The 120,177-nt window shown below is 37.3% G+C and overlaps 16 protein-coding genes and 1 long non-coding RNA gene across 20 annotated transcripts; 8 read left to right on the top strand and 9 right to left on the bottom strand.

The window, feature by feature from the left end:
• The first annotated feature begins 10,551 nt into the window (after window positions 1-10,551).
• On the top strand, window positions 10,552-15,106 carry LOC137742112 (protein SMAX1-LIKE 6-like). Its single transcript, XM_068481866.1, has 3 exons — window positions 10,552-12,114; window positions 12,559-12,811; window positions 12,997-15,106. The coding sequence occupies exons 1-3, from the start codon at window positions 10,937-10,939 to the stop codon at window positions 14,893-14,895; spliced, it is 3,330 nt and encodes a 1,109-aa protein (XP_068337967.1). The 5' UTR covers window positions 10,552-10,936; the 3' UTR covers window positions 14,896-15,106.
• Window positions 15,107-20,264: 5,158 nt separating this feature from the next.
• On the top strand, window positions 20,265-23,695 carry LOC137742113 (zinc finger CCCH domain-containing protein 66-like). The gene is made up of 2 exons (XM_068481867.1): window positions 20,265-20,509; window positions 21,193-23,695. Exon 2 carries the CDS (start codon window positions 21,214-21,216, stop codon window positions 23,332-23,334), a length of 2,121 nt encoding a protein of 706 aa, XP_068337968.1. The 5' UTR covers window positions 20,265-20,509; window positions 21,193-21,213; the 3' UTR covers window positions 23,335-23,695.
• A 2,775-nt stretch (window positions 23,696-26,470) lies between these two features.
• Window positions 26,471-28,273, bottom strand: LOC137741316 (uncharacterized). 2 transcript variants are annotated; one of them, XM_068481037.1, is made up of 2 exons: window positions 27,346-28,273; window positions 26,471-26,833 (listed from the first exon to the last, which is right to left on the bottom strand). In XM_068481037.1, the coding sequence occupies exons 1-2, from the start codon at window positions 28,169-28,171 to the stop codon at window positions 26,499-26,501; spliced, it is 1,161 nt and encodes a 386-aa protein (XP_068337138.1). In that variant the 5' UTR covers window positions 28,172-28,273; the 3' UTR covers window positions 26,471-26,498. The 2 variants fall into 2 exon arrangements, with proteins under 2 accessions (XP_068337138.1, XP_068337137.1); XM_068481036.1 differs by having other exon boundaries at window positions 26,471-26,836.
• A 3,278-nt stretch (window positions 28,274-31,551) lies between these two features.
• On the bottom strand, window positions 31,552-34,043 carry LOC137741576 (omega-3 fatty acid desaturase, endoplasmic reticulum-like). Its single transcript, XM_068481270.1, has 7 exons — window positions 33,405-34,043; window positions 32,999-33,065; window positions 32,815-32,907; window positions 32,519-32,704; window positions 32,333-32,413; window positions 32,058-32,195; window positions 31,552-31,958 (listed from the first exon to the last, which is right to left on the bottom strand). Exons 1-7 carry the CDS (start codon window positions 33,758-33,760, stop codon window positions 31,767-31,769), a joined length of 1,113 nt encoding a protein of 370 aa, XP_068337371.1. The 5' UTR covers window positions 33,761-34,043; the 3' UTR covers window positions 31,552-31,766.
• Window positions 34,044-37,082: 3,039 nt separating this feature from the next.
• Window positions 37,083-39,647, bottom strand: LOC137741577 (acyl-lipid omega-3 desaturase (cytochrome b5), endoplasmic reticulum-like). Its single transcript, XM_068481271.1, has 8 exons — window positions 39,214-39,647; window positions 39,010-39,099; window positions 38,672-38,738; window positions 38,406-38,498; window positions 37,982-38,167; window positions 37,817-37,897; window positions 37,539-37,676; window positions 37,083-37,417 (listed from the first exon to the last, which is right to left on the bottom strand). Exons 1-8 carry the CDS (start codon window positions 39,531-39,533, stop codon window positions 37,226-37,228), a joined length of 1,167 nt encoding a protein of 388 aa, XP_068337372.1. The 5' UTR covers window positions 39,534-39,647; the 3' UTR covers window positions 37,083-37,225.
• Window positions 39,648-53,630: 13,983 nt separating this feature from the next.
• Window positions 53,631-58,516, bottom strand: LOC137741578 (U-box domain-containing protein 44-like). Its single transcript, XM_068481272.1, has 5 exons — window positions 57,827-58,516; window positions 56,942-57,739; window positions 56,320-56,626; window positions 55,684-56,148; window positions 53,631-55,056 (listed from the first exon to the last, which is right to left on the bottom strand). The coding sequence occupies exons 1-5, from the start codon at window positions 58,277-58,279 to the stop codon at window positions 53,951-53,953; spliced, it is 3,129 nt and encodes a 1,042-aa protein (XP_068337373.1). The 5' UTR covers window positions 58,280-58,516; the 3' UTR covers window positions 53,631-53,950.
• A 2,591-nt stretch (window positions 58,517-61,107) lies between these two features.
• LOC137741579 (internal alternative NAD(P)H-ubiquinone oxidoreductase A2, mitochondrial-like) lies at window positions 61,108-68,111 on the bottom strand. Its single transcript, XM_068481273.1, has 12 exons — window positions 67,544-68,111; window positions 66,694-67,456; window positions 66,116-66,417; window positions 65,434-65,895; window positions 64,316-64,983; window positions 63,678-63,891; window positions 63,422-63,582; window positions 63,168-63,233; window positions 62,764-62,927; window positions 62,289-62,403; window positions 61,901-62,080; window positions 61,108-61,818 (listed from the first exon to the last, which is right to left on the bottom strand). The coding sequence occupies exons 5-12, from the start codon at window positions 64,589-64,591 to the stop codon at window positions 61,666-61,668; spliced, it is 1,329 nt and encodes a 442-aa protein (XP_068337374.1). The 5' UTR covers window positions 64,592-64,983; window positions 65,434-65,895; window positions 66,116-66,417; window positions 66,694-67,456; window positions 67,544-68,111; the 3' UTR covers window positions 61,108-61,665.
• On the bottom strand, window positions 65,789-67,195 carry LOC137743170 (U-box domain-containing protein 24-like). Its single transcript, XM_068483063.1, has 6 exons — window positions 67,002-67,195; window positions 66,694-66,778; window positions 66,503-66,586; window positions 66,350-66,417; window positions 66,116-66,252; window positions 65,789-65,895 (listed from the first exon to the last, which is right to left on the bottom strand). The coding sequence occupies exons 1-6, from the start codon at window positions 67,193-67,195 to the stop codon at window positions 65,789-65,791; spliced, it is 675 nt and encodes a 224-aa protein (XP_068339164.1).
• Window positions 68,112-68,930: 819 nt separating the features above from the next.
• Window positions 68,931-70,646, top strand: LOC137741580 (selT-like protein). Its single transcript, XM_068481274.1, has 4 exons — window positions 68,931-69,162; window positions 69,274-69,347; window positions 69,640-69,958; window positions 70,089-70,646. Exons 1-4 carry the CDS (start codon window positions 68,986-68,988, stop codon window positions 70,197-70,199), a joined length of 681 nt encoding a protein of 226 aa, XP_068337375.1. The 5' UTR covers window positions 68,931-68,985; the 3' UTR covers window positions 70,200-70,646.
• A 1,152-nt stretch (window positions 70,647-71,798) lies between these two features.
• LOC137741628 (protein PSY3-like) lies at window positions 71,799-77,815 on the bottom strand. The gene is made up of 2 exons (XM_068481324.1): window positions 77,711-77,815; window positions 71,799-72,049 (listed from the first exon to the last, which is right to left on the bottom strand). Exons 1-2 carry the CDS (start codon window positions 77,796-77,798, stop codon window positions 71,895-71,897), a joined length of 243 nt encoding a protein of 80 aa, XP_068337425.1. The 5' UTR covers window positions 77,799-77,815; the 3' UTR covers window positions 71,799-71,894.
• A 3,398-nt stretch (window positions 77,816-81,213) lies between these two features.
• LOC137743776 (PHD finger-like domain-containing protein 5A) lies at window positions 81,214-82,834 on the bottom strand. 2 transcript variants are annotated; one of them, XM_068483716.1, is made up of 2 exons: window positions 82,643-82,834; window positions 81,214-81,695 (listed from the first exon to the last, which is right to left on the bottom strand). In XM_068483716.1, the coding sequence occupies exon 2, from the start codon at window positions 81,675-81,677 to the stop codon at window positions 81,345-81,347; it is 333 nt and encodes a 110-aa protein (XP_068339817.1). In that variant the 5' UTR covers window positions 81,678-81,695; window positions 82,643-82,834; the 3' UTR covers window positions 81,214-81,344. The 2 variants fall into 2 exon arrangements, with proteins under 2 accessions (XP_068339817.1, XP_068339818.1); XM_068483717.1 differs by having other exon boundaries at window positions 82,619-82,834.
• Window positions 82,835-84,739: 1,905 nt separating this feature from the next.
• LOC137741333 (gibberellin 2-beta-dioxygenase 6) lies at window positions 84,740-86,737 on the top strand. Its single transcript, XM_068481060.1, has 3 exons — window positions 84,740-85,235; window positions 85,800-86,130; window positions 86,334-86,737. The coding sequence occupies exons 1-3, from the start codon at window positions 84,793-84,795 to the stop codon at window positions 86,550-86,552; spliced, it is 993 nt and encodes a 330-aa protein (XP_068337161.1). The 5' UTR covers window positions 84,740-84,792; the 3' UTR covers window positions 86,553-86,737.
• A 4,270-nt stretch (window positions 86,738-91,007) lies between these two features.
• On the top strand, window positions 91,008-97,387 carry LOC137743171 (uncharacterized). The gene is made up of 10 exons (XM_068483064.1): window positions 91,008-91,247; window positions 92,060-94,687; window positions 94,817-94,949; window positions 95,065-95,153; window positions 95,414-95,661; window positions 95,791-95,877; window positions 95,965-96,064; window positions 96,170-96,377; window positions 96,489-96,621; window positions 96,906-97,387. Exons 1-10 carry the CDS (start codon window positions 91,161-91,163, stop codon window positions 97,111-97,113), a joined length of 3,921 nt encoding a protein of 1,306 aa, XP_068339165.1. The 5' UTR covers window positions 91,008-91,160; the 3' UTR covers window positions 97,114-97,387.
• On the top strand, window positions 97,141-99,803 carry LOC137743173 (SAGA-associated factor 11-like). Its single transcript, XM_068483065.1, has 3 exons — window positions 97,141-97,252; window positions 99,360-99,514; window positions 99,621-99,803. Exons 1-3 carry the CDS (start codon window positions 97,141-97,143, stop codon window positions 99,801-99,803), a joined length of 450 nt encoding a protein of 149 aa, XP_068339166.1.
• A 4,467-nt stretch (window positions 99,804-104,270) lies between these two features.
• On the top strand, window positions 104,271-109,379 carry LOC137741956 (putative disease resistance RPP13-like protein 1). Of its 2 annotated transcripts, XR_011069351.1 has the most exons (4): window positions 104,272-108,297; window positions 108,391-108,486; window positions 108,842-108,912; window positions 109,000-109,142. XR_011069351.1 is itself a non-coding variant. In XM_068481664.1 (2 exons), the coding sequence occupies exon 1, from the start codon at window positions 104,356-104,358 to the stop codon at window positions 108,253-108,255; it is 3,900 nt and encodes a 1,299-aa protein (XP_068337765.1). In that variant the 5' UTR covers window positions 104,271-104,355; the 3' UTR covers window positions 108,256-108,297; window positions 109,114-109,379. The 2 variants fall into 2 exon arrangements, 1 of the variants encoding a protein (XP_068337765.1); XM_068481664.1 differs by lacking the exons at window positions 108,391-108,486; window positions 108,842-108,912 and having other exon boundaries at window positions 104,271-108,297; window positions 109,114-109,379.
• A 553-nt stretch (window positions 109,380-109,932) lies between these two features.
• Window positions 109,933-111,160, top strand: LOC137741958 (uncharacterized). The gene is made up of 3 exons (XR_011069352.1): window positions 109,933-110,116; window positions 110,391-110,590; window positions 110,783-111,160. It is a non-coding gene; the product is annotated as an uncharacterized lncRNA (long non-coding RNA).
• Window positions 111,161-113,222: 2,062 nt separating this feature from the next.
• Window positions 113,223-117,379, bottom strand: LOC137743923 (protein PMR5-like). Its single transcript, XM_068483851.1, has 5 exons — window positions 116,976-117,379; window positions 116,480-116,651; window positions 115,594-115,772; window positions 115,005-115,163; window positions 113,223-113,726 (listed from the first exon to the last, which is right to left on the bottom strand). The coding sequence occupies exons 1-5, from the start codon at window positions 117,299-117,301 to the stop codon at window positions 113,384-113,386; spliced, it is 1,179 nt and encodes a 392-aa protein (XP_068339952.1). The 5' UTR covers window positions 117,302-117,379; the 3' UTR covers window positions 113,223-113,383.
• Window positions 117,380-120,177: the final 2,798 nt, after the last annotated feature.

The raw sequence follows: 120,177 nt of genomic DNA on the forward strand, positions 1-120,177 counted from the left end.
ACTCCAAAGAAAGCATGCCAGATCCATGTGTTATACGAGGCAACCACCTCTAACATAATAATTGTCTTTCTCGACCTTCCGAATAAGCCTCCCTGTCATCTGGTAGGACAGTTCTTCCAATCCCAATGCATGCAGTCTAATGACCCTATCATACCCAGAAACCCACGGTCTTCAGCTTTGCAAAGGTGCCGATCCAGATCTTATTGATTTGGCTCGTGGAGATACTCGTCTTTGTAAGGCTGAACAATTGTGTCACATAATTCAGTAAGAGTATCAAGGCATGTAGACTCATCATACCATAAGTTTCATCTATTGAATCAGCTGGAGAGACATAGGCCATCATTCGGAGTACAACAGTAACTTTCTGATGAGATGAGAAACCAGGGCGATCTGCTTTGTCCCACTTTTGTCGAAAGTATGGATTGACCTACTAGACATCACGAAGTAAACGCTCGAAGACATTACGCCTTATCTAGAAACGACGTTTGAAATCCTTTTCTATGTACATCGAGTTGGGGTTGAAGTAGTTGTTCATCAGATTGACATGTTTCATCACTCTGTTTCATGGTTTGTAAAAGCAACCAGCAACAGAGCCACCCTATTGAGGTTGTTCCTGAGTTGGCTGACACACCATGGCCGCAGCCATGGCTACTGCTCTGTTTTGTGTGTTGCACCATGCTTCATATTCTCGTCTCATCTACGCCCATTTTTCTTCCAATTTGGAATTGGATGAGGACCCCTAGTTGGAATCCGAAGAGGATCCAAAGTCGGAATTCATTGCAAACTTGAATTGAAAGAGATTGAATTCAAGGGTGTGTGAATTATAACCCAATATCCACCCTATTTATAGCCAAAATAATTCAAATCCAACGGCTAGCTAACGTCACTTAGCCGTTAGATTTGAATTTAAGTTGTAATTTTTAAATAATAAATTATGTTTGGCCATATGGTCCTTTGGCCCTCGGTTAGAGATAGTAAGAAATATGATCATGCATTGTTCATTAAAATATTAATTTCTTAGAACGCTAGAGGACTAAAACGAACCATCTGACCAGCCTTTAGTTTGAGATGACCTTAACGACTAGATAGCTAGTACCACAGACGATACAGAGATTGGCAAAAAGGCCAAGTGTTTGTTGTCAGGTGTTCCAAATTATGCAGAACTCACTTTATGCAGAAAGTGAGACTCAAGGCCCATGAATATAAAATCTCTCCTCCATTATTTTTTTCACCAGCAACAACAAACGACCCCACTAAAACTCTTGCATACAATTCCCACTTGCCTAAATATCAAAGCAAACTAATAAACTTTACGTTCCCATGGTAATTGGAGAGTGAATCGCATCTCCCTGTAAAGGACTAGCACTATTTTTATGACGATATACTCTTATTTCTTAGCTTCTTATATGTAAGGAATAGTTTATGATGACCTGATATTATTTGATCTTAGAAACGTTATACAATTCAACGTTGATTCTCTTTATCTTCATCTAAAATTTATTTCTAGAAAAATTTAAGCATTTTAGTTAAAATAGTTTATGAGATTGGCATAACTCATTACTTTGGTCCCTTAGATTTGAAATCGATAGAAGTGATCTCTGAGTTTGTTCACCGTCAATTATTTTGGTCATTCCATGAAAGTCTGTTAAATAAGGACCAAAATGATAAAAATTCCTCAATACAATAAACAACGAGCCAAAATAATTTGACAAAAATTGAGGGTATTTTAATCATTTTATTCTTATTTAATGGGCATTTTTTACGGAATGACCAAAATAATTGACGATGAACAAATTCAAGGACTAGTTATATCGATTTTAAATTTCAGGAACCAAAGTCAAAGATCATTTTCGTTAAAGAGCCATAAATTTATTTTGTTTGTAGTGCTTAATCATTTGTATTTGCCGAATAAATCAACTATTATAGAAACAAACAAGTAACATCCTTATAACAAACTACTAGTTCGTTTGTTTCACATGGACAACTAAACTATCTTTTAATCAAATAAAATTTTCTAAAGATGATCTTTAAATGATAATAAAGAGAACAAATGATTATGATTATAAAAGTCGTATGATAAAATAATGCAAAGTCCTCATTTAAAAAAGAACGAGTTATTACATGTAAAGAATTAAACATTGTCCTTCAGGCATCTCCAAAAGCCTAATCAAATGACCAGGCAGTTCTATTTTGATGCGCCATACATGTCAGCAAAATCACCCTTCGATAAACTAGGCAAATGACCAGACAAAAATACCTAACGGAGTTTGATAAGACTATTTGCCTAATGTTTGGGCAAATCACGTCTCATTAACAAATTATCACATCAATTATCAAAGTAAATTTTTTATCTAATCCTCGTGGAAAATACACTTATTTTTGTTAACATTTTATCTGGGGGTCCATTTTATTAACATATTTGGAACTCTACTTAGAGCAATTAATTTAATCCCCAAATTAGTCGGGCTATAGGAAAGTCCATGGGAGCCGGACTGAGGAATGGGGCAGGAATAGCCCGATCTTGCGCCTCAGGATTTGACGTCAGCCACGTTCATTTTATTTTTGCGGCTACCGCGTGGGTTACACACCCGAAAACGAGCGATTGAGCCGACAACTCTATCGACCTGGGGCCAGCGCTGCAGGCACACTCACCTCTACAACCGTTAGATTTCTAGCGGTTACCTATCCTCCGGTCTAGATTTTTCCGACAAAAACAATTAAAAAAGAAATATCTGAAAAATTCTCTTTTTATTATTCGGCCCACGTGGCATAATATGGGCTGTTGGATTATTAAAAAATGTAATCCAAGGGCCCATATTAATTGAACTAGAAAATTTGTTTAAAAATTATAAATATATACAACAAAAACGCAAAAAATAAAATTAAATTAAGAGAATATGAATCTTGGCGTGATGAGACGGGATTGTAAATTCAGACAATGACATGTGGCATTGACGGGATTGGTCACAAGTTCTATTCAAAATTAAACATAATATTAATTGGGATCAAGTGCCTAAATCCCCCTCCCCAACCTTTTAGTGTCATTTCAAATTGATCTCAATCTTTTTAAACATCCCAAATAAGTATCCAACCTATTAAAAATGTAATATCTGTTAAGTCCGGATGAAAAATATGTTAAATTAACTAGTACTTAATTTGTCTCCTAAATCAATAGAAGGTCATGGAAGAATAGCCTCCACCAACTAAGGTCACCACCACCCCTATCACTCCATCACCTCCAAACCCAATACAAAACCACCAACTCCACCGTATAACTCAAGCCACCAACATCGAGAAGAAGGTCATGGAGATTGCTGAAATGATTCGGATTGTCATGATGCAGCCACCACTATCTTTATCATCCACAAAAAGGAACTAGAAGCTTTAAGAGTTGAGAATCGGTGAATGAGGAAATGACATAAACGGAAACAAGTTCCTTGAAACTCAACCTGAATTCTTAACCCTTTTCTTAGTTATGAGATTCAATTTGTGTCAATTTTGATTTGAGTCCATTTTCGATTCAATTCAAACATGTTTGATCATTGGGTTCCATAGTATATAATCCATGATTCAAATTCAGATTTTGAGGCCACCAATATTAATGCTAACCATGATGGGTTTTGAATATAATCTATGTTTGAAAATTAACTGGGGCTTAACGGATATGATATTTTTAATAGGTTGGGTACTTGTTTGGAATGTTTAAAAGTTTGAGACCAATTTGGTATGACACTTAAAGGTTGGAGAGTTTTAGATACTTACTCCTATTAATTTTTTTTTAATTTAATTGTTCAATGCTAATTGTCCAAACAATTTACTTACGAATGAAGATGCACTTGAACAGTTATTCTTGGTAATAATTATCTTTGCCGAATTAACAAAGCAATTATTACTTTAGTGGAGTGGAGTTGGACGTGCAAGTTGATGCATACAAGTCCAAAAGAAGCTGTCACGAGTAAAGAGCTTTTTGGTGGGGTGGGGGATGGGATGGGATTCGTGGTGGGCGACTCTTGCGGTATTTGGAAGGGTACGACTTAAGAGGTGGAGAAATTGATGCGTGCAAAGATAGCACTAGGAACCATAAACATCAACTCCAACATTTATAGGAGAGAGAGGGAGAGAGAGAGAGAAGGGAATGAGGGATTACGATATGAATATAAAGAGATTGATGGAGAGATTATGTTCACATGGACTATTTTAAGTTTGCTTATTGGGTTAGGGTTAGTCCGGTCCAACACATTAAAGTAAATAAAATGTTTGCTTCTAGGGATGATTTATATGTCTTGGGAAAAAATGACCTAAAAATTTTGAGATAGGAACGTGTTGTAGGACCATTCATGCTTTTTGTTTTTTTTGTTTTGGTATGAGGACCAATCATGTTATTCGACTGTAAAATTGAAATCGGGGAAAAAATATCAAAATACTAATCTTAATGTGTAGCCAACTTGTTTTTTGATTTTTTTTATATTCATTCCTGATAAGTAAACATGCTATAAACTTAAACTCTTGAGGCTTTGCCTTTATGATTACTAATTTAATTATGATGTGAGTCAAACTCGACACAAAGTTAGGCATGCTTACATAATTGAATTTTTAGAGGGACAATAACACTGTCATTTGAAAAAACTAAAATCACTAAGGTACCATTTGTTTGGCTTCACTAAGTTTCATTGGACTAGACTGGACTGACTCCTAGTATAGTTCAGTGTTTGTTATCATGCATGACTAACATTAATGAGATTAACCAAGACTCACAGCTTCGCTAGAGGTTTTTAGTGAGAATCTTCGAAAACCATGGGACTAGCTAAGACCTACTTCATTCCTCTACTGCGCTCGTCTACTTCCTTTCCCTTCCCTGTGCCGCATGTCGCACATCTATGGGAAAGCGTGGACTTTCACACCATCCGCTGTTGAATCGCCAACCCAACATGCCAACTCCCTTAACGAGTCTCAAATTGTTGGGTTCCAACTCCTAGAAGAACACACATCCTAAAAGTGTTTCTAATAATATTTGGAAGAAAAAGTTAAAACTGGTCTGATGTCAAAAGCCCTTAAGTGCTTTTAAAAAAAGAACATTGTATTTTGATTAAAATATCATGCATTTTGAGTAAAATATTGACATGCTTCTAAAAAGGCCGCTTTTGAAAAACTAAATACCTCAAAACGATGGTTATACAAACGATATTGATTATACCAACTCACCCCAATGCTTGGACCTAAACTTAAATATTGAGGTCTACTATAAAAGACAAAAATATAGCTCTATGAACAATGACTATCATCCAATACTCCAGACCTAAATTTCAGGACTTAAATTGTATTAATGCAACACTAAAGTTCTCATGTTCTATGAACATCTCAAACAATTCCACATAAAATGTGTAAATATACTGCAATACATATGGAAAGTGATTACATGAAATCAAGCATCCTTGACTTAAAAATAGAGAGAGATTTGTAAATAAAGTAAAACCATAATAGCTCGTAGCTTTCACATTTATCCGAAAATAAAATTTGTTAGAACATATTACATAAACTACTCACTTCAATAATCCAAACTTTGGCAAAACAACCATACTAATACAAACTCTACATGTAAAACCCTAACACTATCTTCCTCTTTCTTTCACCCTCTTTTTTCCTCTCTATTGTATGGATCTTATTAAGCATGCATTGCATGCTGCCTCAAGTACTAAAAACAGGAAGCTTAGGCCATATCCAACTGAAGGAGGGCCGGAGGGCTCCCTTTAGCCCTATAGCCCTCCAAGAAATTATATTTTAATGAAAAATGTCAGACCATATTTTATACCATCTCCAACTAAGGGGATCAAAGGGCCATGGGCAAAATATAGCTATTTGACAAAAAATCATCTCCAATCGAGGGGGCCAAGGGGTCATAGGCCAAATATAATTTATTATTTTAATTGAATTAATATGGTTAATTAAATTAAACTACCATATTAAAATAAGGTTTTCGGACGTATTTTGAGTGTCACTTGTCGCCAAATGAATAAGCCTCCGGATTTCTTATCATTCTATAATCTCAATGATTTTTTTGATAGGATTTCGAGTGATACGTGTCGTTAACGTGAGGACCTCTCCAGATTTCTTGTCGAGATGTAATCTCAATAATTTCTCGGATAGGATTTTGAGTGACCTGTGTCGCTAACGTGAGTAACTCTCCAGATTTCTTGTCGAGATGTAATCTCAATAATTTCTCGGATAGGATTTCAAGTGACGTGTCGCTAACGTGAGTAACTCTCCAGATTTCCTGTCGAGATGTAATCTCAATAATTTTTCGGATAGGATTTCGAGTGACACGTGTCGCTAAAGTGAGTAACTCTCCATATTTCTTGTCGAGATGTAATCTCAATAATTTTTCGGATAGGATTTCGAGTGCCACATGTCAAGATGTAATTGGTTGTGCAAATTTTTGATATAATTCTTATCTACGTTGCACTTATTATCTTCAGCTTTCAATGTTAATAAATAGATTGGATATTGGGGTATAATTCACATCTTTGCCCTTTCCAGTATCTCTTTCAATTCAAGTTTGCAATGAATTCCAACTTTGGATCCTCTTTGCATTCCAACTAGGGGTCCTCATCCAATTCCGAATTGGAAGATAAATGGGCGCATATGAGACGAGAAGATGAAAAGTCCGATGAAGAAGATGAAGCATGGCACAACACAACACAACATATATGGCAGCAATGGTTGGGGTCATGGTGTGTGAGCCAACTAAAAGACAACCTCAATGGGGTGGCTCTGTTGCTGGTCACTCTTACAACCTCAACAGGCATCAGTACAATATGAGGTATTACTTGGCAGATGACATCTACCCAAAGTGGGCGACACTTGTCTAAGCAATTGCAAACCTTGTGGATGACGCCCAAATGTGGTTTACCTTACACAAGAGGCATACTGGAAAGATGTTGAGAGAGCTTTTGATATTCTACAAGGACGGTGGAAGATCATCAAGGAACCGACAAGAGGGTGGAGTCGAGATAAATTGAATTCCATCATGATATCGTGCATCATATTACACAACATGATTGTGGAGGATGAGCAAGATGGCTATATTGATGGAGAGTTTGATGACGACCAAGATAATCCAAATAGGTCGATGAAGGCTCATGCAAAAATATATGATGAGTCTAATTTGCCTTTGGATCCAAGAACTAGTAATATCTCTTTAAATGAGTACACGAGGCGCCATAGGATGATACGTTCACGTGCCACAAACAAGTACCTAGAGTAGGATCTTATTGCACATCTTGGGGCCAAAAGAACCATGGAGTAGGCGTTTAAGTTTTATGTTGTTAAATGTTTTGTTTAATGTTGTTTAAGTTTCATGTTGTTGAAGTTTGAATAACTCCCCCAAGTAGTACTAGGGTGGAGATTGTGTTGTTTAAGTTTAATGTTGTTAAATTTAAAATGAGGTAAGATAGTATGGAATGGTGAAAATTATGTGAGAAATGGTGCATGAATGGCTTAGGTGTTTATAGGAAAAAAATTCAAATGCAACGGTAACCTGGCGTCAACATGACGTCATCTAGCCGTTGCTAGCTGGCATCATGCTGACGCAATGTAGCCGTTGCATTCAAACAATGGGCTGGCTTGGGGATGGCTGCTCTTGGCCAGTTTTCCTATTTTTGACCTGGTGGGACACACGAGCCATTTGCCCTAGTCCTCGGTTGGAGACAGTTTTCATGTCATTTCAAGCTATTTTTAGCCCTATAACCTTTTGATTGGGTCAGTTGGAGATGCCTTAGCTCCTATAAATAGTGCCTTAGGTGGCTCCAAAACTTAAGGACTAATAAAATATATAATAAATATGCATAAGTATTGGATGGGACGATAACCAAAAACAAAGGAAGCAGGAGGAGGACAAATATAGGTTAAAAGTGGCTTGGTAAAATAAGTGATACACTTAAGCACTTGACGAATGGCTAAAAGAAATATGGAGTTCGACTCTTTGATTTCAGGTGTCATCATGATACATGAAAAATAAAGGCTTATCACAAAGGTTGCAGGAGGTGGCTAGAAGAGAAGGCACTCAAATTGATCTCTTCCTTCCGATGGGGATGAAAAATGAATAGGATAATGAACTTAAGTAATGCACGTATGTGTGTTAAAAGTACACATTTTTTCAGTTTGTAGTGTATTCGGACTGTTTTCGGCATTCATATTTTTATATGTGTGTGTAAATGCAACACAAACAAAAAAAGCAAGGAAAAAGGAAAACAAAAGGTTGAACGAAGGACCAGTACAAACAACAAAAACAACACGTCAAAATCAAACACCTCTCTTATTTGAGACCTGAGACTATAGGAGGAAAAAAAACTTGAGTAGGAACTTCGGATCACGATAACACGTTATTTGCTTTGTAACCAAGTCATCATCGTCCAATAATTCTCATACTATCCGTTATTACCGACCTATCGGATTCTTAAGGACCAGTTAGTGTTTATCCCAATATTAAATTCTTATCTTCATTTCAGTTTTTGGACACGTTGTATGCACTCAATGAATTGTGGTCGAATCTATCTTCGTTACAAGACATAATCTATTTAATTGTAGGACATCTGTCGTAAAACTATGAGATTTCTGCATTTTGTTTGAGTAATCTTTTCATGTGTAAGACGTTGTCCTAATCAACGAGTCTAACGAAAATTTGTCTCAGGAGAGACGAATGGCACTGAGCTAGCTAGAGCTTGGAACTCATAGCATATATGGTCCAAAGATCTTACCCAAATTCCCATAAGGTCCCCCAAAGGGTTTTTTCTAGAGAGTTTTAACGAAAAACTCACAGTATTGTTCACTTTAACGAAAAATCATATTTTTACACTAAAAAGTCAAACCTAGTACTATTCACTTTACCTTTTATTTTATCCTTATCATTAAAACTTAAAGTTTTCAAATCATTTTCATTAGTTTTCCTCTTTTTCTATCAAGTGTTCAAGTGGGGGCTGCCTCTAGCAGCACTCTTGGTTGGTGTTGGGTCACTCCCTGATATTCTTTTGTTGATATAACTTTGATCATATCTTTATAAATAGCAGAGTTGATTTCCCCTTCAAAAACTTTATGCCCATTTTACCTAATTGAACTTGTGTTTTGTTGCCATGCAAACTTGCTAATATGATAGACTAATGTGTCTATTAACAGATAATCACGGTTCAACTAACCCCAAAATATATAAGTTTGAGTTTATAGAAAGTGGTAAGCTATTCGAATTTCTCTTTATATAAGAGAGTGAATGACATAGCTATGACAATAATGTTAGTAACTCCGTTACAACGCTGAAGTTTGCCTTCACAACAACTTACGTTATAACACCTGTAGAGAAAAGCATGAGGTATGAAAATTAGAGGAAACAATCCACCCTAATTATGGAGAATGAGCCTCTACATCATAAATATAACAAAATAATATACAGCTTATATATGAGATTTCTACTTTACTGAAGTTTGTCTTCACAACAACTTACATTATAACACCTGTAGAGAAAAACATGAGGTATGAAAATTAGAGGAAACAATCCGCGCTAATTATGGAGAATGAGCCTCTACATCATAAATATAACAAAATAATATACAGCTTATATATGAGATTTCTACTTTTAAAATCATCAATACCTTTTGTAAGAAAACCCAACACTTAGTAAATAGGTTTTAAGTTAGAATGATATCGGTAATGTTGATAGTTGATTATGCTGCTAAACCTGAAAAGTTAGAATAGCAGTCAAACTACGTAATTTGGTATCAGAGTCGACTTAATTTGGCACAGTTTATCTAATGACGCGTATCAGTTAATAAATAAACCGCCCACTTAAAGCCAATGCCATTACGACAAGAAAAACCATTGACTAAGTAAGAGATAAAATTTCACATTGCTCCTCCAAATGTCCTTTATCACTTATTCACTTTGACATCACCAATTTGGGAAATTTATTGTCAAAACATAAAGAACGGCTAATTCTCAAGGGGCTCAACAGCTTGACATCGACGGCTAAAATCATGATGTTGGCCTTCGCCAGTGGACACGGCATCAGGATCAAATGTCAATCTTCTCCTACCAACAGGGGTCGATTCTTCCTCCCAATCATCGCTTTTGGCCTTTTACAGCAAATTGAAAATTTTAATTTAATTTTGATTTTATAAGTAAAATTTCTTAGTATTTTTTCTTGATTAGCAATAATATGATTCAAATTCGTTTTTGGTAAAAATCAAGCTTAAGACAGATTTATAAGTTAAAAGGAATAGCACTAGACCGTAGTAATAAATGATAAAATTTTAAAATAATTAAAAAAAAAGTTTTATAAGAGCGCGATTTTAATTATACAATAAATGACACTTCTAAAAACATTAAGGGGGCTTAAGACCGCACGAAAAGATAAGGACGGAAATAGAAAGAACGTTACGAGTCATAATTTTTCTAAGCGTAAGAGATGCATTCGTATTTATTTGATTAGACTAAAACTATTAAAATTTAATTCTGCAATTAAAGAGATAAGTTGCACTAGTGTAATTTCATACAAGTGGTGTCTAAACTTTTTCAAAACAACGAAAAACCGAAGGAGAGAGAAGAAAGAAGCGAATTTATGCCATGCTCGCCATGTGTTTGTATTAAAGCCTAATGCAAGGTCCCATCACATCCCCTGCCCAAAAACTGTTGGTGCATCCGCGGCATACACCAACGCCACCAACACAACCAAAATCTCCATCTCCTCTCTCCCTCTCTCTCTCTCTCTCCATTTTGTACTCTCCTCCGAGATTGCATAATTTAATCGAACTTTCTCAGTATTTTTGCATATTTTATTTCGAAATCGCCACACAAAGACACGTATTCATCGTATAGAAAGGGGTGATTTTTGCGTCTTCGTCCGTGGATACATATACATATATTATATTTTATTATACACGCTGAGCCGGCGATGCCCACGCCGGTGAGCGCAGCCAGGCAATGTTTGACGGACGAGGCGGCGCGTGCTTTGGACGACGCGGTTGCGGTAGCGCGTAGGCGGAGCCACGCCCAGACGACGTCACTCCATGCCGTCTCGGCCTTGCTTTCCTTGCCGTCTTCTGCTCTCCGAGACGCATGCGCCCGCGCCAAGAGCAGCGCGTACTCTCCACGCCTTCAGTTCCGGGCTCTCGAGCTGTCTGTCGGAGTTTCCTTGGACAGGTTGCCGTCGTCGAGGGCGCAGGACGAGCCTCCCGTATCGAACTCGCTCATGGCGGCGATCAAGCGGTCCCAGGCGAACCAGAGGCGGCAACCGGAGAGCTTCCACTTGCACCAGATTCACAGCCAGCAGCAAGTGGCGTCGCTTTTGAAGGTCGAGCTGAAACACTTCGTCATATCAATCTTGGACGATCCGATTGTGAGTCGGGTCTTCGGAGAAGCTGGGTTTCGAAGCTGTGACATAAAGGTCGCGATTATTCACCCGCCGGTGACTCAATCGACTCGGTTTCCTCGGACCCGATGCCCGCCCATTTTCCTATGCAACTTAACGGACGCGGACCCCGCCCAACCCGGATTCAGCTTCCCGCTTTCCGGGTTCGAAGACAGAGACGAGAACTCGAGAAGAATCGCCGACTTGTTGGTTAAAAAGAGCGGGAAAAACCCGCTGCTAATCGGCGTCTGCGCCGGCGAGGCTCTGAAGAGCTTCACCGAAGCCGTGCAGAAGGGTAAAGCGGGGATTTTGCCTGCTGAAGTCGCTAGCTTCAGCGTGGTTTCCATCGAGACGGAGGTTTCTCAGTTCGTCCTCAATGGCGGAAGCAAGGAGGAGATGGGTTGCAAGTTTGAGGAGGTGGGTCGAATGGCGGAGCGCTGCTCTGGAGCTGGAAGTGGTGTTATTGTAAATATTGGGGATTTGAAGGGTTTAGCGGGTGAGGGTGTGGGGGCGGAGGAAGCTCTGAGCTTTGTGGTGCTGCAGCTGAAGAGCTTGTTGGAGGTTCATGGTGGAAAATTGCGGTTGATTGCCGCGGCGGCGAGCCATGAAGTGTTTACGAAGCTTTTGCTTCGGTTTTCGACGATTGAGAAGGATTGGGATCTTCATCTTCTTCCCATTACTTCTTCTAAAGCTTCAATGGAAGGAGTTTACTCGAAATCGAGGTGGTAATCTAACCCTGAATTTGTTTTATGCTCCTTTTCAACTTGTTGGGGCAAATGCTCACTATTCTCTTTTGTGGATTCATGCTTGATGTGTGTCTGAAGTTGCTTGAAGTCATAATTTGATTGTGGTTTCGGGTTTGATACCCGAAACATATGATGTTTTGTTCCCAAGAGACGAGTATTGTTTGATTTCATTACTCTGGTTTAGGCTCTATAATTTTCTTTTCGAATACAGTAAGCTGCATAATTTGCTAACTTCAGAGTGAGAGCATTTAATCCATATATGCATTCATGTCTCGATGTACATGTTATAATGTTTAAGTCGATAGCGCTGGTATAAGTTGTGTGAATGCTTAGAGAGTACGTTTCAGGTAAAACACTTAAGTGTCTGACTGTTTTGTGCTTGTTGGATCTCACAGTTCCGTGCTCATGATATACTTACAGTTTGATGGGGTCCTTCGTTCCATTTGGCGGATTCTTTCCTGCACCGTCCGACTTCAAAAGTCCATTGAGCAGCACATATCAATCTTTTAAACGTTGTCATCGGTGCACAGGGAAGTATGAGCAAGAAGCTGCTTCTGTTCTGAAAATAGGATCAACTATTTCAGCAGCTGATCAGTGGTCAGCTAGCTTGCCTTCTTGGTTGCAAACGCGTGAACTTGACACTGGCAAGGGAGACGGAGACGATCTAGCAAAGGTGTGTAACCCGTTTAGAGTATAATTTTGTATCGAGTTGGAATAACTCTTGTGCACACATAAGCATGCCTTCGCGCACAAACACATGTAGTTTAACGAGCATGTTTCCTGTAACTGGTTGGATTTTAATTTGTTACGTTTATTTCCTTGAGAATATGTGTAAGTGTGCTTCATTATTCAGTGCAGACCAAAGACGATAAGACAACAATGAATGCTACAGTATCTGCACTGCAGAAAAAATGGGATGATATCTGCCGACAAAATCATCACTCTCAACCATTCCCTAAAGTGGACGTTTATCAAGCAGGGCCTCAAGTTGCATCTGCTGAGGGCTCCCTAGCTGTCTGGGATAGAAAAGAAAACAGCGGTGAAGATTCATCTCTAAATGAAAGCGGATGTGCTATTCATTATCGCTGCCAGCCGATGGACATGCAAACGAGTCTTCTATCAAAACAGAACTTGCCTACGCAAGTAGTTTCTGAGGCTGCTGAGAATGCTAGCCTCCGGTCAGAGCTATTGGTTAAAGTTTCGAAGGGTCAGCAAGTTGAAATGAGAAGCCCCTGCCGGACTACTTACCCCATCCACAATATGAATCTTTCCACCGACCACACATCATCTTCGTCGGTTACTTCTGTAGCAACAGATTTGGGATTGGGAACATTGTATGGATCAACCAGTCAAGGGCCAAGAAGTCCTAAATTACAAGATATTAGAGAGAGTTCCAGACACCTCTCTGGTTCCATTTCTGCTGAATTTGATGCATTGAGTGAAAATAGTTCACGCCATATTGCCCAGTCCTCTTCCTGCTCTGCGTCTGATCTTGGAGGGCAGGTTGATCCAAGCGATATCAAATCACTTAGGAGAGTTCTCACAGAAAAGGTTGGCTGGCAAAATGAAGCCATTTGCGGTATCAGTCAAGCTGTGGCACGTTGCAAGTCTGGTGGTGGAAGGAATCAGTGTTCGAAACTCAGAGGAGATATATGGCTGACTTTGGTTGGACCTGACAAAGTTGGAAAGAAGAAAATTGCTTTAGCACTTGCTGAGATACTTTTTGGCTCCAGAGAAAGCTTAATTTCTGTTGATCTGTGTTCCCAAGATAGGGGTTACCAATCAAACTCTGTTTTTCAATCTGAAGGTGTCGATGATTACAATGTGAAGTTTAGGGGTAAGACAGTTGTTGATTATGTTGCAGGGGAGTTAAGCAGGAGACCTCATTCAGTGGTTTTCCTTGAAAATGTCGATAAGGCGGACTTTCTTGCCCAGAGTAGTTTGTCCCAGGCCATTAGGACCGGAAGGTTTCCAGATTCGCATGGGAGAGAAATCAGCATTAACGACATAATCTTCGTGACTACCTCCACTATCAAAAGCAGCAGCAAAAGCCTCTCTGGAGAGAATGAACCCCATAAATTCTCTGAGGAGGTCATACTTGCCGCCAAGAAATGTCAAATGCAAATTTGGAATCTTGGGGATGCCAACCAAAGCAAGGGCATGAATGTGAGGATTGCACCAAGAGATGGAACCTCGAACCCGTCTTCTTCTACAAATAAAAGAAAGCTGATTGACACCAATGCCTCCTTAGAGCAATCCTCTGAACTACAGAAACGGTCCAACAAGCAATTAAGGAACTTTCTCGATTTGAATCTGCCAGTAGCGGAGCCAGACAAGAACATAGATTCTGAAGATTGTGACAGCGACAACATCTCCGAAAACTCTAAAGCTTGGCTGGAAGATTTCCTTGGTCAAGTGGACGAAAAAGTGGTTTTGAAGCCATTTGATTTTGAAGCACTTGCTGAGAAAATAGTGAAGGAAATCAATCGCGAATTGAAGAAAATCTTCGGATATGAGGTTCAGCTGGAGATTGATTTCGGAGTCATGGTGCAGATACTCGCAGCTGGCTGGTTATCGGACAAGAAGAAAGCCGTAGAGGAGTGGGTCGAACAAGTTCTCATCAGAAGCTTTGTCGAAGCACACCAGAAGTTCCATCTCACTGCTCATTCTGTAATAAAATTGGCTGCTGCTGGAACCCTTTCTGTCGACGAACAAGCTCCCGGCGTTTGCCTTCCTGCTCGAATTGGTCTAGGTTAATTTTTTGCTAAACTGGTCTAGGTTAATTTTTTGCTAAACTGTGCTTTTTGTAAGTACATGTTGTAAACCGTAGCTTTTGGCTTATAGCATTTGCATTAGAAAAGCCTTTGTTTTTCTACTCAAGTCACATAATTTTTTTGGGTGAATCCATTTGTGTTGTATTAATGACTTATGTAAGAATGTATATGCTGACTAGGACGTCAAGGACCAAGATGGCAGTATCTCAAAACAATTAAATAATATTATGCAGGTAAATTAAACCACATCGAGTAGTGTGATAGGCTTGAATATCGTCAGACTAGCATCTTGGTTGCATGTAAGTGTCTTTCGTCTGCTAAGCTTCAGTCTTTATATCTTCAAAGACAATGGTTTTCTTTCTCCATTCTGTTCAATGGGAAACGAGGAATTTGAATATTGGACGTCTTTAAATATTGGAAAGAGAAATATCACTAAACTAAACGTTTGGTTGATTTTTGGTTGGTTCTCTAACTTCCCAACAAAAATCAACTCCCACAGCTGGCAAAGCTAGAACTGCATTGTATTACTGGCACAGGCTTTTTCTGTTGGCTTTCACTGAAATTCTAGAAGATAGTCTTCGAATTGTTAACTCAACCTAAAACTGGCTCCAAACTTTTTCTTCTTTGCAATAGTTCATGTAAATGGGCCTCTTTGGTCATTAATTTGGGTTGGATCTGAACAACAAAACCTTGGGTCCGGCAGCTAGACTTGTCAATGAATTGGATCTTGATCCGAAACAAACGTAATTAATAGGACATAAATTTGTGGTTCCAATCCGATAATCAATTTATGATTCGAATCCCGTAATTTACGAGATTCAAACAGAATAAAAATATGACTTACAAGTAAAAAAAAATATCATAAAACCGTAATATTAAGTGGTTAAATGGACAATAAGTTTACACTCTTCATTTTATAGCTCTGCTCATTTCTCCACGTTTTTAATTTTTTTTTCCCAAAATAGAAAAGTCCAAACAGAAAAAAGTCTTTGCATAAATAGCTGTGACACCTTTGCCACTAGTAACATGATAATTGTGCGTTGTCTGTCCAACTTTCCCTTGAAAACATATTCCATACTTAATGAAAAAGAAAAAGGAAAACCAACAATTGAGATTTTGGAAGAAAGTTAATGCATTCCACTTTCTGAAAAAAAAGAACAAGTAAACTTACCTTTACTTTTAAGCTGATTTTCTGCATAAATTTTTTCTTATTGGTTTTTTTTTTTTTTTTTTTTTTTTTTTGTTTTGAAATTATCTTTATATATAAAGTCAAGGGTCCAATGAACAGTGTTTTTTGGTGTCACAATCTTCATAAAAAATAATTGGAGAAAAATGCTCCTTAAACAAAAAAACTTCAAAAGCAATCCAAAATAATGCATCAAATGTGGCAGAGGTATTTTCATCATTTTAACAGTGTTTTTTTTAATAATAAAATTTTTCTGTACAGTTTTTTTTTTTTTTTTTTAAATAATTAGTACCTCACAATAAAATAATAATAATGTGATTCAATTAGTGGTTTATTAAATATTATTTTATCTATTTTCAAACACGTTCAAACATCTTAAGAGGCGTGCATTGCCGATTATAAAAAAGGTCTTTCGCAGGGGAATAATAATGTGATTAAATTAGTTATCAAATGATTGTGTTTTTTTTTTTTTTGAACGAATGATATTATCTACACTAAGGGGGAGGGGGTGGGGTGGGCTTAACCTCACAATGGGCTAGTAATAATGTGATTCAATCAGTTGTTTATTAAATATTATTTTCTCTATTCTTAATATAAATTCAATAGAGACCAATTTTATTATATGGATTCAGCTACTTTAATTGGTTTATGAAGGGATTCTTCTAGCATGATCTAAGATTATTCATTTACTTCAAATATTTGACTTTCCTTTTATTAATTTGCGTTTATAAATACATTTAAAACGTGTAAGTCGCGAGTAGCACGCCGTGATTCAAAAAATGTCTTATGCACGCGCGTGCATGAAGGCTAGTTATTATTAAGGGGAGGGTTCAAAACAATTATAGTAATTCAGAGGAGAATTTCGAACTCGGGACGCATGAGTGAAAACCCAACATACTATGCACTAGAATATTGGATCATATGTTATTGGTAGGGCTAGTTTGAGATTGTTGTGTTTTTTTTTACGAACTGCTTCTGTTGTGCTGTTAAAATAAACAACTATGAAAAAAAAAAAAAGCAGGGTAAGTATTTGGTAAACTATAGTGGTAAAAGTGCTTTTGGCAAAGAAAAAATGGGCTTAAGATTGTAAATATGAAAGTTTCATTAGTTGGTATTGTTCACCTGCCTGCCTCCAATGAAAAAAAATATTTTTTTTAGAAGCATATGTATGGTTGGTTCTGCTTTTTGCTATTTTGGACCATGATTTAAAAAAAAAAATTATTTACCGAACAAAATTAAGACCCCAACTTTTTAAAAAACTGTTTTTAAAAAAATTTGAGCAACCCTAAACCACCTCGTAATTTGATTGTGTTTATGCAAATAATTAACTTCTAAGGTTGGATTGAAATTTCACTTCTTCTTTTGGTCACTCTTTTTGCAAAAAAATGCTGAAATATTTTTCGTTATTGCTCCAAAACACGAATTGTAACCGCAAAAAATAATTAAATAAATAGAAAAACTAATGAAAATGGTTTGAAAATTTTGAGTTTTAATGATAAGAACAAAATAAAGGGTAAAGTGAATAGTATCATGATTAATTTTTTAGTGTAAAAATATGATTTTTTGTTAAAATAAACAGTACCATGAATTTTTCGTCAAAACTGTCTAAATAAATACGGAAACAAAGGGAAAACCAAAAATAAGCACGCACCGTCCACTGTATCAACATTTATTAGAATCCAAAACTTCGATGCTGAAAGGATGGAAATAGAGTGATTACACCACATAAGACGTCTTTTTCGACCAAGTAAACGACACCAAATGACACTGACCTGCACCTTATCTTGCATTGCATGTAATCTACGATGTCGTTTCCACCTTGGTGGGGTCGTATTTTGAAAACGCTTCATTGACTTTTCAATCTGGTATGGCAAATCCCTGTTTTCTCAGCTTCCGTAGTCAAATTTGGCTTTTGATTTTTGGGACACACTGTGAGCCGTTGATTTGTCCATTGTCCATGGAGGACGACCGTCCGATTGTCTTTGTGTTTAAGTTGGAAAATTTGCTTTGGAGAAAGGTAGTAAGCCATAAGCTGGAGTCTTTCCGCTTATCCTCTTAGTCATGAACTGTCAGTTAGCTCTTGTCCTGGGGCTCAAATTAATATTCATGTTTTTTTTGAGAGAAACGTTACGGAGACTTCTTCAAAGTTGGTTTCTTCATTGATTTTTTGCCGCTTATAGTTTAATGTCAATTTTCATAAAATATTGTGTCGAAAACATGAGTTGCCAAAAAATCTATAAAGAGTTCCATTTTTTAGAGAGTCTCCTTAGCATGAAGAGGTTAATTGTAAATGAGAAGATTGATCATGAAGAAAAAGTAAAATAGATTCGTATTCATATACATGAGAATTATATAGGAGCAAGAATAATCGTGGATTACTTTTTGAAAAAATAACTTTTTTCTCTATTCCTATGATGCTCCAATGAATTTAGAATTAATTCTAATTACTGTTAATTGTTTCGCTTTAGCAAGTTTTTCTCCGCTTAAATGAGTATTGTGGTCTTGCTGTGTAGCGGTGACTTGATAAGAGATCAAATCATTGATTGGATTTCGTAATGACATATATAGTCTTGGCAAATGAAAAGTAATTACATATAATTAGATTAACTTCAATGGGTGTCACAGTTGGAGCACTTACTAAATCATGACAATTCCAACTTACCTAGATTCTTTTAACTCACCATGTATTTCAACCTACTTGTAGATTTTTATTTGTTCCAAGTTTTTTATAATGGAAGAAAAAGAAATGATTTGGTCGATGGAACAAATGCGCTTGCCAAAAATACAAACACATAAGTGTTTGTCTGGTCACGATTATGGTACACATAAGCTCTTGGAATTAGCTCAAGTGAATGAGTGAATATGAGATAAAATGTTATAAGTAGGACACATTCGGTATTCCAAAACTCTTTTTTTTTTTTTTTCGAACGTAACCAACGATACTTTTGTAACCCGTCTCTTAAGAGCAAAATCATGTATTTGTATGAAACAAGCATAAGTTAAGGAGGAGATTAGTACATGGTGCAAAGATGATTGAGATGATTTGGCTGACAAGAAAATAAAGGCATCATGGACTTGTGACAGAGATAATTGAGGAAAATAATACCAATTTGCAATTGTTTTTTTTCTTGGAAGAGGCCACCAGCTAATGCACTGAGTAAAATACTAACTTGAAATTTGAAAAAAGCCAATGTTAGGAATTGATTTAAATATTTTTGGAAAGGGATGTCACAAAAAAATGGACTTGGCTTCTCTGCCCTCCCATTTCTCATACACTCTCATCCTCTTCTGTTTGTGTAAGTCACGTTAATATTTTATATTATTATTATTTTTTGTCTTATTATTTTTATAAAAAAATCAATATAAAATGTTGATATGATTTAACCGTAATCACATAAAATAAAAATGAATAGGAGTGTATGAGAAGTGAAATGGCAGCCGGGTCCCAAAAAAATTTCCTAAAAAAAGGAGACAACATAAATGAGAGCGCCCACGGTGGTAGACTTTTCTGCCCAATTTATTTACCAGGAAAAAAAAGAAGACGACTACTTTGCTCCATTTATTACGTCATTTAATTTATAAAAATAATTCAAAAATTAGGTGCAGGCGTAACGAAAGCGAGGATTCTAGAAAGCATCGAACCTCTCCCATTCGTCGTCGATGGCTCCAAGAATTCCAAAGCGCGCAGTGCACAACGACGTCACCCACAACTGATAACCTCACCCCTCCTTATCCACGATCCAACGCTGACAGACAAACCCGCATCGAACAAACCGTTGAAAAAACTGCGCTCCACCACGTTGACTCAACTCCTCGACAATTAAAATCTTCCCGTCACGCATTCGTTTGTGAATGCGGGTAACGATGGCATGATTTAGAAGCGAATCGGTTCTTTTTCTCTTCGGTAGCACAGACGGTGGAGGTTCCGCCACGTCACCACTAAAAGACAAAGTGCATTATGCGGTGACAATCCTGGAATATGAACACATCACTTTGGTGAGGTCGGTTTCACAGTATCGTGGACACGCGGCAATCTGTTACTCGATGCTCTTAGATATTTAAAAAAACCAGGGGGATCCACTCAGAATTTTAAAAATAAAATAGTTTATTTGGGGTTTCTATTTAATTTAATATTTTTTTCTGTAAGAAAGAAAAGAGGACGAAGACGAAGAGAGAGAGAGGAGAGCGCTTTCATATTTCATAGGCTCTTTTTTTTGACTGGAGAAAAAAAAAAAAATAAATAAATAAAAAGCATAAAAACTCAAAAGGAAGAAATGAAAAGTCTCTATCTTTTCTAATAGTTTGGTCTGTTTTTTTGTAGGGTTAAAAGAGGAGGTGGGAGGAGTTGGTTTTTTTCCTGAGCAACTCTCAAGAGTTCTTTCTCCTTTGTATATCATTTCTCTGCAATAAGGTATGCCCCTGCTCTTTATTTCTCAATTTCTTTTGTATTTTCTTTGTTTAATTCGATTATTTGGGGTGTAATTCCACTTGGGATTTTTGTTTTCTTGGAAGTTTTTGTTGAATTTTCTGTTTGGTTCTTGAGAAAATGGGATTTTTGAATGAAAGCTTGTTTCTTTTTCTTTGATGGGTTTTGTTTGTTATTGGTTGGGAGTTTAAAAAGTTGGAAGAAGGAAGTAGAAGAATTGTGTTTAGTTGAATTTTGGTTTTTTCTTTCTCTTTGATGGATGTTGTTATTTATTGGGAATTATAAGTTTGGAAGAAGTAGAAGAATTTGTGTGAGTTGATTTTTGGATTGTTTTACTAGAAGGGGTAGAGAGAGAGAGAGAGAGAGAGAGAGCTGTATGTGAATTTTCTTTTCCCAGTTTCCCGGCAACCAAACAAGTGGGTGTGTGGTTGTTATGAGTGGTTGTGTTTGTTGGGTTTGTAACAGATTTCTGTTTCAGTTTTTGCTTGAAATTGGTCAACATGTGTGTTTTGACAATATGGTTAAATGATGACACCAAAGATTGAATTTTTATGTTTTGATCAAATCCCTTGCACACCTTTGCAAGATTGAAACTTTCCTCCATAAAGTGCCCATGCTTGTGATCTTTCTGACAGAGGGTGTTTGAATTGATGTCTTCTTTTTTATAGGAAGAGACTGTCTTGACATCCATGTGCAGCGGTTCCAAGAGGAATCCTTCTTCCACTGATACGATCATGGAGCGTGAGAAACAAGAAGGGACGCGGTATAACTTTTCGATTTTGCTTGAACTAGCGGCCTGCGATGATCTTGAAGGGTTCAAAAGGGCTGTAGAGGAAGAGGGTCTTGATGTTGATGAGGCGAGCTATTGGTGTGGGAGGCTGATTGGCTCGAAGAAGTTGGGGTTTGAGGAGAGGACTCCTCTCATGATCTCCGCTATGTTCGGTAGCATGAACGTGTTGAATTATATTCTTCAATCCTGTCTTGTTGATGTTAATAAAGCCTGCGGTTCAGATAGAGCTACTGCTCTTCATTGTGCTGTTGCTGGTGGCTCTGCTGCTTCGGCTGAGGTTGTCAAGCTCTTGCTTGCTGCTTCTGCTGATGCGAATTCTCTTGATGCTAATGGAAACCAACCAGGTGACTTGATCGCACCTGCTTATAGTTCGAGCTTCAGTTCGAGGAAGAAAGCTTTGGAGGTCATGCTCAAGGGTGTTCCCAGTATTGATGAACCTTTTGACTTCTCGGAGCAAATGATTAATGAGACAGAAGGGCAAGAACAGCAAGAGATGACAACTCCTCGTGCTTCAAAGGATGGAACAGAGAAGAAAGAGTATCCTGTTGATCTTTCTCTTCCGGACATCAAGAACGGGATTTATAGCACGGATGAGTTTAGAATGTATACTTTCAAGGTCAAGCCGTGCTCAAGGGCCTACTCTCATGACTGGACAGAGTGTCCATTCGTCCACCCGGGGGAAAATGCAAGGCGGCGTGATCCAAGGAAATATCATTACAGCTGTGTTCCTTGCCCGGAGTTCAGAAAGGGGACCTGCAGGCAGGGAGATGCTTGTGAATATGCACATGGTATTTTTGAATGTTGGCTTCACCCTGCCCAGTACCGTACCCGTCTTTGTAAGGATGAGACAGGATGCACAAGAAGGGTCTGTTTCTTTGCTCACAAGCCAGAAGAGCTTCGCCCCTTGTATGCTTCGACAGGTTCTGCTGTGCCTTCTCCTAGATCATTCTCAGCCACTGCTGCTTCTCTGGACATGGGGTCAATTGCCCCTCTTTCCCTCAACTCTCCATCCATGATGATTCCTCCTGCTTCAACTCCGCCCATGACTCCCACTGGACCTTCTTCTCCTATGAGTGGAAACATGTGGCAGAACAATCCAAACTTTGCACCCCCCACTTTGCAGCTTCCAGGTAGCAGATTGAAATCTACTCTGAGTGCTAGAGATATGGATTTTGAGATCGAGATGCTTAGCCTGGAGAGGGATCGTCGAAGGCAGCAACGCTTGATTGATGAGATATCCGGTTCCCCATCTAGCTGGAACAAAGTCTTATCTCCTGTGTCGCCCTTTTCTGCCTCTGGGAATCGAACAGGGGAATTGAATACCATTGGAGGAGTGAACCCTACTAACCTTGACGACATTTTTGGATCTCTTGATCCTGCAATTTTGCCTCAATTTAATGGCCTTTCACGGGATGCAACAGCATCCCAGTTACATTCTCCAACTGGGATCCAGATGCGCCAAAATATGAACCTGCAGGCCCGTCCCAGCTACTCTGCCAGCCTCGCATCCTCTCCTGTACGGGCTTCTCCGATGTTTGGAGTTGATGCATCTAGTGCAGCTGCTGTTTTTAATTCAAGGTCTGCTGCATTTGCAAAGAGGAGTCAGAGCTTCATTGAGCGTAGTGCTGGCAACCGTAATTCTGTGGTTTCTTCTTCTGCTGATTTTGGAACAATAAAGCCCTCTAACCTTTCAGATTGGGGCTCGCCTGGTGGCAAATTAGACTGGGGTATCCAAGGCGAGGAGCTGAACAAGCTGAGGAAATCTGCTTCTTTTGGATTCCGAAGCAGCGGGAGCAGTTCCCCAACAGCTTCATCCATGAAGCCAACAAATGGTGATGAGCCTGATGTATCATGGGTTCAATCTCTTGTCAAGGATGGACCTCAAGCCTCGCAACAACGCAGGCAATTTGGGTTCGAGGACCAGCAGCAGCAGCAGTGTCACCCTAACAACGGAGGTCCAGAGATGCTCCCCGCTTGGGTGGAGCAGCTTTACTTTGAGCAGGAGCAGATGGTGGCTTAAATCGACAAATCCCCGGATTGCTCCTTTAGTTGACGTTTAACTATATTTTTTTCCTGCCATTTTTTAAATTTTTATTGTATTCATCAATTAAGGTTGAAGGAACCGGAGAAGAGAGGAAATAACCCGACGGAGAAGAAAGATGAGTCTGCAGAATGCAAGTTCTGCACAGAGTGTTTCCTTTGAACTAGTTCGTCTTCATTGTAGTTTCCATGTGAATCTCAAACAGAAAAATGCTGAAAAAATTGAGAGATTTCCATGTTAATCATTAATTATCAAGTTAATTAATATGTTTTTGGTCGATGGTATACCTTATATGTATGACCAGCTCTTACAATGATGAATTATTCATAAATTCAGGATATTCATATCAATTTGGCCAACTTTGTGTTCTCGTGCTGAATTGTCTCTGTACATTTACTTGTCGAGAAAGATATCTGAAACCTTGGCTGTCATCGAGTGCGTAGACCCGTGCATCACTATTTCTCATCCCGTTATCCACGATGAGCGAGGGATGAGACGGGTGATGGGAGACAGTGACACATACATTTGGTGACACGGCAAAACCTCTTTTGTTTGTTTGAACTTGGAAATAGAATTCCCCCCACCCACACCCAATACGGCAATACCCATATTGTGCAATCAGAAGGATCCAGCTTTAGACTTTACTTTTCGGAAAATGAATTTCACACACCTCCTCTTCTTCTCCACACTCACGTTCATTTGTATCTGTTAATTCTCTTTCGATTCATTCAATCTAAATGCCCAAAATAAACATAGCGTATGGCCTTATGTTTTCCGTCTCTGGTTTTTCTTTTACGATGTTAATTTTATCTTTTTCTGAGATCTGCATAGTACTTTCGGCTTTCCAAAGGTGAATCTCCTTCCCAGTCTCCCCAATAGGTGATATTTTGTTGAGCAGAGACATAAAAAGGCAGACCTACTATCTCTGCTTTTTCTATCTTTCAATCTGCTTTTTAGTAGTTGGGTAATTGTTAGTGGCATGAGCACTAGATAAAGAAAACGATTAGTGGCTTCAGTCCCAACACCCAGAGATGCCTTGGCCCACAAGTATCAACTTTAAATCCAGGGAATTTGATTTTCTTCCAGTTTCTACCCACTTAACTTCAAAGTTCAAACAGTAATATCACAACACATGTACCCTTTTAGATTGGGGTTGAACTACCTACTTTATTGCGAGTAAAATAAATCAGAAACCTCCTTTAACGGTGTTTTTTTTGGGGGGGGGGGGGGGGGGGGTGGATGCGGAAGAGGTGTCACCTACTTGTTGAAGGGGCTGGTTTTTGACATGTATGTGATTTCTATTGGTTAAATTGCAAAAGAAGAAAGCATCTGTTCTATTTTGATAGAAGATAAATGGTTCGTTTAGAAGTGCATTTAAAATGACTGAAAGTGTTTTTTGTGAAATTGATTTTGGGTTCCAAAAGCATTTTAAGTGCTCTTTTAGGAGAAGCACCAGATATATATTTTTTTGGGAAAACATTTAAAGTGCTCTTATAGAAGGATGAGGATCCCATCCGGATCCAAATGGTGGGAATCCTAGGGATCCTTACATCCTAACCGTTCATCGTATATCGTGTGGTCAGTTTTCGTCAAGTACTATTTGTGTTTAATTTTAAATAATAAAATTCAAATGATTTTTGACCACGCAATATACGATGAACGGCTAGGATGTGAGGATCCTTAGGATCCCCACCATTTGGATCCGGATGGGATCCTCATCCCTTATAGAACTCATTTAAATTTTTACTAAGGATTGGTTTCAAAAACATTTTTTTGCCCAAAGCATTTACAAACATGCTCAAAAACTTGGCTAGGGGTGCCTAAATCACACCATCTGTTAGATACTTCTCATAAAAGTACGGTACTTTCTGTATTTTGATCTTATTCAACTTAGTTTCGATGAAAGCAGCCCTAAATAAATTGTCCTACTGAAATTTCCTTTAGAGTAAATCTCGAGAAATTAATAATTTTTCCTCTAGTGTACCAATTCCAAATAATTGCTCATGAAACTTGATCATACATTTTTAATGGAAACTTGTTGCTCGAATTGCTTGACTAGGACCTGCCTCTCTTGGAACCCTAGTGGCTAAACTTGATACCCAAGGGGAAGATGTTCCTCTTTTAGTAGAGAGGATTATAATTAAGAACCTTTACAAGGGCAAGCTCTATAGAGAATTCGCTTTGCAACTGGGATATATCTCGTTGTGTTTATAGTATTGATTATGTATATATGACACTCGTCACAAAGATATTCTATGTTAGTAACAAATTTTCTTTAAGTTTGCAATTTACATAATCAGTTTTGAATGTTGAATATGCAGTTTATAATATACTAATGAAGAATAATATTTGGCTACATGTTTATAATCAGAACCGTTCGTATTATAAATCATTTTATAAAGATTGCTTCTTCAAAAAAATCAATTAAAACCAATGTCGTTTAGTCATTGAACTGTATAAAACCAGATGAACAAAATTTATAGAAGTACTACGAACCGTCCATGTATGTACTACAATAGATGGACTAAACAACCATTTTTTAATTTATTTTTGCAGAGATGATCTTTATAGAGTGATTCATAATGTCAATGATTATGATTATAAGCACAAAACTCTAATTTCAACACAAATTTTTTTATATAAAAGTTTCTATTCATCTGAGTAGCCAAACATTCTTCATCAACGAAAGCAAAGTTGAGGGGAAAGAGTTTTATGCTACCTTTTAATCATGACTCTGTCCATAACTTGATTAAAATATTAATCCCTAGAATCTTAGCCCACTGGTTTGAAGTTTGAACTCCTAACCCTTTTGATGATAAATGAATTAAGTGAAAAAGTCTGCATTAATTTGTTTGTGCAGAATTTTGAATCACAGTATAATATCATTCCTCTTTCTTGGCATAAGAATCACATCCTTAATTATAATATTCAATTATAAATAAAGGATACTTAGCTTGGCCGTAAAATTCGATGTTGTTAAGTTGGTTATATATTGTGCCTCTCTTTGCATTCAAGTTCGAATTAACCCCACGTAATTTAAATTTTATTAAACCAGGTGATACTATCGCTGGAACGAAGAAAAACTACACTTTTAGTAAATACAATATTTTGTTGGTTAATTTGATTTATTTTGATGCCAAAATTTACAAAGGCTGTAAATCTTGCAGATTTTGAATTTCCATGGCAAAGTCAGCAAATTGATCAACAATCTCATCTAATAATTGACCAAGAATCTGTGACTCGAAATCTGCACCAATGCCTGCAGAAGTACCTTCAAAACTCCACATGCCTTTGTTTTGTAGGATCCAATTTGAACCGATCAATTCGGCTTCAGTCAGCCTACAAATCTCACTCCACATCCCAATGTGCTTTGCTCTGTGGAATTCTTTCTTCTTTGATCCAAGACATTTGCCTTCTCTTGTCTTTTTTCTTCTTGCATCACCACTTGGACCATTTTCATTGACTAAACTTGAATCTTCTTCTGTCACAAGAAAAATAATATTTTTGATGTATTTAACAATATTCGACTTGAGGCTGCTCTAAACTGTATAGAGAAGGTTCGAAGTTTGAGATATAAATGGAGCAAATTTCCTCTAGCCAATACGACTATGCTTACACAGTCAAAACCTTGTTAGGTGGTGTAATATTCAAAGTAGGGTTTGACTAACAGATGTAGCTAAGGGTAGGGTTTTCGTGAGTTTTTGGTAGGATTTTGTTGATGGATCAAAGTTCAAGCACCAATTTGAAATGAACTCTAAATTTTGGTTATTTCTACTGAACTTTAATAAAAAAACAAAACCAGAAGACACTAGATAGACATTAATCCATGTATATAATAATACAGGTTCAAACCACTTTACTGTTTAGCGTCCCTCCAATTCTATTTTTGAATCGAAGTTTAAACCATACTTAAATAATTTACAATTGACTAAAACCAAAACAGTTCAAGCTTAAGTTGAAAAAATGGTCTACAGAATTGAGGGGACAAACCTGAAGAAGGGATTTCTGTATCAACAAGAAATTGGCCACCATCGAGAACCGAAACCGGGCTTAAATCTTCTGAGCTGAATTCAGATTCTACATACTTAAGCACATCACATATAGTTTTCTTCTTCTCTATCGTCTTTGCAGCAATTGAAGTACTTTTGGAATCTTCACAAGAAGTGCTTCTGCTTTTCAGCATCTCTTTCCCATTCAAATCGTTCAAAGCCCTTCTGCTTTGTCCTTCTTGGAGTTGCTTCTTATTCTCTGCCTTTCTTTCTCTTCTGTTTTCCGTTTTTTGGCTTCGTCTCTTTTCACATTTCCTCCCCTTCGATTCTGTTTCCTTGCTTTTCCTCTCATTCTCAAAGCTGAGAATAAAAAATTCCTCATTTTCTAGCTCAAGAAATGTAGGCATCTCTCTAAATGATCGAGTCGACTTCATCCCGCGACGCTTATCAAACCGGTCGACAGAAGTCATGGATTTGCTGCGTGAAATTGAATTTTGGGTTGATTGGCTGCTGACCAAGTTCCTGTCTGGAATTGAATCCAATCCCATCAGCCTTGCCACAATGCTTGGACTGGCAGAGATCTCTGTTTTATCCTTGGAATTAAAATCTTGATCTCTGGAACCAGATTCCACAGAATTTTCTTCTTCTCCTAGGATGTGATCAGAAGGGTATGTGGGGAAGCTTCCCTTGCAGAGAATTCTGCGCAAAATTCCAGAAATGCAGCCCGTGGTGGCGCTTTTTGAACTGCACATTGTTGCATCAAAAGCAGTGGAGTTGGATGATGATGAGCATGAAGAAAAAGAAGGGGAAGAAATTAGCAACTTCATGGAAAAGGGTAGTGAAACAAGCACAGTTTGGCGAGTGAGTGGGAGTTTGATTTAGCGTAGTTTGAACTTTCAAGTTGGAAAAAAGTGGAAAAAAGAAGAACGAAGAGGAGTCGAGAAAAAAGCAGTGACAGAAGAAAAAGAGAGATTCAAATTTGTTTTGTAGCAGCAAAACTGCATAAAGTGTTTAGAGACAAAGTGGGAGAGAGAGAGAGAGAGAGAGAGAGAGAGAGAGAAGAGGCGGGCACTGGATTTGAATATTGGGGTGTCCAGGAATATGTTACCATGCGCATGGTAAAGTCAATTTTGTACGACATTGTTGTCGCATGGTAGATTTAGTCACATTATTGAGAGGAGTGTTAAGTAAAGCTGCCGGCTGTGGTGCGTCTGTGTGGTGGTGGATTCACTTTTGGGCGAGTGAAGGTTGTTGCTCTTACTTGCTCTTTTGCAACGGGTATTATCTAAAGTTTCATAGAACTTGTTACACCTCTTCAAGGGGGTATAGTATTTGGTAGTAAAGTTAGATTTGCTATGCTATGTAGGAAAAACGCATCCCCAATAGAGGTGCCAACTAGTTAGCAAATTAAAGAATTAGCAACTGACTAGTTACTACTTCTTCCGGTTAGAAAATTGGATTCCGCACGATATTTATTCAAAAGTATTCTTTAGTAAGGAGTTTGAATATAAAATTTAGGCCCCACAAGATAAAATAAAGTTAAGATATTACTATTTTAAAGTGAAAGATAAAATTTGAAGAGTGGGTTAGAATGACAAATTTTTGAAATAGCATAAAAGTGCCAAATAGGTTAGCAAATGACACTTTTACAGAAAAATTTTGCTTGCTCCTTTGGAGACACTCTTATTGTGTAACCTATTTGACAAAAATTCCTGAGATAGTTAAGGTAGGATGAGAAAGGGCGAAGTGTTGTAGCTATCCACTATTGGGTTGGGAAGGAGAGAAATATTTGTGTGGATATGGACTTCATCTTTGCTCCCTAGAGAAAAAATTTCAGTATGCATTGTTGTATTAAGATGATTGTTAACTGTAAATGCATGTGCGACTCATATTCATTAACAACGGGCAATCACCTTCGTTTGTTGGTTTGTCAGCTCAATAATTAGTGTACATTAGTGTGTGTTATAATATGTTACTATTGGGCTGGTCTATGTTTATGGAGTTATTTTGTTTTTACTAATTAAGTTTGAGAGATGTGGGGAGGATTGAGTGTTGTGACCGGGGGATATATATATTTTTAGGTCCGGTAGCCTCATTGTATCGAGTTTCTGATTTGCATCACAAGATGCTGACCTTTCCCTGCTTTGTTCAAACTGATGAGCTAGCTTGTTCCCCCCGACCGGCTCTTCTATCATCTGTCAACTTCTTTTACCTTTAGGTTTGGTCCCGTACAGAACAAAGCAAGTAAGATTATTTGATTTATTTCTTGGTATACATGACCTGATATCATGCTATCCCAATACACTAAAAAGTTTGGACTCCGAATATTATGCATGAATTCAGTGCACTGGAAAGTTAGAACTCATATATGATTTACGAGTAGTAGTAAAACTTAAATTTGAGTTCTAATGAAAGATTGAAGTCTAAAGTGGAGTTCACGTCAACGGAAAAATATGTTATTCTTCTTTTGCTTTGTCAAGATAAACTTCATTAAAAGTAGATGATGTTACTAGAGGAAGATTCGAAATTAGATGTAGAAAAAGTACATACTTCTTTGGTCAACTTGATTATCTCCAAATTTGGTGTTACAATAAAGAGCTATAATCGGTTCAAAGTTTACAATATACAACCTTCATTGTTAAACCCCTAAACTGTATAGGAGAATATCTTCAGATTGGGTGCATAATTGACAATCTGAAAATATCATCTTGCACGTTTCTTGATACAACTGATTTAATTTAAGCAAATATGTCCACCCAAATTTGAAGAGTTGTCGCATAATATTTTACTTTATTTTTTTTTGGCGAAACTGTACAAACTTCAAGTAATGCATCATGGATAATTTTCAGAGGCTCATCAAACAAACAAAAATTCATGCTAAAAAAATAAGGCCAATTTGGCTAATCTATGTGCTACAACATTGGATGTTCGTCGAACATGAATGCTGCAGGAGTAGGAGAAGAATCTCAGGCCAGATTAAATGTCATCTATCGCCGGGCTGAGAGGAGAGTGGTCTTGTCGGAGACTACCCACTGCCCGCCCTAAGAGAAGATAATCACTTTCCACGGTAATGTGATCAGAATGCTTCTCCAATGCCAAACTGGTCCCCAGCGTTGCATCCAAAAGCTTCAACCAAGGCAGCATCACGTCAATGGAAGATAACACATTGTACACAGTAACCACTAGATTTGAGTGAACAATCAGAGTCTCAAATGAGAATCATTTTTAACTTGGTTTAGAAACTTAATGCAACATATTAACTACATTTTAGATTGTAATTTTGTCACTCAAATGTAATTAATTAAGCATGAGTGCCAATATCATGGTGGATCTTATTAAACAATCCAAAACCACGATCAACGGTTGTAATCCCTCCTCAAGTAACTCGATTCCCGCAAAGAAATGAATGAATCCATTTTACTAATCAATAAACCCCAGACAAAACGCTAATATCATTGTTATGTACATAAACACAATGCTAAACACTGTCATCTTGCTATGGATATCAAGGGAGATTTTCTTTCGTAACACGGTGATGCGAGTATGTGACAATGTCCGACCACATCACAGGCATATAAACAAAACCCTAATTCGATTTTTAAGGTACTAGCTAGATTACTGACTAGAGAAGATAACAATCTAAACCTTTTTTTTTTAATAAAAATGTACGATATTCTTCAAGATGCCGATAAAAAGGGAATGCGAAGAATGGAAAAGGCAGTGTGAATCTAATCGCTTTGGTGCTACCATCCAAACTTCTGTAAAACGTCTCAGTCATCTAATTAAACAAGTAATAACCAAGTTAAGAAATTAACATATATTGCAAATTGCAAAGCAAGAGATCCTAAATTAAGCGAGATACCAACCCAAGACTCATCTTTCTCAACATTTCCATAGTTCCGATGGGGAGTCATGTGGCTAGCTAATATAGTAATATTTCCCCTGCAAGATTATATTTTGTGATGGAGGCTTCACATTGTACCAACTCTAAACCCTAAACCATATAGAAGAGGATATTTAAAGATTAGTAGCATATAGTCACAATCACTACTTAACCAAGTTGTTTCGATTAAGTTAATCAAGTCGAATTGAGACTGATTTGGGCGACTTTTGCGTTTTATAGTAAATATGTGAACCACAATTGGTTAATATTGCATCAAATACTCATTAGGTTAATTTGTTAGAGAATTTAAAATATCATGAAAAAGGAAACGACGACATTGTTAGACATGTACTTACATATTCAGATCCAAAAAGCTTATCATCAAAATTAAGTGACAAAATTACAACCTCTAATAGAATAATTGTGTAGAAACTTCAGATAATATGTATATAAAAACTCGATAATCCAGAAACTTAAAACAACACACAACAACTAAGGGATTGCCTTCATTTCTCCACAATATATCATTACCAAAATGATTAATTAGATTTATTCTTAGAAGCTTTAAGACGCTGAGGATCTGTCTGATAAAAAACTATTTCTCCATCGTCACTGACATAGTTATCTTCATAGATGCTTGTAGCCAAGATCTTGAACAAGTGAAACGGAATTGGCCCTGATTTTTTTGGCTCGCGAAAGTACTTCCCTAGAACCGGCTTCGCTGCCTTCGTCTGCAAAAGAAGTAGGTATGCATGTAAATCAAATGTTACAGACCAAGTCTGCAAAGACAAAAAATCAATAATTTCAATTGATAGCTAAGGATCACTTACTGCTTCTTCCAGGTGATAATGTGGAATTTGAGGAAACAGATGATGTATAACATGGGTACCAATATCATGATGGATCTTGTTAAACATTCCGTAATCACGATCAACGGTTGTAAGCCCTCCTCGCAGGTAACTCCATTCCTGCACCAAAAATAAAACAACATCAATTTGCAGTACTAAATGGGTATAATATGTAAGAAAAAGGATTAATCATCTTAATAAACAATTGTTATGTACACAAGCGCAATGTAAAACACATCCATACAGAAAAGTTTTACCTTGCCGCGATACCAAGGGAGCTTTGTCTTGTAACCATGGTGATGCAAGTACGTGACAATATCCAACCACATCACAAAAATCTGTGAAAATATAGTGCATGATCAAATTATAGACCTAAACAAAACCCTAATTCTATATTAAGTTAGTATATTACTAACTAAACAAGAATTTTAAAATGAACTCACCCAATAAGGAACAAAATATAACTTAAGCATTTGAATAGGGCTTTGCACAATGGAGAAATACAACAGCAAAGCAGCTGCTAGAACAACCGAAGCAGTTGAAGTTAAAATATCAAATCGTTCATTCGGGGAGAATAGGTCACTGCTTGGATGGAAGTGAGATCCTTCTTTACCAGGAGATCTATAAAACTGCATTAGCGGACAAATAAAAGTAAAGTTAACAACTAATTATCAAACAGTGAAAACCTTAACAAAACTGTGTAACTAGACAGATTAATCCCTCAATTAAATTAACTCACCAGATAAACTGGATAAGCGAGGAACGGAAAAGGAATTGTGAATCTCAACGTTTTTGTGCCATTATCCAATTTTTTGTAGAGCGACTCAGTCATCTGAAATAGATAATAACCAAGTTAAGAAATTGAAATATTGAAGATCAATAGAAGTTGCAAAGCAAGAGCACTAAAATAAGTAAACACGTACTGGAACCCAAGACTCATCTTTCTCAACATTTCCATGGTTCTGATGGTGAGTTCTGTGGCTAATTCTCCTGCAATATTATATATTGTTGATAAAATACAGTAATTTAAGAAATCATATTTTTAAAACACATTGCAAACAACATTACTAACACATCCATCTTCTGTTAGGGACGTGGTCATAAACATAACTAATAAACATGGCGAAGCATTACTCTAAACATTTATAAACATTGTTGAAATTTGCTACATTCGTCTAAAAACATGTGAGCAAATCGTGATCATTGATGCACTTTCAGACTATTCAAAGTCAAGAACCACTCACATGCGCATAGACACAAACCCTAGCGAAATTCAACAATGTTCAATACAAGGTACAAGAATTTTAAAGAAATATATCGAAAACCCACCAGCCATGATAAGGTACAAGAATGGCAGAGTGCAAAATATGCCCCACAAAATTATTCAGCAAGCGAGAGTCTGAGAAGCTTCCATGGCCACAATCGTGTCCGATAACAAACACAGCCCAAAACATGGTTCCCTGAGCAACCCAGTAGATTGGCCAAGCATACCAACTGTCTAAGTATTTGGCTATGGCTGCCATTGCAAAAACGACCAAAACATCCCAAACAGCATAACTCAAAGACCTCCATGGATTCTTTACCCAGCAGTGTTTGGGGATTGCATCTCTGATCTCAGCAATCTTGAACGGTGGAGGGGCACTTGGGTCAAAATCAACTTGGTCTCCGGTCACATTGGCTACCATTTTTTCTGCAACCACCTAAGACTTACAAGTAAATAAAAAATAAAAACCTAAATTTAAAAGTTGATATTTAAAATATTTCCAAGTTTAAACTACAAGATATAAACACAATGAAGGAGGGCAACTTACAACAGAAACCTTTTGAACTCTTCGGACTCTAGAGATATTTCTGAATTAAGGAGTTGGCTATACTTATATGTGTTTAGGCTTATCTAGTTAAGGGAATGATAATCGAATCGAATTAATGGATTTATGAATAGTCCATTAACCATCCCAAGATCCAGAGTTGTATTCAATTGGAATTTAGAGGGATTTTAATTTTTTTAATGAATTTAGGGATATTCAGTTAGGATTTTAAGTGAGATTCTGAAATTCAATCTGTATTCAATCAGGATTTTAAGATAATTTATTAAAATCCTTAGAAATTTGGGTGTATTCAATTAGGATTTTAAAGAAGTTTATAACATTTCAAGTATATTCAATTAAAATTTGATTTTAAAGAATTTTAAAAAGTTGAGGAATTTGAGAGATTTTGTAGAGTATTTTAAACATTCACAAATCTCCCATCTCCCTATGAGATCTCGAGAGAATTGAATTAAAATTTACATCGAATCTCTACAAATCAATTAAACTCCATAAAAATCCATAGATTTATAAATCCATCAAAATTTCTCCAATTCCCAATTGAATACACCCCCAAGTGTCTCAAATTTTGGGTTTATCATAATTTGTGTTTCATAGTTACACATTCGTTAATTCAATTGCGCCCATTTATTATTTTTTTTATGCACCATTGAAAATGTACAAGTTAGAAAGAATAATAAATCCAGAGAGTCAGGAACTAAAAATTAAGATAAATGTTTAAGGGGCTCTTTCAAAAGTGGAATTCTTCATAGATTTTCTACTATCTCACAATTTAACGTCAATTTTCATGTCTAAAACATTGTGCCAAAAACATGAGGTGGCAGATATTTCATAAAGAATCTCACTTTTAAGATACCCCCTGAACAGTTCCAAAAAATTAAACATGATGAATTACAAGTGAGCACTGTATTAATAAAAGGGGCACATTCTATTAATGGTGTAAAAAAATTTGATAGAATATGTGACCCATTTTGCTTTTGAATATGTACCTCATTGCCGATTTCCCTCTTCGAATAATTTTATATTGGGCAATTCTCCCCTTAGAGAAATGTGTTAACAATTTTTGCACTAACATTTGCATTTGGATCTTTTCATCTTAACAAATGACACATGACATTTTTTTACACAAAACAACAAGAACTTTATCCTAACAGTAATGGGTGATCCATCTTCATCAATAAATTTTTTACTTTATTAGAAAATTGTTATTAGCACTCTAAAATTTTAATTATGAAACTTCGAATTTTATATAATCAGAAAACAAAATACATTTGTAAAGAGTAGAAAATGATATTTTTTTAGTACTTTTAAATAGTTAATAAAAAAATATTTGACCATATGATGTGAAGCAGCATAAATAAATTATGACTAAAAAACGTTAATCATAAAACATCTAATATATTAAAAAGAAGGTTTTTATTTTTTTTAATACATCAATATTTTTACACTAAGGGAAGAGAGAGTTCGACTAAGCCCCACAATGGGCAGCCTAATTTGGTATCGAATTCGCCATCCACGAGATTCGAACTTAAGAAGGTATTACATGTTCAAAAACACAAAGGGCTATGATTTATATTTCAAAATTTAGGAAAGAAAAAGCTGTGAAATAAGAAGAATATTCCTCAAACTAAAATTATCTTGTGTTCATATTCTCTTGCATACCCAAAAAAAAAAAAAAAAATAAATAAATAAAAAGATAAACTAACTTTACAATGATAAGGCATATCTAACTGTGGCTAAAGAGTGTGGATCACTATGTTTGAACTCTAAATATTATTATTTTTAATGTGTAGCCTTGCCCATATTTTTATCTCCAGCAGTATGGAGCTATACACTAATAACTTATTGTATTTAAAGAAAAAAAGAGATAAGAAAGAGAGAGAAATTACATGTGGTTCCGCAAAGTGCTTTGTTTGCTAATTGTAGTTAACTCCAGAGCTACAAGTAGCCAGATCTGCATGTTGATTAGGATATGACCCTTTGCTGACTAACATACAACTCACTTGCTGGAGATGGCCTTTAAAAATTTGAATCGACCATTCCTCATGGATAAGGAAAAGAAAAACAAGACGCACTTGGGTTCTGTAGTAAATTGGTAAGGATTTGTAACATTTGCCAAGTAAAGCCTTGTTTCTGTTGTCTACATACTGTGATGCGTGCATCCATCTTAAAACTAGGTGTGTGAGTTTTCTTGTACACAATTTATATAACCCACCAAATCTCCACAGCACCACTGCCTTTTTTTCCCTTTGTTCGTCTTTTTTCTTCTTTTGGCACAGAGAGCAGACAGACAGAAATCCAAGTTATTTTAAATTTGGTAATGGCTGGTTTTGTGGTTTTCCAATCTTGTTCGTTAGCTGAGGAGGAATACCCCACGAAATAATCAACTAACCAGACGCTTAGCACTTCCTAAATTACTGAAATGATGCTATTTTTGGTGATGTTTTAGTCTTCATCCGGGACACGTTCGTCATGTTGCAGCTGAAATGATGTTCAATTTTTGGGTGGCTAAAGTTTTAGATTTGTAATGATTCTTCTTGTTTTTGTTTGTAATTCGCGAGTTTACTCGGAATCCCCCCTTATAGAATGTTAACTGTGTTACTAGACCAAATAGTTAAAGGTGATTGTTCTTGTTTTGTGACACGTAATGATAATGGCAAAAACTCGAAATATAGGTTTGGGTTTAGTTATAATTGCAAAAGTTTAAAGCATAATACATGTCTGTTGTCGTGGATATTATATCGATAATACGTTGGTATGTTATTAGTTACATTGATATCTGCACATTATCTACGACATATCGACCGTCCACGTTTGTACATAGCGGATACCGGACTATTAACATTGAATGTCCAAGTTGACGAGAATTCTAACTTTTTCCACATGGGAAGGATGTGGGCTTTAATTTGCAGTTGCCTTGGGCTTGGCCAGTATATACTTTTAACCAATCTTGTGCTTCTTCGTTTCTTTTTCAAAGAAGTGAGCACAAATCTGAAGTTTTCACATGAAAAACTTTAGGAGGTTAATGAAGAAATGAAATGTGTTTTTTTTTTTTTTTGGCCATTTCATCTACCCTTCGGCCTCGTTTGTTGTCTAAGACTTGCTTGGATAGAATAACTCACGGAACGAGGCCTAAATCGTCATAAAACTAACAATCTAGAATAAATACTCCGAAACAAAATTAACCAAACCATTGTTTATTTGCTAGAAACTAAACCAATCACCAAATACAATTATCCTTCTCAAGGTTTGAGGCAGATAATGCAATACAGAAAACAATTCATATCTGCCATTTCAATTGAGCAAACCCCAAAAAATGAAAAATCAATTGGACTTGCCTTTGAGACTTTTGAAAAGCTTGGGGTCTGTCTGGTAGAATACTATGTCTCCAGTGTCACTAACATAGTGATCATTGCTCATGCTTGACAACAGGTTATCGATCAAGTGAACCGGAAACGGCCCAGATTTCTTCGGGTCCCGGTAGTACTTCCCCAGAACTGGTTTTGCTGCCTTTGTCTGCAATACAAGCATGTGAATGTAATGAGAATCAACAGGTAGGGCTAAAGGATTGCAACTGTAAATTGTGAAGGGATGATTAATTTGTTAAAGTGGGGAAAAACATGGTAAAGTAACATACTGCTTCTCTTAGGTGGTAGTGTGGGATTTGAGGAAAGAGATGATGGATAACATGAGTGCCAATGTCATGGTGGATGTTGTTGAACATTCCATAATCGCGATCTACAGTTGTGAGGCCTCCTCGTAGATAACTCCATTCCTACACAACCAAACCAGGAGAGGAAATTAAAGCTTCTTAAATAAAATCTCCAGTTTTTGGGTACTATGTTCTTCACTTGCAGCATGTAAATTAGCATCCAAGAATGATCAATGTTGTTAGGGTTAATGTATCAATTTTACCTTTCCGCGGTACCAAGGAAGTTTTTCGTCATAACCATGGTGATGCAAATATGTGACCATGTCCAACCACATTACGAAAATCTGCAAGTAAAAGTTTATGAGAACTAGGAAAAATAAACTCTCTGCAGGCAAGTGTATATTATCATGAAGAAAAACTGAACTAACCCAGTAAGGGACACCATAAAGCTTGAGAATTTCGACAGGGCCAACGACAAACGATAGATAGACAAGCAGGGAAACCATCATAGTCCAGCAAGTAGTTGATGCTATCACATCTCTTCTTTCATTTGGGGCAAACAAGTCACTGTACGGATTGAAATGAGAACCTTTCTTCCCTGGACTTCTAGTCCACTGAAAGCGAAAGCCAACCAAGTCAAAAAAGAAGCAAAATTTAGCCTTCACAGACCATCACAAAAACACAATTGAAGCTAAACAGTACACTACTCTCCCGTTTTCTCCTTCCGCACTCCGCCCCTTGTTTCTCGCCCTTGATTTTCCTTTGCTTAATTCAATCGAAGGGCTAGAAAACAGAGGAGTGCGAAAATCACTCGTCCGAAAATATATGAGCAATAAAAGATGGGGTTCTCACCAGATAGAAAGGGTATGCAAAAATGGGGTAAGGCACCCTGAATCTGAATTTTCGGGTACTTTCATCGAGACTCGAATAAAGCTTCTCAGTCAGCTATATCGACAAAGATAGCGAAAAACAGACAGCTTAATTAGTTACTTATCAAAGATTAAGGCAGCATCAGCAGATTCAGATTCCAGAACTAGTATTTCTGTTTGTGCAAAGTAAGAGCATTGTGATCAATTTACAAGTAGATGGAAGGGTTTGAATTAAGAGGAAGCACTTACAGGAACCCATGACTCATCATTCTCAACATGTCCATGGTTCTGATGGTGAGTTCGGTGGCTAATTCTCCTGAAGAAATCATATGAAAATGTGACTCAGATTTCAACCAAATAAGAATTCAAACATCAAAAGCATAAATGCAGGTAGTGATTTTCACGCTCTCGTTTTCTCGTTCTGTACTTCTCTTGTTTCCGTCGCTTGTTCTCCTTCGATTTATTGAACCCAAAGGCTAGAACAAACAGGATAAGTGCAGGGGAGACAAAGGGGAGCGCGAAAATCACTTCCCGGAAAACATCATTGGAAGCAGGTAATGAAGCAATGAAGTTTACGAGGAACCAACCATCCATTATAAGGTACAAGAATTGCAGAATGCAATATATGCCCCACAACTGTGTTCAGAATTCTACTGTCTGAAAAGCTTCCATGGCCACTGTTCAATCAAAAAACAAATCACATTAGAACCAAGCAGATGCAGAAAAATGTATAAAAAAAAAAAAATGCTGAAAAATGTGCATAAATGGAGAATGAAGTGAGTGAAAATTACCAATCATGTCCAAGAACAAAGAGAGCCCAGAACATGGTTCCCTGAGCAGCCCAGTACAAAGGCCAAAGATACCAACTATCCAAGTAAATGGCAGCAGCTGCCATTGCAGAAATGGCAAACAAATCCCTGAAAACATAGCTAAGAGACCTCCATGGATTCTTGACCCAGCAGTGTTTGGGAATGGCAGCTCGGATCTCAGCTATCTTGAATGGAGGAGGGGCACTTGGGTCGAAATCTGCTTCGTCATGGTGGTGGTTATGGATCCCATTGACGCCATTGATGGGCTTGCTCTGCTGCTTCTGGGGCTGAGTTTCCACCATTGTAGCAAAAGTTGAATCCTTTGGAGGAGGAGGAAACCACTGGTTCAAAATCTCTGTATCCACTGCGGAGCGGACAAGAGGGCTGCTACAAGCAGCGAGGTTAAGGTCAGAAAGTTAATATTTATAGGCCTAAGCACAGTGCAATGATGGGTGCACCCTCGAACGGTGCACCTAGAGAAACTTACTACAAGATTTCATTGCGATAACATCTCAGATCAATCATGTATTGTCGTATGTTTTAACTTTTCAAATGAGACTAGTGATTGGTTTAAGAAACTGGTACAACATCTCGTTGCACAAAAGAGAAACTTACTTATAACAAAAACCCTGAGCAACAATATTCTTAGTCCATCACGCACTATTTTGCATTTTGTACTTCATGCATGATAGTACATAATTGAGTTGAGATCCTGGCAAACGTCATTTCATTACCTGAAAGAGAAACTTACTTACAACATGGATTTTTCGAGCGACAATACTTCAAGTTTATCACGCAATGTCTTATTTTGTTACTTCTCACAATAGAATTGGCTTGAGATTACATATTTGGGTTGAAATACCATCACGAAAATGCAAAAATCTCTATGCTTGGATGAATATGGTGCACCCATTAATGGGTTGGATTAATACGGCTTCATCCTGAGTGCACCAAGCAAGAGTATACAGGGAGAGTATCTAAAATCAATCACACACTATTATACATTTCAATTTTCGCATATAACAGTGTGTGTTTGATCTAAAACGCCTCGTTGCATGAAACTACTTCACACGTAAGCAGACACATAAAAAAAATCTCTATGCTTGTTCATGGTGCACTCTTAGGCCATATCTAACCGATCCTGCCAGAGGGCCATATGGCCGAAAATAGCCTGAAATAACACGAAAATCGTCTCCAACCGAGGGCTAGGCCAAAGGGCTCGTGGGCCTCACCAGGGCAAAAAAGGAGAAAATGGCCAACCGGCTAGTCCAACCCAACCAACCCCGGGCCGATCCAGCAGTTTGAATCCAACGGCTACTTACTAACGCCAGCTAGCCGTTATATTTGAATTTTTTTTTTTACAAAATTTTTTAAAATAAATTTAAAATTTCTATTTTTTTTCCTTTAACTACTTAAGTCATTAAACAATATTAGCATTAAGTAACATTAAACAACATAAAACTTATACAACATAATAAAAAACATTTAACAACATGGAACTTAAACAACATTAAAAAAAATATTTAACAACATAAAACTTAAACGCCTACTCCATGCTTATTTTGGCCCAAAGATGTGCAACAAAATCCTGTTGCAGGTACTTGTTTGTGGCAAGAGAACGTATCATTCATTGACAATCCATAACATAAAACTATTGAGGTAATTTAATTTAAGTAACCATAGTAATTCAATTAAAATAGGGAATTGTTATTGGCACTCCAAATTCCTCATTCTACACTCCAAACTTTCTATATTTGGAAAGAAAAATACACTTGTAAGGAGTGTAGAATGAGATTTTTGGAGTGTCAATAACACTTCCTTTAAATTAATAAATTATGTTTAGCCCTGAGGCCCCTTTGGTTGGAGATGGTTTTTTTGTCATAAGACTTTGTTTGGCCTATGATCCTTTGGCCCCTCGGTTGGAGATGGTAAGAAATATGGTCTGACACTGTTTATTAAAATATTAAATTTTTTGAGAACTATAGGGCTCTTTGACCCTCTTTCGTTTGGAGATAGTCTTATATTTGTCACAATTTGTGGCCTTTTGGCCAAATATTATCTCCAAAAATTGGACATGAGGCAGCCTGCCATGTGCAATTCTCCACCAGAGCCTGAAGGCCAGCTGTGGGTTACTTGTCGATACTATCCCCATTGCCCACTACAGCTTTGGTTCCTAGCTGCGGCCAATGAATGGACCAACACCTTTCTGCCACGGGACTCAGGAACTCAGGGATTCAGTACCAATCAATTGCTACCATCAGATGATATTGTTCAACTTTTTCCTCTCTTGCTGATCCGCTTGCAATGATCCTTCAGATTTCCGTCCTTGTTGGCTCCGTTCTCTTCCTCCCAGTGCTCTGCTTCCGTGGCACCCTAGGGACCTTTTTGAAGTAATTTTTTTTTATAGACTACATGATGTGATGGTTGATGGTTAATTTTTTATTTTTAATGATTTAAAAAAGCAGTCTATTGATCAATCTCCACATCATGTGTTTTACAAAAAAAAAGAATTAAAATTTTAGTCTCTTTAGCATCACCTTTCAAGCTATCTCAAAAGGAGTTATTGTTGACACGGGAAATATTGTTTTATTTGGTTTTTTAAGGAATGAGAACCTTGCCCTCGAGAGACTAGCTATACCTCAAATTAACACACTTTTGTGATAGTCACTAACTAGTACTCTTGCTAAAATAATGTTACTAGTGTTGTAGGAAATGCTCGACTTGCTTTTGAGAAAGTCTGAGTGCCAATTTTGTTCAGAAAATACCAATCATTCACTACTTTAAATAATAATACCGACAACCATAAATTTTCTCAGAAGTGAGCAGTGAGTAATGGTGTGGGACGTAGTAGAGAATCAATTATAACAAGAAACAAATAAGGTGATAAAATTGCCACATTTGAGCAATAGGGTTGGATGAATCATGGCTGTGGTGGGAGAATGCAGAGAAAATTTGATTAGCTTCACTAACGTGGCTATGTGGCTTCGGCAACATATATAAAAGATGGATCGAGATTCTCTTCGAATTTTACACTCAAGAGTTCACGGATCCAATAATTTAGACTGTTCAAGAGACACGTATATTTGAGCATTAGAGAAAGAGATTGTGGGTGAGATGGATCAGTGAAATAAGTTAATGAGGACACAAGATTTAAATTGAACAATCTGACTTGTTCGGTCCACAGATATCAGAGTGTTGAATTCCGTAAAGGATGCCAATTCATAAAAGATAGAGCATCATGGTTTCGCGATGTAGTAAAAAAGAAGATGAAACTTTAGAGGATATTTAGATTGAACAATCTGAGTTGTTCGGTCCACGGACATCGAAGTGTGAATTTTGTAAAGGATATCAATTCATAGAAGATAGAGTATCATGGTTTCGCGATGTAGTAAAAAAGAAGATGAAAATTGAGAGGATATTTAGATTGAACAATCAGAGTTGTTCGGTCCACGAACATCAAAATGTGAATTCCGTAAAGGACGAACATCGAAATGTGAATTCCGTAAAGGATATCAATTCATAGAAGATAGAGCATCATGGTTTTGCAATTTAGTAAAAAAAAGAAGACTGAAAATTCAGAAGATATTTAGATGAGAATAAACTTTTTTATTGCATCTTTTAAAAAAAGAGAGGTATGGGAACTTGGATGGAAATGCCATCCTTCATCTTCAAGTCTGACTTTGGCAGCCTTTGGTTGTGCCGATTTGTCATACATTTTTACAGATTATGCTTGGCACAAAATGGTTGGACACCCCATGCAACGGAAAGTGCGTTCTTATTTTTGTATTTTTTTTATAAACCATAGAACAAGTAAATCATACATGTGAAGGACTTCTAAGAATCATTCGAAATTCAGTATGAGTTTCTCCTATGCCTACAAAGTGTTTATTATAATGCCTATTAAGCATATCGTGGTAACACTTGACATGTTACATCAAAAGCAAGCGACATATTTTTTCAATAGCACTCATCATATTATCTCGACATATATCGATATTTGTTGATATGTGTGTAACATAATTTAACTGATGATAATGGATAATTGAAAAAACTTTTCGGGCTTCCTGCTCTGTTTTTATTAAAAATACTTACTTTTAACACTGGACCTCTCAATATTTAAATCCTGGCTCACAATTGGTTATACCTATAAGCTAAGAATTCAATGGCGGAGAAAAATACTTAATAAGGTAGAACCAATGTCCCTACCCTCCCTCTGCCACTGGATAGGGGCAACCAAAGTTTTTAATCTTCTGGGAAGTCATGAAGTATGACAAATATTATTGTTAAGTCCTAAGCTTTAAAAAAAAATTGTTAAACGATCATACATGCAATATTGCTGCCGAATACAGATATTGTGGAGAAATAAGAGAAAAAAAGGGAATGGATGTAGTGGAATAAAAACATGAATGAATTTTATTTTATTTTTAATTTTTTAACTAATTGTTATATAGGCACATGATTGAGACTTTGAAAAATGGTATGCTACGTCTCATCGACCAAAAAAAAAAAAAAGAAAAAAATTAGAGATACCACATAATTTGTATTATATGTTATCATACTTTTTTAATAGAAATTAGTAGCTCGTTTGAAAGTGTATTTTAAATGGCTAAAATTATTTAAAGTACTTCCTACAAGAAGTACCAATTATGTACTTTTTGTAGGAAGCACTTCAAGTTTTTTTTTTTTTTTTTTTTTTTTAATACAGAATTTACTTGTATTTTTATTAAAGATTGATTCTAAAAGCATTTGCATTAAAAATGTTTTCAATCATTTTAAAAATATTTTTAAAATAATCCTAAAACCGTGTATATTGGTGAACCTTACCTTTATTAAGGAGATTATACATAGTGCAATTTCCAAGCCCAAAATTATAAACCAGATAAAAAGCCTTAGATATGCGACAAAAAAATCCTACAATCCCAAATGTAAGTATAGTATTCAAAGTGCATACTAAAAAATCCACTCCCTAGTACCATCTTTTTCCGTAGAATAATTTATTAAGAAGGCATATGCTAGTATCTCTTTCGCCCCTTTTTTTTTTTTTGCTAAGAAACAAATAAAGCACACAACTCCTACATCACCATGCATAAAATAAAATAAAAAACTCCTACATCACCAAGGCCCCATATGCCAAAACTTAATTTGACCAAAAAAATATACCGAAATTAAAAGCCAGAGATGAGGGAGGAGGGTATGATCCCAAATTTAGAGAGAAAAATAAGATATATTAATAGCATATATTTTGGTTTGTCACATCTGGTAAAGAAATATTAATTAACAGAGGTGTGCGATTATGTATACTTTTTAGCAAAATATCTAGGATGAAAGACAAATAATCAGTATACACATAGCATCAACATATGTAGATCATGCGTGTATATAATTTGTTTTTTACTTCAATTGTTTCAGGCATAGAGGCAGAGAGCCATATGAACGCCAGAATAGGCCAGGACTCATTTTGGAATTTCATCTGCTAGCTCGTACAATAAAAAAGTATATCGTTCATAAGTGGAGTAAAGTTTAAAGTTTCCAGCAAATTAGGGGTCCGAGACTTGTTTATGCCAACAATTTTTTTATTTTCTTACTATCTTCTAAGCCTTATAACTACCTTTTGATTTTTTAAAATCAATTCCTTTTTTTTTTTTTTTTTTTTGCCGTATGTTCATATAAATAAAGATCTATATAATCTAGAGGAAAATTCAATTATGTTAAAAAAAAAAATCTCGTAGTAATAGTTTTAAGCTACTCATGACTTTAAATTTTTGTTCGAATTTAATGTATTAATCCTTTTTTTATTAAAGCTCATGGGCAAGCTCTATTCATATGATATAATCCTCTCAATATTACATTTTATATAAAAAAATTTAAAGCTCTACCAGTCTTGTTTGATTAAAATTTTCCATGACAATAGAAAACAACTAAAAAAATTTTGTTGCTCTCTAGTTAATTATACTTGTAATTAATTTCTAGTTCCGTCATTGTTCATATGCTTTTCAATCGACAGAAAGAGTAGTGTTATCCACGCATTTATTTTTATTTCTCACGCACATTTGTCAATTTTCTAATAACGAATCAATGAATTTAAAAAAGTCAACGTCTATAAGTGTTCGAAATAGCACTATCCAAAAGGAACAACATATCTTTCCGACATTTGTTAATTTGCAGACATAAAAGAAAAGGTACCAGATCCCTTTCGGACCCAAAAGAACTCATCAAATATATCTAGGCTATTGAAATTTCATCTAATGACTACAAACAGGAAGGGTCCTCTAAAAGTTATAATAATTGTAGCCGCTTGATCAAATTTCAATGATCCGAATCATTTGATTTTTGAACTCAATTCCTTTAGGTATCCGGTTCCAAAAGAAAAGGCATTATGTCTGTTTTCTCCTTTTTGCCCAAAACATCAAGGGAAAAGTTGATTGCGACTGGATATAAAAAGTGAAACTGAGTTGCAATTTGTTTAATTTTTAAACAAAAAAAAAAATCAAACACAAAATCTACCAACATGCGTTGATGCTTCTGTGTACTTTTTCTCTTTTCCTTATCAATGATTCGGATCGTCTTAGTTTGAGAAAAAAAAAAAAAAAAAAGGCAAAAGAAGGTGAACACACCATTTTTAATTTTTTTTGTTTTGATAAAATTTTATATATAACATCGCGTCATTCATGAGCTATTTTTCTATTTTTGTTTTTGCCTGTTCTTTGTATTTTAATCACAAGAGACCATTTTTCTTATAAAAACGACTGTTAGAAAAGGAATCGTATGAATTTGGACAGCTGATAAAACAAGGAGAGATGTATGACAATATATTAAAGAGAGCTCTGCAGTCTGCACCCATTCCCAGAAAAATGTGTATAAATATATATATGTGTAAAGAATGGTTGAGACTGTGAGAGTGACAGTGACAAACGAATGGTACAGTATTTCACGTTGGGATTATTTATTTCATTTTGGTAAATGTGATTTCAGATTAATGTTCCCTCCGTTGTCAGATTACTGTGTGTGCGACAGAGAGTGAATATGTGTTCAGTCCTTAATTAAATAGAAATGCTAAGGGAATTGGATCCTCTTCCATCCGGATCCTCCTAACCCACTAACACAAATTGTTAGATTTTGATCTAATGACTATAATTTTTATAACTTTAGAGGAACTTCTCTGTTTGTAGCAGTTGAATCAAAATCTAACAGTGTTATTGTGTCAGGAGGATCCCGAGGATTTGCCTTAGAGAGGATCCAATTTTAATGCTAAGAAGATTTGTCAGAAATGAGTTTCTTTATGGAATTTCTGTTATCTCAGACAATTTTCAAAAGAGATATTAAATTTTGAATACAAAATTTAAATTTTGACAATTTAAATGGCACTTTGACATTTTTTAAGGTTTTATTCTCCAACGATATGTCAAATTAACTTATTATTTTATTATTTTATAAAATAAATTATTAAACTAATTAAAATTTAATAAATGACATTTAAAGTTTAATCAGTAATCTGTTTACCTTATTTGATTTAAAAGAAGAAAAAAGTAAGATAATTTTATCGGTCAACTCAATATTAGTTATAATAAATGATTAAACTAATTAAAAATTAATAAAATACATTCAATAATTAAGGAAAAAAACATTTAAAGCTGCTGTCAAATTTGATAGCAACCTCTTTTGTTGCCAATCCATGTCATCGTCATATAAGATTTGACACTTTGGTTGGAGAATATTAGTGTGGTTTTTTTTTTTTTTACTATTATAACTGATATGTATATTTTGGCATCTCCTTTGGAGATGCTCTCATAGTTTAATATTAATTTTTGTGTTAATATTATAAAATAATATATCGATTAAGGTGTCAGATAGTTCATGAAGAGTTTTACTTTTAAGAGAGTCTTCTTATGAAAATTTGTTCATCACCCTTAAGTAATGATGATCTCATCATCCTATTATCATTGTTAGATAAGTTTAAATATTGAAATTTGTATAAAACTATTATTTCTACTCTCATATTCCCTCCATCAACACACCACCCTTCACTTCTTTTTTTTTTTTTTTTTTTTTCAAATAGAGAAAAATTAGGCGAGATTAGTTATTCGGTAATGATCTCGTATGAGTTAGGCAGTTAACATGAGTTAGAGTTTAGGTTTAGAGACAGAGATAGGACAAAATGATTAATCAACATAACTTGCCAACACAATCACCAACAAACGTTTAATCAATTGACTGGCAACATCTTCAAACCTAATTGATTGTTGTGTTATAGCGTTAAAGGTTTAAAGGTTATCAGCCTACCAATGTAAGTTACAAATTAAACTAAATTAAAAGACAAAAAGCTATTCGGCCCAATTGATATGAGAGGCCAGCGTTTAACTTAGAGGGTGTAATATCCACACATCTTATTTTACTTCTCATACATCTTTTTAATTTTCGGCCGTCGGATCGGATGAATTGAAGAAGATCAACGGACAGAAATTATCAAGGGGTATATGAGAAGTAAAATGGGGTGTGTAGATAGCACACTCCTTAACTTAACTAAAAGCCGGCATTTTGAGAGACTAGTGTTTATATGAGGTATATAGTAACATATGCGAGCAAAATGTTGTTGAATCAGAAAAAAGAAGTTACACCTAGTTAAGGAGGAGACATAAAACTTACGTGATGCTTGCCGAGATGATGCAATTCCCTATAGGATGTGGAGAATAGAAATTTGGAAAGGGATTCTCTCCGGATCCCTTCCTCCTAAGCCACCACAAACAGGGGTCCACTTTAAAAGTTATAATAATTTTAGCCGTTTGATCACATTTCAATGGTCCGGATTTCCAAACTTAGTGGACTAAGAGGAAGGGATGCGGAGAGGATTCCCTTAGGAGATGCAAGTGGTAAAGATCCCAAAAGACTATAATTGAATGATTCTGACTGCATGGAATGCCCTTCCTTGTCAGCATATGCCAATTCCCAGTGCCCTCAATTTGACACTATATTTGCAATAGTTGCTGCAGCCAATTCTTTGGATATCTGTAAGAGCGGGAAGTACACTTAGTGTAATAATAGAATTTGTTGGAAAAAAAAAATTCAACTAATTGTATTATGATGTTTGGTGCATCAAGTCGTATTTTTATCAGATTGAAAATTTATCGTAGTTAGAGGCAAAAATATGAGCTACCTAGATCGAGCATGTTTACTTAACAGAATGAAAAAATGAAGAAATTAGTGAACATAGAAATATGAAAAGTATTGAAAGAAAATCATACTAGCTAGTCCCTAGTCCCTATTCCATGTAAATAAACATTGTATAGAACTATTATTTCTACTCTCACATGGCCCTCCATCAACACACCACCCTTCACCATTTATTTTTATTTTTATTAGGCTAGATTAGCTATTCGGCAATGGTCTCGTGCGATACACCTACTCATTCTTGCAAGGGAGAAGATCATCACACTCAAGAAACCCCCGCCCGTCCCTCCTCTACAAATTTATTGATAATAACAAAAGTAAACGAATAAATAAAAGTGAAAGACTACGCCAAAACCCATAAAAAACAAAACGATCAACAAAAACGATAAAAATGACAAAACGAAATGTCATGCAAAGGCTACAAAACTTTTCAACGAGGCACTGTTGCCTTGCCAAGCCTCTCAAGCTAAAGTTTCCTTATTACCTCATCTATTAGCATGTGAAGTGTTGAGGTGACAAGGAAAATTGGATTTGCTTTTAGAGATGCTCTAACAACATAATTACATATGTCTCCCACCCCACACACCTACTAAGCTAATGCTTAATAGTTTTTATTACTATATTACCCACAAATTAACCTAAATTAAGCCGGCCGACACCAAACACGATGAAATTACAAGTTGATTATGTCCCATTTACCACTAGGTTAATTATGCCACCTGCCTTATAATATTGAAACATCAAAGTTGAATTGTCCAACATTTTGTTCCACTTCTGAGTGCTAAGCCTACGACTGTTCCACCAACTGGAATTTATCACTTATTTCTTTGATGCTTCATTTCTCGCATCCCTTTCTAAGTTGCGTCCCCGATTTACTGGGACCTCCCACACACCCACTATTAATATCACGAGGTTACCAATTTCTCCCAATCCCCCTTCCCTGTCGTGGTCATCAGCCAGCCATCACATAGTTCCTCGCATTCATAATGGATGCGGCCCTACGTTCTCTGTATCTGGCGGGAATACTTTTGCTCGCTAATCTTAAGTGATGGTAATGCTTATTACCATATTTATCATCTTTAAATGAGTTTAAATTTCAAGATATGTGTAGTGAATGAACATAAATCTCAAAATTTAAACTTATACAATGATAATAAGTCGAGTGGTGAGTATTACCACTACACTGTAGTGGAGCAAACATGGGGTAATTGGTTATTCCTAACCCCAATAACTTTATAACCCCTATGTATATTTATATGTATGTTTGTATATGACTATACACAACTGTAGCAAAATGAAAAATGAGTCAAAACATTGAATTACAAACTACTGATTCTTTTGTGCAACCCCCTATATAGTTATTATAAATTTTCTTCTTTCTCTCATTTGTCGTTCTTCTCTTATTTCTTGTGCGCGACCTTACCTTATGGTGCGCAACAAGTGTTTGATAAAAAAAACCTCAGTTGATAATCATCAACAAAACTCATAAAAACTTGGTAAGTACTCACCAGAAGCTCGACAAAATGATTCAATAAAGCTTTTTTTGGCCAAAATTGTGACTCCATTATTATTAAATTTTGGGTTCATTGTTGCCACTACTTAAGGTAATGAACAAACATGCACTCGTATGTTCTAAAAAACGTTAGGCGATAGTTGGGCGGTGGGCTGGAGTCTAGCACTTAGCGGACTAAGCGGATTTAAGTAAATCTATTGTATTTCGTATAAATAAGTGTATGCTTATACTTAAAATATATATAATTTCATCATAAATTACAAAATAGAATGACATATATATTATGAAGTATTGAAACATAATGAAAACATAGAGAACAAGAATATAACGTGTGTTTATTTAAGTATGCAACAAGTCTCTTACAATTTACTAAAAAAATAAAATGCAAACTGAAAGTTATCTGTTTTCTGTCTAAGTGAGTCGTGACCAGGGCGGGTCTGAACGGGTTAGTTGGATGCCTAGGCAGACTAGGCGGATGCCTCAGTAGATCTCGGTGCTCTTTCTTAATTTTCAAACGCCTAGACATTAATTAGGACGGTAATCAACCATCTAGTACCTAGATAGGACTTAAATGACGTTAGGCAAGAATTTATAGAACAATGCTCCCAACTACCAGCTAATCCTTTGAACCTAATTAATTTAAGCAATGAACACCCCCAGTAGTACGGTTTTGAATTTTGATCCGGATTGTAGAAAAGTCGATAGAAATGTCAAAGCAGTTAGGTGCGAGTTAAGAGTTTGGCTTTAGAGACAGAGAAAAGACAACATGATTAAATCACAAAGCACACAGTGTCTTGTAATGAACATGTCTAAACTTTCCCACAAACTTGCCAACACAATCACCGACTGACGTTTAACCACTGTTCTGCAACATCGTCAAACTTTACCGATTCATCGTCTTCAACTTCTATTTAATCATAGATTTATAGCTTATCACCCTACCAATAGAAGTGACAAATTAAACTAAAATAAAAGAGGAATTTTTTTAGCTGATGATTTCATCACAGTAGTACATTCTTCTTAGACCAGAAAAATATACAGAAGCATACCATTGTATAATTCACGAGCAGCAGAAATTAAACCCAGGACGTGCCATATGATACACGAACCTGAAATTCATTTCTAACTACTAGATCACCCAATGATGGTTAGGAAAAACGCTATTTGACACCAGCGACATGAGAGGCTAGTGTTCAACTACAAGCTAGCATTTTAGAAGTATATGTGACAAATTAAACTACAATAGAATAGAAAATTTTATTTGACACAAGTGTGACTGCTGTTTGAGAGACTTGGAGTTACATAACGTAATTAAAAACATGAGATGGGCCAAAGTCCCATTTCCAACAACGTTGATATTATCACCCACTTATTAATTACGACCTGCATCGTCCGATATGTGTGAAATTTTATTACGAAAGATTTCAGTATTAGTTAGAATGAAATTAGAATATTTAAACTCTTATTTTCTCTATCATTATGCTGATGTGAGATATTTCAACAGTCTTCATGTAAATATTAATATTTTGGATGTTTAGTACGAAAGTTGTTAAATTCAAAGCATTAACTTACTCATACGCTTGTATTTATATTTTTAATATTAGAAGAAATTTCAAATTTAAAATTATTAAATCCTCGATGGTACAAATAAAATTTTATTAAATAAAAAAAAAAGTTACACCTCCTTAGAAACCAGAAAGGGAACTTAAAACCCTTCCCTTTATAATACAAAAAAAATAAAATTCTAAAATTAACCTGTAGAAAGAAGATATTTTAAAACTAGCCTAGAAAGAAGATATTTTGAAATTTAGAAAGACTTTAGAGAAAGATAATAATTTAAAATGTGGAAGTTTGTTTATGTATACTAGACTCATCTCATTGTCTTATTTTTTCACCCACGTTATAATCACATCCAGCTTAAAAAATTAAAAAACTAGTTTCTCACCCACTATTATTCCCAAAATAACCTTTAATATATACGTACATATGGAATTATAAAATTGTCTCTTAAAAAATATAACAAATAATACGTAAATGAAAATCACTAAGGTTTGCAAATTCAAATGGAAACTACAGAGGTATCCAAATTCAAAAGAATTCGACAACGACGAATTTAAAGATACGATGGGCATCTTCTTCCCATGCCCAACGGCCCCAACCTGTTTTTTTTTTTTTTTTTAAATTAAACAAAACAAGATAATTAATGTCCTTATCAATTTTTTTGTAAATAGACAATTTTGTAATTAAAAAAATCATTAAAAGATAAGTGAGAAAATAAGATATTGGAATACGAATAACATCACTCTTCTTTAAACGGAATTCTCACTATTGGAATTTCTCCTTTTATGGTGGCCAAGTTTTTGTTTAGTGGAAAATACTGACTTTTCAACAGAGGCGGCAAGCAAGCTTTGGTTGTTTTCTTTTCGGTTGCTTTGTTGCTTAGTTTTAGGAAAATGTTAACATCAGTTGCAAACATCCGTCCATGTGAGCTGAGGCAAGTGCTAGGATCAATCACAATTACACATTTTTACTGATCATGGATATTCACGCTTGTTTCAACGCGCACCTGCGTGATTGATCCTAGCACACTTTTATAGACTTAAGAAGCTTCACTTTAATTTGAAGATGAAAAATCAAGCTTGAGATTAATTTACAGGATATGACTTGTAAGCCCAATGTAAAACACAACCCCCTTCTACTTTCTTACAAGTTACAACAATGAACGCAAAGAAAGAGATTGTGGGTACAACTATACAGTAATTTACGAGTTAAGAGAGGGGAACTGTTATTAGCACTCCAAAAATCACTAGCACTCCACAAATTTCTATCTCAAAGATTTTTGGAGTACTAATAACACCTCCTTAAGAGAGACTTGGTAAAAACTAAAATTACAACAAAATTTCATCCATGTCGTCATAAAGTACCCGTATGTCCGACTTTGATGCGACGATATTCCACTAACCGCGTAAATGAAAACCACTAAGGTCTGCAAATTCAAATGGAAACTACAGAGGTATCCAAATTCAAAAGAATTCGACAACGATGAATTTAAAGATACAATGGACAAATTCAAATGACCTACTCACAAATTATTCTTCTACCTTTTCAATGGAAACATAATCTTCTACCTCTTCCGTAAAAGCGTCATCTTCTACTTGTTCAATGAAAAGGTCATCTTCTAAGTCCATTGCTATTTTTTTACTTTCTCTGAATAAAAGGAGATGAAAATATGAGTTAGGGTTTAAGGTAGACAAATTGTCTCCCATGCCCAACAGCCCCAACCAATTTTTTTTTTATTTTAAAATTAAGCAAAACAAGATAATTAATGTCCTTATCAATCTTTTTGTAAATGGACAATTTGTAATTAAAAAATTCATTAAAAGGTATGTGAGAAAATAAGATATTGAGATGGGAATAACATCACTCTTCCTTAAATGGAATTCTCACTATTAGAATTTCTCCTTTTATGGTGGCCAAGTTTTTATTTAGTGGAAAATACTGACTTTTCAACAGAGGCGGCAAGCAAGCTTTGGTTATTTTCTTTTTGGTTGCTTTGTTGCTTAGTTTTAGGAAAATGTTAGCATTAGTCGCAAACACCTACCCATGTGAGTTGATGTAAGTGCTAGGATCAATCACAATTACACGTTTTTACTGATCATAGATATTCACGCTTGTTTCAATGCGCACCTGCGTGACTGATCCTAACACACTTTTATGGACTTAAGAAGCTTCAATTTAATTTGAAGATGAAAAATCAAGCTTGAGATTAATTTACAGGATATGACTTGTAAACCCAATGTAGAGCACAATCCCCTTCTACTTTCTTACAAGTTACAACAATGAACACAAAGACAAACACTGCGAGTACAACTATAAAGTAATTTACGAGTTAAGATAAAGGAACTGTTATTAGCACTCCAAAAATCTCTAGCATTCCAAAAATTTCCATCTCAGAGATTTTTGGAGTACTAATAACAGCTCCCTAAGAGAGACTTGGTAAAAACTAAAATGACAACAAAATTTCATCCATGTCGTCATAAACTACCCATGTGTCCGACTTTGACGCGACGATATTCCACTAACCGCGGATAACTGCTTCAGATGGGTAAGAGCATCCTGAGCCTGTCTCTTGGTGTTCGAATTGCCGTGCTTGAAGGCTTCCACCAATGCCCAAACCAGAGCCTGGTTTAGTGAATGTCTATGGTTTTCGACTCTCAACACTTTCTCTATGATCCAAGTTGTTCGCTCCTGAAGCTCGCCCGGTCGAACTGCCCTGAAAAGGTTAATCACAGCGTCAATCACACCCAAATCTTCGAGCTGGTCAACTGCTCTTTTGAAGCTGCTAGAAGTTTCTATTACAAGAGTGGACAGTGCCTCCACTGCAGCAATCCGAACACTGGTGTCCTCGTCGTTCAGTAGATCAACGAGGGTTGTGATGGAGTTGCTCTTTAGCAAGCACAACTGACTGTCTTCTTCACATGAAACATTGTGTATTGGACACCTTGGTAGTTCTACAGAAGAGCTTCCACACATGAAGACCAAATACGAAAAGAATCCATGGGGAGGTCGTGGTTCTGATTCCGCAGCAGCTAGGAACCCTCCATATTCCGACAAGTTTTTCAATCCAAGGGCAGCTAGTTGTCTCACTCTTGGGTTTGAAGGATAGATAAGATGATCGTGGAAAATAGTAATAAGGCTATGCTCTTTGAATGTGCCAAGAGTTTGCCGGTCAGGTTTCCTTGTAATGTGAAGTAAAAGACCAAGAAGACCCTCCAACAAGTTTGATGCAGGTCGTGAAATCCTCCCGCTGGAAGCTTGGCGCTGGCTTTTAAGAGTAGTAACTGTCCAATTTACAAAACTAACTCCAAGAAGTGTTTTCACTTCATTTTCCGAAAGAGAAAGGTTCGCAAGTATGCATGCGGCATCAGATCTCTCACTATCTATTGATTGGTGGTCTAATAGTTTGTCTTGTAACAGGGGAATCCTGTTCGAAAGCCTTAGCTCGTTAGCTATATCTTCACCACACCTTTCTGAGAGTAGTCTTGTAAGCCTAAAAGCATGAATCCTGTGTTCAACTTCTGGGTGTTCAAGAAATGGTAAAATGGTTTTAATCCCTTCCCCAGATATTATATGACGAGCCACCGACTCTGCAAATAAAAACAATAAAACATGGGTCTCCTGTTAAAGTTTGCCAATTTGGCAATTGTCTTTCATGATTTGCTTACGAGAGATATTCTTATGCCAGAAACATCTAAAATTCACAACCAAAAATGTAAACAGAAACCATTTCTCAGCAGATATTTTGCCCTGCAATGGATTGCATATTCCTGGACATTCTGGTTTTGCGATTTGAGATGTATTAATTAGCATCGGCAATCTCACACATGAATATATCAGCGGCACAAAACTTTAGGTTATTAACTTATTCTTGGAAAGCCAATTAAGGAGATCATCTTTGTTTTCATAATGTCATTGATGCAAAACCAACGCTCCGATAATATATTTGGCCTTTCTATATATACAATAACTAGCCATATTAGGATTCCGTTTGAACTGGCATCAATTTCCTAAGGTAAAGAAAGCCACAATTTTCCTGATTCAATTTCCAGAAAAATAAAGCAAAATGACTTAAAAGGCTATAACTTACTGAGAAGTGAACATAAAACAAATGTAGGCAAGTTCAATTTATACGAGGTACTCCTTAGAGATTGATATAGCAAGATATGTATATATGAAAGCATGGCTCAATTATTACTTATGTGATGAAAACTTACGTGATGCCTGTGGAGACGATGCAATTCCATATAGGATGTGGAGAATAGAAATTTGACATTGAGGAGATGCAAGTGGTAAAGATCCCACAAGACTATAAATGAATGATTCTGACTGCATGGAATGCCCTTCCTTGTCAGCATATGCCAATTCCCAGTGCCCTGAATTTGACACTATATTTGCAATTGTTGCTGCAGCCAATTCTTTGAGTTCTGGTGAAGTATCCTGGTGTATAAAAAGGATAGCTGTAAGAGAAGGAAGTACAGCAGAATCAACGAGGATGGTTGCATTGTCATCTAGACTTGACAAGTTGTACAACGCTTGCAAGCTTGCTGCTCTTCCTTCTGGCTTAGATAGCATCTCAACCAGTATTTTCGCACTTCGCCTAGCTATTTGTTCCTTGCTGCTATTTGTCAAGGTCATACTTCCCACCAAAGATGCCATTTCAATTTTGGCACCATCGGAACCTGTTGCCTTAAAGAGTTTAGATTCTATGCTAACATGTGAAAATAAAATCACACCATACACTGCAGACCATTGTTTAAACTTGCAAAATTGAATTGAATTTCCAAATTAATGTAATCCATGACAATGTAATGATTTTCAGATTGAAAAACAAAAGTTAGTACAAGACAAACCTTCACAAAGTCGAGTAAACAATGGTTCAAATCTCCCTGCCGCAGCCAAATGCTGAACATTAACCTCCACCTTCTCCATCCACTTTAGTACCTCCTCAGCCAATTTGGATAAACCAGGATGCTCGAGGTTTCCTGCCATACTTGAGAGAAGAACCAGCGCGCCTTTCTCTGATGCAATTTTAATGCAACAAGCTTCATCACTTGAGAACTCAAGTAAAAGTTTCACAGCATACTCTCTCTCTCTCTCCGAGCTCCCGGTAAGACTATGTATGGCCAATCTAGTGATACCCTCTTGAAGCATGATTTTCTAAAAATGTTTGACAAATTCTTTCAGAAATTAGTAAACATCTGAGGCACCCACAAGGGCCAACTAGAAACAAATATCACTATGCCATACTGTGGAAAAGAAATGGAAGTTCTACACTGTCACGAGAAACTGCAATTTCAAACTTCAAATTCCATACAGAGCAAAAACTTTACCATGAAGAGCGTAACTTGATTGAAAAATACAAAAACCACAGCACGAGGGGTATAACTTGATTGAAAAATGTGAAAACTTCGGCATGAAGAGTATAACTTGATACAAAACCCAAATAAAACTGCGATAAAGTGATAAACCCACCTTGCTTTCTTCATCCTTGGCCATGCTAAGCAAAACCATTAGAGCTTTGCTCCTCAAATATGTCCCGATACTCTTGGAACTGTTCCTGAGCATCTTAACAATAAGAACAAGAATGCCACCATTCCTAACTCTATACCGACAATTGGGATACTCCTCCGAGATGTTATACACATTATCCAGCACTCCCTCCACACAATCCACCGCCGGAGGCTCTTTACTCAGATGCTGAGCTGAAATTTTCACCACAATATCAACATTCCTATTGACCCACTCCTCTATAGCTCCGGACAATCCAATGTTCGGCTTCACCTCCAGCGACTCGAGAACTTGACCCGTGACCGGACAAGTCGGGTCACGCCCGTCTTCCAAACACCGCTCGAACCAGTAATTAATGGCGGTCCGCTCGTACGTCTGCGACGACTGGAGCACTACCGGGTCCCGCATCACCTCCTTCGTCAGCGGACAGAGAAAGTTCTTAAACGGCTGAATGTGAACGTCGTCTTCGAACTCCATTCCCTTCTTCCAAGCCGAGAAACTGGGACGCTGCACGGCCAAGTTGTTCAGAATATTCTCCAACGACCACAGAATCCGCCGTTCCGACGCCAAATTGGACCCTGCGACGTCGTTTTTGAGAAGCCTGATCTGCTTCGAGAGCTCGTCGTGATTCTCAGCATCGATCCCTAGCCCTCGGGCTAAGTCCATGATTATCGCGCTCTCCACTGCTTTGCTGGTCTTCGATTGAGTTGCTAATCCTTCTTTCTGCAGAATGTGATGAACTCGTTCTTCCTTCTCCGAAACCTAAAATCCGATTCAAAACCCCCAATTTTCAAAATTCGCGTTCAAAAATTTGAATCGAAGATGAACTGAAGTGAGGTCACTACTTACTGTGAAGTGAGCTTGCTTCATGTCTCTGGAGAGATCGGCGATCTTCTTGCAAAGATCGGAGAGGTTGAGGTCCTGAACCGCAGCGTCGAGGAGGGCGAGCCAGCCGGAGATGGAGACTGTGCGGTCGCGGAGGGAGGAGCAGAGGGAGAGGCAGTTGATGAGGACGGAGATTTTGCCCTTGGTTCTGTAGAACGACAGAGTTTCGAGTGCGGAGGCGAGGTCGGCGGCGATGCCCTTCAGGGCAGTGTGGGCGGAGGGAGGGAGGGAGTCGAGCGATTGCGTGGCGCGGGTGAGGTGGGTGAGTGACAGCTGAAGGCGGTCAGCAAAGCCGGAGAAGCGGCGGGGGAGGTCGAAGGGAGAGTGGCGGTAGTGATCGGCGCAGAGCTCGGCGAGCGAGGTGTTGATTGAGTCTAGTGCCGACGAGACGGAGGACGACGACGACGACGACGTCATTGCATTGCCGCGTTCGCCTGTCGGAGTTGGGGTTCCGGGGACTGGAGCGAAGGTCAAACTTCGAGTGTTGACTTGAAGCGGAGACTCGCGCGGCACACTGGCTTCAAAGATTCAAGCTCAAGTTCCCATCCGACGGTTATAATTAATTTAATATTAAAAAAAAAATTTGAAAAACCGCCGTAGAAACGTTGCAGTTGAAGTTTCAACAAAGGCGCCAAAGACCAAAGACGAAAGCGATGGAAGTTATTAACAGTAGTATTATCTTCAAAGAGGAAAGTGATGGAAGTTATTAACAGTAGCATATGGGCGCACCAAAGTGTGTGAGAAAATTTTTTATTTTTGTTTTTGAAATAAAAGAATAGAGGAAGAGAGTGATAGAGAATGTGAGAGTGAGAAGTTTTTTTTAATTTAATTTTTTTATTATTATTTTTAACTAGAGATACATTAGGATTACATGTATGTGAGGTTTTGAAAGAAAAAAAGCAAAATTTGATGGTGTGAAATTACATTTCTGCCCCATATTTCTTATTCATGTTCTTTTTTAATTAGAGGGTTAAAATGGTAATCTCATAGAGTTTTGGTTGACAATTGGTGTTTTATTAATTAGTAGAAATTAGCATTTCTAAACACATTTTTTTAGAAAATGAGAAGAGAGAGGGAGAGAGAGAGAACATGGGCGGAGTTGAAGGTTTTTGTTTTTAGTGTTTTTATTTTATTTTTTAAATATTGGAGGTATTTTAACATCACATGTAGACAAAGTTCTAAAAAACGCTAGGCGCTAGTCGGGCGGTGGACAGGGGCCTAGCGCCTAGGCGGATTTATGTATTTTATTATGGAATTATTATTTGCATTCCAAAATTCTCATTCTAGATTTTTTGAATGTCAATAACATTTCCTTTTATTATATATTATTATAAAATATGAGTATATTTGTAAAATTTTAGGACTTTTTATGTTAGTTTTATAACATTTACTCAGCCCACATATTTTAATTATTATTGGGCTTTGCTTCTTTTCTTGATCAAGATTAGGTTTGCTTCTCATTTAATAAACAACCTTGTTTCTTTATATAAAAATAAATTTCTTATTCCTGATGATATAGACAAAAAATGACATAGGTGTGGCAAATGGACAGCCACATCTCTCTTCCCACAACTCTTTCCCCACTTTAATTCAGCCCGAGAACCACACAAAATCCCATAAATCTCTCTTTCTTTCTCTTTCTCGTTCTTTTTCCATAAACCTCTAGCAAAGCAACCATGGCTATATTCAGATGCGGACGTAGATAAGAGTTTCGATGCAGATGCGAGAGTTAGAGTTGCAAATCCAATGAGAGTTCGAGACGGCAAGAGTTGCAGAGCCTTCAACACTGGCAAGAGTGGAGACCGTGGAAACTGGGAGAGACGATCGACGACGATGGCCCAAAAATACCTCTTGAAGTCGCAGTGTGTGAGTGCACTGTAGTTGAGGAAGAAGAGACGAAGTGGCTGACGACGAGACTTGGTTTCTGAAATTAGGTAGCTGTAGGGCATGGGAAGTTAGAAGTTAGAAAGTTAGAATAAAGATATGATTTTTTTTTTTTTAATTTCAAAAAAAAAAAAAAAAAAGCCCCAGCTCCACTTAGCATCGTCTAACCCGCCTAGAGCCCAGCCGATTTTTTCTGGCCAATTTGCAAGAAAACGTCTCAGATGGTGACCGCTCAACGCCAAGGCCTTTTTTTAGAACACTGCCTGTAGGTGAAGTTTCAATAAAAAAAGTAAAATTTGAACCTATGAAATTACATTATTGTCTATCATTTTTTTTGTGTGATTGAAGACTAAGTAATATTTTCACCGTCTTTTGGTTGACAAATAGGGTTTCATTAATTAATAAGGATGATTACACAAATTTAAGGTTGGACAATTTAGTTAGAGCAATGGAGGCATGGATGGTTCGCTCACTCCCATTTTTTGTTGACCCAATTGTTCCGTTTGGTTCAATCTCTTGGTGGTGGCGGCAGCCTTGCGATGGAGGCGCGTCATCTGACTTGGGGGTGGCTGCTGGTTTCCTTTTCATTTTTAGGGTTTTTTGTTATTCTGAGTTGGGTCTTTTTAGGCTTTCTATTGTATTTGATTTTTCCTGATGGGCTTATATTTACTATTTAGGTTTTGGGCTGCCTTTTGAGCTCTTTTCTCCTTGTATTAGTCTTTTATTTAATGAAAGTAACTTAGTTCGACAAAAAAAAAGTTAAGAGTAGTGTACTCTTGTTCTTCAATTTGTATTGTGTTTAAAGAATATGAGAGTAAAAGGATAATATAATAACACAATCCTCTTTTGTTGATAAATATCTCAAATTATTTGAGGGTTCTTTGTATGGTTTAATATACATCATATTTCAACGATCTAACCGTTCATCTTTTAAGTTTTACTTTAAAAATCATCTCTATAAAAATCACTCAAATCTGAAATCATCCATCATTTTTTCAAAGTTTATTATGTGCAAAGAGTATTTCAGCAATCAAACTGATTTATATTCCGACTTCTAGTAGATAGTCTAGACTTTAATTAAAAATGTCACTTTTTCTATTCATGCTCACTCCGATTCCTCCATAACCTAATTTCTTCTTATTCCGATTTCAAACACATAATTCTTAATTAACTGATCTCCAAGCTCCCCGCAAACCAGAATTATTTCATAATATTTCAACATAATTGTCCAAAGAAAATGCGAATCTATAGACATAATTGGCCATCAATGTGCTAGTTATGGGCCATGAAGCCCAAATCTGTTTGAGTTACGCAGAACGACCTGAGCCCGAGGGAGATGCCCATTTACGTTTCATAAGAAATAGCAGAAGATGGTGCTTATATTGCCAAGAGAATTGCGATGTGAACAAATTTCAGTAGTGTTTCCAGTTGCAACTGTACGTACTTGCAAAGAACATCAACTGACACAGCAATACGATAATACGATGTGATGACAATGCTGCAGTTCAAGAATGAATTCGAAAAAGAAACCGAATCACATTCGTGTTCGTATAAATAGACATAGTATACGTCCTCGTTCGAAACCGGGAGGCAAATGTTCTTGGAAATGCACACCAGTAGAGTGATATTAAGGGCAGCAACAAACTGAACTAAACCAACTGATATGGCACAAAACATAGCAATCGTATCATACCTCCATCATCTCTTATACTTTATTCAACTTTCTTTTTTTTATTTTTTCGCGGGAGCGGTTCAATCGCCTCTACCAGCATTACCATCCATTGAATCCAACCGTTAACCATCACAACACTCACCGCCGCCACATCATCATTGCCACCGCAGTTTGATCCCACTTCTGCCGCCAGCATCACCGAGTAGTAGTATTCATGCTACTAGGTATCTTCGCTTCCTTGTCAAATCTAGATTTTGCTTGTATCACGCCCAAACACTAAAGTTGTAAGCCAGTTAATCACCACATAGAATCTGTTCCTCCAGCTTATGACTCGGGTTAAATACGTGCCGCGCCAAATAAACCAACTAGAGAACCCGGCCATAGATATGCCATTACCCGCCTGCAAAAAAAATTGCTACAAAGATGAGTTATCTTAGGCTTAAAGTGCGAGACCAGCGGCTTTGAAGTGGCTTGAAATTCACCTTGCTCTGTCTGAGGTCCACGAGAGCCCTGAATCTCCCAAGAGTCGCCATGCTTCCTAAATGCTTGTACACAAATGGTTCCTTGTATTTATAATCTCTTGCAGCATTCGCATGCCCTCCACCAGCTTTACCAATTTTGTTCAGTAGATTGGCCAAATATTTTCCTTGCCTCTCTGCAACCTTATAATATTTCAAACAGATATGCATAAAGATTCAGTTGCCCTTTAGCTGCAGACTGTAAAATCTAGAATCACGTTTTAAAAGCAAAGAACTTCAGTGCATTTGCCGGCTGGCTAAACCGTTAGAGTAAATACTACCACTACACAAATTTTATGGACTTTTAAACACATGGGACTCTATGAGAATAGAAAATCGAACAATTCCTAACCTGGGCCAAGGCTGGAAGGGTTGGTTTTCCTGTACTTCCAACAAAACCACTACAGTCTCCAATTGCATACACATCCTGCGCCTCAGGAACACGCAGCCACTCGTCAACCCCAATCCTGCAATTAGATAAACGGGTCAAAAAAAAAAAAGCTAACAGGATATGTCATTCTAAAGCTTACTTAACAATTTGGGTAGTAAAAATAGGGAGCAAGAATGGGAAACATGGACCAAATCATACCTTATGATATGAAAAGATTTAAAGCAGACAATGACAGATGATATTGAAATGAAAGATTTGCCTTGCAGAGGAGGAAATGGAAAAATATAAACTGAAATTTTGGGGGCAAAAAGTGAAGTAAAATGTTCACCAGAAGGTACCAAAATTTATGAAAACTCATAAGCTTAGATTTGTTAGACGCTTCAGTAGTTGAGAGGAGGAACAAACTCATTCCATTAGAAACATACTTAAGCATCACCTTCCACCAGGAGATTTTGGAAGTGGCAAGGAGTTCACCAAAGGTGATGGACCAACACCGGTAGACCATACCAAAAGACCATAAGGAACCTCTGTGCCATCATTAATAATTATTTTCTTATCCTTGACATCCTTAACAATTCCAAGGACAAGACGAACTCCTGACTGAGAGAAACAATCAAATGAGCAATGAACATACCCAGAGATTAGTGGGAATAAATTTTAGCAATCAACAACTGTAGTTTGTGGGAGATAATCTCTGAGAAATCACTCTTAGTTTTTTAATACTACTGGTGGTGCAACGATTTGAGGTTGCCATTATGTGCATAAGAAGGATTCTCGGAGATGATCTCATTTGACTAATAACAGGCCAACAGGTTCTTTTATGAATAAAATATCTCTTACCGTTGTCAGCTGTTTTGTAACATAGCGCCGCAGCTGATTGTCAAATGATGATAATATCTCATTTACCTATGAAGACAAAAACGTTACTCAGTTGTCATAGAGAAAATCTACTTCCTCATTACAATAAACAGTTTACAGATTTAAGTTTTTCCATGGACTGCATTTATATCTAATAATTTTGCAAAAGATAAGATGTGCAGGAGTATTCCAACATGGTTGAAACTTGAATCACAGAGAGAATTTAATGGACAAACCTCAATCAAGGTAACATGAATATAATTTTTCACATGAGCATATCTTTCCTGAACATCTCTCTGAATAAAGTCACTAAGTTCACCGCTGAACTCAACTCCCGTGGGACCACCTCCGACAACAACACAGTGTAGGAGTCTACTTTTCTCATCCTCTGAAACACCTACCTCCAAACCAAAATCAAATGAAATACACAATGAGATCTGATATCATGTGATTGTTGTTCTCAAGTAATTAAATCTAACTGAAGCAGTATACCAGGCACATCCGACAACATCAAGTTTAGGAGCAGCTTCCTACGGATTTCCTGGGCATGAGTGACTTCCCGAAGAAAAATTGCATGTTCTTGTACACCTTGTATGCCAAAAGTTGTTGGCCTTGCTCCCAAAGCAATTACCAACTTATCATACGCAATTTCAAATTTCCATGGCTTCAAGGGTTCAGCTCCATCAATCACTGTCTCGCATTTCACCTTCATTTCCCAAAACCAACATTCTTGCAAGTAAGGCAATCTTGAAATCCAAACATTTTGAATATTCTCTCCACCAAAACCGAAAAAAAAACTCAAATCTTTGTAGCACTTCAAATCAAGTAATTAGTTAAAACCTTAAAATTAAGCCACTTTCAGAAAGAAAAAAAAATATAAATCAAACTTTTTACCAAATATTAACAACACAGAAGCTATACCAAATATTAACAACACAGAAGCTAATTAATTAATTCACATTTTTCACTACAGAAAAGCAAAAGTTCAATCAAGTAAGAATTACCCATTGCCAAATTTTTACCCAAAAGATTCAAACTTTTACCCACAAAGTCACTAAACCAGTAAATCTAAAAATACCCACGTCACCATTTACTATCCAAGAACAAAAAAAAAAAAAAAATTGACGTGCCACATGCTTATCGGGATTGAGGCCGATACAATTGGAGAGGAAGAAATACGACCCGGTTTCTCTCGAAATAGCGGGCTGGATCCTGGCAATGGGCTCGGCGACAGACCGGAACTCCAAAGTTCCGACGCAGGTGGAGGCCAGCAACGGTGTAAACACCATGTGGTTCCTCTGCGACACACAAACGATGTCATATTGCTCGGTGTCCAGACCTTTCATGAACCGGCACCCGGCCCAGCCTGAGCCCAGGACCACCACCCGCAGCTTGTCACCGGGCATCGTGGGGCCCAGACCTGAGTAAAAGGTCGGCTGTTGATGGGTTGGAGTCGGAGCCGGAGCTGGAGTCTCATTGGTCGGACTCGAGCGAGCCGTCTCAGTGCTGAAGTGGGAGAGCAGAGTGTAGGAAAACTGGTCAGAAATTCTGGGTCAGGCCGATGATCTGGCGGTGGTGACTGAGACTTGGATGAGGCTTCTGAACCAAGACATTGCGTTCTGAAGTGTTACGACCTAGATTAGTGATAGTTAAAGCAGAGAGTGGCCCTGCAGCACAAATTTGTGTAAGCTTGAAGAAGGTGGAGCAAGTTCCAACAATTTGGTGTCGTTTTCTGCAGCTATGATGAATTTGTCGCATGTCGTTTTCACGGGGACTTCGTCAGGTGGCAGTTTAGGATCTTGATGAACAGAATGTAGAAAAGTTGATCGAAATGTCAAATCAGTTAGGTATGAGTTAGGCAGTTAGGCATGAGTAAGAGTTTAGGTTTAGAGACAGAGATAAGACAAGATGATTAATCAACATGCCTAAACTTTCACATGAACTTGCCAACACAATCACCAACAAACTTCTAATCAATTGATTGGCAACATCTTCAAACCCAATTGATTGTTGTGTTATAGCATTAAAGGTTATCAGCCTACCAATATAAGTGACAAATTAAACTAAAATAAAAGACAAAACAATATTCGGTACAAGTGATATGAGAGGCCAGTGTTTAACTTAACTAAAAGCCGGCATTTTGAGAGACTAGTGTTTATATAAGGTATTTAGTAACAGATATGAGAAAAATTTTGTTGAATCAGAAAAAAGAAGTTACAACTAGTTAAGGAGGGGACATAAAACTTACGTTATGCCTGGGGGGACGCAATTCCTATAGGATGTGGAGAATAGAAATTTGACATTGAGGAGATGCAAGTGGTAAAGATCCCAAAAGACTATAAATGAATGATTCTGACTGCATGGAATGCCCTTCCTTGTCAGCATATGCCAATTCCCAGTACCCTGAATTTGACACTATATTTGCAATAGTTGCTGCAGCCAATTCTTTGAGTTCCGGTAAAGTATGCTGGTTTATAAAAAGGATATCTGTAAGAGCGGGAAGTACAGCAGAATCAACGAGGATGATTGCATTGTCATTTAGACATGAAAAGTTGTACAATGCTTAAATGCTTTCTGCTCTTTCTTCTGGATTAGATAGCATCTCAAACAGTATTTTCAGCACTTTGCCTGGCTGTTTGTGCCGTGCTGCTATTTGTCAAGGTCATACTTCCCACCAAAGATGCCATTTCAATTTTGGCACCGTCGGAACCTGTTGCCAAAAAAAATTTAGATTCCATACTAACATGCGAAAATAAAATCACACCATACACCCCAATCCGTAGTTTTAAAAAAGGTGGATCCTTCCAGCTCTCCTGTTTTCTTATTCCATTTACTTTGTACTGAAAACTTGCAAAATTGAATTTCCAAATGTAATCCATGACAAGGTAATGATTTTCAGATTGAAAAACAAAAGTTAGTACAAGACAAACCTTCACAAAGTCGAGTAAGCAATGGTTCAAATCTCCCGGCCGCAGCCAAATACTGAACCTTATCCCCCACCTTCTCCATCTGCTTTAGTACCTCAGCCAATTTGGATAAACCAGGATACTCGAGGTTTCCTGCCATACTGAAGAGAAGAACCAGTGAGCCTTTCTCGGATGCTCTTTTAATGCAACAAGCTTCGTCACTAGAGAACTCAAGGAACAGTTTCACAGCATACTCACTCTCTTTCTCTGAGCTCCTGGTAAGACTGTATGGTCAATCTAGTGATACCCTCTTGTAGCATGATTTTCTAAAAAGGTTTGACACATTCTATCAGAAATTAGTCAACATCTGAGACACCCGCAAGGGCCAACTAGAAACAAATATCAACGTACCATACTGTGGAAAAGAAATGGAAGTTCTACACTATCAAAAGAAACTGCAATTTCAAACTTCAAATTTTCCACACAGAGCAAAAGCTTCAGCATGCAGAGTGTAACTTGATTGAAAAATACAAAAAATTCAGCATGAAGAGTATAACTTGACAAAAAACCCAAATAAAACCGTGATAAAGTGATAAACCCACCTTGCTTTCTTCATCCTTGGCCATGCTAAGCAAATCCATTAGAGCTTTGCTCCTCAAATATGTCCCAATACCCTTGGAACTGTTCCTGAGCATCTTAACAACAAGAACAGGAATGCCACCATTCCTAACTCTATACGACAATTCGGATACTCCTCCCAGATGTTGTACACATTATCCAGCACTTCCTCCACACAATCCACCACCGGAGGCACTTTGCTCAGATGCTTTTCACCACAATCTCAACATTCCTATTGACCCACTCCTCAATAGCTCCGGCCAATCCAATATTCGGCTTCACCTTCAGCTACCTGAGAACTTGACCCGTGACCGGACAAGTCAGGTCACGCCAGTCTTCCAAACACCGCTCGAACCAGTAATTAATGACGGTCCGCTCGTACGTGTGCGACGACTGGAGCACTACCGGGTCCCGCATCACCTCCTTCGTCAGCGGACAGAGAAAGTTCTTAAACGGTTGAATATGAACGTCTTCTTCGAACTCCATTCCCGTCTTCCAAGCCGAGATACTGGGCTGCCGCACGGCCCAGTTGTCCAGAATCCTCTCCAACGACAACAGAACCCGCCGTTCCGACGCCAAATTGGACCCTGCGACGTCGTTTTGAGAAGCCTGATCTGCTTGGAGAGCTCCTCGTGATTCTCAGTGTCGATCCCCAGCGCTCGGGCTAAGTCCATGATTATCGCGCTCTCCACTGCTTTGCTGGTCTTCGATCAGAGTGTGATGAACTCGTTCTTGCTTCTCCGTAACCTAAAATCCGATTCAAAATCCTAAATATTCAAAATTCGTATTCAAAGATTCGAATCAAAGATGAACTGAAGTGACGTCACCACTCACTGTGAAGTAAGCTTGCTTCATGCCTCTGGAGAGATCAAGTTGAGGTCCTGAATAGGGCGTCGAGGAGGGCGAGCCAGCCAGAGATGGCGACTGTGCGGTCGCGGAGGGAGAGGCAGTTGATGAGGACGGAGATTTTGCCCTTGGTTCTGTAGAATGACACAGTTTCGAGTGCGAAGGCGAGGTCGGCGGAGATGCCCTTGAGGGCGGTGCGGACGGAGGGAGGGAGTCGAACGATGACGTGGCGCGGGTCAGGTGGGTGAGTGACAGCTGGAGGCGTTCAGCAAAGCCGGGGAAGCGGCGGGGGAGGTCGAAGGGTGAGTGGCGGTAGTGATCGGCGCAGATGTCAGCGAGCGAGGTGCAGATTGAGTCTAGCGCCGACGAGACGAAGGACGACGATGATGACGTCATTGCAAAAGATTTTTCACCTTCCCCGCCGTACCGCGGTAAGAGAGGAGCAGGCGCCAAAGAGCAAAGAGGGAAGTGTTGGAAGTTATTAGCAGTCGTATTAAGTTTTTGCTAAACATTGCTTGGTGGCGACGTGTATCAACATCTAATCACGTATTATCACGCAAATTTAAGATTGGACAAATTAGTTAATACGCATATTAAATTAAGCTCAAACCCAAATGTTTAAATCACTAAAATCCAGAATATAGCTTTGTGAACTGTGAATGTCACCAATTTTTCGAACCTAAATTTCATGACTTAAGATATATTAATTATTGCGGAAGGATTTTAACCCTATTATTTTTTCAGTAAGGATTTTTTTATGTACCTTTGAGTTATATTATCTTAATTTTAGTGAATGTTTAAACCTAAGTTTAATTTATGACAAAATTTTCAAAACTGAACAAATCACGTCAGCCAACTGTTGAACCAACCAAACTTTAATATACACTAACCAATCAAACTTTTATACACATATTAAATTTGTTTTTTATTGTTTGACCATGGAATTTAAATTTCAGTCGTTCGATCTTCTTTTCAACTGTTGGATTTGACAAAACTAATATTGAAGGATCCCACAAGGGGACTAATTTATAGGAAAAACTAATGAAAAGAGGCTTAAAAACTTTGAGTTTTAATGAAAACGACAAAATAAAATGTAAAGTGAATAGTATCAAGATTGATTTTTTAATATAAAAATATGATTTTTCATTAAAATAAACAGTACCAAAAACTTTTCGTTAAAACTTAAAATTCCTAATTTATATTCCTAATTTTGTTAGATGGTCGAGACATAATTGACCATCAATGTGCTAGTTATGGGCCAAGAAGCCCAAATGTATTTGAGTTACGCAAGAGGAAATGAGCCCAAATTCTCCAAAGGCCCAAATAATATTATCCCCTACCTACCAGTTGAGTCGATCAAAGAAGGCTGAACAGAACCATCTTCGTCTCCAACTCTCTCTCTCTCTACACACTTTCTGTAGACTGCAGCAATGGACCGAGCACAGCTTGTTCTGCTAGGGCTACCACTCTTCCTCTTCTGCACCGACCTCCTAAACCTCTTTACTCCGCCCCCACCTCCGCCCCACAAGCCTCCTCACCACCACCATCCCCACCTCCAACACCAGCCTCCTCCAGTCGCCAAAGAAACCTTAGACTTACCCTCACAGGTATTTCACTCTGAATTCCTCTTCACTTTCCATAATTTATTGCAATTGATTCCATATTTTCTTCGTATTATAATTTCCCTCTGTGTTTCTTTGGTTTTTATCGGATTTCAGAAACCAAGCGGTTTTGGGGCAATCGGCGTCGGCAGCACGGTCAAAATTAGCTTCTGCACTTCTTGCTCTTACAAGTATTTCTCTTACTTCTTTTGTGATTTATTGAATTGGGTTTTTAATTTTATTTCGAATTGTGATGTGGCATGATAGAAGATCAATTTGAACAGTTATTCAATAGAAATTGAAGTGTTATTGGGGTCCTGGGATTTATCAGTTAAGCCGTAAAATGCTCATGATTTTATCTGTTAGTTCCCAATTAGTGTTCCGATAAGGATGTGGTTTTCTACTTGTTTTGCTCTGAACATGTTAGATTGGATCCTTGGGATTGGACTATATTTACCTATCGAAAGAATTGGCATTTGGTAGGGGGAGTGCAGTAACAATGACGAAGATGTTGGAGGCCGCTTTTCCTGGAATCCATGTTGATCTTTCGAACTATCCTCCGCCCCTTCCAAAGCGTGTGGTCAGCAAGCTGGTTCCGGTTGCTCAAGTTGTAGTTTTTGGGATTGTAATGGCAGGCGAGCATATTTTTCCGATGTTGGGGTTTGCGACACCTCCTGCTTGGTATTATTCTCTGCGTGCAAATAGATTTGGTACCATTGCATCCACTTTGCTTCTTGGCAATGCATTGCAGTCCTTCCTCCAAGGCACTGGTGCTTTCGAAGTTTACCTCAACGATGAATTGGTGAGCAAACCCTTTTTTCTTTGGCCATATGTTTTCTGGGAGCTAGATTACCATTCCTATTTCCTTAAGTCCTTTTTTCTCCTTTGGCCATATGATTGAGTGTTAGCTTATGTTCTCTTGTATGTTGCAGGTTTTCTCTAAGCTGAAGGAGGGAAGATTTCCGGGCGAGCTTGAACTAAGAGATGCCATTGCGAGTAAGTTGGGTAGTTCAAGAATCACAGACTCAGAGTTACGGTCTTAGTCTACTAGCTGGGTTTGGAAAGCCCAAATGCTTGCGGTTGGAGTTTCAAGCTTGCACACTGGCTTGCATACTTGCTTGGTAGGTTCAAAGGCTTCGAAGTTTTAATAAATTTGTTACCCATCACTGTTATACAGAGTAGAGACACCAATAGAATGTTTTGCTGATAGGTTTTGAACGACAATCTGATTCTGCATGTTATCTGAGATCGGCATCGATTGGGTTAAAACAGATTTTGACTCTATTAAGCATGCTAATATAGTTTCATTTCACGGAATACAGTGCCCGTATCTACTCAAAGTATAATTGTTCCTGGATTTAGTTTTTCATATTGAGTGTATGAGTATATTTTTTTTTGTACTTGATCATGTACCGGCTCTAGTTACGCTCTGCATACCGGAACTGCCTCGGATGGAAATGGAATTTGAATGTGCATTTCAATTTTCTTGAGCATATGGAGGTGTTTTGGAAATGTAATGCATGTTTTCATTTGTTCAAAACTTCCAACCCAAGGGAAATGGTGATGCCAGTTTATGCTTCATATCAAGAAATAGCCGAAGATGGTGGTTATATTGCCAATTGAACTGCAATGTGACCAAATTTCAGTAGAGTTTCGAGTTGGAACTTTACGTACTTGTAAAGAACCTCTACTAACACAGCAGGACGATAATACGACGTGACGACAATGCTGCAGTTCAAGAATCCAAAAGGAAACTAAATCACATTAGTATTCATATAAACAGACACAATATATGTCCTATAAAGTATAAACAGCAAGAACATCTTCTGTAACCCTTTTGTTCGAAACCGGGAGGCATATGTTGAATCGCCACTGCCACCATCAACCATCCATTGAATCCAATCCTTAACCATGACAGCACTCACCGTCGCCACATCATCATTGCCACATCAGTTTGGTCTCGCCTCAATGCCGCCAGCATCACCCAGTAGTAGGATTCATGCCAACGGTGGCAGGCACCTCGTTGCGCCAAAATACGGTGGCACCTACGCCAACAAAAAGGTAATCGAGATGGGAAAGAGAGCCATATTCGGCTTATGCATGCTTACTTATAGAGTAAATTGTAGTTGTGGTCCCTTAATTTTAACTCAATTGGAGCAATGGTCCCTTAACTAAAAATCCATTATCATTGGTCCCTCAACTTTAATTCAACTGGAGAAATAGTCCCTTAATTTTAACCCAATTGTAGCAATGGTCCTTCCAACATAACTCGTTTTGACAAAATTTGTGACGTAATTGACGAAAATGACCATAATTACACACTTTGATGAGTTGAGAGACCCTAATTGTATAAATGGTCATTCTAACATAACTTATTTTGTACACATTTTGATAAGTTGAGGGACCAATGGTAATGCATTTTTAATTGAGGAACCATTGCTCCAATTTGATTAAAATTAAGGGACCATTGCTACAATTTACTCTTTGCTTATCTAAACCTTTGCTGTATCCACTACGCTTCTTCCGAGCCGACAATGGTATCAAGAAAATATGGCAAAGACCATGAAGGCTTGCATCATCACTTATTTATTAATATAGCAAAGATCTTGAATACCATTTTTTTTTTAATACAACAATTAGGTTACGCCAATTAAAAAAGCAATTAAAATATGTTATATATGAAGCATTACATAAGCCTTTCTGAATCAAGCATTGAGCAATGTATTGGTCCATTAGCTTTAGCCTTTTCGGCCACCTCCGCCGCCAGACTTGACCCTTGAGGAGGCGAAGGCGGAGGGATCATGCCCACGATTTGCAGTTGGGTCGTCGTAGTCGTTTGTCGTCACCCTCAAAGACCTACCCTCCATCTCCATTGCCATTACCACCTCATCATCTATAGTACGGTAACCAAGCACACCAACAAAGAAAAGAAGAAAATCAGCCTCCAGCAATTAATGTTTACTACATTACACCGATAAATCTACACCTGCTTGACGAATACAAGGATTATACAGGAAACATATCCGTAACACAACTTTTTGTAAATAATTTTTTACGCACTTTTTTGTATGACTCATTTTGTAATGTATTTTAACGATCTAAACCGTCTATCTTTTAGATCTTTTCTCAAATATCATGTCTACCAAAAACTATCCAAATCTGAAACAATATGAGCTTTGGATTAAGCGTTTAAGTTTTTTTGTTGAACCTAAACCATTTACTAGGAAAAATATTTTTCCATCGATAAAATGAATAACATTACACTTCTGGGTATTTATACAAAAGCTGTCACAGCTAATAGAAAAGAAAACCTCCAAACTAACTAATAAGATTCCTTAACCTCTAAGTATTATCTCTTGTAGGTGTAATTACATTTTTATCCTTAATATCCCCCCTTAAACAAAACTGTGGAACTCTCAGTTGAAGTTTGTCTCTCAGAAGCAAGAACCTGGGCTTTGATAGAGGCTTGGTACAAATATCTTGATCATGTGCACAAACAAAATGCACAAATACTTGGTTTGCCATAACCTTTTCACGAATGTAATGATAATCGATTTCAACATGCTTGGTCCAAGCATGGAAAATAGGATTCTTTGCTAAAGATATGGCAAAGACATTATCACACCATAACTATGGAGAACAAGGCAGATGATAAGCAATATCAGCAAGCAATTTGCATAGCCAAGTGATTTCAGCAGCTTCATTTGCAAGAGATCGATATTCAGCTTTTGTTGATGATCTAGCAACAGTGGGTTGCTTTTTAGCACTCCATCTAATTAGTGAGTTACCAAAAAATATGCAGTAACCACTAGTGGATCTTATATCCAAATAATATCCTACCCAATCGGCGTATGAAAATGCTTGAATAGATGGAGCTTAGGAACACTTGGAGAACCATAAACCAAGATCAAGGGAATCCTTGAGATATTTGAGGATGTGTTTAACTGCTTGCATATGTGAAACTCTAGGACTGTGCATGAACTGACAAACCAAATTGACTGCAAAACTAAGATCAGGTTATGTCCAGGTTAAATATTGAAGAGCTCCAACTAAAGATCGGTATTCAGAAGCATTTTCAAGTAGATGAGATGAGTGATCAAGCTTGGTTGTACTTAGAGGAGTGCTGCAAGGTTTATCCCCTTTCATTTTTTTTTTCTTTTGTCAAGAGATCCAAAATGTACTTTGTTTGAGATATAAAGAAACCTGATGATGATCTTTTGACTTCAATGCCAAGAAAGTATTGAAGAGCACCAAGATCCTTAATGGGGAAATGAGCATTGAGTTGTGTTATAACTTCTTGACAGGCTGCAAGGGATGGACCAATTACCAATATGTCATCCACATAGACTAGGATGAATACCAAAGTGGGAGATCTCTTCACAAATGGAGAATGATCACTTTGAGAACCTGTGAACCCAAGAGAATGCAAAGCATTATGAAGCTTGTCATACCAAGCTCGAGGACCCTGTTTTAAACCATAGAGTGATATGTGAAGTTGACAAACATGAGTTGGTTTTGATGGATCTTCAAAGCCAGGTGGCTGTTGCATAATCACTGATTCAGTAAGTAAATGTGTCATGTAGGAAGGCATTACTACATCTAATTGGTTTAGGAACCAATCATATTGTGCTGCAAGAGTTAGAATAAGTCTAATGGTCACAAGTTTGGCCACTGGACTAAAGGTTTCAGTATAGTCAAGGCTTTCTTATTGGTGAAACCCTTTAGCAACCAAACAGGCTTTATACCTGTCAATAGAGTCGTCTAATTTCCTTTTGATCCGAAAAACCGACTTACATCCCACAAGATTGTGAGAAGAGGAAGAAGGTACAAAAGACCAAGTACCAGTTTTAGAAGAGCATTAAACTTATATTGCATTGCTGTGTGCCAATGAGAGTGTTTAGAAGCTTGTAAGTAGGTTGTAAGTACATAATCAACTACAAAATGAGGATGAATAGGCTTAGTTGCAGTTAAGGCTTTGTGTTTGAAAATTCCAGACTTGGATCTTGTCTGCATTGGGTGGATGTTGATATGAGAGGTAGATTGTGAAAAAGTAGGATGTAATGGAATTGCAGAAGCTGATAAGGTTGCAAGATTTGAGGGATTTGATGTGGGTACAGAATTGGATGTGGATAGAAGGCTTGATGAGGTTGTAAGATTTGATGGAGCTGATGTGGTTACTGGATCTGATGTAGATACGGTGTGAGGAGGAAAAGTAGTAAAAGTGAGGGATGATAGAATGAGAGATTGGTATAATGGGGAGGTAACAGGATTTGATGGTGAAGGGTGCAAGGTATAAAATGGAAAAGTCAACTCATTGAAGATCACATGCCTTGCCTTTAAGATCCAATTTTGAAGATGTGTACAACTTTAACCAAGGGAAACAACTGCAACCAAAGACCTTGAGTGACTTATAGTCTGGTACTTTCTTGAAGAGAGACTGCTAAAGAGAAGATCTGGAAATAGTTGGTAATTTGTTGATAAGATAAACTAATGTAGCAAAAGCCTTAACCCAATAATAATGAGGCACCTTAGATGTTATCAAAAGAGTCCGAGCAGTCTCAACTATATGCATGTGCTTACGTTTTGTACACCCATTTTGCTTTGAGGTGTGAGGACAAGTAAGCTGATGTTGAATTCCATGGATAGCTAAGAATTTAGAGAAGGCAATACTAACAAATTCTCCACCAGAATCAAACCTTAGTGCAGTAATTTTTGTACTCAGAGAATTCAACAAGTAATTTCCATTGCATAAAAGTGGAAAGTACATCAGATTTACACTTTAAGGGATAGAACCAACAATATCGTGTATAGTCATCTATGAAAATGACATAATACCTAAAACCATGGTGAGAAACTGTAGGTGATGATCCCCAGACATCCGTATGGATAAGTTCTAAAAGCTTACTTGTAGTACAAGTAGTACTAGAAAAATGAAGTTTAAAACATTTCCCTAGTGGACAATCTGAGCAAAAAGTCTTATTTGAACCATCAAAAACAGAAATACATGATTGAGATGCCAACTTATTTATGATCTTAACAGAATGGTGGTTCAATCTTTGATGCCAGAAATGCCTTGGAGCTTTGACAGATGCAGTGAATGCTTGATGAGAAGTAGCAGGAGATGATGCTGAGTGAAAAAGGATAGAATCCATGTTGAACTGGACCTTTAAAAAACAGCATCCCCGAAGAAAGATCATCCAGAGTGAAGAATAGGCAAACCTTTGCCATCTCCAATATACACTTGCTCAGGCCCATTGTATACTTCTGGATTCTGAAGATTTGCATAAGAATTTGTCATATGCGAGCTTGCACCGAAGTCTACAATCCAGGTAGGTGTAGAATTAGAAGTGCTGGCAATCATAATAGAATGAGAAGATTTGCCATGGTAATTTTGATCTATACTATGAGGATAGTCACAAGCTTCATGATCTAGTTGACGACAAATATGACAAGAGATCTTTCTGTTGGAAGAGTAATTGTTGTGAGCTCCGCAATTGAATTTTTTAGTGGTGTTTCAAGAATAGTTATTCTTGTCATTGTTGAATCTGTAGTTTTCACGAGTCTAATAATTGCCACAATTGGAATTCTGATAATTGCGTTCCACATTGCGACCTTGATTCTTGAAATTAGGAACATGTTGAGCAACAAAAGCTTGACGATTAGGGTTTGCAGGCAAAGAAAGAATACCAGCAGAAGAATTATACGCCTGAAAAGATGCAGCTGAAATGATTTTCTTCCGATTATTGAGTTGAATCTAATTCATCAATAGTTGTGGATCTAATACAAAACTGAATAACATCCACAAAAGTCAAATTTGGGAGGCAATCTATGAAGAGTGACTAAGATTAGTTCTGAATCTTCAATTGGAACACCAACACTTGCAAGTGCATCTACGATTTCTTTAATTTGCTGGAGATATTGAGCAACAGTTGATTCACCTTTAACAAGACTGGGATGACGAGATCGAAGCTTGTGAATGTGAGATTGAGATGTAGTTGCAAGTTGTGATTCCAATTTCACCCAAAGTTCTCGAGCAGAAGTCACACCAACTGTGTAAAGAATTAGAGATTCAGAAAGAGTTGAATTAATCCAGATAAGAATGTTTTGATCATTCTCAAACCAAGTGACATAGGCTGGATTGAGAGTTGCAGTCTGATTCCCTAACAAATCAAGAAGAAATTTGGGCGGCACCGCCATAGTTTCATCAATGAGACTAGTAAGATTGTAACAACGGAAGATCGAAGCAAACAAAGCACTCCATGTCAGATAATTTGTAGTAGTGAGCTTGATTGGAACCATGGATCCAATATTTTGGATTGTAATGGAAGAAGACATTGCAGAATTAGGGTTGGGAATTACATTAGGAAACGGATAAATAGGAGAATCCGATTCCAAAGAAAGAGATGCAAAGGTCACCATAGCTATAGGTGGACGAAGAAATCACGATCAAGTTCAAGAAATCGATTGATTGATTGGAGAAGATGAAGAAGATTAGGCGGTGCAGAAAGAAGCGGGAAAATTGGATCAAAGAGGTGTCGTGAGACTATAGGCGGTTAATACCAGATTAGGAAAAGTATTTTTCCATTGATAAAATGAATAACATTACATTTTGAATATTTATACAAAAGCTATCATAGCTAACAGAAAAGAAACCTCCAAAACTAACCAAGATTCCTTAACCTCTAAGTATTATCTCTTGTAGCTAGGTGTAATTACATTTTTATCCTTAATTACCATTTACTTCACTACTAATGAATGTCTTAATGGTTTTGAATTTGTTTATTTTTTTGCAAAAATAATCAATAAATGATATTTCAAAAAATAAACAATTCAAATCGTTAAAATACATTATAGAATGGGCCCACAAAGTCTCAATTGGTGTGTGAATACTAGTGTCCATAAGCACAACTAGCAAATATACAAATCATTCGTATATAAAAGAGATAAAACATAATATATATATATATATATATATATATATATATATATATAAAATATGGATGCATGAGATGAGAGTATGAATGCCAATCCCAGCTGGTGTTGCACACATTTCCACACCCCTCCAACCCAATTGATTCCAAAACGCAGGCAACGGATACCAGACGGTGCTGATCAATGAATAATTAATTCCTAGATTTATATTCTTAATAATATTAATTAGTATATATTAAGGTTCATTGTATATATCGTAACGAGACAAAATATACACAGTATTATAGAATTAATTTCCAACATAATAATTTTCCAATTTCAAACTAAGCAACTCTATCGATTGCTGTAGTTTTTACTTTTTAAAGAACTCATTGTGTTCCAAGAACAAGATTGGAAAAGGAGAGCAATTCAATGCCTTTGGAGATGATTGTTTCTATGCATCAGTTGAAGGACCGTAGAAGAAAGACTTGCCTGCAACGCGTTTCATATCCCTCGTTCTTCACGTGATCAATGGAGAACGATGCACAGAGAGAGGGTATGAAAATCGACTCGTTGGAGGCAAGTTTTACGCGAACAAGTGGTTGAAGAAGATATAGGTAGAGAGAGAAACATATATCCATACCTGAGAATAGAACGGTGTTCTGAGCAGAAGAAATTACAGCGAAGGCAAGCAAGAGACATACGCACAACCGAGTACCTCCAAATCCCATCTCTCTTTTTCTCTCCCTGGTTGACTCTGATAATCATATACCAGAAGGATGAACGAACCAATATTGCTGTATTTATAGGTTGAATAATGCCAAACCGGTATATGGCTCGTTTGGATGTGCTTTTAAAATGACTGAAAGCGTTTTTAGAGAAAATAATTTTTGGTTCCAAAGGCACTTAAAGTGCTTTTTGCAAAAAACACCAATTGAGTGCTTCTTCCATGAAGCACTTTAAGTGTTTTTTTTAGAATTTACTTGCATTTTTACTAAGAATTGGTTGTAAAAATATTTTTACCAAAAACGTTTTAGTAATTTTAAAAGTACATCCAAACGAGCTCATACTTTTTGGTGTAACCGTAACACCACCACATAACGTTACTTAACTTGTAGCAACGTGTGTTTGTTTTATATTAATATATTTTAAAAGTTGTAAGGTGGGGGAAATGGTGGACATAAGTGAGCCACGCCCAGAATTCAAAACTCCTCAAAATAACAAAATATATATCTTTATAATGTCGTTTATCATATAACACGTAAAATAATATACATACATACATATATATATATAACATATGTTTTCAATACCAGTAGGATCATTGCCCGATCCTCCAATCACATCCGTTCATCGTATATCATGCGATTAGAAATCATTATGAATTTTTTTATTTAAAATTAAATATAAATAATACCTGACAAAAACTAATCACACGATGTACGATAAATAAATGTAATTGAAGGACATCCGGAATTCTCACAAAAGAGAATTCAGCGAGGATCCTCCCTCCTTTCAATACACACAAAAACTTTGCATGCTAATAATACTACCATGTTAAAAGTTGACGTTCACAGATGATGGCTGTCAAGAGTGCATCTGAAGATGCTGACTTTTAAAAGTTAACGGTGTTGATGTCGATCTCCTCCCTTAATTACCAGATAAGGTAGCCAAGCCATTGCCAGACAGAAGCAGGCCGCGGCTTCCTTTTCTCGTTCAAAAGTTGTAATCATGTGTATTATTTTTTTGCCATTAGCTGTTTCACACACTCTACTCTAGTCTCCATGTACAACGTTTGGTGATAATATAGTGCTACCGACGCAAATATAATTACTGATATCGTTTCAGTTTAATAAGTTTGATTCAAATTTAATGAACTAATCTAAGTAAGATATTTTTTCAAAACGATCTCGATGCAGCTACCAGTAAACGTACATTTATATTACTAATGAAATAAATACTTACATTTTCCTCTTATCTTTCTCTATTTGCATTTCTCACTCATTCGTTGCCATGCGAACTCCATTGTTGTTTAAAGAATTAGATTATCAACACATTAGATATTGAGTTTTAACTTTTAAGTAATACTGGAGTTTATGTGGCAACGGTTGAGTGGAAAAGACAAGTAGGGAAAGATAAAAGAAGAAGATAGCTAGCATTCATCTTACTAAAGAACTTAGTAAGAACTTGAGCATGGCAAAATAGCCTCCCATCTGGCTCTCCCTCTCTTTCGCAAACACGAGAAAAATTATCTTACAACCATTGTATTATGAGTTTTTATCACAAATGGTTTCTAAAATTGACCCTTACCATCAAGATGGTCATTGAAATTGAAAGTCAATTAATGTAGTCCCTGAAAATAGGTATCGCAAATCAATGTGGTAATTCTGTCACAATTCTGTTAAGTGTTGTTATGGCACATAAATAGACCCCATAAGTCATTTTTTCTTACAAATGGTCCTTGAAATTGACCCGAGACATTAAAATGATCATTGAAATTGACCCACAACATCAAAATGGTCTCTAAAATTAAAAAGTGATCAATATAGTCTAGCAAGTGTCTCAAATCTATGTAGTCATTCCGTCACAATTTTGTGAAAAATTATATATATGCTGATATGATAGATAAATGGGTCATACAAGTCTAATTAAATTTATAAAAAAAATTACAAATAGGCTTAATAATTTAATAGTTAATAAAAAAAAGTTGTCAACAGAAAAACCCAGTCCTGCAATCACCTCCGATCCCAATTCACATTTCTCTATCTCCTTCGCTCTGTATTCTATATAAAAAAAAATCTCAATATACCCATATTTACACACTTTGACACATTTCACTGGATTGAACCTGGATCGAGATCACATTTGGTGACGGCTTCGTCGATTGGCAATAACTTCTAGGACATCACTATTAACATTTAGGCGATCAACATCCTCACATTCTTAATATTGGAGAGCTTGTTTGGCGCTTCCTTAGTGGTCTGGTGATGCAAAGAACATTGAGGTCTGCCTTGAGATAATGAGGTTATACCCAAGGTGCGTCTATTATTGGTTGAAAACTATTTCCTCGCCCCCTCTTAGGCCTTGGTTAAGTCTTGTGCATTTGAGAATTTATGGAAGGGATCTCTATTTGAAGTAGGCCCTACTATAAGAAAAAAAAATTCATTGTGCAAAAATATATTTAGACAACTATTTTAATTAATTATTAAATACACATCAGCATATAACAAAAAAATTTACAAAATTGTGGTAGAAGGATCATATTGAATTGCAACATCTATTTTCAAGGACTACATTGATTGATTTTCAATTTCAGGGACCATCTTGATAGTGTGGGTCAATTTCAGGGACCATGTTGATGGTGTGGGTTAATTTTACAGACCATTTGTGATAAAAATTAGTAAATCTAATGGGGCCCATTTATGTGTTACATAAGCACTTAACGGAGCTTTTAACAAAATTGTGACGAAATGACCACTTTGATTTGCGACACCTATTTTCAAGGACTACATTAATTGATTTTCAATTTCAAGGACCATGTTGATGGTAAGGGTTAATTTCAGAGACCATTTATGATAAAAACCCTTGTATTATTCTAGTGGCATTGCATATGGCATAGATAATTGCCATGTATTAAAATACTATATTATCAATCTTAGATAGTTGTTATGTGATGTCCTCAGTTGCAAGAGAGATTCTCTCTCTAAACTCACAAATTCTTCCTACTTTTTAATTAATTCGACCATACAGTAACAATGGGACAATGTCTTATTGAGCCTACAAGTTCCATTCGTTCTTTTTTCTCTGACGGATGGTTAGAACTTCATCTCGGCTCTACGCCCAGCCACACGAGGCCCCTCCATTCACTTTGGATATAATAGATTGTTGTGGGAGTAAGATTCTCTTCCTTTCAAATCCCCTCCCCTTCCCTCATTTCATTTTCCTTTGTTTGTAAGTCAACACAAAAAATTAACGTGACTTAATAATAACAATTTATGAGAGGATTGGTAGGAAATTTAGAGGGGAAATAATCTTAATCCATTGTTGTGGTACTATTCTGCTCATATGTGCTTTAATTCTCTTTTTTAGGTTTTGACCTTCAAGTACCATTAACGAAAACAGAGAGCAGATACAAAACTAGATTCTTGTACAACCTGTAGCCATGTATGGATTGATAGAGAAAGTCATTACACGAAGGAGTCTAAATATGCTTGTAATAACCTCCAAATACAAATCGTTACAACATCTAAGTACATCTTAGTGATGCTTAATGACGATCATCGTTTCTTAAAGCCATATTTCTTGCGTTCGTAAAAGAGGTCGGTTTTCGCACTACCTAAATTCACAATCTTTGGACATCCATCCCTATCCTTCTCCTGCTGCGTACACTCTTTGCAATAGTAGGCATCGGAAATTCCAACCCCGCCGCAGATTACACACCGGCCTTGGAAAGATCCGTAGTTGCATTCAACACAAACCCTCACAAGCGTGCAAGGACGGACGTAGGAGTCGCAGACCACACACTTGCCATCACACTTCTCGCAAAGCCGTCCAATGGCGATCCCCGGTTGTTTCCGGCACATAATCAGATCAGGGTGATGTTTGGCCATACCTCACTTTGTAATGATCTGCAGACATCAGACCAACGTTGAATGGGGTTAGTATTTGGACTTGGAATTGATAAAAAAAAGAACATGAACACTAATATATTCTTGTCGTGTGGTATAATTTAACCGATCATGTTAGCGTATATACGTTATATGTTGGGAACTTAAGCGGACCGCGATCAAACATATTGTGTTGTAGACTGTCAATAGTTCGTTGGGACAATGCCGAAAGATAGAATAAAAACCACTGCCCAAGCACATAACCATGAATACCGAGAGCTCTATGCAAACAGAACACATTAAATAATACATGAACATCAATCAAACTTCCACCTAAAGAAACAAATACATGAATTGTAACAAACAAAAACATGATAATTAATAATTCTTGTCACGCAGTCTAATCTAACATAATCGGATTGTGTTGTTAGACTGTCAATTCTTCCATTAATATATCATGACATGAATAAGTTCAATGATCTACCAAGTTGCATTGTCAGACTCACTAACTCATTCGACCAACACCAACATGGTCTAATATAACACAATATGAATATGAAAGACAATCTACCAACCATGTTTCGTTGTCAGTCTGTCAAAAGTTTTTCCCATCAACACCGACTAACCTAACACTCATGACCACGAATACAGGAATTAACGAGAGCGCATTAAACAAACATGAACCATCTATCATCAACTATCAAGCTTCATAACTGATGACAAAAATCAACATTAAAAAAAAAAAAAAAAAAAAAAAACTAAAAGAAAGTAGTACACAGACAACGAACCGAAAATTCACCTAAAAATTTCTAAAATCTAATAAGAAACTATGAAGGAAAAACAAAAACCCAAAAACCAAAATCAATTGTTTTCCTTGTTATGGGAACCTAATCAAATCAAATAAATTAACCTCACAAAACGAAGATAATGAGCATATGTCATACAAGTGTTTGTCGCAGGAGGCTAACCTGCGCCGCAGAAGGCAAGTTCAGGTATCCTCTAACTTCTCCGAGATGCAAACTCGCGCCGGGAGTTAAGAACTCGAGCAAAACTAAAGCCGGACGCCGTTCTGCTCTACCTTTGTATAAGGGAAAAGAGGAGCGGTTGATGTTTCAAGAACAATCCAGGCTTTCAAGTCGGTAGACTCGGTACTAAAAGGGGCCCACTATGAATGGTTGTCAAAGGAAAACGATCCTCGCCAGATTTAGTAGTTCGCTACAGGGGCTTATAACATTTTAGGTAACGACAAAAAATAATTATGTTTATGTACTATGGTGAAAGATTGATTTTACTAATTTTTTTTCTCCTTTAACAATTAATTATTTAATTCATTAACGGTATAATACTTAAAAATATTTTGTAAGAAATTTACGGAGTTACAGAGTTTCGCGTTTATGATCAGAACCATTCATATTATGAATTATTATGTAAAAATCATTTATGCAAAAAAAAAAAAAAAAAAAAGATAAGATACAGTTAACTTGAAAGAGTCAAATAGAATTCAAACTACTTATTCTATATTACGACACTTAATATAACGATATATTTACATTAAAAAGTAAAAAAATAAATTAATATCGAATTTGCTATTCAAATATATATAAAATATGACAGTAAATTCAACAATCGGGCAAGCAAAGTAAATACCTTATGTGAATTTTTCTAACCCAACCTTGTAATTTGTTAATCTATACTACTTTTTTATTTTTGACAAACGATAGCGTTAGTTGATTAAATTGTTAGTTGTTAAAAGGAGTGGAGATTGGTGTGATAAATCTGCAGTATGATGCATAGACATTATTACTCTCTATAAAGTTCCATATTCTATATATATCATCTATTATGAAACTTTACGTTAACCAAAAACCAATAATAATACTATTATAACCTTCCATGCATAATTGAAAGAGAATATTAGGAAAAAATCATGAGCATTAAAGAAATTTCGCAAGAAAAAAAAAAGTGAGTTTTTTTTTCTTTTCTCATTCACATGTCATCAAGGCATACGAAGTTCCTAATTCGTAAAAGAATAATGCTAAGCAGACCAAATAATGTGACACCAATCAAATTTGTGCTTTAATTTAAGTTGGAATTTTATTAATTATTTTAATAAAAAAAATATATAGTGTAGATGCATCACATTATTTAGTGCATGAATTTGGTGTGTTAGTACCACACTTTATTGCTTCCCCTTCTCTCTCTTACCAAAAACACCAAAACCTCTCTCACAAACCACACCCAATCAGCCGCCGCCCCTTGCGCCTGTTTAGGATCGGCGGTAGTACCACTGCCCCTCCTTTTATTCACACTCCTCCCTTCTCCTCCTATCCCTCCTTCCTCAAAAGCCACCACCTTCCCGTGGTCTGCCCCTAATCATCTTCTCTGGTGACAATTTTATGCGTCGGTAGCATGCATCCTCAGCATTTATCGCAGCTTCTTCGGCATTTATCGTTATTTATTTTTTACTGCTTGTATGTTATTTAGTTTTCCACACTTCCACTCCTCAGACCGTGCCCTTTCAAATCTAAACTTCCATCTCCCCCCACCCTTTCCTTCTACCTCATTTCCTCATGTAATCCATCCCACCCCATCCTTTGCTCCAATCTACAAGCTCCGAACTGAAAATGGATTCCTCCCTCTCTTCCCCTCCCCCAACCGGCATGCCAAAATTCCATCGAGACCAAGTGTTCTTTCATGCATTAGTGTAATTGATGGCTAGACTTGTATGACTAAATTCTGACAATCATAATTTAACCGTTCAAACTCGGATGCATCCAATAGTTTCAACATCTTGGTTAAACATTGAGCAGTAAAAATAGCACATGAGCACAGGCAGAACCATGACTGATTTAGGACTTAGGAGCCACCTTTCCAATCCATCATTTTGTCAATCTCTTTTTTCATAGATTTTGTCTAGGGTCAGAGAATGGACCCTAGGACACCTGTCGGCACCAAAATATATAGAAACAACATCCTGGTCCCACTTCCAGAGTAAACAAATGGCCCTTCGTCTCACTATAAAACGGTTACTGTCCCATTCTCTTGGCTGCTCATTTGCTATAAGAATCAGCCTCCTGCCCAACAACAAGACGATAACCTCCATTGTTCTGAGAAAAAAATGGCTTCTGAATCCTACCCTCCTCTGTTCCGTTCACACATAGATTCAACCCAGGCCGCTGATTCGGATGACCAAGTCAACCCAGTTCATGATTTGGAGGATCCGATTCCTCTGGTGGATCTCCAGAGCCTGAAACTTGGGGAGGCATGTGAGTTTTGGGGCATTTTTCGTTTGGTCAACCATGGAGTTCCTCCAACCCTTTTGACCCAACTTGAAGAGCATGCCAAAGCGGTTTTTTCCCTGCCGTTTGAATCCAAACAGAGCCTTATCACCAGCCCTCTGTCCTACTTCTGGGGTACCCCTGCCCTTACTCCATCTGGGGCAGCCTTATCAACAAAGGGTACTAGTACCCTCCAGAATATCAATTGGGTTGAAGGACTGAATGTCCCTCTAGCTCAACTCAGTCAATTCCAAACTGACAATCCCACAGTTGCTTCTTTCAGGTACATTTCTTTTCATTCATTGGGCTGTAAAGCATGGTTTGGAATTTTTGACCCCATTCGATTTTGTTTCTAATGTATATACATTGCATTGGTTGGGTGATTGTTTGGTGTAGTAGAAGGTGTAAAGTTGGTGTAAAATGATTATTTACATGTAAAGGTACTACGATATTTTGAAGAAAAATAAGAAAATTGCCTAGATAAAAAAAGATGAGCACTTAGTTTTACCTTTAAGAAAAATGGTCTCGTCTTTTCTTCTTCTAGTTGATTTCTCTTATTTTCATTTAAAATATTGCGTTGCCGCTACAATTAAGTAGTCACTTCTCTAGATTATAATGTCACACATATACTAAAGCATATGATAAATTTTTCAAAAAAATATTTCTTTCGTCTTACAAGTCTTGTGCTAGTTCTATGAAATCATATAATTAAGAAATTTATTTTAATTGAGAATTACAGTTCGACACACAAACGATAATATTTCTTACATATAAGGTGCTAAATATTTCTTTACGTTTATACATGGACTTGTTTAACAAAGGGTATAATTTCTCTGTGTCTCAAAAGCCTTGTGCTGGAAGAATATGGGAAACACCTAGCCAGGCTAGCCACAACTATATTTGAAGCAATGGTAAAAAGCCTTGGATTGGATCCAATAGAATCCAAATCCCACTTATCCAATCCCACTGGCCTTGTACGTCTATATCGCTACCCACCACATTGCTCCAACTCTGCATCTGCATCTGCATGGGGCATGGACGTCCACACTGACAGCTCTGTGCTCTCGATACTAAACCAAGATGATGTCGGTGGACTCGAAGTTCTCAAAGACACCGAGTGGTTCAATGTAAACCCAATTCCCAGCACACTAATTGTCAACCTCGGGGACATGATGCAGGTCATATGATTAAGCATAAGTAACTACTTACTTAGGTTTTGCTAAGTTCCGTTGGTTGTGCACGCGTGAGCGATTTATGATCATAAATGAGACGTAAGCTTCATTTTTGGTCAAAATCGCACATGCGCGAAGACGATTGACTGTAGTATGGCTCTTGTTTGTTTGATGAATATTTGTTGACGGAATTTGTGCTTCGGTTTTAGGCGATAAGCGACGACAAATACAAGAGTGTGAAGCACAGAGTGAAGGTGAACAGAAGCAAAGAGAGAATTTCAATCTGCTACTTTGTGTTTCCTGGAGAAGGCAGTGTGATTCGGAGCTCAAACTACAAGCCCTTTACATATGGTGACTTTCAGAAGGAAGTGCAGAAAGATTTAAAGAGTGTTGGGTATAAGGTTGGGCTCGAGAGATTCAGAGCTTAGTGAGGAGGGTTTGTTAATTGATCATGTTAAATGGGCTATAACAGTATGTTTGTAAGCTATGCAGAGAAAAATGTGGGTTCCAAGGAAATCACATTTTTTGTTTAATCTTTTATTTTATTTTTTTCTTTTCTGTTCATTTACTTTGGGCATTTGGGCTTTTGTGTTAATGGTCTAATTAACTTAAAGCATCTCCAATAATGAAGTTTAACTTTCTGCTAAAATAGCTGATGAACAGTGTGTAAAAATTAAAATAATTATTCAGTTTAACTTATCATCTCCAATAACATTTTTTTTAACAATATTTTGTTATTTAATAATTTAACTTTTTAATACTTTATTAATTAATAATTCAAATAAATAATTAACCCCAACGATTCCATAGCTTTCTAGAACCACTTTTCTTTGTTTTTTTTTTTTTTTTTTTTCCGTTAAGTTCACTTCTTTTTTTTAAAATGAGTTTTAACGAAAAACCCATGGTACTATACTTTAACGAAAAACCACATTTTAACACTAAAAAGTCAATCCTAATACTATTCACTTTATCCTTTATTTTGTCTTTATCATTAAAACTCAAAGTTTTCAAGTCATTTTCATTAGTTTTCCTTTTTTGTAACTCAAAGTTTTCAAGCCATTTTCATTAGTTTTCCTTTTTTTGGAAGTTTTAACGAAAAGCTCGCGATACTGTTCATTTTAACAAAAAACCACATTTTTACACCAAAAAGTTAATCCTGGTACTATTCACTTTATCTATTATTTTGTCCTTATCGTTAAAACTCAAATTTTCAAATTATTTTCATTAGTTTTCCTTTTTTTTTTTTTTTTTTTTGTGTGTTTGTGTCAAGTTCTCTTTCCTTTTCCCTTCTCCCTTTTCTTTGTTTTTTTTCCGTTAAGTTCTCTCTTTCCTCATGCTAAATCTAGTGAGAGACTGATCGTCTTGGAAATGAGATTTTGTGATTTTTTTTCGTTAAAACAGCCAAACAACCTTGTTTAGCAAAGCTGTTGGAGATGCTTTTGATGTTTATTATTTAAGATTTTGGTAAAAGTATGATTTTAGTCCATGTAGTTTGGATAAAGTTTCACTTTAGATCATTTAGATCATGTAGTTTGAAGTGTCACGATTTAAAATTAATTTGGACACGCTATGAACTTACTTTCAACTCTGCAATTGGCCGTTGTTTACTTTATATGTAATTGTTGGATTTGTTTATTCAATTAAATAAATCACAATATTTAATTAACTCAAATTAGGGTGTTTGATTAAGTAAATATCTCTTAATTTTTTTGTAGTAATTAGAGAAAATCAAAATGAAATATTCTTGTGAATTTTCGGGGCATATCCCTTTTTTCGCTCCCTCTCCAACCACAATATTAAAATGGTTTTCTCTCTCTTTGTTGACCTTATAGGGTAACACATCGATCCGAAAACAACTGAGAACATATGTATGTAGGCAATCTAACCGACTGGATTAGATACAACCGAATCCTCATCATGATTACTTTTTCACTCGTAGTTCAAGCAAAAAATCATAGGAACGAAACAGTAATCCGAAATTTGTTAATTCTGAGGTATGTCTTATAATGAGTGTTTTTTTTTTGTTCTCTTGTGTATTTTTCCAACATTAATTATACTTGATGCTTGCCACTCTACTTTCCTTCGTCACTCAATGTTACCACGTTTATGGCCGATCAAATTTTTTTGCGTCTTGTTGATTAAATTTAGTAATGAATTTTCTCATAAGTCCCCTCATTTTGTTGTGTATACATCTCAAAAAATATACATTCGCAAACAAAACAGAATTGAAGATGATAAAATTTTACATATTGTTTAATTGGTCATTGTTCAACAGTGACTTGAAAATTTTCGACAATAAATTCTGGCCCTGACACTAACAGATTGTGAGTTATGTGCAATGGGTCTAAAATATAAATGTTCCTATGCTTACAACTACAAGTGTATTTGCAACCAATTTGTGGCTTAATCCAAATATATTGAGAAAAAATTGGTAGTTTTCCTTAAAACCTTTACTAAAATTATTTAATCTAAATTTCCCTACAGAATTTTTTATCATAAGATAAATTAAGCATTTCATGCGCTATAGAATGAGGGAACATAGCTTCATCATGCAATTCCTATATTTGCCTTGATGCATGTTTCGCATTTGTTTTACACTCACAAAAATTATTTATTGTGCAACTCTTAGTCCTGTCATATGCATGATCTCCACCGCATGTTCAACATGGAAACGTCATGAAACATAAGCGAGTTTGACTACACATCAAAGTTCAGTCTTCGTTTGACTATAATTGAAATAGAAATGCTAAGCGGATTTTCTTAAAATGCGATTTTTTTATGAACTCTTTAGCACCAACAGTTTAACATCAATTCTCATGTCAACATATAAAATCTTGTGTCAAAAGCGTGAAGTGTTAGAGAGTCTATGAAAAGTCTCACATCTGAGGAGAAAATTTTCATTGTAACCGGAATACAAATGGTACACTATGTGTTTTTATATAAGTGATGAGAAATTTTATTTTTTAAGTTATTAATTTTTTAACACACATATTACATCATTTGTATAATGACACGTGATGTACCACTCCGTATTCCGATCACACTGAAAAATCTATCACTTTTGAAAAAGTATCCTTAGCATTTCTCTATTTGAGAATTGTTAGACTTTGTTTTTTATGTTCACGAAATGAGTTCAAATCTTTTGAACTTATTTTGTATATGGCATCTTTGTAGTCCATTTAATTTTTTGACACATGTTTCAGAATGTAACACCATTTGACTCTGTCAAATGTCTTGAATGTTATATTAAAAATAAAAACAAAAGGTCAACAAAATAAGAAGTCTAGACCCAATGGGCCAATCCTGAACACCACCACCGGTCGACAACACCTATGTTGCACAAACAGGGATGCGGCGACACGCGACATGACGATACGGGGATCTAACAAATTTCAAAACATAAGGACACAGATACAAGTTAGGACACGACGATTAAAATATAATAAATATTACATATATTAAAAACAATACTTCGAATTTATAATATATCACTCATTTCCTGAAATAAATTAAGCAACAAACTAGGTTCACGTCGGGGACTCGTTAGGTTTTGGTTTCAATATTTCTAAAATGCCCCCAAATATTTTTTTCAATTTACAAAAAGGTTCATGCCTATCTTGAACGTGTCTAAACCGTGTCCCAGAGGTGTCGATGTGTCGAACACTCAGACACTTCAAGTTTTAGAATGTGCGTGCAACCTAGGGTCACAACACCCCCTTTCTCCCTCCATCCAATTCCTTCAAATTGAATTTGTAGGGCGATTTTCCTCTACTAAAGTACATGGACCGAAACGACTCTTATTTTCCTCTACTAAAGTGCATTAACCGGGAGAATCACGCGGGAGATGTGAAGGATGGGATCGAATTCGTCGGGGGTGGCGGAGGCCCAGGTGGCGGCTGTCGTCAGAGTCGATGCAGCGCCGCAAGACCTAGCGCATACAACCTAACATCCAAACTAGTTTATGGGTTTTGAATTTTTTTTTTTTTGGGAGGGAGAATAATAAATTGGAGAGTACCGAGTACCTCGGCTACTCCTTTTTTATTTTATTATTTTCCCATTTTATTTAGAGATTTTTTTGTTAAGTTAGTCGATAAGTGTCAAGATTATAAGTAAGTTACAGAAGTTACATACGTAAATAGGCGTAGAAGATTTTGGTTAGTTGGTGGACAAGTGTTAAGATGTGAACTTAACACAAGTATAATAAGTTATTTTCAGCTGTATGAGTCAAACATGATACCCATTGATTATAAGAGAAGAAATATATTATTAAACTGCAACGCGCTCAAATCTTCTGCACTCACTTTGTGAGTGACCTTTATCTTAATTAACATGTATTAAATTTATGATAACAAAAATAAAGAATATTTATATCCCAACCGTCCCAAATTGATTTTTATTTATGTGAAAACATTAACTTGCGATTCTCGACCGCAGTAGACTTTGATTTTCATTAAAACATTCTCAGTCAATGCCTCTCCTTTTTTGTTTCCTTTTCCCCTCACCCCCTAATCCGTGCAAGTCAATCCGACGGCCACAGACTCATGGCGAGAATCCCTAACCCATAACTCCCACACCAACGGTCCAAAACTGACGGGCCAACACCACACCCTTCCGCCGTGCTCCTCACCGCACCTGATCATCCATCTTTTCCGAAATTGATCTGCTAGAGAAGGACCGGTACGAAAGAGATGGAACGACGAAACAAATGGAATGCCGCCACGTCAGAAATTCGTACATACGGAGATGACGTGGAGGAAAATTAAAGCGGGAACAGAGAAATTTATAGTGGTTGCAGTGGCAGAGCATCAGAGTCTCAGTCTCTAGTTCTGAGTCTGTTACTTGGTGCCAAAGCAATACGAGGAGAGAGAGAGAGAGAGAGAGAGAGAGAGTGATAAGCCCAATAGAGCGAGAGAGAAGGGAGACTCCAATTTCCAGTGAAATTTTTATTTCCAATTTTCCCAAATTTCGAAAACCCAAAAAGCATTCTCTCTCTCTCACTCACTCTCTCAACCATCAGCTCTCTCTCTGGCTCTTCAATGGCGGTCATGGAGCTCGAAGAGCCCAAAAAACGAAAACGCAGGACTCACAATCGACGAAAGCTTCTCGTTGGTGCCCAAGTTGAGGTAATGCCACCTTCTTCCAGCTTTTTTGTTTCTGGGTTTTTGAGAAATTCGAGTTTTTGGGCTGTGATTCTCGTCTATTTTGGGGATTTTTTATTTTCTGATTTTTTTTATGGGTCAATTCGAATTTTTTGATAGTTTATGAAGTCAATTAAGCTGATTGTTGAATGTTTTGGACTCGAAGAGGCATGCATGGTGGCCGATTGCACTGGTTTTCTGTAAAATGGGTTTTTTTCTTTATTTGAGTTATTTTTGTTTTTGTGGGGAAGAAGACTGGTAGATGATGTGGTCCAATCTGGGAACCAATGCATTTTCTTAAACGGCTGAGATTGAAAGACTGATTTGGCCTGGTAGAGCATCCAAGTAAAAATTTGGTGTGTTTTTTGTTTTTTTTTCTTCTATATTTGGTTTTAATTTCAATTTTTTGCTGGTCTCTTTTGGGAAATTTTGTTTTGCCTTTCTGTTGATTTGTTTTTTTTTTTCCTGCTTTTTTATAATTAATTTCTGGGTTCAAGACAAAGCCTTTTTCTTTTTTTGTATTAGCTTTTGGATTCATGTCAAATTCTCCAAACTGATTGTGGCTACCTTGCCTTTAATGTTACTCTCATTATTATTGAGCATCTATGGCTTCTTTCGGTTTGTTTCGCCATTTATGCAATGTTTGATCTTGATTTCTCAGTAAGGTAATGGAGGTTGACCTCATTCTGTAGTTTGCTTTAATGTTTTCTATTGGGGGTATTCAGTGTAGATGTGGGAAATTGTTCATTAGTAATTTCAGGTTTTGTTTTTTAAAGTAAAAATATCAACTTTTGCAGGTGAGGAGTGTAGAAGCTGGGTTTCAGGGGTCATGGCACCCTGGGATTGTCATTGCATGCAATAAGCAAGGTCATCGTCAAGTTCAATACAAACATCTTCTATGTGACGATGAGTCTGGTAATCTGGTTGATGTTGTGTCTGTTTCACCCATTTTGGATGGCATTGGTTCATTCACTGGGAACGGGAGTAACTATCGCGGGTGTATAAGGCCAACGCCACCTCACATTCAGCCAGGGGAATGGGACCTTCCCTATGGACTCTGTGTGGATGTGTTTCATGAGGACGGTTGGTGGGAAGGTGTCATCTTCGATCATGAAGATGGTTCGGAGGAGAGAAGGATCTTCTTCCCGGATTTGGGTGATGAATTAAATGCTCAGATTGACACTATCCGAATTACTCACGACTGGGATGAGGTTACTGAGAATTGGAAGCGACGCGGTACTTGGGTGTTGCTTGAGTTGCTTGAGAAATATGATAACGAGAGGTACATTGCTGTTTCTGTGAAGCAAATTTGGTATGATGTTCGAGAAAAAAAGGGATTTGAGAATGTCAAGGAGTGGACTTCTCCAATGAGACATCTGTGGGAAGAGTTGGTGTTGGAGGTCATTGATGATAACATAAGCATCACAGTTGATGAACTATTAGGTGTTTTAGACAAGTCAGGATGCTTGTCACTAGAAACCCAGGTAGAATTGGAGTCAGCTCATTTTTCCTCTGATGCTAATATGAATCCTAAAGAAAATATGGTTGACTCTTCAGCTATTGTACCTGTCCACAACCCGCTGTATAGAGATCCGTTAGTTGGTCATGAAGATACTTTCAAGAATGTAATTAACTGTGTACTGAACTGCAATGCTGAGTTTATTGATGAACAAGATGTAGATGGGGGTTTGTCTATTAATCCAGACTCTGCCTCCGCGCAGCAGGTTCACAAGAAATCTTATATGGCTAAATTGATCTCTGCGGCAGGGGATGACATACCAGATATGAATAGTTTGGAGTGCTCAAATATATTTTTCCAAAATAAAGGAGTGTCTGTTCTACCTCAGGTTTTGTCAGCATTTCCTTCTAATCTTGATGGGAATTCTTGTGTCAATTCTGGTATCAGAAATGGTGGAATTCGTAGTTTTAATTCCAGAAGCAAAAGTACCCTTAATTGGCTACCTTTCGACCCTCAAGCTATATATTGCCCTGACTCTGTTGATGAATATTTGAATAAGCGTTCTAATTTCAAAGTGACAGCTGTTAGGCAGTATCTTCAATATTTGGGGTGGAAAATGGAATTTGCAATTGATAAGGGCAACTACAGATACCGGTACTTGTGTCCTGACAGAGGAGAATACGAGTACTCTCTTTTTCAAGTGTGTAAGAAGTTGAAGAAACCCAAGAGAGATACACTTTCAATCTCTGAAGATGCAACCCAGGGTTTGCATTGTTCAGAAGAACAGACTCTTCTCATTGAACAACCACAAGAGAGTCATCATCCTAGTTATTGTCCTCAGATGTCAGGGTCTTCTTACCACGAAGAATTTATTTACAAACCTGAATATTGCCATGAAGCAGTTGTGGAATATTATAACCATGCAATGGCCAAGGGAACGAAGAAGAAAGTACGAAAAATGGTATCAAAAGCAAAGAAGCACCTCTCAGCTGTTGGGTGGGTGTTCTTGTACGCAAGTAGAAATTCAAAGAACTTGTGCTACAAATCACCCAAGGGAGTGGTGCATTTTACACTTTATAGTGCATGCAAAAGCTGTATGGATGGAGATTTTGTAGAGAGACCTGCTGAATGCATGTATGTCATTGAGGAAGACGAGGGCCAGTCCACTAGAAACAGAATATGCTCTACAGCAAGTAATTTGGTTAATCATGAAGGCTGGGTACCATCGAAAACTGTGTCCAAAAATTGGTCTAGAGATACTGTTAGCATGTCACAGGCAAGTAATCTTGTGGAGATTGGTAATGTGAAAGTTCATGGTAGTAGAAAATGCCCAAAAAAGAGAAAATACGGACCAACAGAGTTAATAGGTGATGAAAAACTAAGATGTCTAAAGGATCAATGTGCCAACCCTCCAAAGTTCAAAAGGAGAAGGGGATCTGGAGCTTTGGATGGGTTAAGAGATGAATTGGGTGGTAGTCAGCCAACTCGTGTGCTCAGGTCAAGCAAACGGGTGCAGGAAGCAACCTCCTCACACAAGAATCCTCGCAATGTCTTATCTTGGTTGATAGACAATAACATGGTTTCTCCAAGGGAAAAAGTAAATTATCGGAGCACAAAGGATAGTCATCCAATGAAACAAGGGAAGATAACTCGTGAGGGGATCAGGTGCAGCTGTTGCACAGAGGTGTATACTCTTAGTTCCTTTGGGCATCACGCTGGCAGTAGTAACCACAGACCTTATGCCAATATTTTCTTGGAAGATGGTAGGTCTCTCTTAGATTGCCAGGTGCAAATTATGCATGAAAGAAGGGAGAGGAACTTCCGAAAACAACCACGTGATAGGATGAAGGGCAATTGGTGCCGAGGTGAGAATGATTACATTTGCACTGTGTGTCACTTTGGTGGTGACCTAATTTTATGTGATCAATGTCCATCATCATTTCACAAAAAATGCCTTGGCTTGAAGGTAGATTGCTTTCCTCGAGTATTTCTAGTACTTTGTGTATTGTTTCGTTTCCTCTTTTTTATCCTTTTGACAAAAATGATTGAGATTCTTGACTTCTTTTCTTGGTCTTAAATGTTTTTGCTTCTGCAGGCTGTTCCAGACGGTGACTGGTTCTGTTCATCTTGCCGTTGTGGAATTTGTGGACAAAAGAACTTTAAAGAAGAGAAAGAGTCTGTTGTGGATGATAATTATGTTCTCACCTGTGGTCAATGCGAGCATAAATGTAGGATGACCGTTATCTGTTTCACCTGTTATAGAAAATGCATGCCTGTGAACTTCGTGTACATCGTCACATCTTCAAAAAGTTTGTAATTTTAGTGTTCCCCTATTTGTTGTAGATCACAAAGGGTGCCTGAGAAAAAGAGGCGCAGAAGAAAACAAAAGTGATCCAGAAGGAAACTGGTATTGCAGCAAAAACTGTAAAAAGGTATCCCAACATGCCATCAATTTTTTTCAGTCCTCTTTTTGAACTTAGTTGCTTGTTTCCTAGCCTGATTTGCGAAAAATTCAGAAGTATCGCTTTTATCCTTTCTAAATTCAATCAAAATTATTCTAAATAAGCTCAGTCTCACGTTTTTTTGTGTCAGATGTTTTAGGTGAATTATGGATCTTATTTACTCTAACGTTCCATCCACGAGCTACTTGCTCTCTCCATGTGATGTTGATTTGACTGTTTCAAATTTTCAGATATCTTTCAACCTAGACGAGCGTTTAGGAAAACAAATTCCAGTGGGTGATGACAATCTATCTTGGTCACTGTTGAAGTTCAACAAGTGTGATACCCATGCTACCGATGAACATGATACTGATGATGCCTTGACGGAGTGTTATAGCAAGCTCAATGTTGCTCTTGATGTGATGCATGAGTGTTTTGTGCCTGTTAAGGAACCTCTTACCAGGAGAGATCTTGTAGAAGATGTCATCTTCAGTAGAGGGTGGGAAATTCTTACTGTCAACGTCACAATTTCTTTTGCTTTCGTGACTTGCTAACATACTGCTAATATTTGAGCTTAGCACATGAGGCATATGTTCACTTTCTAAGGCCAGTTTCTGGAATATTCCAGGTCAGATCTTAATCGCCTGAACTTCCGAGGGTTCTATACTGTGCTTTTGGAGAGAAATGATGAATTAATCACTGCGGCTACTGTAAGGTGAGCTTTAATTAGCTGCTAGTTGAAAATTTATGAGCTTTGTGGGACAAGTAATTTGTTTCTAAACTGGTAGTTTCTTGATCAAAGGATTTTCGGAGACAAAGTGGCAGAAGTACCTCTTGTTGCTACCAGATTTCAATATCGTCGGCTTGGAATGTGTCGTATATTAATGGATGAGCTTGAAAAGGTAACGTGTTGAATGTTCCTGCGGGTTTCATTTTTGTTGTGTTCCTTCTTGGAAAGTCATTTTCTTAATTTCTCATTATTGCCTCCAAATTCTTTATTCTGTCAGATGCTTATGGAATTAGGTGTGGAGAGATTGGTTTTGCCCGCCGTACCAAGCGTGCTAAACACATGGACGACATCATTTGGGTTCTCAAAGATGACACCTTCCGAGAGGCTAAAGTTTCTGGATTATACTTTCCTTGATTTTCAGGGTACCATTATGTGTCAGAAACTGTTAAACAAGAATGCTCCAGCTGAAGCAAGGCCATTAAAAAGTATCTTTTATGATCAAATTTTTTTCTTCTTTTTTTTTTCCCGAACAAAATGAAATCCATAATTACCAGACTAATTAACTAGCGTCCACATTCTTTTATGGTGTTTCGCAGGAACCGTGCTTGATCTTTACGGTGATATCTGTGGAAGTCGTGATAATACTGACGTTGATATGTCCGTTACCGTCTCTGAAGTGTATCAAGCAGAACCAATTGAGGATGGCAGAATTGCGTGCCAAGGAGTAGAGTATGTCTCGCCTTACTACTTTATACTTCGAATATTGAAAAGAAAAATAGAACACGCGCGGCATTAATGTTCTATTGTTCTTCAATACTAAAAATCATGACCTAGTATCAGATTGTGGTTGAAGCTGTTCGGATCCATCATACGATCAGTAAATAATATTGGTCAATAACAGAAAGTAAATTGGAAAATCACACTATAGCACGCCAACCGTTAATTTTAGTTTACTTGATCTTCAAGTTACTTGAATAAAAGAGTAAACTATTGACTCTCCTATTTTTCACCAGAAACGCTGCAGGTAAACAAAGTAGACCATGCCCAGGTGAGAGCAATCCAGTATTCTCCTCCTTCGAGGATGCTGACTGCAACAAAGTATCTCGTAAGTACTACAAGCAGTACAAGCGGAGGAGGATATCAACAAAAGGAATCCAAGTTATGCTAAATCACCTCACGCTACATGATCAAAATAAATGTGGTCAGCTGTGCAGTGTCTAGTATTTAACCGGCCGTAGTTGCATAGAGATGGTACGAGCCCTGAATTTTTGTTTCTGGACGTACAAGGGGAGAGCTTCGGTGTCGGTGTTCATATGTTGGCAGTCCAGTCAACTGACAACTTCGAAGTTAGAAGGGGAAGGTATAACTTGGATAGATACAGGGCTCTTTTTGTCTACTGAACGTTGGATTAGAGATGTATTTATCATCTGTATGTATGCAGCTTGATCATGTTTATAGAATAAGTTCAAGGCTTGCCAAACTAATTTATGTCTGAAGTTCACTCACGTCTCAAGTCATGTACAAAATGAAAGTCAAGATAAACTTACGATTGTATTATTGGCACGGGACGTCATGATGTCCGTGAAGTCATGCTATAAAAGTTGCTCTCTCTAGCCCCGCCCGAATAAAACTCAATAAAACCCTTGGCTCTAAATCCCAAAATGACTAATTTTAGAAGCAAGTATAAGATCAATGTTCGACAGATCAGCGGAGGATGCATAAGGCTACTAAAGGGAGAAAAACTTTGACAGGGTCATCTGGTCACATCATTCATAATACATTTTATACAAAAAATTAGCTCCTATGTAGTTTGATTTCACTTGACTCGCACTGATTTGAAAGCTACTCTAATAAGACACCCTAATCGAAAATAACGAATCTGAATCACTGTTACACTCTTACAAATTTTTGTATGAACCACGAACAAGAACGCCACAACTAGGAGAATTTGGTTGTATTGTATGCCTATAATGGCGAAGGCGAGAATTGTCTTTGTTGTTTTTTTTTTGGGGGGGGGGGGGGGGGGGGGTGGGGTGTGGAGGAATTTCAAAGGATAAAATGTTGCTAAAAAATGTAGACAATCAAATCCTAATCATTCTGATGACATGTTTACAAATCCATAATTGGGTAATACTGTAAATAGCACATCTCAAACACAAACGCAAGTAATGACAACCACAAACCGAAAGAACAAGACCATCAAAAACATAAAAAAACATAAGACAAAATTCATTAGACTGAAAAAGGTACCTAAAGATCAGTGGCGGAACTAGAATTTTTGATGAGGAGGGGCCTCTCATAAAGGTTTTTTTTTTTTTTCAATTTTTTTTAAGCTGATGGTATTTACAAAGCTAATATATATATATCAAAATCAAATATTTAAAACAACATATGCACATATAATATTATGTACTCACTAAAATTATAATTGTCTTGGACGAGTTTTTATATTTTAAAATCGTTTTATTATAACCCCATTGCCTATACTATTAAACTCAATGCGATAAATAAAAACTTTACAAACGATAATTCTCATGTAATATGTAGAATAGAGCAGAAACAATAGAGAAACAAAGAAATTTAAAACTTCTTTGTTGAATAGATTTCGAATTTAGGATTATAAAATGTATGATATTTCAAAAAGAAAAGGGGAATTTTTTTAATTTTCATATTTAAAATTAAATGTTTTCTATTCAAAGAAAGGCGAAATATTGCTTTATTTTAAATGCTATTAATTTCTGTTAAGGAGATGGATAAAATATTAAAGCTAATTGGGAGATGGGGTTATGCTTGAAACTTGGAAAGCTGGACTTGAAGCAATACAAAGATGCATAATTCCCTAATATATATATTTGTTTTAGAAAGCCACGATAGGCCCAGGCAATCCCTGGTCCTCCCCTCCGACAGTGAAGCCCTTGGCACCGCTGTGAAGGTAGTGCAACCCTCGCGCTGTATTTTGGGTAGGTTTATAAAACCAATTTAGCTCCGCCATGTCGCTTCCAAATGAAGAAAGTATTTTCCCCTTCACATTTAAAGCAGCTCATTTTGCTTCCTTTTGCTTTTAGACCCGGAAGAAGTTGAAGAATTTTGAACTTTTGGTTTGAATTTGTTTGAGAAATGGGTTGGGACATTTTTGTGGGTTTTGAGTTGTTATGGGTTTAGATGCTTTGAGATGGAGACTTGGGTTAGGCCAATTGGTTATGACATTATGCCTTCCCTTTGCAGCCTAGTTCGTATTCTCCACCTCTTAAATTATGGTAGTTTAGAATAGTGTCTCGTCAATAAAAGAATTAAAAAAAAAATTGCAAGAAGATGCATTTTGTCCATGTGTAGATGATTTCACATTCATCTATTCTTTGACCTTTTGGAATCACACATTATTCTAATGACTTTAATGGCTAAGTGGTTCTATACTAGTAAGTTGTAGATATCTTGCTTTGTCATAATTTGTTGGCTTGTGGTTGTAGCTTTCATCTCATGTTTTGGGGATCTCCTCGATTCGATTATTGTTGATGTAGCATCTGAGTGTCATCGAATAGCGAAGTGTTTTGTGTGCATGAATTGCGGTCGGTCTATCATGGATGGGAGGTTTGCTCCTCATTTGGAGAAGTGTATGGGAAAGGTAATTATCCATCATATTTTCAAATAGTAGACATTTCCCTAGTTTTTATTTGTGACGTCCTTAAACGACAGACTAATAGATAATGTGATTTGTTGCTCCACTGCAGGGTAGGAAGGCTCACCTTAAGGTGACAAGAAGTACCCCGGCTGCACATACTCATAATTCATGGGGAAACCCTGCTTCCACATACTCAAAATATTCAAGTTCCAATAGTATAAGCCAGTTATCAAATGGAGCATCGGGTGTTGCTGGTGAGGAGTACTCGAATGGTGCATTGGAAGAGCCATGAAACAGGTTAAGCACTGGTGAGCTCCCCAAGTTACTTGGATGCAATGGATCTTGCATACTTGCTTAGTTCGTGATGTTTGTGGAAAATGAAGCCACATTTTGAATAGCAGTCTTTTTCCAGTACGAAGAAAAGCGCCTTGTATACAACATTCTTGACCATATCTTGAATGATAATTCTAAATCTCTTAAAAGTTGGTTTTGTCTCCAAACTAAATCTAATTGTTTGCTCAATGTAAGCTGTCAAATTATGAATACAAACACAAGAAAATCCCAAATTGAAGAGATTAATTGCCGAATTAAGGAGGTATCGACAACTTACGCATTCTCTATTCCGTTAATGACTCATGTTTAGAGTTTAGACTGAGGAGTGGAATGCGTGTTGCAATACGACATCAAGCTATCAGTCTCCAACCTCAGCTTCTCGTTGAGTAAATATGAAATTGGCTTTTGAGTTGTGGTAATTTTTTTTCTCCGGTAATTCTTACCTTTTTACCTTGAAATATTGTAGTTTTCAAAATTTCATACATTTTAGTTTTTTTTCGTCACAGTCTTGTAAGCTAAAGTGAGAATTGTAGGGCACTTTCATTCATATGTTAGTTCCGTAAGAAACCTCCGTTAACCCGTGACGTTGCACTTACGTGGACAATTACTAGGTGCCATCTATCAATTTGGGCTCACGTGGAATTTAAAAAAATAAAAAAAATTATAGGTAACTCTTACTTTAATACCTTAAAGTATCATGAAATTCCAACTTTCATACTTAATATTTTTTCCATCCCACTTTCATACCTAAAGTTTAAATTCTGTGACACTTTCATACTTCCGTTAGTCTTTTTGTCAAATACTAATTTAATTGATGACATGGTATGTCACATCCCGCCCCGGGCGGGATGACTTCCCAGGCCCGCTCCACCACCGTAGCACGATATTGTCCGCTTTAGGCCCCCACCACGCCCTCACGGTTTTTTTTTTTTGGGAACTCACACGAGAACTTCCCGATGGGTCACCCATCCTGGGAATGCTCTCGCGCGCTTCTCGCTTAACTTCGGAGTTCCCATGGAACCCGAAGCCAGTGAGCTCCCAAAAGGCCTCGTGCTAGGTAAGGATGGGAATATACATTTAAGGATCACTCCCCTGGGCGATGTGGGATGTCACAATCCACCCCCCTTAGGGGCCCGACGTCCTCGTCGGCACACACGAGGCCAGGGTTAAGCTCTGATACCAAATTGTCACATCCCAGCTCGGGGCGGATCACTTCCCGGGCCCGCTCCACCACCGTAGCACGATATTGTTTGCTTTAGGCTTACCATTCATTCACGGTTTTGTTTTTGGGAACTCACGAGCAACTTCCCAGTGGGTCACCCATCATGGGATTGCTCTAGCCCCCTTCTCGCTTAACTTCGGAGTTCCTATGGAACCCGAAGCTAGTGAGCTCTGAAAAGGCCTCGTGCTAGGTAGAGATGAGAATATACATATAAGGATCACCCCTGGGCGATGTGGGATGTCACAATACCAAATTGTCACATCCCGGCCCGGGCCGGATCACTTCTCGGGCCCGCTCCACCACCGTAGCACGATATTGTCCGCTTTGGGCTTACCATTCCCTCACGGTTTTGTTTTTGGGAACTCACGAGCAACTTCTCAGTGGGTCACCCATCATGGGATTGCTCTAGCCCCATTCTCGCTTAACTTCGGAGTTCCTACAAAACCCGAAGCCAGTGAGCTCCCAAAAGGCCTCGTGCTACCAGGGGGACCACTTCCCGGGCCTGCTCCACCACTGTAGCACGATATTGTCCGCTTTGGGCTTACCATTCCCTCACGGTTTTGTTTTTGGGAAGTCACGAGCAACTTCCCAGTGGGTCACCCATCATGGGATTGCTCTAGCCCCCTTCTCGCTTAACTTCGGAGTGATCCTTAAATGTATATTCCCATCCTTACCTAGCACCAGGCCTTTTGGGAGCTCACTGGCTTCGAGTTCCATGGGAACTCCGAAGTTAAGTGAGAAGCGCGCGAGAGTATTCCTAGGATGGGTGACCCATCGGGAAGTTCTCGTGTGAGTTCCCAAAAACAAAACCGTGAGGGCGTGGTGGGGGCCCAAAGCGGACAATATCGTGCTACGGTGGTGGAGCGGGCCCGGGAAGTCGTCCCGCCCGGGCCGGGATGTGAAATTTGGTATCAGAGCCTAACCCTGGTCGTGGTGTGCCGACGAGGACGTCGGGCCCTTAAGGGGGGTGGATTGTGACATCCTACATTGCCCAGGGGTGATCCTTATATGTATATTCTCATCTCTACCTAGCACGAGGCCTTTTCGGAGCTCACTAGCTTCGGGTTCCGTAGGAACTCTGAAGTTAAGCAAGAAGGGGGTTAGAGCAATCCCATAATGGATGACCCACAGGGAAGTTGCTCGTGAATTCCCAAAAACAAAACCGTGAGGGAATGGTCAGCCTAAAGCGGACAATATCGTGCTACGGTGGTGGAGTGGGCCCGGGAAGTGATCCGCCCCGGGCCGGGATGTGACATGGTATGCCACTAGACGATGACTATGCAAAAACATGGCACGGTAGGTCCCGCATAGTCGAGATAAAAGTGTCCCACAATCCTTACTTTTATGTATGAGGTTGTGATGAAAAAAAACTTAATGTATAAAAATTTTAAAATCATGATATTTCAAAATACTAAAATGAGAATTAAGTTTTTTTCTTTTTTATTCGGGCTTTAATCTCACATACTCTCCTAAAGCAAAGTTTTAAACGAGGTCACTTTTTCTCAACCCCTACAAATTGTACCTTAATTAAGTTCGTTTCTTAATTAAAAAATAAAATAAAAAAAAATTCTTGTTCATGTGCACCGTACAACTTATGCATCACTAGACGGCATCCCCAATCCAAGTGAGCACATAGAAAGTTTCAAAAGTTGGAATTTCAGGATAGGTAGTAAAGTGAGAATTATTCTTAATTCTTTTTTAATTTTTTAATGTTCACATGAGCTATAGATTTTTTTAATTTTTTAACGTTCACATGGGCTATAGAGCGTAGACACCCCGTGATGCGTTACTAGAGGTTTTAAAAGAAAGATTAATAGGAGAATGAAAATATCTCACAATTCTCATTTTAAGTATGAGACGAAAAAAAATTAATATATAAAGATTTAAAAATGACGACACTTCAAGTTAGTAAAAAGAGAATTATCTTTTTTTCTTTGTTCGGAGTTTAGTCCCACATATTCTCATCGAACAAAGTTTTAACGAGGTCAATCTTTCTTAAGCACCACAACTTGTATCTTAATTAAGTTCGTCTCTTAATAAAAAATAAAATAAAAAACAATTTGCTCTTGTTCATGTGGACTGTACAAGTGACGTGTAACTGGACCCATCCCCATGTGAGGACATAGGAAGTTTCAATAGTTGTTCCCAGATGGCCTTTAAAAGTGAAATCAGAGCATTATTCAAAGTTTTTTTTTTTTAGTATATCGATATTTTTTACATTAAACAAAAAAATGTTCGGTTAATCCATATAATAGATATTTTAATTTGGTATCAAATTTTTTATTCACGAGATTCGAATCTAAGATCTTTTACTTTCAAGTAACGAGAAATACCATCAGACCGTAGTATTGAATGACAAGAACTATTCAAAGGTTAATCACATGATTATATAATTACAAATTTACAATCTCAAAACAATTGTGAGTTTCACCTGATTTTCCGGTAATATAATTGCAACTCAAAAGAAGAGGTGGGATTGTCACGTGATTTTCCGGTAAACGAAGAGGAGAAGAGGAGAAGAGGAGAGGAAGTTTCCTATTTATTAATAGTTAATGAAATATTAATAAAAGTTATTGATTAGTGTTTACTTACAGTTACAGCACAATTTCACGTGTTGGTGATTTAATTAGTGAGTGTCATCGACTGACATTGCCACGTGTATCACGTGTCACTCCCTTAGAAAAGATAACGCCTCGTTTTTTGTGAGAAGCAGTAAGAAACAATTAAACAGTGCCTTGCTATTTGGGAAATAGATTAAAAAAATTAATAGGCGCACGATTTGCATCCACTTTAAATTAACGGCCACGATGTTGTGGTCCCATGCTCCCCATAATGATCCGGATCTGGATCCCTGGACAACTTTTGAACCAGAAGACTAATTACAGACTACTGAGCAATCACAAGCTCTTGTCACCCTCCCAGAAAGAGAGCGCCTCGTGTTTCACGTAAAGCACCAGCTGGAAACCATTAAGCAACGCCTCGCCGTTTGTGTAAGTTAAAAAATTTAATTGCCGCACGATTTGCATCTACTTTTAATCAACGGCCACGATGTTGTCGGCTACCAATAAAAAGATGCAGATCTGGATCCATGGGACTACTTTTGAACCAAAAGACTAATTACAGACCAATCACAAGTTCTTTTATGGTCAACTGACCAATCACAAGTTCATTTTTTGGTCAACTGACCAATCACAAGTTGATTACGAATTGGGATGCATCAATAATTACAATCTCATAAGCATTTTCTTCTACATTGAGCTACTAGCAAACTAAGCAACCAAAGAGAAAAATGGCTGCCGCTTTGATTGGAGAGGCTTTTATCTCCGCTTCCATCCAGGTGCTGTGTGACAGAATTGCTTCAGCCGACTTCGGTGACTTGTTCCGGCAGAAGAAGCTGGATGAACCACTCCTCATGAAACTGAAGACGACGCTGCTCACCCTTTATGCAGTGCTCAACGATGCGGAAGAGAAGCAAATTTCAAACCCTGCTGTGAGAGACTGGCTGGACGAGCTCAAGCATGCTGTCTTCGACGCGGAGGACTTGCTGGATGAGATCGACACTGAAGCTTTGCGATGCAAGGTGGAAGGTGAAGGTCAAACCGAGAAATTAACCAAAAAGGTGTTGAACTTCATCTCTCCTTCTCGTAGTAATTTTTATCGAAGCATGAATGTTGAGATACAAGGGTTATTACAAAGGCTGGATGACTTTGTGCAACAAAAAGTTGCCCTTGGTCTTACAGAAGTTGTTGGGAGGAAGGTTTCACAAAGAACTCCAACAACTTCCTTGATTCATGAACCTTTTGTATATGGAAGAGACGAAGATAAAGAAAATTTATCAAAAGTCTTGTTCTCTGATGATGCGAGCGAGGATGATGTATCTATCCTCACCATTGTTGGTATGGGCGGGGTTGGCAAGACGACCCTTGCTCGAGCCCTTTACAATGATGATAAGGTGAAAGAGCACTTTGCCCTTAAATCTTGGGCATGTGTTTCAGAAGATTATGATGCTATTAGGGTGACTAAAACTCTTCTCGAGTCGGTCACTTCAAAACCTTGTAACATGACGGATTTGAATTTGCTTCAAGTTGAACTTAGAGAACAACTGAAGGGAAAGAAATTCTTATTTGTGTTGGATGACCTTTGGAATGAGAAATATTTTGATTGGAAGTGCCTCCAAACTCCTTTTAATTTCGGGGCAAGGGGAAGTAAAGTCATCGCGACAACACGAAGTGAAAATGTCGCATCTCTCATGAAAAATGTGCCCATTCAACACTTGAAGCCTTTGTCGCATGAAGATTGTTGGATGTTACTTTCAAAACATGCGTTTGGAAACGAAAACCACAATGAACATCCAACTTTGGAAGAAATTGGCAAGAAAATTGCACGCAAGTGCAATGGTTTGCCTTTAGCAGCAGAAACACTCGGGGGTCTACTACGTTGCCAGAGAGACTTCAAGGAATGGAATAAATTGTTAAATAGTAGTCTTTGGGAGCTACCTTATGATAAAAGTGATATCCTTCCAGCCCTACGGTTGAGCTATTATTATCTTCCTGCTCAGTTGAAACGATGCTTTGTGTATTGTTCACTATTTCCAAAAGACTATCAGTTCAAGAAGGAAGATATGGTTTTACTTTGGATGGCAGAAGGTTTAATTCCGCAAGGTTTTAACGGACAAAGAATGGAAGACACGGCTAGAAGTTACTTTGATGAACTAGTATCACGATCACTACTTCAAAAATCAGGGGAGGATGGTTTTACAATGCATGATCTTCTTAACGACTTGGGTCGGTTCATGTCTGGGGGATTTTTTCTCAGGTTGGAAGAGAGGGAATCACAAGAAGTTAAAAGACTTCGTCATTTGTCATATGCTAGGGGAGAATTTGATGCTGCTAAAAAATTTGAGCCATTAAATGGGGCTAAGTGTCTGCGGACCTTCCTACCTATCTCAATACATGGCTTTTTGAGCCGCATAAGTAAAAAGTTTCTACATGATTTGTTGCCATCCATGAAACGTTTACGGGTTTTATCATTGTCCCGTTATAAAAATGTTGCTGAAGTACCTGATTCTGTGGGCAATCTCATTCACCTGCGCTACCTGGATCTCTCCAGGACGGCAATTGTAAACTTACCTGGTGCAGTTTGCACTCTCTACAATTTGCAGACGTTGTTGTTGTCATATTGTCATAATCTCATTGAACTGCCAGCAGACATGAGAAAATTGATAAATTTACGGACGTTAACGTTGACAGGTTGCCGTCGCCTTACTAAATTACCAGCAGATATGAGGGAATTGAGTAGTTTGCATTACCTCGATGTCAGTGGAACAAACATAAAAGGGATGCCAGTGGAAATTGGAAGACTAAAGAGTTTGAGAACATTAACTGATTTTGTTGTGCGGAAATATACCGGATCTAGCATTGGAGAATTAAGGGAGTTGCAGCATCTTCAAGGAAGACTTCGTATTTCAAATCTGCAAAATGTAGTTGATGTTGTGGATGCTTTGGAAGCCAATTTGAAGAATAAGAAAGAACTCAATGACTTAGAGTTGGCATGGGGTGATGAGGAAGCCGATGATTCCCAAAAGGAGAGAGATGTGCTTGACAAGCTCCAACCTTCTGCAAATTTGGAGAAACTGACTATCAGATTCTATGGAGGAACCAGCTTCCCAAACTGGTTAGGAAGCTCTAATTCCTTCTCTAACATACAGTTCATGTGGGTCAGTGATTGTAAGTATTGTTTGTCCTTACCAAGTTTTGGGCAGCTGCCCACTCTTAAAGAGCTACATGTCCAAAGAATGAAATTTGTTAGGACGGTTGGTGTTGAATTCTACGGTGATCTTAATGGAGCTTCTGTAATTCAGCCCTTTCGGTCTCTGAAGACGCTAGAGTTTCAGGAGATGCCAGAGTGGGAGGATTGGCTTCCGAGTCCAAGTGGAGGTCAATGTTCAGACTTTCCTTGTCTCCAGGTGCTGAGAATAAGTTATTGTAAGAAGCTGAGAGGATACTTGCCCAATCGTCTTCCATGCTTGAAAACACTTAGAGTGTCTGGGTGTGAATATCTACATCTGCATGATGAATGGGCCAGTAGTAGTAGTAGTGGTCTTAACATGGACTACTTACAGAATTCCTTGGAAATATATATTCATGGATGCCCAGGTCTGTTACCATTAATAGAGAGAGTAGAGAAGAAGTTCTTGTCCACACTTGAAATTTCTAATTTTGATGCAATACAGTGCCTGCCCAAAATGAAATATCTTCGAAGTTTGGTATTCAGGAAATGCCCAACCGTGTCGTCATTAGAGTTCTTATCTCATGAGATGATGGCCGAATTGACATCACTTGAGTATTTGGATATCTCGAATAGTTTTCATTCAGTGAGGTCCTTCCCGTTGGGCGTTTTCCCCAAACTTTCAACTCTTGAAATCTATGGCTGTGAGAATCTGGAATCCTTTTCTATTGAAGGAGTTGATCACAACCTAAGCCACCTCAACTCCCTGCGAATCGTGGGCTGTCCAAATCTGGCGTCTTTCCCGGACGGAGGATTGCCCACTCCCAACTTGAGAGAATTGGGAGTCTGGGAATGCGAGAATTTGAAGTCGTTCCCCGAACGAATTCGCACCCTCACCGCCCTTGAACGATTGTATTTATTCGAACTTCCAAATCTGGTATCATTTGCCCAAGGGGGTTTGCCTCCCAACCTGCAATATTTTGAAATTTCCGGTTGCGACAAAGTGAAGCCTTCAGTGGAGTGGGGATTACAAGGACTTGTCTCCCTTAAACAATTTGAAATTATTGGCGAGATCTGGGCACCGTTGCTCAAGGAACAGCTCCTGCTCCCTACTACTCTTAACGATCTCTGCATCGCTGGACTATCAAATCTGGAATTCCTGACACGAGAGGGACTTCAACACCTCACTTCTCTTCAATATCTAACTATTTATAGTTGCCCGAGTCTGGAATTCCTTCCAGCAGAGGGACTTCTACACCTCACTTCTCTTCAAAAGCTACAAATTCGTGGGTGTCCAAAACTCCAATTCCTGCCAGAAAACGGTTTGCCGCCCTCTCTTTCTTACCTGGAGATCTACAATTGTTCCACCCTGGAGAAAAGGTACGAGGATAAGAAAGGAGAAGATTGGGCCAAGATATCTCACATTCCTTGCATACGGATAAACGACGAAGTGATCATATGAGCTCTGTCTCTCTCATACAAAGTTGTGGCATTTCACTCTCAGGTATTTTGCATCTAATTAACTTGAATAGTTTGAAAAATAAAAGACATAACAGAAATAAGAATCATAGCATATTGATCAAATATTTCTTTGCAGGAAGGAAGACACATTATCGCTACATCTTTAACATTTTCGGATGGTATGAAGAGGATCAATCCAGCATAGTAAGCATCAAAAGTGCAACATGTATAGGTGCTCTTTCATAACCGAATAATGTATTAACATTTCAGAAATTACAAAATTTTGCAATTTGTTTCTCATCTCTCCCATTTTCTTTGTCAAGTATTGTTTGCTCTTATTTAATCTCTAGCCTTATCCCTGGCGTCACTTATAGAATATATACTAGTTCGAAAACTCACAATTTTTTGACCAAGAACTTTTGGAATATGTTTATTCCTGGACTGTAGGGAAAAATGGTGCTGTTATATGTTAACGTCTCTGCATCCGCATTCTGGTTTCGGATTTCATTCATTTCTTATTGAAAGCATGCATGTTTCGTATATCAAAAATAATAAAAACCATCAATAATGCTTATTTTGGTCTGCAGAAGCCTACACAAACTTGCATCCACACTTTCCTCCTCCTCCATTGGCAGGCTGTCTCGTTTTCTTTATTCAGGTACCAGATTGATGCTTGCGTAGATACTTTATGCTCTTGTGGTTCCGATCATATAATCATAGTTGACAAATGGAAAGATGTGTGCAGATAAATCTTTCGAGGTGTGTTTTCTGATGTTTGCCCAAGTCTGGAATCCCTGCCACGAGAGGGACTTCAACACCTTACTTCTCTTCAATATCTAACTATTTATAGTTGCCCGAGTCTGGAATTCCTTCCAGCAGAGGGACTTCTACACCTCACGTCTCTTCAAAAGCTACAAATTTCTGGGTGTCCAAAACTCCAATTCCTGCCACAAAACAGTTTGCCGCCATCGCTTTCTTACCTGGAGATCGACTATTGTTCCACCCTGGAGAAAAGGTATGAGGATAAGACGGGAGAAGATTGGGCCAAGATATCTCACATTCCTTTAATAAAGATAGGCAAACAAGTCATCATATCCGTATGAGCTCTGTCTCTCTCATACAAAGTTGTGCTTTTCGGCATTTCACTCTCAGGTATTTTGCATCTAATTAACTTCAGTAGTTTGAAAAATAAAAGACATAACAGAAATAAGAATCATAGCATATTGATCAATTTTTTCTTTGCAGCAAAGAAGACACATTATCCCTACATTTTCAACATTTTCAACATTTTCAGATGGTATAAAAGACATAACAGAAATAATGTATTAACGTTTCAGAAATTACAAATTTTGCAATTTGTTTCAGAAATAATGTATTAAAATTTTCAACATTTTCTTTCTCAAGTCTTGTTTGCTCTGAATTATTCTCTAGCCTTATCCCTTGCGTCACTAATAGAATATATGGTACTTCGAAAACTCACAATTTTTTGACCAAGAACTTTTGGAATATGTTTTATTCCTGGACTTTAGGGAAAAATGGTGCTGTTATCTGTTAAACTCTCTGCATCCGCATTCAGGTTTCGGATTTCATTCATTTCTTATTTGAAAGCATGCATGTTTCTTATATATAAAAAATAGTAATAAAAACCATCAATACTGCTTATTTTGATCTGCAGAAGCCTATTTTCGACATGGGGGCACAAACTTGCATCCACACTTTCCTCCTCCTCCATTGGCAGGCTGTCTTGTTTTCTTTATTCAGATACCAGCTTGATGCTTGCGTAGATACTTTATGCTCTTGTTGTTCCGATCATATAATTGTAGCTGACAAATGGAAAGATGTGTGCAGATAAATCTTTCGAGGTGTGTTTTCTGATGTTTCTTTTCGTTTCATTCTTTTTATTTATCTCCAACATAAACTCTTTGATGAGAGAGAGAGAGAGAGTGAGTGGGGAGGGAGGGGCAGAGAAAAAGAAGAAATGTTTTTGAAAGTTTTGAGAATCAAAGTTGCAGATATATTGATGCATTATTCAACTGTTCTGTATTCTTTTTACCATTTCTCAGTTGCGTGAATCAGCATTAGTTATCAAGACTTGTGTAAAATCAATCCTAAGTATCTGTTAATACAATGTGCCAGGACATACTCATTTATGGCCCTTGTGGATGCAGCAGCGAGCTAACTGTGGTGTGGAACTGTAAAGTAGAATTACCCAAGGAAAGAGATGCTAGCTTGCATTAATTACTGGGCCTGTCTGGCAAGAGTAAACAGCCGTGGCATGCTTTTCTAGTTTTCTTCCGATGTCCTAGTGATCTTCTTGCTGGTGCAAGAGATATCATGTAGGTAACCCTTGGACGATGTCTTTTTTTATTTAATTTTTAAATTTTTTTTTTATCATTCTGATTTCGTTTGAATATGGTGGCTTTTATGTTGGTGCGGATGAGTTTCTTTACAAACACAAATGCGTAATTCACTTATATATGTGCTGCACTGACTTATTTGGTTTGAACATGGTGGCGTCATTGCTGCAGAGTCTTTATTGTGGAACTTAAGAGGCAATTGTCTGAGGCAACAGATGTTAGCTCACATCAATTTCCTAAGCATTTTTGGCATGAAGATGATGCATCTCTAAAGGAAGATGATGGAACCCCGGGATGATATATTTCTTTGTCATACGGGCGTGGTTTGAATACGTTGGCCTGCAATCTCATCTTCTTTCAATGCCATTATCATCTTCAAGTTGGTGTATCTACGCTTTTCTTTACAAATGTAAACTGGTAATAGATGTTTAGTTGGATACTGCAGATGAGCTTTAATTTACGTTCTCTCTTACCATGGAACATCTTATGCAGAGGATATGATGCTTCGTTTTAACAAATGTTAACTGAATATATGTTTCAGTTTTGTCCCTCACAATATCCCAGTTTTATTGAGTTTGCATATCATTTAAAAAAAATAAAAATTCATGTTTATATAATTTACAAATCTTATACTTCTTAGAGAGAATTAATTTACGAAGCAACAATAATTGTATCTATTTAAAACTGTAATAGTTAGTTTTGTTCATTCTTTATCATCAATGATCAATCTGTCCATTGAATTTTACTTTCATCTCTGTATTTTGGAGTTTGTTCAGCTGATATGTAAGTTAAGCAAAAGCATCCGAGATGACGTTCATGTTGAATAGCTATCACAAGAAGCAGGCATTACAAAATTTCATATGTCGTAGGAGTGTGAACTACAGAAGACTCCTTTTCCCCTGCCTCTAATTTCTAGAGGACTCCAAATGTTGATTTTTCCGGTTGGAACTGCAGTTTATTGTTACTGTATTGCTTATTTTGAACTACAGAAGCCTAACATGGGTGGCACAAACTCGCATCTGTACTTCCTTCCTTCCGCGTTGGCAGGTTGTCTCATTTTCTTTATCCCGGGACCATCTTAAAGCTTGCGTAGATACGTTATATGCTCTTGTAGATCCGGCCATAAATTCACAGCAACAATGGAAAGCCGCACGTAATTAGATCTTTTAGCAGAAGATGTGGAGGTGTGCTTTTTGACGTTTCTCTTCCTTTCGTTATTTTTCTTCACCATCAACATAACGAGAGACAGGGTGGGTGGGGAGGGGTAGCGAACAAGGAAAAAAATGAAAAAGTTGTGAGAATCAAACTTCGTACGGTTGAATGTTCTCCAATTTTTTTCTTTTTAAAGGCCCTTAAAACTAATAGACACTGTGATCCTTTCGTCCACCACTGGGTAGAAAGGCTTGCCTAAAGGTGACTAGAAGTAACACAGCTGCTGCAGCTGTCGAAGTCAGGAATTGTCGGGAGGGGAGGCGAACTTAAAAGAGTGTAAGGTTAAAAAAAATGGCAACAACCTAATCCTTTTATATGGTAGTGTTTTTCATAATTTTTCAATACAAACAAATTTCAATTGTTGTCGGCGAGATTTCACGTCATAAAAATGTCGCATAATAGACTCATTATCAATAAAAGTAAATACATCTCTTTCAATGTAAACAATCATGCTATTACTCAAGCATTGATATCTCATTTTGTACGCAATGGTGTTTTCACAATATTATAGTAGAAAAAACTCTCCACTGAAACGGTTGCAGTTGGTAACATTGAAACTAATATAAGAAGCTTACACGCTATCATATAGCTTGCACACCTCCCCATCTTCACCAACTTATTTGCAAGATCACTAATTCTTCTGATTTTAGACTCTTAATCCTAGAGTAAATATACCATATGACTACTAACTAATTAAACCAACAATTCAATTAATCAATACCAATAATCATATGAATTATTCAACTAATTGAAATGCATCGTTTGGTTAAGGATTTTTCAGAGGAAAAAAAAAAAAAACAGTGCAGCAGGAAACGGAAACCAGAAAGCAGGCCAAACGACCATAACTTTCGATGGGACCAGAAGGGCGGAACCACCGCTCCTAGGCTTAATTTCCAGAGAGGGGAGGGGCGGATGTCCTTCTTGTCTCTCTATAGCTTCGCCAGTGCTAGAGACTGAAAAAATAGAGGGAATGCATGTGAAAGCCGGAGGTGAATTTTTATGCCATTGACCTGTCCTTGGAGCACTTGGGAAACTGGAAATTTCATCTCAGAAGCGCCTCAGTTGGAAGCTCCACGTACTACCCATTTTCTCTTTAACAAATCCACCTCATTTATCTTCCCCTCATCCAATCCGTACACATAGGACTGCTTTCGTCGAGAGGAGAGAACATACTGTTTTAATCAATTTGGCTAAGTACTAGCATCGACATACTTCCGCAAAATATATCTAGAGATTATAATATCGTCAAAGAGGTCTTAAATGAAATTGCTTTGAACCTAAATTAGAACTAATGAAAATGGGATGAAGATGCCAAAGAGTAAAGAGAAAAAAAAGTCTTAAACGTTAAAGAAATTCTTAATTGGAAAAATAATGAGGAAATAAGAACCTCATTTCTCCTCACTAACACTAACAATATATTTGCACATCACTTTACAAATTACAATATAGAGATAAAGAATGAGCTGCAAATTTTGCACTCTCTCATCAGAAATGTGTCACAAAATAAAATAAAACCTATATAACTTGTTAATTAATTAGAGTGCAAATAAAATATAAAAATTAGAAGAACAAAGTTGTGTAAAAAAGTTGGTTCCAAGTGTCTGGCAGTCCAGGAAGGCACCAATGGCTGCAATCTGCTGAACGGTCAGGATTGGCTCTCTGCTGAGGGCTCAAATCACCACTGTAGATTGATGGGTGCCCATCTTTTCTCAGCTCTGAAAGCATTGTGATGTCCAGCAAAGACGGAGGATTTCTCATACCCCGGATCACACTGTCCATCACCCTCATTTGGTCTGGATAAGTAGTCCCGGGATAAGTTACTCCGCTCACTTTCATTGGTGCTGTTTCTCCATAGCAGTTCTTGGTGGTTGTAGGAGTTGCACCCCCATTCCATTCATTTGGGCTGTCAATTTAGCATGTTATTCGACTGTATACCATGGTTACCAAATTACTTAGATTCTCACCTTGGTCATTCCGTCGAAAGTCTATTATTTGCGCCTCTAAACTTTGATAGGCAAACGAATCATGCTTCACTGCTGAAAAAAGATCAACAAGTGCTGCTGAAACCTAATCACAAATCGATAAGTATCCAATAATATATTTTCGAACTCAATTATTTGAACACATGTTCATTTGTGATTGGTTTTCAGCAGCACTTGCTGTTCTTCTTTCAACAACGAAACATGGTTCAAAGCAAATGACATTTGACAGATTGACCAAAGTGACACAATTGAACTTTTAAGGACAATAGAACTCAAAAACTTAATTCCGGGACCAAGATGAGAATCGGATAATAACTGACGGACAATAACAACAGTTTACTCATCTACAATTTATTCCCCAAACATGCCCTTAAATTTTTTTACGTATTCTGTGCATGAAACGGAAGTCCTATTAATTTATTCTTCCTACCCTGCAGAGAGTATAATATTTTTTAAAAATTTAGAGAAATTGAATTCTATGGAGGAAAAGATTTGAGAGAAGTGGTCCATTTTCTCTGGTGAGCCGTACATTAGCAATTTTTGTCTTCTTCAAAAATGGTATGTGTGTACTGTTTTCCACCGACATAGCCAGTGCTCTGAAACATTTGCATTTTCTAAACAAAATAGGTCTATTTACACAAGTTTTAACTTGTGATGGTCATTCCTCCAAGTTGTAGTTTCATTCACTCAAATTATAATACATATATCGACTTATAAATATCATATCCGACTACTCATCGTTCGGGAAAAATAAACCTTAAAACTTATCTATATATAATATGTAAATTAATAACATTACGTGTTAATACAGTTTTTGTAATAAAATATCTTCCTCGGGTTGTTATACCCGACCATTCATGACTAGTGGACCGACCTACATATAGGGTAGAAATCTAGTCAACATTTAGCAACCCAAAAAAATATCTAAAAATGCCAGCAAGAGAAATGTTAAGACGACTCTTAAATGTAAAACTCTCTGCCGTCTCATGTTTTTTTCATAATATATTATAATATTAGTACGAGAATTAATGTTAAAATGTAACGTGACAAAAAATTCCATTTTAAGAGCATTTCTCGCAATTATTTGGTGCTTGGAGGTAGCAGTGCCTATAGCTAATTCCAATACATAAATTATGAACCATGGAAAATTGAAAAAGTGAAATTTCCACCAAACAATTATGAGCGAGAGAGAGACTGACTCGTAGTGTGTGGGAGAAATAGAGAGGAAGAAAACTCTGGTCTTTGTGGTGTCGATGTTCGAGTCAATCCAATTCGCCCATGTTTTCATCCCTTTCTCCAAAGCAGCCAAACGGTCCATGTCTTGGTAATAACTCCCTCCTGATTCCATGTAATCCCACCTACACGTTTTCAAACACAATGATCTTAATTTCTAATGATTTACATGAAATAAGTACACCACTATTTTGGTATTCAAACTGATTATGTCTTGTTATAATCTAAAGTTAAAACGTCTAACAACGCATGATAAGTTTAGAACACTAAAACTACGCATTTTGGTGCATGTCAAAAACATTTTGGACAAACCCATAAAACGTTTTACAACTTTTGGTAAACTTTTTGGTATAGAGATGCAGTTCTACAGCAAGATAAAAATGTAAGAAAGCGCTAAGTTCTTTAATTGGTCCAAAAAGCACTTATGCTCCTAAAAGTACATCTACTCAACTTTACCAAATGCTTTACTCAGAATGTGGACACTAGCATTTTGAACCTAAGGTTACCACTGCACACAAGTACCAAAAGATAAACAAACACACACGGATTGCTCACCCTTGGAGACCTCCTTTGTGGCTCCACCAATGACCGGTGTTAAACGACAGCACGTCGGCGTTCCGCCACACCTTGCTGTTCTCCGAAATGTCCTCAAGCCTCAGAACTCTCTTCCCTTGATACATTTCTATGTCGACCAGGTACGGAGCTTTGTAAAATTGCAGTGTCAAGCCGTAGTCCTGCATCATAGGAGCAAAACCCAATAAGGTTCTGTTTGGATCGACACAATGCTCTCATTTCCTAGCACATGACTTTTTAGGGACAACGAACATGCTGATGATATTTTGCTGTCGTCACCAATGGACCCAAAGGGTCCCTCAGAACATCTTGCCTACGTGATTTTTTGGACTAAATTTTCGAAGGAAAGTGTTTTTCACTCTCATTTTTGTCTACCACACACATTTGTTAATTTTGTCATTGATTTATATAATTTTTTCGATTCGACGGTCGAAAATTGAGAAGTATGTGTAAAAAGTATAAACGGATGTGTAAATAGCATTGCATTTTCAAACCATTGTCAAAAAATGCAAAATGAATTTGTTCATTTAATAAATGAGTCTTGCAATTTTTTTGTTCCTACAATAATAATAGTATATGAAAATGTGTTGATGAGCATTTATGTGATATGGGAAGAAAAACTCTCCCACACCATCTCTATTCTTACAAAAATTATAACCATTTACGGTGTTTCGTATTTTAATTTAAAATCTAGGCAAATTGATTAGGATAATGTGTTCGTCTCTTACACGCAAATTTAAATTTCCTTTCTTATAAATTAAACTAGTTTGAAGTCCGTCTCATTAGCAATCATTTTTGGCATTGAATTTGAATCCAATTGCTTCAAGAAACAAAAAAACCAAAACCCAGAAAGAATTAAGGGACTCACCAGGAAACTGAATGTTGAGAGTGGATCCCCTTTAACCATTTGAGTCTGGGTTTGCGGATTGGTAGAGTAAATCAGACAAACCAAAGATTCCCATTGGTTCCTCCCAAGTGAATCCCCTACAAACATCACTGTTTTCCCTTTCATTTTGAGCAGAAACTCAGCCCCATTGAACCTACCAACAACAACAAGATACACCAAAAGTCACCAAAACGTTAAAAAAAAAAATATATATATATATATATATAATAATGAAAATGGTTTAAAACTTGAAGTTTTGAAGATAAGGACAAAATAAAATGTAAAGTGAATAGTATCAAGATTAAATTTTTTGTGTAAAAATATGATTTTTCGTTAAAATGAACAGTACCGAAAGTTTTTCGTTAAAGTTTCATAAAATCACTTTTGAAATGCTTTTGCTTAACCTTGGGAGCTCAGAATCTAAAACCCAACAAAAACCCATGTCTCAAAATCACATTTTGAAAGCAGTTTTGGTTACCTTGGGAGCTCACAATTGAGGGGTCTCCATCTGTACTTGAGGTAATCGGAGTCCGGGCGGCCGTACATTTGGCAGTTGAATTCAGAGTCGATGATTAAAGGGCACTCGGAAGATTGGTACATTGGGTAGGAGTCATCTTGGACCCAAGTGCCTGCAAACAATGCGCAATTGGATTGGTTGGTTTGGAACATCGGAGCTGTTCTGTGATGGTGGAAGTTGTGGTGGTGGTTCTTCATGCTGTATATTATGGCAGATTGGGATTGAACAAAAACTAAGCACAAAAGAGCTAAGCATGAAGCAATAGATTGGGAGCACAAAAGAGCCATTGCAGTCTTGCAGAGAAGAGAGATGATTGGGTAATGAAGAAAAAGCCAAAGCTGAAAAGAAGAGAGTACCGGAGTAATGCAAATTTGAGAGCAAAAGTTGATATCTTGATTCTGCAAATGCAATTGGGTCTTTTATATAAAAATGGAGGGGGATTTTGGATTTGTTGCGTGCATGTGGGAAATTTTTTCCATCTATTTGTAACACAAGTGCTATATTACATGTTGTTAAATAAGTGGTGGAAAATGTTATTTTTTACGTTATTACCTTTTTAATAATCTCACCACTTGTATAGAAACACACAATATACTACTCTGTATTCCAATCACATTAAAAAATCACTTGTGAAGGGCTGAGATGGGTTCATACTCACACGTGAGTTATAAAATTGAGAGGGGGATTGGTGATGGTGAATGTGTGAGATTATGATTTGGACCCCCTCCCTCAAGCCTGTAAGCTGAACCGACACTTCTTGCTTTCATATTGGAATGCTAAAAAGGTGGTTTAGTCCACAAATCATCGTGGGGTCTTGTTGAATATGGTGTTCTTACGAGAAAATTCTATAATGTATTGGTGTATGGAATACATTATTGTATTGAATCGTTGAATTGTATGGTTAAATTTTATTAGTTTTAATCTAACCGTTCAAACATCAGTGAATCTCATACATCGGTGTATTGGCATACATTATTGAAATTAACGGATTGATGTATCTTGAAGAAATTTGTACAAATTAATTTGTGAATGTAATTCGCTTAAAAGTCGCTATATACATTGACGTACGGTAGAAATGCAATGTATGCATGTGTGAATCAAAGGAAAAAAACGGTGTGTGAACGCATATTTTGTCTAAGAGTATGGATTGAGTTGGTATATGCGTATGCATTGCTCCTAATCTTCAATGTAGAATTACAGAGTTGATAATGTCACTTTAAAACAGTCAAATTGTGCAATTTATCCCTCCAAACTATGATTCATTTTTTAAAGAATAATATTTGGCTACTTAAAAGGACGTGTATAGTTCCTACTAAAAAATATTCATTGTTGATTCATAGAACTTTGTGCTTATGATTATAACCGTTCATATTATAAATCACTCTATAAAGATCATATCTGCCAAAAATCAATTAAACTAAGGTTGTTTAGTTATCGAACTTTATAAAAACATATGAACGGAATTAGTAAAAATATTACGAATTGTCTACGTATTTGTTATAATAGATTGACTAAACGACATTAGTTTTAATTCCTCTTTTTTTTTTTTTTTTTGATATGATCTTTACAAAGTGCCTCATAATATGAACGATTTTGATTATAAGCACAAAATTATGTGTCTCGAACACGAAGAATTTTGAGTAGAGTTCTTACTCATCCTTTAGTGACTAAGTATTGTTCTTGTTTAAAAGCTAGGCTTTGTATTGACTATATTAAAGAGAATCGAGGTATAAAAATAAAGACGAATGTGAACAATGAAAAAATGAACGCACGTAAGTCATTGATATGGATTAAAAATGATCTTAAAGGGGTTGAGAGCTTTTTCAGAGTCCATGTAAAATATGAATATATGAATCTGCCACTGTTAATAATGTTATACTCTCTTTAATTTTAATGAAATCGATGCACCAAACGATTTATAATTCGTACAATAACTACTCAAATAGTAGAGATTTCATGAACTTAAATTTGGGAGCAACTGGCCAAGGTTGTGTGTTGCGGGAGGCAGGCAATGTGGGATGATGTAATCTCAACTTGGTGCCCATGGGGGCCTCTCGGTGTGCTACTATATTATCTCCCATCAATTGTACGCTGGGAAATGAGTGCTATTAGGCGCCTCAAAGTTGGTTGGATTTTTTTTATCTCCCATCTATTGTAAAAAGGGAATTAAGATTCTCTTTGGATTTTTGTATCTGGAGCTGATGGATTTCAAAATTTGGATTGTTCAAGAGAGAGAAATTTAGGCCGTTCAAGGGCTTGATTTTATGTGAGGGGGGCTGGTTGGATGGGTTAATGAGAGCCACATGATTTGAATTTAGTAGTCTGTATTTTAATGTCAGACGACTTTAAACACGTAGATTCGAAGAGGGATTTGTAAAAAGGAGGCAGAGAGAAAAATAATCTAGGTGTGCACCTTTTTATGAAAGAGGGCAAACTTCCATTTGGAAAGCAAAATGTGCCTTGCTTTACTTAACAACATATGCATAGAACACCATTCTTCAGTCTTGTAATTTATACTTTGCTTTATGGAAAGCAAAGGTACGAGCCTCGTGCAACATCACCATCTAAATTATCACATTCATGCTCATGAATTCGGGCTTATCAATTATGACAAAAACTTTTAGGTAAAATTTGAGACCCTCTTTGGCTTTTCCTCGATCAAAGTTCATACAATTAAGTAAAGATAATTGTTATTAGCGTTATGAAAAGATAAATGAATTTCACACATTTATTTTTTTCTTTATGCACGTTTTTATATTTTATTTCCTAGCTTTGGAATTGAACTAATTAATGACAAAGTAAAGAAAGATGTGTACAAGGAGGAAAAAAGCGTGTGTACAAAACTACTTTCTTATAATAAAAAAAAGTCGGAAGAGATTTGAAATTCAAGTGATTAAACATATTTATCTCCGGACCTATGTGTCCAGCTCCACTCTCCCTCAATATCTAATAAAAAAATTACAATCAAAGGGTTCCAAAAGCACTTGAAGTGTATTCTACAAGAAGCACCAGTTATGTGCTTCTTCCAGGAAACACTTTAAGTGTTTTTCTAAGATTTACTTGTATTTTTACTAAAAATTTGTTCCAAAAACATTTTTACCAAAAACGTTTTTAGTTATTTTAAAAGCATATTCAAACGAGTTCTATTTTAGAATAGTAACTA

This window comes from Pyrus communis, chromosome 8, assembly GCF_963583255.1.
Source record: "Pyrus communis chromosome 8, drPyrComm1.1, whole genome shotgun sequence".
Taxonomy (NCBI): domain Eukaryota; kingdom Viridiplantae; phylum Streptophyta; class Magnoliopsida; order Rosales; family Rosaceae; genus Pyrus; species Pyrus communis.

What these genes read in the sequence shown, in the direction of transcription:
- LOC137741956 (XM_068481664.1), top strand. Translation starts at nt 104,356, where the DNA reads ATGGCTGCCGCTTTGATTGGAGAGGCTTTTATCTCCGCTTCCATCCAG.
- LOC137741579 (XM_068481273.1), bottom strand. Translation starts at nt 64,591, where the DNA reads ATGCCCGGTGACAAGCTGCGGGTGGTGGTCCTGGGCTCAGGCTGGGCC. An exon ending in TTCATGTTACCTTGATTGAG is followed by an intron (nt 63,234 to 63,421) that starts GTTTGTCCATTA and finishes TTGTCTTCATAG; the next exon opens with GTAAATGAGATATTATCATC. An exon ending in CCCTTCCAGCCTTGGCCCAG is followed by an intron (nt 62,081 to 62,288) that starts GTTAGGAATTGT and finishes AAATATTATAAG; the next exon opens with GTTGCAGAGAGGCAAGGAAA.
- LOC137743923 (XM_068483851.1), bottom strand. Translation starts at nt 117,301, where the DNA reads ATGGCTCTTTTGTGCTCCCAATCTATTGCTTCATGCTTAGCTCTTTTG. An exon ending in CTCAATTGTGAGCTCCCAAG is followed by an intron (nt 116,652 to 116,975) that starts GTAACCAAAACT and finishes TGTTGTTGGTAG; the next exon opens with GTTCAATGGGGCTGAGTTTC. An exon ending in CACAAAGGAGGTCTCCAAGG is followed by an intron (nt 115,164 to 115,593) that starts GTGAGCAATCCG and finishes GAAAACGTGTAG; the next exon opens with GTGGGATTACATGGAATCAG.
- LOC137741333 (XM_068481060.1), top strand. Translation starts at nt 84,793, where the DNA reads ATGGCTTCTGAATCCTACCCTCCTCTGTTCCGTTCACACATAGATTCA. An exon ending in CCCACAGTTGCTTCTTTCAG is followed by an intron (nt 85,236 to 85,799) that starts GTACATTTCTTT and finishes GTGTCTCAAAAG; the next exon opens with CCTTGTGCTGGAAGAATATG. An exon ending in ACCTCGGGGACATGATGCAG is followed by an intron (nt 86,131 to 86,333) that starts GTCATATGATTA and finishes CTTCGGTTTTAG; the next exon opens with GCGATAAGCGACGACAAATA.
- LOC137741580 (XM_068481274.1), top strand. Translation starts at nt 68,986, where the DNA reads ATGGACCGAGCACAGCTTGTTCTGCTAGGGCTACCACTCTTCCTCTTC. An exon ending in CCTTAGACTTACCCTCACAG is followed by an intron (nt 69,163 to 69,273) that starts GTATTTCACTCT and finishes ATCGGATTTCAG; the next exon opens with AAACCAAGCGGTTTTGGGGC. An exon ending in TGCACTTCTTGCTCTTACAA is followed by an intron (nt 69,348 to 69,639) that starts GTATTTCTCTTA and finishes GGCATTTGGTAG; the next exon opens with GGGGAGTGCAGTAACAATGA.
- LOC137741578 (XM_068481272.1), bottom strand. Translation starts at nt 58,279, where the DNA reads ATGACGTCGTCGTCGTCGTCGTCCTCCGTCTCGTCGGCACTAGACTCA. An exon ending in TGAAGCAAGCTCACTTCACA is followed by an intron (nt 57,740 to 57,826) that starts GTAAGTAGTGAC and finishes ATCGGATTTTAG; the next exon opens with GTTTCGGAGAAGGAAGAACG. An exon ending in GTTTACTCGACTTTGTGAAG is followed by an intron (nt 56,149 to 56,319) that starts GTTTGTCTTGTA and finishes TTAAGGCAACAG; the next exon opens with GTTCCGATGGTGCCAAAATT.
- LOC137742112 (XM_068481866.1), top strand. Translation starts at nt 10,937, where the DNA reads ATGCCCACGCCGGTGAGCGCAGCCAGGCAATGTTTGACGGACGAGGCG. An exon ending in GGAGTTTACTCGAAATCGAG is followed by an intron (nt 12,115 to 12,558) that starts GTGGTAATCTAA and finishes ATATACTTACAG; the next exon opens with TTTGATGGGGTCCTTCGTTC. An exon ending in ACGGAGACGATCTAGCAAAG is followed by an intron (nt 12,812 to 12,996) that starts GTGTGTAACCCG and finishes TATTCAGTGCAG; the next exon opens with ACCAAAGACGATAAGACAAC.
- LOC137743173 (XM_068483065.1), top strand. Translation starts at nt 97,141, where the DNA reads ATGGTACGAGCCCTGAATTTTTGTTTCTGGACGTACAAGGGGAGAGCT. An exon ending in TTCGAAGTTAGAAGGGGAAG is followed by an intron (nt 97,253 to 99,359) that starts GTATAACTTGGA and finishes TTGTGGTTGTAG; the next exon opens with CTTTCATCTCATGTTTTGGG. An exon ending in TGGAGAAGTGTATGGGAAAG is followed by an intron (nt 99,515 to 99,620) that starts GTAATTATCCAT and finishes GCTCCACTGCAG; the next exon opens with GGTAGGAAGGCTCACCTTAA.
- LOC137743776 (XM_068483716.1), bottom strand. Translation starts at nt 81,677, where the DNA reads ATGGCCAAACATCACCCTGATCTGATTATGTGCCGGAAACAACCGGGG.
- LOC137741316 (XM_068481036.1), bottom strand. Translation starts at nt 28,171, where the DNA reads ATGAAGTTGCTAATTTCTTCCCCTTCTTTTTCTTCATGCTCATCATCA. An exon ending in TACAGAAATCCCTTCTTCAG is followed by an intron (nt 26,837 to 27,345) that starts GTTTGTCCCCTC and finishes TTCTTGTGACAG; the next exon opens with AAGAAGATTCAAGTTTAGTC.
- LOC137741577 (XM_068481271.1), bottom strand. Translation starts at nt 39,533, where the DNA reads ATGGTGGAAACTCAGCCCCAGAAGCAGCAGAGCAAGCCCATCAATGGC. An exon ending in ATGATGAGTCATGGGTTCCT is followed by an intron (nt 38,499 to 38,671) that starts GTAAGTGCTTCC and finishes TTGTCGATATAG; the next exon opens with CTGACTGAGAAGCTTTATTC. An exon ending in TTCCTTGGTACCGCGGAAAG is followed by an intron (nt 37,677 to 37,816) that starts GTAAAATTGATA and finishes TTGGTTGTGTAG; the next exon opens with GAATGGAGTTATCTACGAGG.
- LOC137743170 (XM_068483063.1), bottom strand. Translation starts at nt 67,195, where the DNA reads ATGGAGTTCGAAGAAGACGTTCATATTCAACCGTTTAAGAACTTTCTC. An exon ending in CCAAGGATGAAGAAAGCAAG is followed by an intron (nt 66,587 to 66,693) that starts GTGGGTTTATCA and finishes TGCATGCTGAAG; the next exon opens with CTTTTGCTCTGTGTGGAAAA. An exon ending in GCTTACTCGACTTTGTGAAG is followed by an intron (nt 65,896 to 66,115) that starts GTTTGTCTTGTA and finishes TTTTGGCAACAG; the next exon opens with GTTCCGACGGTGCCAAAATT.
- LOC137741628 (XM_068481324.1), bottom strand. Translation starts at nt 77,798, where the DNA reads ATGGGATTTGGAGGTACTCGGTTGTGCGTATGTCTCTTGCTTGCCTTC. An exon ending in GAACACCGTTCTATTCTCAG is followed by an intron (nt 72,050 to 77,710) that starts GTATGGATATAT and finishes ACCGTACTATAG; the next exon opens with ATGATGAGGTGGTAATGGCA.
- LOC137743171 (XM_068483064.1), top strand. Translation starts at nt 91,161, where the DNA reads ATGGCGGTCATGGAGCTCGAAGAGCCCAAAAAACGAAAACGCAGGACT. An exon ending in TCGTTGGTGCCCAAGTTGAG is followed by an intron (nt 91,248 to 92,059) that starts GTAATGCCACCT and finishes CAACTTTTGCAG; the next exon opens with GTGAGGAGTGTAGAAGCTGG. An exon ending in AAAAATGCCTTGGCTTGAAG is followed by an intron (nt 94,688 to 94,816) that starts GTAGATTGCTTT and finishes TTGCTTCTGCAG; the next exon opens with GCTGTTCCAGACGGTGACTG.
- LOC137742113 (XM_068481867.1), top strand. Translation starts at nt 21,214, where the DNA reads ATGTGCAGCGGTTCCAAGAGGAATCCTTCTTCCACTGATACGATCATG.
- LOC137741576 (XM_068481270.1), bottom strand. Translation starts at nt 33,760, where the DNA reads ATGGTAGCCAATGTGACCGGAGACCAAGTTGATTTTGACCCAAGTGCC. An exon ending in TATATTTTGTTCCTTATTGG is followed by an intron (nt 32,414 to 32,518) that starts GTGAGTTCATTT and finishes ATATTTTCACAG; the next exon opens with ATTTTTGTGATGTGGTTGGA. An exon ending in ATTATCACCTGGAAGAAGCA is followed by an intron (nt 31,959 to 32,057) that starts GTAAGTGATCCT and finishes CTTCTTTTGCAG; the next exon opens with ACGAAGGCAGCGAAGCCGGT.